This window comes from Leuciscus leuciscus (assembly GCF_965113295.1).
Source record: "Leuciscus leuciscus genome assembly, chromosome: 17".
In the NCBI taxonomy this organism is placed as follows: Eukaryota; Metazoa; Chordata; class Actinopteri; order Cypriniformes; family Leuciscidae; genus Leuciscus; species Leuciscus leuciscus.
The window spans coordinates 31454206-31594071 of NC_138741.1; the positions used below are offsets into that span (position 1 = coordinate 31454206).

General features: G+C 38.0%; 2 protein-coding genes and 1 long non-coding RNA gene across 5 annotated transcripts in view; all 3 read right to left on the bottom strand.

The window, feature by feature from the left end:
• Nucleotides 1-88, bottom strand: part of LOC309479326 — an 829-nt gene extending 741 nt beyond the window's left edge. The window contains exon 1 of the long non-coding RNA XR_014199198.1: nucleotides 1-88. This exon is cut by the window's left edge and continues 51 nt beyond it. This is a non-coding gene — a long non-coding RNA (uncharacterized lncRNA).
• A 7336-nt stretch (nucleotides 89-7424) lies between these two features.
• Nucleotides 7425-83674, bottom strand: LOC309479354 (connector enhancer of kinase suppressor of ras 3-like). Of its 3 annotated transcripts, none has more exons than XM_082143437.1 (25): nucleotides 83367-83670; nucleotides 63372-63535; nucleotides 56824-57026; nucleotides 54651-54738; nucleotides 50335-50376; nucleotides 47795-47914; nucleotides 45991-46050; nucleotides 43663-43731; nucleotides 43243-43389; nucleotides 42140-42264; nucleotides 34942-35123; nucleotides 34595-34681; nucleotides 32378-32631; nucleotides 29340-29377; nucleotides 26338-26380; nucleotides 17754-17807; nucleotides 17584-17623; nucleotides 17294-17463; nucleotides 16942-17015; nucleotides 16680-16751; nucleotides 11231-11292; nucleotides 11039-11157; nucleotides 9852-10203; nucleotides 9431-9627; nucleotides 7425-7984 (listed from the first exon to the last, which is right to left on the bottom strand). In XM_082143437.1, the coding sequence occupies exons 1-25, from the start codon at nucleotides 83416-83418 to the stop codon at nucleotides 7802-7804; spliced, it is 2997 nt and encodes a 998-aa protein (XP_081999563.1). In that variant the 5' UTR covers nucleotides 83419-83670; the 3' UTR covers nucleotides 7425-7801. The 3 variants fall into 3 exon arrangements, with proteins under 3 accessions (XP_081999563.1, XP_081999562.1, XP_081999564.1); XM_082143436.1 differs by having other exon boundaries at nucleotides 26338-26383; nucleotides 83367-83669; XM_082143438.1 differs by lacking the exon at nucleotides 9431-9627 and having other exon boundaries at nucleotides 7846-7984; nucleotides 26338-26383; nucleotides 83367-83674.
• Nucleotides 83675-88408: 4734 nt separating this feature from the next.
• qpct (glutaminyl-peptide cyclotransferase) lies at nucleotides 88409-107600 on the bottom strand. Its single transcript, XM_082143584.1, has 7 exons — nucleotides 107429-107600; nucleotides 99045-99191; nucleotides 98666-98947; nucleotides 93667-93834; nucleotides 93210-93309; nucleotides 91809-91925; nucleotides 88409-91444 (listed from the first exon to the last, which is right to left on the bottom strand). Exons 1-7 carry the CDS (start codon nucleotides 107522-107524, stop codon nucleotides 91269-91271), a joined length of 1086 nt encoding a protein of 361 aa, XP_081999710.1. The 5' UTR covers nucleotides 107525-107600; the 3' UTR covers nucleotides 88409-91268.
• Nucleotides 107601-139866: the final 32266 nt, after the last annotated feature.

The window sequence follows — 139866 nt, forward strand, 5'->3', positions numbered from 1 at the left end:
ATTTTTTGAAAAGAGTAATGGGCTGAAACCGAAATCGTGCCCTAAACCCTCATTCACTATTCCCTACGTTAGTCCACTAATAGCCTATATAGGCTATAGGCTACTGATCACTTGAAGGAGTGAATGAATGAATTCGGACCGCTGAATTCGGACCGCTGTTGAGCGTACATCGGTTGTACACTCGTTATTGCAGTGCAATGTGGGATTGAATAAGTGCACTCAATAACGTCCTGACTCCTCTATGGTTTGGCACACCACCACAAATGGCTGTCCCTTCAGATAACGCCCTATTTTATATTTGAGCATTTAGAGGGCGATTTCGGATTCAGCCATGAAAACACGTGATGGGGAAAGGGGGCTGTTTCTGCAGCTCGGGACGTGTGTCAAATGCAGTCTGTCATGTGTAGAGGTGCTGCTGCTGCTGCTGATGTTCGTCTTTAAATATCTCTCTATCGGCTGAGACTCTCGCTTACGGCCATACCACCCTGAACACGCCCGATCTCGTCCGATCTCGGAAGCTAAGCAGGGTCGGGCTTGGTTAGTACTTGGATGGGAGACCGCCTGGGAATACCAGGTGCTGTAAGCTTTTGCTTCATCTTCACTACTCAGATAATTCACTTCAACGACGCTTTTTCCTTTATCCTTTCGAATTAGATTTATTTTCTTACATTGTGCTTTCTCTCTGGCTTTTGTCTGCTATTAGTGCGGCAAAGGAAAAGCACAGCTCAGCCTCGTCATTCTTCCTTTCTCCTCCAGGAGGCGCTCGAGTTTCTTTCTTTCTCTCTCTCAGCAACACTAAGCGCCACACTTTCTTTTGGAACCGCTCCTCTCCTCAACTTCAACTAGACCAGAGCTTAATAAACTCTTTTTTTTGTCATGATTTACACAAAGTAGGCCTACTTGCGCTTTAAGTTAATATTTATATAGGGCTGCACAAATAGGGCCTATTAGTAGTAGTAGTAGTACAACACCGTTCACTCGGAAGCAATAAATAATTCTGTATTATACATTTTTAAGGCCAGACAAGTAATTTGTTTAAATTTGTAAAAAAAAGACTATAGACTGAACACGTAATACGTGCACGCCGTCAACGTTTTCACAGGTTTGCGCTTTTAAAGCTTTCGCAGAGATAACAAAACAAAAGTATATATTTATATATATATATATATTTCTCTTCAAGGCTTGTTAACTTAGGGGCCCGCTAACACAACACCATTCTAACAGGAAAACCCTGACGAGACCAAAAAAAAAAAAAAAAAAGGCCAGACAAGTAGTTTATTGAGGGTTGATTTGTAAAGAAGGACACGTCTGCGCACATATATATTTTCAAACACGCATACCTTTAGACTGACGTTTGCATTTTTGAGGTTTGCACAGAGATACCAGATAATCGTTTGCACCATCGAACTTATTTCTGGGAGTGCATTCTCAAGACACCAGGCACTGGTTTGTGCGGATGGGCGGCCGGTGTTGAGCCGAATTTCGACCCCCTGCCAAATTATTACCCCCCTCGTTGAAGTCAGTACCTGATTGCCTAATCCTAACCCCACCCCTAATCCTACCCCCTCCCCTAATCCTACCCCCTCCCCCACAACTAATCCTAAACCTACCAATACTAGGGGGGTAATAATTTGTCGGGGGTCAAAATTCGGCACAACACCGGAGAGCGTTAAGGGTTTTCCTGTTAGAATGGTGTTGTGTTAGCTTGGCTACGGTTTCCAATGAACTGCAGTAGCCAAGGCAACATCTAGTTTATATATCTATACCCGCTCTCAGATCACTTGGACGTGGCTGTGTTCAAGAGGTTCGTTTTCTCACACAAACCGCTCGTTTTGTGTCTTAGGCCATCAATGTGTACTTACGATGGGGAATTGTTTAATTTGGACGATGGGGAATTGTTTTAATTTGGATTCTGTGCATGCTCTTTCAGGTGGTGACCACAGACCTGCATTATATGACTGACAGACAAGAACGGTTTGACCTAAAAATATCAAAATTGAAACTACTGCGGAAAAAAAGACACCTACATCTTGGATGCCCTTGAGGTAAGCTAAAACATACCAAAATTTAATTTCAAAGTGAACTATCCCTTTAAGCACGAAGGAGCAACTGTGTCTAAAGTGCTGGAAAAGAGAGAGTCAAAAGTTTCTGTCGCAATATCGAGTTCTTCTAAGCTATCTGGGATGCTGAGGAGATGAAACTGATCAGGAAAGTTATTAATAAAGCAATCTTTAGTAGCAGAAGTGATAGGTCTAACATATTTGTAACACGGAGTCAGCTTTGAAGCCTTGCCTAAAGGAAGTATACACGAGACTAGATAATGATCTGAGATGTCATCACTCTGCTGCAGAATTTTAACGGCATCAGCATTGATTTCATGTGATAATATTAGATCTAAAGTATGATTATGACAATGAGTGGGTCCTGACACGTGTTATCTAACGCCAATAGAGTTCAGAATGTCTTTAAATGCCCAATGCATCTTTTTCGTTATCCACATGTATATTAAAATTGCGGTTCAGCGCAAAGAGGAGGTGTGTTCCGGTGCAATGTGAGATGTCGCTCTGATTGCTTTATTTCATGTTACGCCCAAACCACACCTATGAATAATGAAGTTACTTCAGACCATTTTAGATTTGCGTCGGGCGCAAGAGTCATTTATCCCGCCGGTATAATAGCAACAGCGCCCAAGACCCGCCCAAAAAGTTACTTGCGTTTCGCTCTTGATACTTGCATTTCAGATCGTTAAAATAGGGCCCAAAGTCTCTATATGATGATATCTAGGTGAAAGAGTCTCTATGTGATGGGATTTATCTGACCTCAGTGAACGACAGCTAGCAGATGGTCGGTTTAGCCAGTCTGTCTGCTTCCTGACCTGAGCCCCAATTCATGTTTGAACTCTAAGACTATGTGCCATATTACTAGAAAGAAGAGCAGCACCATCCCAGGAGGGATGAATTTCGTCTCTTTTCAACAGGTCAGGTCTGACCCAAAAACTTTTCCAATTGTCTATGAATTCTATATTATTTTGCGGACACAACTTAGACAGGAACCCATTGAGTGAGGACAGTCTACTAAGTATCTCTTAAATTAAATTGCTTCGTGTTCACTCGTCACCTGCACAGAGAAATCCACTTCAGTCATCGCCAGCTAAGTCACAATCATCATTCTACAAGTCACCATCCTCTCACCATCATCTGGTTCCCGTTGTTCTACCACCACTCTGCTTTTAATAAACACTGTGTGCACCTAAACCTGTCTGTCTCCTCCTGTGTTTGTGACAGAAGACCAGACCATCATGCAGAGTCCTGTCGGAACCAGCGGGGAGCCTCCACCGGATCAGTTTGCCGAACCTGTGCAGGTGGTTCAGCAAACTCTCCCCTCTGCACCAGCCGCTCCTTCACCAACTGCCTCTGCCAGTCCCATGGCCCGACCAGCGACATAAATCGATGAGGTGGAGATTGCAGTGGGTTCATTCTACAATGTTCACTATATTTTCAAACGCAACCACAGCTTTTCTCCGCTGAACGGGCGTACATCGCCTACATGATTTCCCTGCTATCTGGACGCACACTCCATTGGGCCCAATCCATATGGCACGCCAACAGCCCGGTCACGACTTCATTGGCATCTTTCATGAGTCACTTCATGGAAGTCTTCGGTCAAACCGCATCAGAATTATCCGTCCATGATCAGCTGTTCAACCTCCGCCAAGGTAATACTTCTATAAATGCTTATGCTCTTGCAGTTCCACACATTGGCGGCATCTAGCAGTATGAGATGGCCCTGTTGACAGCCTTTCGCCAGGGTCTGAACCTGGAAGTGCACCACCAGATGGTAATTTATGATGACACCGTCGGTTTGGAGAGTTTCATTCAGAAAGCTGTGCGTATCTCTCAGCGTCTTTCAGCCCACTCATTGGATCAACCTGTTTGCATCCTCCGCCCATCTCTCTATCTGTAGCCCTTCCAGTACCAGAACTCATGCAGGTAGACACTTGCCATCTGTCCAACGCTGAGCGTCAAAGAAGACTAACACAGCACTTGTGTCTGTATTGTGGGGGAGAAAGTCATATCATCACCAACTGCCCAATACGACCACCACGCCCAGTGGTAAGTACCATCCAGTTTCTACCCAAAGTTGCACCTCTCACTCGCATGCCTGTCCAAATTCTAACCCCAAAACTTCTCGTTTCAGTGCAAGCGCTCATCTACTCTGCAGGGAACTTCATCTCTCATCAACTTCTCCAAAGACTCAACCTCCAGAGGAAACGCTGCTCACAAGAATGAGCCATCCACAACTGGCCCCAACCTGTCACCGTCAAGGAACTCCAACGCTTCCTAGGCTTTGCCAACTTCTATTGCAGATTCATCCAGAATTACAGTCTCCTCAGCTCACCTCTCACTTCATTCCTTAGGAACCGGCCCAAGTCTCTGTCCTGGCCACCGAAGCCTTACAACACCTGAAGGATGCCTTCACGACCGCTCCGGTCCTGGTGCACCCCCATCCAGAACTCCCATTCATGGTTGAAGTCGATGTGTCTACCACCGGGGTTGGAGCAGTGCTATCCCAGCAGTAGGGTGAGCCTCCTTGATTCCATCCATGCGCCTTCTATTCCAAGAAGCTGTACCCAGCGAGTCAGAACTACGACATAAGAAATCGTGAGCTGCTCGCCATCAAGCTCGCCTTGGAGGAATGGAGACACTGGCTGGAGGGAGCTGATCGAGGTCATCACCGATCACCGGAACCTAGAGTATCTCCAAGAGGCCAAACGGCTCAACCCACAACTAGCCTGTTGGACGCTTTTCTTCACACGGTTCGATTTCACCTGTGACCTACTGACCCGGTACCAGAACCAGTACTCCCTCCAGCCATGGTAGTTAGCCCAATCCAGTGGTCTCTCGACGACCAGATCCTCCAAGCCACCCGCACCGAATCTGCTCCGCCGGGAGGTCCTGAGGGACTGATGTATGCACCATCCGCCTGCTGTCTGTACCTCATGGACTCAGCACCTCTCGCTCCTACAGGATCTCTACTGGTGGCCCAACATGGCCCAGGATATCTCCTGATACATCAGAGGGTGCTCAGTCTGTGCCATCACCAACACGCCAAGGAAGCTACCCAAGGGAAAGTTGGTACCTCTGCCGATACCCAGACGTCCCTGGACCCACCTTGGCATTGACTTCATGACAGACCTTCCTCCGTCCAACCATCACACCTGTGTATTTGTCGTCTGCCCACCGAATTCGAAGCCGCAGAACTATTCCGTCATTATGGTCTACCAGAAGACATCGTATCGGATAGAGGTCCCCAGTTCATCTCCCGGGTGTGGAAGGCCTTCAGACTCTGCGTCTCAGTGAATCTATCATCAGATTACCATCCGCAAACCAACGACCAGAATGAGCGCAAGATCCAGGAGATCGGGAGATACCTGCGGTCATACTGCCAACAACACCAAGACAGCTGGAAACGCTACCTCCCCTGGGCAGAGTATGCCCAGAATTCCCTGCGCCAATCCACCACTGGGATCCCTGCCGCATCCATACATCCACCACTCCGTTCCAATGTATCCTCGGCTACCAACCTCCTCTCTTCCCCTGGTCCGGAGAACCCTCTGAGGTTCCAGCTGTCAATCACTGGTTACCCACTGGACTACTGAAAGAGTTGTTACCTGTTGCAGAAGAGCCTCTTCTCAATATTATTAACTCGTCTTTATCTCTAGGTCATGTCCCAAGACCATTAAAGCTGGCAGTTATTAAGCCTCTCATAAATAAATCACAATTAAATCCAAATGAATAAGCAAATTACAGACCCATTTCAAATCTTCTATTTATGTTGGAAGAGTGTGTTAAAGATATAAAATACTGGATGACCTGTAATTTTCTTCTATTTAGATAAGACTGAGTTGTTACTTATTGGACCAAAAAACTGTACACAGAATCTCAGAATACAATTTGCATTTAGAAGGATGTACTGTTACTTCATCCTCTACAGTTAAAGTGTGTTTTATTATAAAGCAACTTGTCTTTTGAAAATCATATTTCATGTTACAAAAACAGCCTTCCACCTCAGAAACATTGCTAAGCTACGGAACATGTTATCTGTTTCTGATGCAAAAAAGTTAGTTCATGCATTCATCACCTCTAGACTAGATTACAGTAATGCAATACTAGCTAGCTGTCCTGCATCCTCAGTAAACAAGCTACAATTAGTCCAAAATGCAGCTGCTAGAGTTATTACCAGGTCAATAAAATATGATCACATAACACCAATTTTATCATCTCTACACTCGTTACCTATATTAAGTTCCGTATCAATTACAAAGTATTGCTACTGACCTATAAGGCCCTAAATGGGTTAGCTCTTGTGTATTTAACCAAACTTCTATCGCCCTACATGCATGCATCATGCTCTTTAAGATGACAAAACTCAGGGCTTCTGGTAGTACCTAGGATATCTAAGTCCACTAAAGGAGGGAGAGCGTTTTCGCATTTGGCTCATTAACTCTGGAATAGCCTTCCTGATAATGTTCGGGGCTCAGACTCACTCTCCCAGTCTAAATCGAGATTAAAGACTCTTAGCCAAGCATTGACATAATGCACCTGTACTCCAGTCATGTCAGATTAAATGCACATGATTATCTTTGCTTAATGTTATGAAAAGCAGCTTATTTTGCCCATTATGCCCATCCTGAGGTAACTAGAGTACATTAGCTCCAGTTTGAATCCAGCCTCTCATGAAGACTTCAGATGTCCCAACACCTGTGAAAAGAAGACTCCAACTCCTGCGAAGACTTCAGATGACGCAAACTCTGAATCATCATGCACCAATGCTACATTTGTCTATATATCCTAACCATTTCCTAACAAACATGTATTACTTAAATTAGCTCATTATTGTTTCTGCCTTAAATTAATACATTGTTTAAATTAATACATTGTTTGCTAACTGCGTGATTTGTATATATGCATTTCTGAAATACATAACTTGGACACAGTCACCTCTGATAACAGATCACTCTAAATTGTAATGTAGACACATGCATTTTCTGTAAAGCTGCTTTGGAATGATATTGTGAAAAGCGCTATACAAATAAATTTGAATTGAATTAATAACAGATTACTCTAAATTGTAATGTACAAACATGCATTTATCTGTAAAGCTACTTTGAAACGGTATGCATTGTGAAAAGCACAAAAAAACAAACAAAAAAAAAGAAATGTGAAAATGTATACACCCTGTTCTGAATAAGCTGTGAATTATCAAACAACTTTTAATTTACAGAAATAGATATTTTAAATTACTTTTTTAAAAACACGAGATTTGGTTATATAACAGTCGTGACAATAACACAATAATGTGGATGTACGATAAGATTATTTATACTATGAACAGCACCCAGATATTTGTAATTCGGAAACTGCTTACTAAACCTTTGGCATCATATTTTTAATCAATAAATATATCTAAACAGATTTATTTACAATAAGAAAAAAAAAAGACAAACTATACAGACTGCATGATAAGCACTTTAAATTACTACCAGGTTAACTCCTTGTTTGCAATGAATGCAGACTACAAATATCAGCAATAAAAATAACTTTTTGACTGAACATGTTTGGTTTTCCATGACAACTAAAATTATTTAAAATAATGTATCTTAACATCAGTGAGACATTACAGGTTTGGAAAAGGTTTAGAAACAACAAGGATTTTACAACTTTACATTTGTAACAGGCTGATTTGACATCAGTAAAAAATAAATAGAAAAATGATGGCAAGTGAAAGAAATGGGAGACGGTTATGTTGAGGGAGGCACAGCTGAGGCACTAGGGGTGTTCAGGGGTTCAGTCTGTAGGGGGTGGTTTAAAATAATGTCCTGCAGCAGAAGAGTGTTGGTCTCTTTCCACTCCCTGAATTTACTTGCAGTGAGACTGGAGTCAGCCAGTACCTGCTCCAAAGTCAGTAGATCTGCTTCTTTAGCCTAAATCAAAGACACATTTTTTTTGTTAAAAATAACTTATGATATAACACAGTCTATTGATAGCAAATTGGATGAATACAAAATTGGTGAAATTAAATTAATATTAATTTCATTTTATAAAATATATACTAAAAAAGACTAAAATGTGCTTTATCCATCCAACTCTGCTGGTAGATTTAGGAATTGACATAGTTCTGCCAAGTGTCAGTAACCTCAAATTTCAAATGATATCTGATTCATTTTCTACCATCACTAAAAACTGTAGAAGCTAACGCATAAGACAGCTCCGTAAACAGCAAAGATATGGTGTCAGCAACTGAACTTTTTTCACTCTAAAGGCCTGTTCACACCAAGCATACATTTTTAAATAAAACCTATTCAGATCAAGTTTAATTGGAAAAGAAATGAAAGAACCAGCAAAAATCTCTACTGGTCCTGAAGATGGAGCTGCTGTTGTCTTTGCATACCACCTTCTTTTTCTTTTTTTAGCACAAGCCTGAAAACGATGTATACAAATAGTTGCAGTTCATTATCCCTTTCTACTACAGGCATACCTTTTTAGAGACCTCAATAATATATGTTCATATATAATAAACATGCACGAATATAATCGCTATATGTCAAAATAATCACTCCTTAACATAAAGGCAGACAGAGGTTTATTCCTGCAACAGTGCTCTTATATTTGTCCCATGCTCAAAAATATTTCTCGTATTGCATCATGGTGCATAAGAAATGCAAAGCTGAATTCTGAACACTACATTCTGAAGGAAATCTGCATTAATTAGTCTAAAGAACAACTTTCCCTACACTTTACAGACTTAATTACAAATTCCAATGCTTTCTTTTTATAACATTTTTGTAATTAGCTGACACATCATATGTTGTATTTTGTATTATAATATGCATATGCATTTTCCAGTTATATTTACTCCCGGTTAAAAGTCTGGAATAATTAAGATTTTTATCTCTTGTCTCTTATGCTGACCAAAGTTGCATTTTATTTGATAAAAATACAGCAATATTGTGGAATATTATTACAATTTAAAAGTTTTCTATTTTAAAGTCCCCTGTAGTCAATACTTTTATCCCTTAAAACTCATCTTTGATAATAAAAATGACACATTTAAATGTTTTTTTTCCTGAGAAAATAATTTCTTCATGCCTTAAAATAGCGTACTTCGTACTTGGTTAACCCATTCACCCAACAACTGTGTTTGTTGGAGTTTTTTGTCTTAGTGTGGAATGTGTAATGTTAGATGGATGATAATACTGCTGTAAAGATCAGATCAAATTAATCAAATCACAAAATACGCTTGGTACTATTTTTTTCTCCAAACTTATTTCAGTTGATGTAAATAGGCTTTAATACTTACAGACAAAATTGTAAGATTTTGAGGAAGAAACTTTTTCATATGTTAGAAAAGGTTTATCTGAACGTCTAACCTTTAGAGTGCTGTTGAGGGTTCTGATGAGATGTATCTTCTCATTGAGCATCTGGTTTTTGCAACGCTTTATAAAGGAGGTTCGTAATTCCCATTTTGATGATGGTTTCCGCTCGCCCGTTGGAGACAGACTTGCTCTTTTCAAATGCAAGTACAATCTTTTCATCTCATCATCAGTTCCTTCCTGTCCATCTAGAGCTATTAAAACATATATAACTTTTATAGCGAGTTATATAAAACATAACTCATAAGAGTTATGTTTAAACCTAAGCAATCAAACTTCTATGAAAGTTTTATTTTTGATAATAACAAGCATTTGTAATATCCTCCAAATTGATCAGTAGTCATGTCACTGGCTGAACAATGTCATTTCCTATCATAAATCTGTTTATGGTGTTTAATTGGTTCTCCAACTTGCTTACTTTCAGGTCTGGTGTCATTTGAGGTCAGCAGCGGTTCTGATTCCCCTGGCTCTGTGGATACTGCCATAGGTGTTGTTCTTGATGAGCATTCAAAGGGGCCTTGAGACGTAGCAGTGATTTCACTGCATTGTGAGGTTTCCTTTATTTTGGGGTTCATTGTATGGACCACAGCAGAGCAGACCACTGTTTCCCCAGAAGTAGGTGTTGCCTGGGAGACAAGGTCTAGCCAAGACCGTCTATGCTTAGCCAGAGAGGAGGCAGAACTGTGGGAGGTCATCGTACTGACGGGGGAGGATAGGGTTCCAGTGGTTTCACTAGGAACAGGGGAGGAATATGGAGGAGGAAGGCTTTCCTAAATGGGACAGATACATCAGAGTGAGGGACAATGGCATTCTCTATTATAATAAATGTCTGGTGCAATTGTCTTCAAATGTAGTTCTTCTATATCAAGGGTGTCCAGTCCTGCTACTGGAGGGCCACTTTACTGCAGAGTTTAGCTCCAACACACCTGCCTGGAAGATTTTGGTAAAGATCCTAAAGATTTCAGGTGTGTATAATTAGGGCTATAGCTAAGCTCTGTGGTTGCTTCTCAATACTCAAATTAAAGCACAATTTATATTTCTGCATCAAACTTACCCGGCGTACCCTGACGTGCACCTGTCCAAAAATGTAACAACGCGTCAATTCTATGCGGACTGCAAGCGCTGTGATTGGTCTGCTAGGACCCTTCACTATGGTTTCACATGCTCCCTCTGCATGTGTAATTGTACGTCAATGTGTACAACAACGCAGAGATATAAATTAAAACTGACGCGTAGCCTACAGTGCAGAGGCTACGGCATAGGTCCGACGCAGAAGTATAAATCAACCTTAATGCTTCCTTGTTTCCTCACTCCTACGTCCTCCAGACTGTGACCCAGAAACCGATTAAACTCAGCCATCTTGACATCTCTATTCTCTAATTCGACCATGAGGAAGTGAGGAATGAGGAGCAAGGAAGCTTCTTGAGCAGTCAGGAATACAGGTGTTAAATTCAGTGTTAATTTAACACCTTTAAACTGTCAACCATATTATTCTGCTCTGTGAATGCAGACAATGTGAAAACAGTGAAACTTGAAGTTTGTAGATAATGTATTAATCCTTGGCAGGAGGTCAAGGACACATATATTGTGCAACTGTGAACTTGCCTGGTGTGCAGCAGCTGATGGACTATTCACAGTTTCTACAGCTTGGGAGTGGTGCTCAGAATAGGGTGGAGGAGGTGTGTCAGTGGATTCCTCGTGATCACTGGCCTCACTGTAGCATTCTGTGCAGTAGAAAAACAAAGATGCCAAAAAATTCTAAGGAATGCTTGTAACACTAGTAGACTTACAACTTACCAGCTGTATGACCCTCTGTGGGTTCATACTGAATAGATGCCAGACCAAGTTTATTTAACCATCTGAAATAACAAAACATAACAAGTTACCAACAATGACACAGGACTGTCAAAATGAATGTTTATAATTAAAGTGATTAATTAAAACTGTTTTTAAAACACAATTTTTTTAAATATAAATTAATTCAAGTTTCCTTCAGTTTTAACCTCATTCATCTTCCTTTACCTTTAACCATGTCACACATGCAAACAAAAACCAAAGACAGGTCAGCCAACTCAATGTCAGCAAATCAAAACACGCAAAATTAATGAGAGTAGCTTCAGTTCCTGGTAGGGTCTCCCTTGGCAAATTGGTCCCAGGTGAGAGGCCAGACAAAGAGTGATTCAATACGTCCCCTATAGAAACATTAATATGTGATTTGAAAGTGATTTGATAAAAGAGTGAAAGACCATGACCGGTAGAAGGACACCAGGGCCCTCGCCTGGAGCCAGGTCTGGGAGAGGAGCTCACAGGTGAGCACCTGATGGCCAGGCTCTGGCCCAGTCGGGCTCAGCCCGAAAGAATAAGGTGGGGCCTTTTCCTTGTGGGCTCACCACCTGCAAGGAGATGCTGAGGGGGGCCCACACATACAGGATACTGTGGCACCAGCTAGATATAGTTGGCCTCACCTCCACACAGCTCGGGCGCTGGAGCCAAACTCCTGGATAGAGTTTGGACTATAGAGTCACCCAGGGTGAGAAACAAATTCCCTGACTCTGCGCCATGGTTTCACGTGCGGGAAAGACTCTGACTGTGTTCTGTTTACACATGAATTGGGGCTCAGGTCAGGAAGCAGACAGACTGGCTAAACCGACCTTCTGCTAGCTGTCGCACGTCACTGAGGTCAGATAAATCCCATCACATAGAGCCTCTTTCACCTAGATATCATCATATAGAGACTGTGTCTGTTCCCCGAATTAGGAAATACAAAAAACTCCCAAACTCATTTAAGTGTAAAAATTGTATTGATGTTCAACAAATAAAAAACAGATATAATACAGATGAACAAATGATAAAGCTCGGGTTGCTGAATATTCGATCCCTTACTTCAAAAGCACTTATTGTTAATGATATGTTCACAGATTATAACCTAGATGTGCTGTGTTTGACAGAAACCAGACGATTACATTACTTTAAATAAGAGTCCACCCCCCAAGATTATTGTTATAAACATGAGCCTCGTCAGAAAGGCAAAGGGGGAGATGTTGCAGTAATTTATAGTAATATCTTCAGAATTACTGAGAAGTCTTGTTTCAAATATAATTATTAAGTGTTGATGCTTAATGTAACACTATCTAGTGTAAATGATAAATCATGTTTGAGATTTGTGCTGGCGACTGTATACAGGCCACCAGGGCACCATACAGACTTTATCAAAGAATTTGCTCATTTTCTATCAGAGTTAGTACTGGCTGCAGATAAAGTCCTAATTGTTGGTGATTTTAATATACATATAGATAACGAAAAAGATGCATTGGGATTGGCATTTAAAGACATTCTGAACTATATTGGAGTTAGACAACACGTGTCAGGACCTACTCATTGTCGTAATCATAATCTAGATCTAATATTATCACATGGAATCAATGTTGATGCCATTGAAATTATGCAGCAGAGCGATGACATCTCAGATCATTAGCTAGTCTCGTGTATACTTCATTTAGCCAAGGCTTCAAAGCCGACTCCGTGTTACAAATATGTTAGACCTATCACTTCTGCTACTAAAGATTGCTTTATTAATAACATTCCTGATCAGTTTCATCTCCTCAGCATCCCAGATAGCTTAGAAGAACTCGATAGTGTGACAGAAACTTTTGACTCTCTATTTTCCAGCACTTTAGACACAGTTGCTCCTTTGTACTTAAAGAAGATTAAAGAAAATAGTCCAACGCCGTGGTACAACGAGCAGATTCAGGCCCTTAAGAGAGCAGCCAGAAAAATGGAGCGCAACAGGAAGAAAACAAACCTAGAGCTTTTTCACATTTCATGGAAAGAGAGCACGATTGCGTATAGAGAGGCCTTAAAAACAGCTAGATCTGCTTATTTTTCAACCCTATTAGAATAAAACAAACAAAACCCTAGGTATTTATTTGAAACAGTGGCTAAATTAACGAAATATAAAGCTTCAACCCCAGACGTTTCCAAGCAGCACAGCAGTAATGACTTTATGCACTTCTTTACTTACACGATTGATAATATCAGGGAGAAAATTATAACTATGCAACCATCTATTACAGTATCGCATCAGACAGTGCATTGTAGTCTCCTTGAGGAAAAATTTGATTCATTCATTGCTATAGGAGAGGAAGAATTGTCTAAACTCGTTAAATCATCTAAATCGATAACATGTATTTTAGACCCTATACCGACTAAGCTAATAAAAGAGAAAGAGATGCTTCCAGAGGTCATAGATTCTCTTCTTAATATCATTAATTCATCTTTGTCATTAGGATACGGACCAAAAATTAGTCAATTACAGGCCGATCTCGAATCTACCTTTTCTGTCAAAGATACTAGAAAAGCCAGTATCCTCACAACTATGTTCCTTTTTAGAAAGAAATGATATCTGCAAGGATTTACAGTCAGGTTTTAGACCGTACCATAGTACTGAGACAGCTCTCATTAGAGTCACAAATGATTTGCAATTATCATCTGATCGTGATTGTATCTCTCTATTAGTGTTCCTCGATCTTAGTGCTGCATTTTATACTATTGACCACAACATTCTTTTAAATAGATTCGAAAATGATGTTGGTATTAGTGGAATTGCATTAGCATGGTTTAAATCATACTTATCTGACCGTTATCCATTTGTAGCAGTAAATTAAGAGATGTCTTATCAATCACAAGTTCAGTATGGAGTATCACAAGGCTCAGTGCTAGGACCATTGCGGTTCACTCTGTACATGCTACCCTTGGGAGATATCATTAGGATGCACGGCATTAGTTTTCACTGTTATGCTGATGATACTCAGCTCTATATTTCTTCACTCCCCGACAAAACTTGCCAATTCACAAAATTAACGGAATGCATAGGTGATATAAAAAACTGGATGACTAGTAATTTCCTACTACTTAACTCTGAAAAAACAGAGATTCTAATTATTGGAAAAAAAAACTCCTCACATAATAACCTAGAATACTGCCTAACACTTGATGGCTGCTCTGTCAAACCTTCGTCGTCGGTTAGGAACCTGGATGTGCTCTTTGATACCAATGTTTCATTTGAAAGTCACGTTTCTAGTATCTGTAAAACCGCATTCTTCCATCTTAAAAATATATCTAAATGATGTCATATGCTCTCAATGACAAATGCGGAACAATTAGTTAATGCGTTCATGACATCAAGGCCAGATTATTGTAATGCTCTTATGGGTGGTTGCCCTGCACGCTTAATAAATAAACTACAGCTGGTCCAAAACGCAGCAGCTAGAGTTCTTACTAGAACCAGGAAGTATGACCATATTAGCCCAGTTCTGTCAACACTGCATTGGCTCCCTATTAAACATCGTATAAATTAAAAAATATTGCTGATTACTTACAAAGCACTAAATGGTTTCGCTCCCCAGTACTTGAGCGAGCTCTTAACGCATTATAGTCCTTCATGTCTATTGCAATCTCAAGATTCCGGCAAATACCTAGAATATCAAAATCGACTGCTGGCGGTAGATCCTTTTCGAATTTAGCACCAAAACTCTGGAACAGTCTTCCTAACATTTTCCGGGAAGCAGACACACTCTGTCAGTTCAAATATAGACTAAAAACACATCTCTTTGACCTATAGCATATACATAACACATTATAAACTTATATAATTCAATGTTAGGCTGCATAGATTAGGTCAGCCGGAACCAGGAACACTCCCCATAAATCTTGATGTACTCATTACATCATAAGAAGAATGGCGTCTACGCTAATAGTCTCTCTGATTATCCTGAGGTTTTCCGCAGTCCGCCAGATCCAGGCCGTATCCAGATCTGATGAAGGACCTGCGCCTGGACACGATAACAACGCAGTCCTGAAGTTTCAACTAGTCTCTCCCCTGTGAAGGCCCCCTTCTGCTTCCCTTTACCTCTGTACAGATAAAATTTTGTCAAAATAGTTCAGGTTCACTTGGCTACTCGGAAGTGATAAATAATTCTGCGAATGAGCGGGCTGGAGCGCATTAGGGGTTTTATTTTAGAACATTGTCGTGTAAGCGGCATCTAAGTTAATAACTAATGATCTTTGCAACGGAATTGAATCGATCAAAACTAACTTTAGCTGGACAATAACTTTATTCTAGAGCTGCTGCAAAGCCAAAACAATCTCTGTTACTTTAATTTCCTATTATCACTGTAAAGCTGCTTTGAAACAGTCCATATTGTTAAAAGCGTTATATAAATGAAGTTGACTTGACTTGACTTGACTTTACGTTATGTTATTCCTTCATCCCAAGGAAGGCTGCAGACACAGAGTCTGAGTGGGTTCTGTTTAAAACTTCCATTGCGGGATAGGCTGCTCGGAGCTGTGGCTGAAAGGTTGTTAATCTGACAGCAACCCAATGAGAATCCATGGAGAAGGACTTTTGTTTTCGGCCTCAAAGAGTTTGTATCAAATGGCTTAGTTGAGGGAAGCATTGCCTGATGCAGGCAGTTGTAAGTCGGGTAGGGAATTTGCTAACCTCACCTGGTGATATAATCAGGAGGGTGGAGGAAAACCTTTGAGGATCTTCTGAACCCTGAGGACAATACCTCAAAAGAAGAGGCAGGGTTGAAGGACTTGGGAGAGTCATCACACATTTTCTGTTGGAAGTCACTGAGGTATAGTTAAAAGGTTCAGAAGTGGCAAGGGGCCGGGGTTGGCCGAGATTCAATATACTGAAGAAATTGAAGGCCTTGGATGTGGTCAGGATAGCACCTGGAGATAGGAAGACAGGTGTGGTGGTTCCCATATTAAAAAAAGGAGAACGGAGGGTGTGTTCTAATTAAGAGGGATCCCACTTCTCAGCCAACCTGGGAAAGCCTGGTTGCAAGCAGAATGCTAGAAAGGAGAATCCGTCCAATCTACAAACCTCATCTGGAGGAGGAACAATGCGGATTCCATCCTGGACATGGAACCATGGATCAACATTTTACCCCAGCAAGGATCCTGGAGGAGGCATGGAAGTTTGCTTATTGAAACTAAATGTGTTTTTTGGACTTGGAGAAGGCTTACGACCATGTTCCCCAGGGTGTTTTGTGGGGGGCAATATATGGGGTACCAGGACCGCTTATGGGTGCCATCCGAGCCTCATGACTTGACATGACTTAACTATCTTATATATATCAGTAGTTAATACAAAACATTACTGTAACTACTGTAAATACAACCATGGATGTTACTAAAAAGAATATGTTTTTTGTTCAAACTGATGTGTCAATGGGCTTACAAGTTCATGTCCTCGTTGCTGTCAGCTGCAAAGTAAAACATCATGACTTTGGGATGGCAAGCTTTGATCGCACTGTGAGAAACACAAAAAAAAAGTGTGAAGGGTTGTTCAGTTGAAAGATATTTTATAATCATCATGATAATGAAAAAAAAAAAAAACAGTAGAGGAAATAACCATGTTATATTCTAATTAAAGGCCCTTTCATTTTGATTTTTTTTTTGCAATTAAAGAGAAAATTAACATAAATGACAATGCCACTTACTATTTTTTCTTACATTCCATTGCTCTGTCAATTACAAAATCAGTCAAATTTATGAAGCCTTCTGCTTTTTCAGCCTGGGAAAAAACACAAAACAAAGTTTTTTTTGTAATATATCCCTTTTTTCATTATTATCAAGGCAGAGAAAAAACGATTAAATTGGAATCCTATTTTCATCATCTAACATGAAACTGTAGGCCTATATATATATATATATATTTTTTTTTTTTACCAAGATCAATGCTAAAATATCTAAGAAAATATGTTGTGCTGACCTTTATAAATAATATTCAATTAATAGAAAAAACAATATCATGATAAGATGTAGGCACATAAATGACATTCAGATACTCACCACTTGATTTGTGTACCAGTATAGAGAGGTTTTCTTTAGCACAAACCAATACTTTTTCCACTTAATACCCAGAAATCCCTTCCCCTCTTTTTTTCTATAGAGCCAGCCCTGATAGTCCACTGGCTCCAGAACTTTTACTGAAACTCTCCTTCTGCTCATTCTTAGACTGCCTATTAGAAAATTTTTTTAAATGCCACAATAAAACAGAAATGGTGACACAGGTAAAACAAAACAAATAAACCATCATAGTTGATCACAACTTTGAGTTGTTTGTGCAGTGCAACACATACCTCCACAATTCTTCTTTTTTGACTTCTGTCTGAGAGACACCTGAAGACAAATGCATATGAAATATGTTGATATTATAATGACCACAATCATGTAATCATAATTTCTGGCACTTTCACACTATCACAATGCAGACAAAAATATGAATGTACAATAGGTTCACAAGAATTACCGGATTGTACTCATCAGCAGCAATATGGGGAGCCAGAGAAATGGGGAAAGAGGCCTGAGAAGAGACCAAAGCAGACACATTCGGTGATCATTAGGGTCAGTTTCAGTCAGGGCCCTCGATAGCATTTTATTTTACAGTCCTGTTCGACATATTGTAAAGTCATTACAATAACTGCTAATAACTAAGTATTAACCCTGAACCTGATCCCTAAACCTAACCTTAACCCATTTTAAGTCCAAGTACTGTATGTACCTTATATTACTCAGCACTTTTTGGGGTAAGTACACTGTACACTGCACATACTTTAAAATTAAGTGAAACAGTGCATTCAGAAAGTATTCAGACTATATCTATAGCATCCAATTCATTTTTTGCTATTTTGTTATGTGGCAGCCTTATACTAAAATGCTTTTAAAAAATCCACAGCAGATTTGTGATGCTTTGCACATCTGGATTTGGGTATTTTCAGACAATTTTCTCTGCAGATCTTCTCAAGCTCTGTCAGATGCGATGGGGACTCATTGTTCATTGAGTTTAAATGGGGCACTCAAGTTTGTCTCTAAATCACTCTCGCATTGTCTTGGCTGTTGGAATGTAAACCTTCAGCCCAGTCTGAATTCCTGAGCCCTCTGAACTTTTGCTGCATTCACCTTTCCTTCATGATCAGTCCAGATATTTCGCAGGTGACAAGCAGTGCCTAGTTACCTAGACATGACAGAGAACCTTGTTTGTCACAGTCTGAGGCTTCGTCTACATCATTCCGGATTCCGTACACATTTGAAAACAGCATTTTCATTTCAAAACACTCTCCTAAACGCTTACTTGGATTATACAGACGGAACAGACATAATAAAGTTCTCATGCTATTCTTCTGGCAGGATCATTTTATTTGCAAAATATATCACCATTCACTGATGTGTCAAGGTCGCACTCAGTCACCATTATTTTGTTGCCACAGGACAGCAAATGCAAGTGAATTTTCTGTCATCTTTGCAGGACTGCGATATTAAGAATGCACAAGATTCCGGCAAATACCTAGAATATCAAAATCGACTGCTGGCGGTAGATCCTTTTCCTATTTAGCACCAAAACTTTGGAACAGTCTTCCTAACATTGTCCGGGAAGCAGACACACTCTGTCAGTTTAAATCTAGACTAAAAACACATCTCTTTAACCTGGCATACACAGAAAATTATACATTCCTATTATTCAAATCAGTTGATGATTGTCAATGATTGTTAGGCTGCATAAATTAGGTCAGCCAGAACTGGGAACACTTCCTATAACACCCGATGTACTCGTCACATCATAAGAAGAATGGCATCTACGCTAATGTTAGGCCCTGTCCCAAATGGCACACTTCATGTGCACTTCCGGTCTTGTGGACTTACAATGGCTGCCGCGTGCGCGTGTCCGTTAAGTCCGTGAGACCGCAGTGTGTCCCATTTGTCATTTTTAGATCTCAGAAGGGTGCTCGCGAGGGCCCCCATGTGGTCGATTTGCGCCCTTGATGCGCACTTTTGCCGAGCCCGCGCTGATGCGGGCTCCGCAGCAGACTTCTTCCCGACAGTCAAAGCGGCATTACGTCATGAAAGTGCGGACTCAGAGGAAGACCGCGAGTGCTTAGGTTTCCATTTGGGACAGGGCCTTAGTCTTTTTGCTTATTCCGGGGTTTACTGTAATCAGTTGGATCCGGGCCGTATCCAGACCAGATGGCGGACCTGCGCCTAGACACGACCACAACGCATTCCTGAAGTGTCAGCAGAGGTTGTTTCAACTAGACTCTCCCCTATGAAGGCCTCGACACGGCAGCCATCGGCACTGATCCTCAACAAACCCGTCTCCATACCAGCGTGATGACTCCGATCTTCAACCAGATGGAACTGGAAATATTCTGATTGTTCCAATCCAATCTGACTACTAACCTGTAATTCTGCCTGAATCATAATCATACACTGTTTGTTCGTCTGACTGATCCTGGTTTCTCCCAAGGTTTTTTTCTCCATTCTGCCGCTGATGGAGTTTTGGTTCCTTGCCACTGTCGCCTTTTTCGCCTTGTCGCCTTTTTCACCTTTGCCATTGGCTTGGCTTGCTTAGTTGGGGACATTAAATTTAACATTAAATTCGATATTCAACAATAATATTGATCTGCCTGCATTGACACTATTATACAAGAACTGAACTGAGCTGGACGATGACATCACAGTTTACTCCAGAGCGGCTATATATATAAATTAATTACTTTTTTACAACAAAAATGAAACATCACTGAACTTACTTAAGCTGGACTGTTATGCTATTTTCTTCTGGAAACAAACTTGTTTTGTATTATTTACCTGTTATCTCTGTAAAGCTGCTTTGAAACAATCTGCATTGTAAAAAGCGCTATATAAATAAATGTGATTTGACTTGACTTGACTTGTTTTCAAATGAAAACATTATTGTGGACATGGCCTGAGAGTCCTTTAGGTGCTTTTTCGCAAATTCCAAGTGGGCTATCATGCCTCTTCATCGAGGAGAGGCTTCCATCTGGCCACTCTGCCATAAAACCAAGATCCGTGGACTGTTGCAGTGATGATTGTCTTTCTGCAAGCTTCTCTTACCAAGGCCCATCTTCCCGGTTTGCTCAGTTTGGCCAGACAGACAGCTTTAGGAAGAATCTTTGTTTTGTCAAATTTCTTCCATTTAAGAATTGTGGAGGCCACTGTGCTCTTGGGAAGCTTTAATGCAGCAGAATTCTTTGTATCTTTCCCCAGATCTATGTCTCGACACAATCCTGTCTCTGAGCTCTGCAGGCAGTTTCGTTGACCACATGGTTTAGTTTATACTTTGATTTATTTTCAGCTGTTAGGTCAGCCTTATTTCTGTCAGGTCACTATCATCAAATACGATTGACAATTAGCATACAGTTTGGATTGGCGGTATGGTTCCGTTCTGGGCGAGAACTCCCTGCGCATCCATCCAGCCTAGCAAGGATTAGAGAAGGAGAGCAGCAATAATCCCCCCTTAGGGTAAACAGAACAGAACCAACATGAATGTATGCAGATCATTAATTCAAGATTTTAAAGTACAACATAATTCAAGAATTTATTCTGATTCAAGGGGAATCAGAATGCCAAATCCTGACTGACGAGAGGAGGAGCTGGGGATGGAGGAGGGTAATTAGCTCCTGAGAAACATGATAGCTGCTGGTAAAGGAGCTTATATATGTATACAGTGATAGGCGTCGTATTCCTATAGGTAGACGTGGATCAGCTGAAGGCCCGTACACACCGGGACGAATTTCGCGCGCGATATTCGCCGATGTTTAACGCCTCGTGACTAAACAAAGGGCGCCAATGTGAGTGTGCACACCGACGCGGAAAACGCCACGCGGAAAAGCGTTTTTTTTTTTTTAACGCCTCGGGTTCGTTTTTTTGGTTTGACGCGCCGCGTCAAAAACTATCCGACCAATGAGATTGGCGCTTTTGCTCACGTGTCTGGAGCTTCTGAAGTTACAGTAAAACACAACTTGGGGGCGCTCAAACACAAAACGGTCTTGCCGAGCACACATACGTAACAGCGAAGAAGATATACGCCAAGTAGCGTCTACACTGCCCATAGACAGACACTGCCGGGAAGAAATGACGAGGAAGATGCAAGGCAAGATGAATGTAGAGCTGCTGGTCTCGTTGGTGTCGGAATAAAGAACTATATGACAAACGCGACAGCGACTACAAAAATCTTGTTAAAAGAGAACTGTTATGGAGTGGTATTGCAGAGTATAGACTGTTATGGAGTGGTATTGTATTTCTGTTTTACATTAAGCGCCATCTAATGTCAGGGAATGAATTTGCATGTTCACTCGGCTCATCGTCAGCGAAAAACGCTTGGGTGTGAACACAAAAAACGCGTTGAAAAACGCTGGCGAATAACGCGCGCCGATATTCGTCCCGGTGTGTACGGGCCTTGAGAGTCAGCTGATACGAGCTGGACTAACGTGACCTGCCAGAACTGACGCTACACTTGATATTTCCAGGTGTGTGTCTATCCAGATATTGTCCAATCAATTGGTTTGTCACAGATGAACTCCCATCAAAGTGTAAAAACAACTAGAAGATGATCTAGAGAAATGTAATGCACCTGAGATGAATTCTAGGTGTCATAGCAAAGTGTCCGAATACTTGATATTTTCAGTTCTCATATTTTTAGTGATATGTTTAATGTGATGTCTTTCTTTATAATAAAAAATGCAACTTTACAAAAATGGATTTTGCTTTGTCATTATGGTGTATGGAGAGTAGATTGATGTGGGATCTGCATCGTGTAGCATTGTCACAGGACTTAATTGTGATTAAAATGTTCTGAGCTGATATAGAAAAGCACATTGGCACAATGAAAATGACAATACTTAACTAATATGTAATACAAATTGCGCACATCCGTTAGGAAAGCTACATCAATATATGGCCACTAAAAAAAGACCTAACATCATTTAAAAAACTGACATGAAAAACTGTCACAGAATGTCACAACCTTTATAAATATTATTTAATTAATAAGCAAATGATCTCTCCTTTATCAACCTGAAAAAAAAATGTGTCACAATAAAGAATGAACATGAAAAAGATGCAAGCAAAATGAAACCTATTGCTCAATTTCCTCAAACTTCACAAGTTCCTCTTTAAGGTATAACAGAATAGCAGACAACTTGAAAGAGCATTTTCTTTACATTCAAATATATCATTAGGTTTTAGACATGTTTCACACCTGATAATTATCCAAAAATGAAGGTTTGCTGCCATAAAACACGCATACAATTTACCTATTCAATTTGCCTGTATTGTAACCTAAACAAGAATATAGGCTACAATAGTGGGTCTTATAAGTGACACTATATGATTCAAGTGTCAAAATCTGCTGTCTATTTGTCTATATCTAAAAAATCTAAGTAATTATTCATATCATTTAGAAGAGACATTTTAAGCTCTCTAGCCTGCAGTTGACAATAATACTGTTACAGTATATAATATATTAATACATTATCTGTTTTACCCGTTCACCAGACTCGACCAGGTGGAGTGTCTGACCGTCCTGTTTTTACACTCTGAAATGACATGTAACTGTCCTCCCACCACGATTAATATAAAGAGGTCGAGCACACAGCCGGATCACTTCAGAGAAAAAAGAACATCTGCTTGCGCAAGAAACATTTCAAAACATTCTCCACTTGTTATTCTATACACAAATAAGGGCAGTAAACACAATCACATGAAAGCTGATTATGTAATTATATTAAACCGTTACTGGTGAATGGTTTTCACATGAAGGTGAACTTCTGCAACAGTCTCTGCCACCACTGATTATAATATTCATGAATGAACCAAAACATCTGCAGAAAAATTACCATCACCAACAACCAAGAACACATTGCAAAAATGCAAGAACACAGACTTTGTTTACTGTGTTGATATAAGTGTATTGTTCATTGAAAAAAGCAATGCCTATCATGATCTTCATCTAAGTGTTCTCAACCTAAGCCCAAGCTACACATGGTAACCCTAAAACTTCAACAACAGAAACTCTTTTAAATCCCACTTAACAGATCATTAATCATTAATAAGTTAATTCCTCATTAACCTCATTAATTCATCTTGCCTAAAAACACAAAAATAGACAATTTCAACATTTACTCTCTCAAGTGCAAAACCATTACCAAGCCAAAACCATTTTACCATTTCAAACTGAATGTTCAACAACTGTTTTGCCTTGGCAAAACTTAAGCAAACTGAACAAACAGCAAAAACATAAACAGTGACTGTTTATTTCCAAGGTCTTCAGAAGTAAAGTCTTTGCATTCCTACTGGCTCCAACAACAAAAACCCACATCTTTCCAACAGAGGAAATAAATAATAAGTAGATACAAATAATAAATAATAAGAGGTAAATCAACCAGTCAGAGAAGAGAAATTGGCCTAACTATAACAAATAATTATAACAATGTCATAAATATATACTAATTTATTAATATATATATATATATATATATATATATATATATATATATATATATATATATATATATATGAGAAAGGTTGATTATGTTGCAAAAAAAAAGGTAGAAACAGTGTTGAAAGAGTTCAGTGAATCAGATATATATCCAGCAATAAAATATTTAAATAAATGTAACTTGAATATTATTTGAAACACGCATGGCTAGAAATCCTTGTTGTGTATGATTATGTATGCATGTTATGAAACAGTATAAAATTAAACCATATAAAAATTTTTTGACAACTTGCCTTGAGAACACAGTTCAACCTTTTTGTTAAAATCTACCTTCATTATATAGTTAACCATTGCCAAGGGTTAGTTCACCCAAAAAATGTATTACTCACCCTTATTTTATTCCAAACCAGTAAAACTTTTGTTCATCTTCAGAACACAAATGAAGATCTTTTAGATGAAATATGAGATTATTCTCTCCCTCCATTGACAGCTATGCAACTACCACTTTGCTGCTTCAAAAATGCACCTGTCTCTAGTTCTGTTGATTAGCCTTCTTGTATATTTAAGCCCCGAGTTTTCCTTAGTCCCTTGTCTAGTGTTTTACGTTATGTTATAGTGTGTAGTGATTAGGTATTGATAACAAAAAAAATGTGTATGCTTATATAGCACAGAGTAAATGGCTATAGATTTTAATAATCATACAATATACAATTTAATGAAGCAAATAAAATATTTTCACATCCAACATCAATTTTGCGGTATTGAAGAGTTCAGTTACCAGAACTAACCACTAGAGGTTCACCAAGTCCGCAAACTGCAGAGGTTCAGATTCTTTTAATGTACCAGGGACGCAATATTACCAATAATATTGTGATATTGTTTGTGCTTTGAAAGATATTGGTGAAATGTGGAATGTTTACAACCAAATTTCTTTCTCCCATTTTTCAGTGTTTTTGTAATTATTAACATTTATGTCTCAGCTGAAATGGTGTCCATGTGATTGAGAAACCCCTATCTCTTCTGTCTCTGACTTCATGGGATTAACTCTGTCTCACAATGTTCTGTTCAGATGATTGTCACACCACTTAAATAAATATCCCCCTGAGGGAAAGCCATGTCGCTGCCCCCGACACAGAGGGTCCATTCTTCTCTCTCTCTCTCTCTCTCTCTCTCTCTCTCTCTCTCTCTCTCTCTCTCTCTCTCTCTCTTCTCTCTCTCTCTCTCTCTCTCTCTCTCTCTCTCTCTCTCTCTCTCTCTCTCTCTCTCTCTCTCTCACTCTCTCTCTCTCTCTCTCTCTCAAAGCAAGAGCTGCTTCTACAACAGTGTTTCTCACTGAGTATTCAATAGGTGGCTGGCACCAGCATGACCATAAGTCATTGTAGAAAAAGCCTTGTTTACTTTATATGCCCATTTTAAGAACTTGGAGGAATATACACACATTCACACTCAAAATACATTTCATATTTTGACAACTAGAAAAATCTAGCCCTTAACTCTAGTAATCTAAGGGTGCTTTCACACTTGGTTCACACTTGATTGCTCAGTTTGAACCAGAGTATGACTGCTCCCTTTCCCCCCCTGGTCTCTGTTCACATTATATTCTTTGGGTTAATTCACACTGCCAGTGATTTTCTGGAATGTCTCTGCTGCATCTTAAGTTTGCGTATGATCTGTGATTTGTGATTTCTCTCTCTCTGTGATTTTTTTTTCTGATTCGATCATAAACTAGTGCATCGCGTACCGTTCCACTAAGCTGCCGAACAATCTCAGCTTCAGCGCCATCACTACAACACACCCTTTACGCCATTGGTCCTGCCTTTTGTTCACACAGGGACTGATCTCAGCAATGTTACTAGGTCCCCATCCCGGGTTTGATAACAGGATCGATCCCGGGATGGGGACCTTGTAACTTTGCTGAGATCAGTCCCGGAGCACGCCCTGTGTTTGCATTCACACAAAAGGTACTATAGCAATACTATGGCAATTTTCTGAGATCAACGCTCTGTGTGAAAGGGGCTTAGGTAACGGCTATGAAGGAGAAGGTGCCAAAATGGATATAATAAAGAGATTATTTAGATTATTAAAATATTCTTCACACCAAGTAAAAAACTGAACTGTTCACTGAAAGGTTCTTTGAGGAACCAAAATGTTCTTCTATGACATCACTGCAAAATCCCCCTTTATTCTGAAGTGTGAATGTACAACAAATTAATATCTGTCAGAGTTCAGAAGAATGAAAGTTCACTTTGTAGGTTTAAGATAAAATATGGGTTGGAGAATGAAAATGAAATAATAATGGCTGTCCTACACTGTGTTTTGTGTGCACAGTTTGGATAAACATGCATTGTGAATGGATACTTGGAATACCATGACTGCATGAGTTTATATTAGCCTGAGTGAGTTTGGACATGTTTAATATAAACCCAGATACAAATATTTTGAAAACTGTAGTGTTCAGATATTCCCACATAAGAGGAAGTCAAAATAATTCACTTGTCTGCACAGATTTTCAGCTTTCTATCTGCAAACTAAACAGATTCTGGCGAACTGGTATTGTTGCACTAAAGAGAGAAGCATGTACAGATGTTGTTCTTACCGCTTGAGAGAACGACCAGGATCGCATGGCACTGTTGCTGTACCTGCTGGGGAGACGATGAGGGATTTAATACAGGAACAGGCATGGCAAAATAAACTCTATGTCTGAAGAGAGCCGTCAAGTAAAAATCACTTGGTGTATGAAATCCATTTGCTCATAGAGTTTCCTTAACCTCATATATTTTCGTATGTTTCTACACACACGTTGGTTTATGAGATTATCTTTTGTGTCTGTGTTAACAGATTTATTCAATGAAGTCCAAGACCAACTCAGAGCACATTCTCATTATAAACATAAAATACATTCAATTTCAGTCTTGCAGAGACAAGAGATAGAGAAGAGTCAATCATATATCTATGAACTTCATCTATATATATGGTTGTCTCTTCTCTGTTTTCTAGAGATTCATGCATTATGCAAGCCTTTTCAAACTATCTATTGCTTTACATAGGCTACATAGGTTACATAAGCGCAACAATTGATAACATAAAAAAGCCCACACATTTATATAATTCAAAGGCATTATCTTATGTGGCAGAATAAATAATTGACTAAATATTACAAGTTGTTTTTTTTTTTATGTTTTCTTTTATTACCATATTGAGATATTTTACCTTGGGGTCCATCACACATTCTTGTACTGTGTCTGCGTTATTTCTAATATGTGGTCTATGAAGACATGCATCTCACTGATGATTGCATTGTGTCTCGCTGTTTTTTCAGTATCTCACACCACGAATGCAGCGTTTTTAAGAGTTTGACCAAATGCACCACCACTGCATTTCCTTTTACTTAGGTGCTACTTCAAATTCTCATAGCTTCAATGATATTGAAATCCGCTGTATTTATGTATGGGTCAGGGGTGTGATTAATAGCGATAAATGACTGAAAGTATTAAAAAGTCTATAATGGTTTTATGGTTTCACAAAAATATAATAATTATGAGACAAAAGCTTATTAAACAGCAGAAACAATGAAATGATTAACCATCTCTAATTAGGAAAATCCCACCATTAGGAAAATCTGACCAACAATGTTTACCTCACCCCTTTATTTTAATTTCCAAATTGAACTATATCCAAATATCATTCCTTTTCAAAATATGTGTTTTTTTTTTAAACCAAGCACTAGATAACTGTGCTTGCTTTGCATCCAAGAACAGTTTATGACAGAGAAATATCTGTAACACTTTACAATATTGTCCCATTCATTAACATTAGTTAATGTATCATCTATCATGAACTAACAATGAGCAGTGTAGTTGGTTGGTTCTCTAAAAGCTGACAACTTTGGCCAATCGATCTGTTTGTTTTATCTATGTAACATATTTATTTCTATCCCGAACTAGCACAATTCAGTGCAGCATGCCATGGGAATTTTCCTAGCTCTCCACCTACCCCAGCACCACCTGCCATATATATATATATATTTATATATATATATATATATATATATATATATATATATATATATATGTTTACAGCAGTTTTGTTAATGTTAATAAACACAATTATTTGTTTGCTCATATTGGTTTAATAACGTATGATAATATACGTTCAATAACGTGACGTCAAAAATGTATTAATAAATGTTAAATTGAACATAACTAAGATTAATAAATGCTGTGGAAGTATTGTTTATGTTAACAAATACAGTTGACTAATGTCAATAAACCTTATTATAAAGTATTACCAAAATACCTGTGGTTTCAAACTGCAGTTGTAGACCTACTCTAAAAACAAATGTTTTGGCTCAAACAACAACAACAAAACCCTAAATTGAGTTGAGGATTACAAACTAATTTCAACAATTAAGTGGCCAATTGTTCTTATCTATTTCAACCTAAAATACTTATAGCATATGCTTGATAAATTAACTTACTTGGCATATACATTTAATGAAGAAGAAAAATATTACTATAAGTGGCATTACTACAGTCAGTATGGTCTATCTAGTGAATACCTGGATTACCATGTAATCACCCACAACCTAACCTTGAGCACTACTCTTCAGCACAATAACCGCAAAAACAAACCAACCTAACTGTCAAACAAAACCGTATTAAACACTAACAGGCCTTTCCCTGTACTAAAAACCAACATTTACTCCCCTTATCCAATGCGGAGCATGCTGGGAACTAAAAATGCACTGCCCAATTTTCAAAGTTATCAAGACAATTTCTAAATAAGTTACTACAACAAAAAATAAATCACTAGTTAACTCAGAAACTTCAGTTTCAAATACACACAATATTAAGTTGCTGTCACGATCAACATTATTATGTCAACAGAACTCATCAAAATATAGGGGTGGTAGTGGCGCAGTGGATAAGACACATGCCTTTGGTGTGAGAGACCCGGGTTCGAATCCACTGTGAGACACCAATGTGTCCCTGAGCAAGACACTTAACCCCTAGTTGCTCCAGAGGCGTGCGACCTCTGACATATATAGCAATTGTAAGTCGCCTTGGATAAAAGCGTCAGCTAAATGAATAAATGTAAATGTAAATGTAAATATAGTTTGCTGCTTAAAATGTTTAATTAAATGAATAAAATAGAATTTTTACTTGCATCCATTTATCTAAGGTAAGTTCAATGATTTGATTGTATAGTGTTTAACATTGTACTACTGGGTTTTATCCTGGGTTGGTACATTTGGCCTAGATATTTTTGGCCAAGAGACAATTTTATATTATGAAAGATATCATATACTGTCTGAGATAATGTATAATAATCAACCTTCACATATAATGGTTACTGTTCCATATCTTGGGGTTGTCTCTTTCTTGCGGTCCATGGGGAATTGAAACCATGTCACCACACTATTGCATGCTAAAAATATACATGACGGAGCAGCAAGGCCAAAGAGCATCTCGCATCCTGACAGGAAGAGCTGATAACTGAGCATACACTATCTGAGCTAAGATTCTTCCTGCGCTTTTGTTCTGGCTCACAGTGACTGTGAAGCTGGGATAGACAATGCTCATTTAGTTCTGCACCCACCTGTTGATGAATGCGTTGTTGGAGACCCACTCAGGATCCTGTGGCAGGACATAAAGAACAGTTAATATATGCTTCAACATGGACAAGGCCACTGATCATTACTGACTTTTCTGTGCATTTAGAACTTTTCAACATTTTAAACATTCAGTTTTTGCTGAACAATGAGTTCTTGTAGAAGCGGATGTTACAGTTTTTTGCTGACTAATTATGTATATATTTATACATATACATTATGTATATATATATATATACATATATACATATATCAATCAGATAAAAAAAAATTTAAGACAAGGTTCTAGGCAAAAAGTGTTATATTCACATGCATCACTCATAAAACATGCCTCATATTTATTTGTGCATAATATAATATAATAAATAACATAACATAATATAATAATTCAAAGAGTGAATTCACATTCCATGCAAAGCTAGACCAAATTGATTGTGCATCAATGCATTTCTTCAATAAAAGTACATTTCATTTAGTGTTTTGCCAACAAGCGGTTTTAGTTTTGTGAAAAAGGGTAATGCAGCAAATATGGGAAAATTGAAAAGGTCAGTATGAATGAATTATTAGGTGAAAATATTAGGGTAATTTGGATTGATAGATAAAGGCAGAGAACAAAACAAGTTAGACAGACTGTGAAACCTTAATGTAAAAGGAAAGGAGCAGAGAAAGTGTGCATGAAGTTGTACATTTTGGACAAATGTCACAAAAAATGCGTTATGTGTTTTGTCAGGAACATAATTTTGGCTGATTTCATAAATCTTTACAATACTCCATTACATCATACGTCACTAATGAAAAACCTTCTACTTGTTACGGGTAATCTGTGTTTGTTTTGGGTGGGTTTGTCACGTGTTTTAGTTCCCTTTCCTAGTTTTTTGTTTGTTTCTATGGTTTCTTGTTGATTTAATTATCATGTACACCTGTCATTCATTTCGTTGATTGGTTTGTTTGTATTTAAAGTTTCTTTCAGTTCATTGTCCTGTTCTCGTCAGGTTTATATGGTTATTCTGTTCGAGGTGTCAGTCAAGTGTGTTTTGTTTTGAGTTTTGTTATTAATAAATCTTTAAACTGCTGTGATTAGATCCAATTCTCATATTTATTTGCAACCGAAGTTGAGACTGCTTAGATCTTCTTTTATTATGGAGTTAAATCTATAGTAAATGCCAAAGTATTACCTGTTACTGACGTAACAGACAAATGATGCAATTAAAAAAGAAATGAAGACAACTAAATAATTCAATGAAGACAATACAAAAATATCTGGAATAGCAGCTTTAATGGGTAGATGCAACTAATGTGGTACAAAATGTAAATGTGGTTCAAAACTTGTGAATAACAATAGATTGGATAGTTAATAGTGCATGATCCAGATATGGCAAAATACTGATATAAAATGCAGCATTCAAAAAAAACAATTACCGCTGATAAAAAAAAAAAAAAAAGATATTGTGTTTATAAAAGTTTTGTTTTATTTGGTTCATTCTTTCTCTATTTTTTTAAGCTGTGCTATTTTTCCTCAGCAAATACAATTTAATATCTGCATTGCTAAAAAGCATAGATTTTACAGCGACAAGCTAGGACAGCTGTCATAACTGATTCACCCTGATTCAACTGATTCACTATTGATTTCCATAGTTTGGAAAAAACTGTTTTGATCACTCATATTCTTCAAAATATCTTCTTTTGTGTTCAGCAGAAGAAAGAAATTCGTACATGTTTGGAACAACTTGAGGGCGAGTAAATGATGACAGAATTTTCATTTTTGGTTGAACTATACTTTTAATTCAAAACGTTATTATTAACCTTATTATTTTCTTTATTCTGTGGAACACAAAAGGAGATTTTTTTTTTACAATAATGTCTGAGCTTCTCTTTTCAATACTAAAAAATAAAAATATTGTCATATTCCATGTCTTCTAAAGCCAAAGATTTTTGGAGCTTGACAGGTACGCAGCATCCACTTTTGTGGTACAGAAAAGTTTAAACAACCTGCAAAACATTCATTTTTGTTTACCATGGAAGAAAGAAAATAATACAGATTTCTAATGACACAGGGTGAGTAAATTACATCATAATTTTAATGAAAAATAAGAAAAATGTTTTTACAAAAAACTTTTTCAACATGCAATAAGCATTTGAAAAAATAAAATAAAAAATACTGTCAATATAGCATACCCATGTTATGTTCCACAAAAGCAAGGCACAACACCACAAATTCAAAAAAGATAAAAAAAACGTTTTACTTTGGTGTAATGTAATAATAATAATAATAATAATAAAAAAATCTAAAAATAATTTACTCACAACTCATACTCCTAACACATAAAGGAGAAAACACAATTTAACCATGATGAAACTCATAGAAACTTTGGGGAAAAAAAAGGTTGCTCAACCCTCCAATTACATCTATTGAAGGTTACACATCCAAAGCAAAAAGACAAGAGAAACAACATGATGCATTTGTTTCTCTGATTAGATATTAGTTGACTAAAGTGTTTGGAAAAACATGTGGGTTTAGCAGAACTGGAAAAAATGACTGGAAAGCAGTCTTCTTTTCTTTTCTTTTCTTTTCTTTTCCAGATTAATTTTTACCAACCATAAACTATGTAAAAGTACCACTGTTACATAAACACTTTGAATTTCATAGATACCACGGTGGAAATAGCTGAGGTAGATATACATTTTCAAATGGCATCATATACAAATTAATACTGTGGCATACAAGTAAATTTTTCTGAAAAGACAACTGAGCAGACCAGAGATAATGTATCTCATTTCCCCCCACACGTGTTTCCAAACATACATTTCTGAGGTTAAATTCTAGTCGTTTTTAGACACATTAAGGCAATCTAGTCAAGTAGCAATATAGGCAAATAAGAGGCACAAAGAAACATCCCGAGAAAAGGAGAGAGAAAGCATGAAAAAGGAGGACATGAGAAAAGAGTCACCGCACACAGCTGGACAAAGGGAGAAGGGCAAGCTGGCGTTAGTGAGTCAATAGCTTAAGCCGTGTGATCCAACTGACCAGTAGCGAGGGCTCCGCGGGAGGCCGTTTGGGGGAGGACGTCATGGGGGTGTTTTTGACTAAGTCCTCCTGATAAGGAATGGTGGCGCTGTTGTGTAGATCTGCACTGCCAAGGAATCGGCTGTTCCGCGAGTAGTCCATCCCGTAAGCGGGTCTTTCGGCTGTGAACTTGTACGACGAGCCCGGGCCCGAGGCCTCCTCAGCGATAGTTGGTATTCGCTCGTTGCTAAGGTATCTGTACGGAAGATCTTCACCTGCAACAGAAGATTAAAAAAATCCATGTCATTTACAGATGTTTTAAAACAAATTCATGTTTCAACAATCATGGTATGTAAAAATTGTCACTATTTTATCTGCAAATGTGTAATCCACTATTTGCAGTTGGGATATTTTTCTTGCAATCTTGGTTACAGATTCCTGTGAGTAGACTTTTGCTTTTATGAAAAGTGGTTTTCATATATACTATGAAAATCAAAATGTGGGGTTAGTATGATTTTTTAAAGTTTTTGAAAGAAGTTTCTTACGCTCACAAAGGCTGCATTTATTTTATAAATATACAGTAAAAATGACTAAGAAACAACTATGGAAAGTTCCAAAGAACAACATTTTTTAAGATTTTTTTTGTAACAATATAAAAGCCTTTACTGTCACTTTTGAACAATTTAATGCATCTTGCTGATTAAAAGTGTCAAATTACAAATTTTTTCGTAGATGTTTTTCTAAAGCAGCTAACAGATGTTACAGTCTATGTGTTGTAGGAAAACACATGTGTAGTTATGTATTAGTTACTATGGTGTTTGATTAGCCTTCATATGTTTTACCTGTGTCTTGTTAATTATCTTTTTACCTTTTGTGTATTCAAGCCTTCTTCTGTTTTCACTCCTGATTGGTTATAGTCTTATTGAGCATCGCCGAGAGGTTAAAAGGAATTGGACAGAGCTGTAACGGCTCTGGAATCGGATTGGATTAAACCCGCCAATAGCGCGCCAGGTGGATAAGCCAGTTTGTGATTGGTTCCCGCAAATTTGTAAAGGAAGCAGCAGAGATAAATGTACAGGGATTCAGCCTGAGCTGCAGGGTGATATCAAATCGCCGGCAGATCAGGCTGGGTTTACCCAGTCTAGTGTTTTCTAGGTACATTCATGCCATGTAGTAATTACCGTAACGTAAACTGTAAAAAGCCTTCACGTACTTGTAGAACTTGTAATTACAACGTGTAAACTCGTAATTTTCTGAGAGCTACGACTTGGCCGCTGTGCCACCTGACCACTGCAGATTTAAGTTGTGTCGGACTTGAAGCGGCGCTGTACAGACCGATTGGTGTATCGGCACATCAAATTACCGCAAGCACGATTCGAAAGCATACAGAGCTTTATTTACAGTAATTATAACATGGCGTGAATGTAGTAATGGCATGTGCTACAAGTTGAGCTACAGGAACATTATGCTATGTTACTTTGCACAGTTTCATCATGTGCCTTCTTGGTATCCTTGCATACTGTATATCATGTGAAGGTTACTGGCTTTATATAGTCACTGTACAAAGTTAAAAGTCTGGATTATCATTTTGGATTTTGGGTTAGAACACGTTAAATGTATAAGTGTTATATACACTAGGATATAAGAACATTATTGTGCAAATTTTTTCTTGTTTTTTACAAACTGATGGGACAAGTCTAAATTAGTTTTTGGAGCAACAATAATATTGATTCTTATGGTGTGTTCACACTTGTAGTTTGCTTCTCATGGTTCTTTTTTTCCCTCTTTTTTTCTTGGTTCTCTTTGTCCCATTTGTCATCTTTTTACCAGCTAAGAACTTATAAAATGTGTAAAGGAATCAAACCAGCACCATGAATTCCTTCATTACACACACAAATGAAGATCTGCTGCAAGAAGACGCGATTCTGATGCCTGTACCGAACAGTAATGGGCAACATCGCTCCTATGATGAGAAGAACCAGGCATACTTGAGCATTCGGTCCTTTTTAGGTTCTTATCTTGTGACATCGCATCCTGTTTTTAGGTTCGGATGGCAGCGTTCAGACTTATTTCTATTTCCGCACCAGAGTTCGTTTTAATTCAACCAAACCTGCCAAGTGTGAACACACACATGTTCTCCAGTAAAAAAACATCAAATTATCTGTGTCTGTCACAGAGGCCTGTGAAGTGGCTTAACTGGATTAGTTAATGTGGCACGCTTGTGAAGGTGTTCTGTACCTTTCCGTCCTTGAGTCCAGGGCTTCGCACACAGGTCTGCCACGCTCAAACTTGTATCCACTGGCATAGACAGAGGTCGCTGTTTACCTGTGTGTATATTCATGAAAAACAGACAATTACAGTCACACTCAATGAAAACATAGAAGAGGACCTGGCATGCCAATGGAATTCTTTAATTTAAGATATTATATAATATATTATAATTCAGTGTGATGAAGTAGTCCTGTGTCTTAGTCCAATAAAGCACCTTGGTCAGCACCTTATATGGTGCTATATAAATAAAAGTTGACATTTGACAATGATGAAAATCATAAAACAATGGTTTACTGTAAATCTGAAATACTGACCATGTGATGAGGATCTTCCTCTTGGACGCATCTGCACGTTGACCTCAACCGGGTGAACAGATATTTTGTCATAGTCTGCAATTGTGAAGCGCCGGTGGCTCTCCAGGTCCAGGAAGGAGTTTGGGGACTCGGAGCCTTTAGGTCTGGCACTGACGCTGCTGTATGAGCCATTCCGTACTTCCCTATAACAGCGGACACACGTTTATTTAATCAGCAGGAACACTTAAATAATGTAGTTACTCTAATTTCAGAAATACAGAGCCTGGAAAAGTCAGAAATCTACAGAAAAGTAATGCATTGGTACCAAGTGATGGAATCCGATGTTACTTTAGGGCTGTCACGATTCCTCGGTTAAATTCGAGTATACTCAAATTTATCGTGAGTTCATCAAGTATACATGAATCGAGAATCGTCAAGTATACTTGATTTATAAAAATAATCCTCGCATTATTAGACCGTTTTCTAAGGCTGCATAATATATTTAAAACCATTTAAGAATTCTAATACAGCATTGTGCTATTGTGAAATCACAAAGGCTGTGATTCAATTAAATAAATATATGCACTGCGGTTTTCAGAGTGAAGCGCAACGCTTTCATTATTCTCAGAGCGGTTCTATTCACAGTAAATGCTGCTCCACAGTCATGAACTGCATTTGGGAACGCATATAAAGTCTGACGTGCTTTGTGTTTCATAGTGAAGTGTTGCACTGTTATAATTTATGTGTGTGGAGAACGTCTCAGCAACTCGGTTTAACTACATCTCTGCATATGCTGTGAGTTTGGGTTGTTTGTAATATTCATCTAGGAAAGCATTTATAAACCTCTGCCAACACAGGAGAATACATTAATGTTTCTAAATATGTGAACTGTTGTTCATTGCAATTTCAAAATAAAAGTTAAACCCTCTCTCTGAGTTTACATGTTTTGGTGTCCACATGTTCTTGTTCAAGAAATTACAGTGGCCGTAGCATTTCTATCGTAAAGAATATTCAAGATTAATTGGACATTTGAATTAAATGTTGTTTGGCTAATTTTAAACAAGGATTTGATCATGCTGTAATGCAGGGATTGGCAACTTCGGTCCTGGAGGGCCACTGTCCTGAAGAGTTTATGCTGCGTTCACGCCATGTCGTAATTACAGTAAATAAGAGATGACAACACATGACGCTGTACTTGGAGCTGTTCACATCCTTGGATTCAGATTTAAATGTTTCTCTTGCATTATTAACTCCCAAATAAATCTGCAGTGGCCCCGTGGTACAAGGCTTAGCTCTCTGAAAATGACTTTTCTACGCAAATTAAGTTCTACGATCACATGAATACTTTTTACAAGTCAGAATAGTTACGGTAATTACGACATGGCGTATACACACCTTTAGCTCAACCCTCATCAAACACACCTGAACAAGTTAATGGAGGTGTTCAGGATTACTAGAAAGCCTGAGTTTTTAATAGGGTTAGAGCTAAACTCTGCAGGACAGCGGCACTCAGGGACCGACGTTGCTCATTCCTGCTGTAAAGTGTAACTTTTGTTTATTACCAGTTTAAATAATCTTTATTACCAGTTTAACCATTATGCAGCATGACGAAAAATGTGACTAAATTTTCATTGACTAAAACTAGACTAAAATGCTCAGACATTTTGCTTTATATGCACCATATGATTATTTGCTTTTGATATTTTATTTGAACCAATTATTTGTCAAGTCAAGTCAGCTTTATATAACGCTTTTTGCAATACATATTGTTTCAAAGCAGCTTTACAGTGATAACAGGAAAATAATGAAACAAAGTTTGTTTCTAGAAGAAAATTGCGTCACAGTCTAGTTTAAGTTCAGTGATGGTTCATTTTTGTTGTAAAAAAGTTATTAATTTAGTTTATATATACAGTATATAGCCGCTCTGGAGAAAACCGTGATGTCATCGTCCAGCTCAGTTCAGTTCTCATATAATGGTGTCAATGCAGACAGATCAATAATATTGCTGAATATTTGTTTTAAAACAAAAAAAGGCCTTGTGTCATTTTATATATTATGTCATTTTATATATGTATATGTATTTTAAGCAGAGCCGATCAGCCCTATACGCACACTACGCAAGGTGCGTAGGGCCCCGCAAATTACTCAAGGCCTCGCCTCCCCCTCGTGTCAAAGCGCGTCAATCAATGTTTACAATATCGATGACAAAATGAAGCGGAACTATCCTTCTGGTCACGAAAAGAGAGAGAAAAAAACACCATGAGAGTTAATTGCGGCAACAGTTCAGGTAGACTTGTGTTCTCTCCTCTCAAAGTTTGATGTCAGCAAAGACCAGGAGGCTAAAGTTAAGTTGATGTGAGTTGATTTATTATGCTTAATAAACGACAAAGGACAACGGTGTTTGTTTATAAACTGCAGCTCGGAAAAGATAACCGCGTCACGCGTTCATATGCACGTGCATGAAATGAAACGTGCACTTTCCAGCAGAAACATCTGTCGGGATTATAGTTCTCTTACGAGAGGTCTCTCGTACTTGCGTAAGAATATCTTACGCTAGGGGAAAACCTCTTTTCCTCGAGATATTGAAGCCAAAAATTATCCTTAATTTTGTAATAATGTAAAACGCATTGCAGCAGCATGCAGACATGGGCGAGACAGCTCGCGCGCCCATTGGCTGCTCTGCGGCAACTGCACCAGCCTATCGATGGAGGCTCCTCATGACGTCATAACCAATGAGGGCGCTTCGCGCCCAATACGTCATGTCCCGCCGAAATCGGGTGGGGCCAGGGCTATAAATACGGCCCAGAGAGGCTGGTTTGGTCAGTTTTTCATCTCTTCAGCGAGTTCACACATCGCTGGATCCTGAGAGGAAGCCGCGCCGTCTGACTACAAGCACCCAGCGGGATTATTCTGCATCTGAAGCTGCCGGTCGACAACTCGCCGCCTTCAGTCGCCATTCCTGCTAACGCTTTCCGGCGTACATATCCTTTTATTGCTGTGTGTGTGTTCGCCGCTGCGACACTCACACTTATCTCCTCTAAAAGAGCACGAGCGTCTTTTTCAAGATGCCTCGTTCATCCTGCGGCTCATGCCGAGCTCCACTCAGCGACGGGGACCACCATGTCATCTGTGTTTCCTGCCTGGGTGAGGATCACGCAGCTATCGCGCTCGCCGAGGGCGGCTGCCCTCATTGCGATCTTATGCCTATGGTGACTCTGCGGACTCGCCGGGCATTTTTTCGTGAAGCTGCGCCCGCGCCTTCACCCGCCGAGCTGCCGCGCCGTAAAAAGCGCCGCGCTCAACGGGTCCCTGAACCTCCTCCATCCCGCGAAAGCTCGCCGGTGCGCCCGCTAGCTTCGCCGCCTGCATCACCTCAGTCTCTCACCGCCGGTCAGCGGCCGCCGTCTGCCGCCGCTTCCGCCATGGGGGACTATGAAGAAGCTGTGCGATTGGAGGACGACAGTTGCTCTCTCCTTTCGGGCAGTGAGGATTGGTCAGCTGTCGCCGCAGCGCAGACTAAGCATTCAGCGCATGACAGAGATTTTTCGCCACGGCGCTTTGGTCCCGTTCAAAAAATTTCAAAGGATGCTGGGTCTCATGGCTTCAGCATCCTCAGTGCTTCAGCTGGGTCTGCTTCGCATGCGCCCGCTGCAGTACTGGCTGAAAGCGCGCGCGCCGCGCAGAGCTTGGACCTCCGGCCTCGCGCGCATCAAGGTCGATCAGAAATGCGTCGCAGCTCTGAAACCTTGGACAGTGACCGACTGGTACCGGTCAGGTGTAAGCCTGGGGACTTCCTCGAGTGTGAAGGTGGTGTCCACGGACGCCTCAACCTCGGGATGGGGAGCGTTGCTCGAGGGCAGACCGTTATTCGGCCAGTGGTCAGAACGGGAAAAGCTTCTGCATATAAACTGCCTGGAAATGATGGCAGTCGACAACGCGCTGAGGCGTTTTTGTCCCCATATAAAAAGACACCACGTCTTAGTCCGTTCGGACAACATGTCAGTGGTGGCTTATATAAATCACCAAGGAGGTATCAGATCCAGAATCCTTCACAGGCTGACGGATCGCCTCCTGGTCTGGGCTCAGCACAATCTGCGCTCGCTCAGGGCAGCGCATGTGCCCGGCCATCTGAATGTGGGACCAGACAGACTGTCCAGAAACAATCTGCCGACAGGGGAATGGTCTTTACATCCACAGACAGTCAAAATGCTATGGAGGACATTTGGCAGAGCGGAAATAGACCTATTTGCGTCTCAAGAGAACGCTCATTGTCAGGAATTCTTCTCCAAGAGCAGGGATGCGCTGGCTCACGTCTGGCCCCGCTGCCCGCTCTATGCGTTTCCCCCTGTCACGCTCCTACCCCAGGTGTTAGAGCGAATCAGGGAGAGCGGATGCCCAGTGCTACTCGTCGCCCCTTTTTGGACAAACCAAGTCTGGTTTTCAGTCCTGATGCAGCTGACGAGTACCGCCCCGTGGCCGATACCGGTGAGGAGGGATCTCCTCTCGCAGGCGAACGGCTCGATCTGGCATCCTCGCCCGGAGCTTTGGTCCCTACATGTGTGGGCCATCAACGGGTACCCGTTAACCTCCCAGCGGGAGTGTTAAACACGATCACGCAGGCTAGAGCTCCATCTACAAGGCGGCTCTATTCCTCAAAATGGTCTGTGTTCACTAGCTGGTGTACAGCGAGTGGCACTTCACCCTCACGCTGTGGGGTGCCGGAGGTTCTCTCCTTTTTACAAGAGCTTCTGGATAAGGGCAGAACCCCATCCACGCTCAAAGTTTATGTGGCGGCCATAGCAGCGTTCGCTGAACCACCGCTTGGCCAGTCATTAGGAAGGAACGATCTGGTCATTCGCTTCCTTAGAGGAGCTAAGAGGCTGAACCCTCCCAGACCACCCTCAGTTCCCGTTTGGGACCTTTCTACGGTTCTGGAAGCCATGAAAGGTGCCCCATTCGAGCCAATACAGTCAATAGATCTGAAACTCTTGTCTTTCAAAACAGTGTTTCTTCTGGCTCTCGCTTCAGTGAAGCGCATAGGGGATTTGCAAGCGCTCTCAGTAAGCGCGACGTGTATGGAGTTTGGGCCGAATGACTCGAGAGTCATACTCAAACCAAAGCACGGATATGTTCCTAAATCCCTCAACACACCGTTTAGGGCACAGGTTATCTCACTGTCGGCCCTGCCGGTATCCGAAGAGGAAGGGGACGCAGGCTTCCTTTGCCCGGTCAGGGCGTTAAGAGCCTATGTGTCTCGCTCATCTGTTTTCAGACAGACGGAGCAGCTCTTTGTTTTGTTCAGCGGACGTTCTAAGGGACTAGCTGCGTCAAAACAGAGTCTATCCAGATGGATAGTTGATGCTATAGCGTTAGCTTACACATCCAAGGGCCTGCAATGCCCGATAGGTGTCAAAGCGCACTCCACAAGAGGCATGGCCTCGTCGTGGGCTTGGTCCAGTGGGATTGCCTTGCAAGATATCTGTATGGCGGCAGGCTGGGCCTCCCCGTCTACATTTATAAGGTTTTATAACCTCGAGGTTCCCGCTTTGCAAGCTAGGTTGCTCTCGGTTTAATTTTTCAGTATTGCCCGCCCGATGCTATCGGCTCGGGATGCTGAAACTGCTAGAGCGGCGATCACTGATCGCCTATATACTTCTGTGGGCAATACGTTAGTCCCCCATATTTACCAGTCCAGGCTGAGTTCGCCCTGGCTGTGTGGAACACTTGATATAATATGCTCTTATCAGAGCTCAATATTACAGGAATGATGCTATCCTAGCCCCTCTTCCCGGATTCTCTGTGAGTCCCTTGTGATTAAGCACTGTATGAGCCCCGGGCACCTGCCCTTGGGACGTTAGTGTTATGTCTCAAGCACGCACGGCGTTTTACATTGTGTTCCCCTAGCGTAAGATATTCTTACGCAAGTACGAGAGACCTCTCGTAAGAGAACGTACTCGGTTACTAACGTAACCTCGGTTCTCTCTAGAAGAGGGAACGAGTACTTGCGTATCTTGCCGTGCATGCGTCATGTTCTGATTCGCTTCTGCGATGAAAAAACTGACCAAACCAGCCTCTCTGGGCCGTATTTATAGCCCTGGCCCCACCCGATTTCGGCGGGACATGACGTATTGGGCGCGAAGCGCCCTCATTGGTTATGACGTCATGAGGAGCCTCCATCGATAGGCTGGTGCAGTTGCCGCAGAGCAGCCAATGGGCGCGCGAGCTGTCTCGCCCATGTCTGCATGCTGCTGCAATGCGTTTTACATTATTACAAAATTAAGGATAATTTTTGGCTTCAATATCTCGAGGAAAAGAGGTTTTCCCCTAGCGTAAGATATTCTTACGCAAGTACTCGTTCCCTCTTCTAGAGAGAACCGAGGTTACGTTAGTAACCGAGTACGTTTTAAAACAAGACGATGATTATCTAGTCGCTCAGTCAAGGTTTAGTTACAACTCTGCACTAATGCAATAATGAAAGCCATGTATTGACATTGACTATTGATAGGCTCCATTGAATTTAAAATGTTGATTGGCTGGAGATTCTGGTCAATATGGATGCACATCCCTCAGTAAATAATAACCATCAAGTATCAAGAATTACTTTTATCATTTAAAACACAGTGACATGCTATGGCGCCATTTTAGCTTTTATTCATTCACAGGATATGCATTTTTGATATCAATAATTAAATTTGTACTATTTAAAATGTGAATTCTTGATATTAAGAATGAACTTTTTACTAGTAACAATGTCTTCTGATATCAGGAATTACATTTTCACTAGAACTAGTTAAAGGAGGGATTGTAGTGGGAACACTGGGGTGTCAGGTGTGACTGTGTGGCAATGGCAAATGGTTCATGGCTCATGGGTCAGGTATGAGGGCCCCTAAACAGAATTTTGCTTAGGGCCCCAGGGAGGTAAGGATCGGCTCTGATTTTAAGTCATTTTAAAGGCTATTGTTCACTGGATATTTATTTTTATTTTTTGGGTTGTAATAAAAACCTATACCTATAAAAAAACAACAACCTATTACTCGATTAATCTTCAAAATAATCAACCGATTACTTGATTACAAAAATAATCGTTAGTGACAGCCCTAAATACCATTATACTCTGGAATGAATGTTTACTATAATCAAAACACTATGATATTCACAAGGTATTTGAATGCCACATGTTACAAGAGAACATTGACGGAGGTTTTCGCTTCAGGCTCACCGTGGAGTGTAAGGCACTGAGGGAGGTGGAGGGATGTACAGGTCCAGTATGGCAGGCTTGTCCTTTCTACTGCACAGTTTGGCAGATTCGTCTGGTGACTGACTCTTACTGGGAGAGGTGGAGCTCTGTAGAACATGAGGAAAACCTTTTGTAAAACATCTCTTCACAAATTAAAAGGCACATATCATCAAGACATCACTAAATGGAGTAACAAATAATAAACTGATATATCAATGTAGCAACATTTGATCAAACAAAATACTTAATATGATGTGTTAGGAAATAAATGGATTATATGTATACAGTATAATATAATGATTAATTATATTTTTTCAAATGATACAACAATAGATCAACTGTTCAAACAATATTAGACATTTAAGTGTGACTCCAAAATCTTTTTGGGATCACTGTATAAACCGAAACAAGCCCCGCACATGACATGCAAACAAAAAATATATATAGCGTGGCCACAATTTACTAATTCATTCACTTGTTTTAGTTAAATCATGGCCATGAATTAAGAATTCATTGACAAAATGTATTAATTTGTTTCCTCAGTTTAGTAAATCATGGCCACGTTGAACTACTTCGTTCCCTTGTTTGATTTAACTAATTTAAGTGAACGATTTAGTAAAACGAGGCCATGATCCTGCATGATTTCCTGCATGTCATGTGCGGGCCTCCATAATAAACCACAGCACTTTGTTCAAATAATATTGCTGACATTCCCTTGGTGTAACTAGAGCCCTTTAATGATTAGAATGATTTCTGAAGGATCATGTGACACTGAAGATCGGTGTTGTTCACAATACATTACGTTTTAAAATATATTCAAATAGAAAGCAGTTCCTTTTAATTGTAATAATATTTCACAATATTACTGTTTTTACTGTATTTTTGATCAAATAAATACAGTCTTTGTGAGCATAAGAGACAAAAAAAAAAAAAAACATTGAACTTTTTGACCAGAAGTGTATACTTGGTCATATAGTATAAAATTAATATTTCATGCATGTATTCTTCCATCAGAAAACACAATTCAGTTCACTTCTATGTTCATGTGAGAGTTGATGACTGTTAATGCGTTATGAATGACTCACCTGAGGCACGGGCGGTTTCCAGCGCATGTTTTTGAGAGGTGCTGGGGTAAATCCTGAGGTTCCTGTGGGTCTTTTCTTTAAAATAAGAACTACACGTTTAGGGTCCTCTCTGAGCTTGGCCACCAGGTTCTTCAGCTGCCAGCCCACCTGGAGCAAACAAGCACAAGCCCTTAAGAACTACTGAAAAGAATTCTGCTCAGGCTTTTCAGATTATCATAGGCACAATCATGGCACAGTCCCGCAGAGAACGCACTTCTGAACATGAGTCTGCACAAATACGACTAATCGTGAAGAAATTGATCCAATATTGCAGACGGGGTGGAGAGAAATGACGTAATTACGAAAAACAAAAAGGGTTTATTTTAATAGAAAATACCATTGTACAATACAAAAAACTTGTGGGAATAAAGAAATGCTTACCACTGTTTGCTGGTTGACCTGGATGACCTCATCTCCAGCGTGGATCTTGTGTGTCAAATCTGCTGGAGACTAGAGGGGACATTCTATAAGTATTTGTTTTACTTTAAATATTCACATTCTGTCAAAACCATTTGTAATTGTTGTAAACAAGATGCAATCCCTAGCCCCCTCACTAAATATATAAATAATTTTAAATAAGAAAAAAAATTGGCCCTTTTTTATCACTAATGAATTAAATCAAATTTTTTTGAGCTGGCCAGATTTGTTGAGTTTGAAGTTGTGGGTTCATAAATAGGCATCACCACAAACAGAAATAAAGGCACAACATATATGCATGCACATGAATCAAAACATGAAATACAAAGTAAGAGCATGTCTTCTAAAGAACAGTGTACATTATATGAACACATGCTTTACAGATTTTCTCAAATTCAATTATCAAATTGCTGGGCATAACTTGTTTTTACATATTTCTAAAATGATCAACCTAGTGTTCATTTTCATTAATAAAAACTATGATGATTTTTTTTCTTTTGCTGAATATGGAGTTATTGGAATTACTATTAGGTTTAAATTTTTGAGAGAAGTTTCTTGATTTACCAGTTTTTATAAGGTAGACAGAGATTGTTAATTGATATGATAAATAGTCAATGATGAGGTACAATAAATCATGCATATGGGTTGACATTCTCTTATAGGTGAAACGTGAAAGTGCAAAAATTCTGATGAAAAAAAGTATTATTTTGAGCAAAATAATCTTTATTACCAGTTTAACCATTATGCAGCATGACGGAAAATGTGATTAAGTTTTCATTGACTAAAACTAAACTAAAATGCTCAGACATTTAGTCGACTAAAACTTGACTAAACAAAAACCGGACAAGGTTGACTAAATGATCATGATAAAAAACGAAGTACATTTAATAATAAAAAAATAGCTGACAAAATGAATACTAGATGCATCACACATTACAGCTGTGTTTTCAGTGGCGTCGCTGTTAAAGGGCCGCACGCAAAAACAAACAACACACCTGTGTAGTATAATTCACTAACAAATGACTTGTATGAGCTGTTGTTTTTAACGAATTGTCCAAAAGGTTTTGAGAACAGGTTTGACTCAGTCAAGCTTTTGTTGTTTTGTAATAAAAATAAACGATACCATGACAATAAAGCAAATGTCAGTGTGATTAACAATCTGAAATTAATCATCAATTGTGGTGCATGAATCATCACTTGAGCAGTGGGAATTTAGCTTCGGAGCAGAAGCGTTGTGCAATTTTGACATTGTCTAGAATGTCCGTTATTAAACAGGTCACAAAAAGTCAGGGGATTTGCATGTTTAAGGCAATGAAATTATAATTTTTTTAAACATTAAAAAAATTAAAGCGACAGTTCACCCAAAAATGAAAATTCATGAAAATGTGGACTAAACTCCTCAATTCGTATGCATCAGTTTTACATTCTCTTTATGAACTTTCTTAAGTGTCAAAGCGGTAGTTGCTCAATATCATCAATATCAATATCAATATCACAGTTGCTCAGTGTCAAAGTGGTAGTTGCTCAAGTGGTAGCGATGTCAATGGAGGGACAGAATAATCTCATATTCTATGATCTAAAAGATCTTCATTTGAGTTCCGAAGATGAACAAAATTCTTACGGGTTTGGAACGAAACGAGTGTGAGTAATTAATGACAGAATTTTCATTTTTGGGTGAGCTAACCCTTAAACATCATCATGTTCAAGATTTACTACTTGTGATCTTCAATGATGGCTAGCATGTAAATCCATACAACCATCTTTTCTTTGCAGAGACGATACAGAATCTGAATCGATGAATATATTGATAACACTATCAAAATTTCAAATAACAGAATAACTCCCATCTTTTCTTCTATGCTATTTAAAAAAATTAACAGCTTTATATTTTGTGAATTTAATCTAAATACTTTAAGAATCCATGGACATGTTGAAAATTATTCACAAACCTCTGAAATGACATTTATGCATGCAGAAGACTAAGATTAAAGTGGCTTGTATTGCATTCAAGATATAGATTTTACAGAATCAGTTCATGCATTCTCAGGAATGCAATCTAATTAAACTTGACATGTATGGCAACATTCTTACTGAGAAAGTACAATGTGCGCCATCTGGAGCCCTAACAAACACTGTTCAGTCTGCAATCTAAAAGAAGCCCCATCTATTTCTGAGTTTGTTCATTTAGACTGAACATTACGTGCACACAGAGGCTAAATTTATCTCAGCCATTGGCATCAAAAAGCGAATAGAGATGAATCAAATGCTTATGTCATCAGAGCCCTTACTCACATGTTCAGTGGTGCCAGTGATGACGTGAAGCCCATCGTAGGTGGATTTGATGTACATGCCCTGAGCAACAGGAAGACAGGGAGAGAAAACATGAAAAACAACAGAAATAGAGAGAGAGCAGCACTATATACAGTTCTCAGACCGGATCCTGCAAACATGCAGAGAAAATAGAAGTCTGATTCATATTCTATACGCTAGTTTCATTTTCTGACGACAACTGGTTTTACTTAGCTGGTCCAAGCTGGTCATTTGTAATCAAAGCCGACAAGGAACACCATCTCGGTTATGCTGGTGGTAGACCATCTTAGACCAGCAATAAAGAAGTACCAAAAAGTTTAACATTTTCAGTGGTGACTAATCTGAATCCTTCTGATTGGCCATTGCGTTCATGAGCTCAATAGAAACGTGTGTGATTGGTTAGAATGCTCCACAGTGCAAAAACGTTAAAAATAAATCTGATACAACATGAGCAGCTCGAATGTAATGCAGCAATCAACACTTTTCATTTCTTTTTCACATTTCACTTTAATTGGAACAGCCGTAATTGTGCAGGTGCATTTTTTCCTCTACATTTTGGTATCTTTTTTTCCCCAAGCCCTCGTTAAATTCAGACCCTGTTTGACACCCTTTTGTTTTCATTACATGGAACACAAAAGGGAAACATACTGAAGGATTTGATTGCACTGATGCAAAAGCACCATTAAAAAGAGTCATAAAAGCAGTCCACATAACTATAATCAAAGACTTCTGAATTCATAATTTTATTTATTGATAGTGTTGGGACGACATGCTGTCCAGACCAGACAAATAAAGTGAAACTATGGCTTCGAAAGTTCAGTGATCCCTGGAATCACTTTGATAATGAAAATATGGTAAAGTGCAAGATGTACAGAGCAAATCTGTCATATACATGACATTATAATGAGAACAATATAGTAATACAATTTTATTTGTGATTTAGTTGCCCTTGTTTTAGCGTGCTGTTGCTAGAAGAGTGCATTCACAACTATCAACGTCAAGTCCATGACACTAGTGTGCTTTTGTGCAGATTAAAGTCCTAATATTGAGCTTAATTGGATAGTTCACCCAAAAATGACAATTATGTCATAATTTACTGACCCTCAATTTGTTCCAAACATGTATGAAGTTCTTTCTTCTGCTGAATAAGAAGATATTTTGAAGAATTTCAGTAACCAAACAGTTGATCGGTCTTCCATAGTTTTCCAGAATTTTTTTTTTTTGGTAAACTATCACTTTAAGTTGTTTAAGTTATATGTATGTATTTGACAAGAAATCAACAGTTCAAGTTCACTTATGCATTTGTGTCATTTTGTGTGGATATATAGAATTTGTAATATTATGTTTTGAATATATATCTGAATAATCTTATTAGATAATCTAGAATTATGAGTTTGATTGAATTTAATTAAATTTACCAGTATATATTATTGACCTATTTAAAAATGTACTGTATTTAAAATGATCATATTCCTTTTCGATGTTTCTCATAAAAATAAAATAAAAACAACTGATGATATATAATATATTATACATAAATATGTTTTAGTTAAAATTGAGTACTCATTTTATTGATCTATTGAGTACTTGAAAGGAAAACTGGCTAAAATGCACAAACCTAAAACTTTCTTTAAATGTTTTCCTTTTGTGTTTGAATGGCATGGGTGTGAGTAAATGTTGAGAGAATTTTAATTTCTGTCGTTATGACCCGGTTTGAGATGTCCTTTTTAGGAATAACATAAAAACATTATGAATATAAATAATGATTATAAGTAATAATTCTCACCAATCCCTCTCCTGGTTTGATGTTGGTCAGCTGAACTTCCTCCAGACATGCTGACTGGCTCATGAGAGGATCAGACGTGGTTCTCACAGTCTGGTCACAAATACCGTTCAACACCTTTGACTGTAATTCAGGAGAACAGAGTGTTTAGAAAAACAGTCCTGCATGAATTACATCTTCAAATTCTGTCACTCAGGATGTTTTCTGTGCATTTTTGGTTTCCAGAGTCTAAATGGACTAACATGTTGATTGTAACAATAATATAAACACTTATTTTAATTTAATCTAATGCAATCTTTAATCTGTGCCTAGAAAAACAGATACACTTTCAAATTCCACATGAATCCACCCAAGCCAAGCACATAAATAAACCACAGGGCCTGCATAAACAAAGTGAATGCTATCCGAGCTTTGATTTAATTTTCCGCTCAGTGCACAAGGACAGGAGTGTCAACAAACTGAACTGTAACATTCTGGATGAAACACTGGAGAGAACAGCATTAAACAACATGGTTTCATTTGATTTATTAATAAGTCGCTGTTGGAATTGTACTTACCCCCAAACTTTTGAATGGTAAACTGTGCAAAGTATAACCTTAATATAGTAAAGAGCTAACCTATAAAAAATTATTTAGCTGGTATAAACTGATATGTTCAAGTTTATGTATAGGTTGGTTCAGTGATGTTAAATAATATTTTTGACTAAAAGCATATATTTTATGTTACCATTTTTAAGTTACCACTTTTTGTGAACTTAAGACTGTGACAGCTTTGCCATCACAATTATTTACAATTGTAACAATATTCAACAATATTAGTGTTTCAATGTAAAAAAAAAAAAAACTGTAAAAAACTTTTGACCTGTAGTTTATATTTGTCTTGTATTGCAGACAGCCCAATTATACTATCAACTTCTCATGAATGGGCTGCCTTTCTTTCTTCCGCAGATGCTTGACAGGGAAGGAATACAGGACTCAACCCATTCAAGCTTTGTGTGTGTGATTTTGTCAACCTATTATGCCTAGACTTAATGCAAGAGCGTGTGCTTGCATGTCAATTCTAAACTTCCTTCACCCTTCCCAATATGCACGTATGACATGTGTGAACACATGTATTCACATTTCACTGCACTTGAGCAAGTCCCTCTGCTTTTAGACAAAACAATATATTCTATGCAATATTCTATGCTTAATGCATTTTTTTTATCAACACTTGAATGTGTGTAAGTTTAATAAAAAAGCAAAATTTTTAGCTAAAAGCTGAGAAAATCATGTTTTTGTCAAAGACTACGTCTGGATCAGATTCAGAACGATGATCAAAACCTAGATGGAGTAGATCGAGTCCATCAACACCCCCAAAGCTTCACAGTCCTAGAGTTCGTCCTGGGGCGACATTTTATTCAGTAACATTAGGCAGATTTGCTTTATATGCTTTATAAAGTTGATGATCGCGTTATTTTACATCAAAAGTCTCGATGATGTAAAATGCTGGATGGCTGAGAATTTTCTCCACTTAAATGAGAGCAAAACTGATGTTGTTTTGGCCCTCTTAGCTCTTCGCCACTCATCTCTAGCTACTTGGGGCTACTCTCCAGAAATGTTCACCCATGCGCAAAAAATCTGGGTATATTTTTTGACTCCGAGTTGAATTTTGCAAAACAAGTTAGTGCTGTGGTGAAAACTAGTTTCTACTACTTAGCTAAAATTAAACCTATGTTCTCATCTAGAGATTTGGAGACGATCATCCATGCTTTTATATCATCCAGACTGGACTACTGTAATGTGGTGTATTTAGGACTCTCTCAGTCATTGGTGAATCGATTGCAGCTGGTTCAAAATGCCACTGCTAGACTATTGACCGGTATGAGAAAGAGGGACAGAATCACCCCGATTCTAACATCTCTTCAGTGGCTACCTATCAGATTTCGGATCGACCTCAAGGCCCTATTAATAATTTGTAAAATTTTAAATGGTCTCGCGCCCTCCTATCTTTCAGATCTTATTATTCCGCACCAGCCAGTAAAGAATCTGAGATCGGCAGATAAATTATTGCTCCAGGTACCGACTCAAGCGAAAAAGGTGATCGCGCCTTTCCGATAGCCGGTCCTAGGTTATGGAATAACTTGCCACTTGCCATCCGCTCTGTCCCCACTTTGCCCTCTTTTAAAACGGCTTTGAAGAAGCACTTTTATAGCTTGGCGTTTGACTCTGACCCAGGAGAGAACTAAATATTAATTTTATGTTGTTGCGTTTTGTATTTTCTGTGTTTGGTTTTATCGATGGCTTTGTACAGCACTTTGGGCTGCACTTGAGGCAGTAGAAATGTGCTGTATAAAAAAATAAAAATAATAATAATAATAATAAAAAAAAAAATATATATATATATATAATGAGACTTTCGCATTTTACCCCATGCCTGAGAATCTGAGAAATATAAAACTCTAAAACTAAAACGAGACACCTTATCTCCATTTACACAAGTGAAAGAAATAACAAATAACTTTATATATGAAAATGAATAATGGAAATGCAAAAGATACTTACAACATCCAAAACCTTCTCTTCCATGTCATACACAGTGCAGTCCTGTGCAGGAAAGAAAGAAAAATTGCAGAGCATGTTTAAAACCACTGTGAATAATAAAAACAAAAAGTTCAGATTCAGGAATGTTGTATAATTACAGAGCAACAGTGAATGACCTCCAGCCTCAAAAAAACAGCTTTCAGCCTTGAATCACATCTCCATGTCCACTCCGAGACAAGATAATTACACAACACATTGTGGGAATAAACCAATGTGAAGAAGAGAGAGACAAGACAAGACAAGACAAGGAAAACCAGCATCTGGTGCATTAAGGGTAGAAGGGGAAGAAACCTTCAATAAAGGCTTTTTTTTTTGTGATCAACTTTTTTGTACATTTGGTTTTATATAAAGGTCATTTACATATTGCCCAGATTCTTCACATGAGACATAAAAACCTTTATTCCACATCATTAAACTCCTGACTGGGCTCAACTCAACATCACAGTTTTTCTCAATCGATTTGACACATTTCTCCAAATGAATGTAGTTGCTCTCAAAATAATTAACACAGAAAACTAAACACACTCTTATGTTGGCGAAACAGTTCAGTATTCACTGCATAATGAAGCACTGCATTTCATTCAAGTGATGCATTAATCACAAATAAATATTAACATCAAAACTACAAAAGTGTGATCTCTGTTGATTTGATGATAAATTTAGCTGTAGATACACAAATACAGGAATGAAAATACGTGTTTTCCGTGTTCTTTAATCGTGTTCTTCAAAGATTGACGAGTTTAGTTGTATAATGATGAGTTTTCACCCCAAAAAATAAAATTAACTAAAATTAACTAAATAAATAAATAAATGTACTGCAATCATAGAATCAATCAACTTTATAGATCTTGCCTCTCATTTACATCTGGTCAAAGAGTTTCATCAACATCACAGCATATATTTTCACGAGTCATGGATCATATGGAAAAAAAAAGTTACTACATATTTTATGTATACCGGTATAATTATTTGGAATAATAATTATCTTCCTCATCTTCCTTTTCCCATTCTTCTTCTTTTTTCTTTATTTCCCCCTTTTATACTTTTTGTAATTAAGATAGCTGTGTAAACAATTAGGAAATTTGCATTTCCTGTGTTGTGTGAATAATATAACAAATAACAAGAGTTTTGTTTGTTGTGTTTCGAAAAATGGTGCACAAATGATTGTGATTTTTGTAAAACCAATAAAAAGAGCTGCAATTGTTTTTTCCTGAAATATTAAAGTTTTGGTTGGCTGTATGAACTACTGTGAAAACATTTGAGAATTTTGTTCACAGTGTTTTGAGAAAATGATGCATGTGATTTGTAATTAGCATGAAGTGAAGTTATTAACGTTATTTCGGGAGGAGTACGCCCATCTAATCTTCTTATTAATACCAAGGTATAAAAACTAGCCTCTTACCACTTCCTGTTGTTAGTTCTTTCTGCATCCCTCCACCTCCCCTTCTCCTCCTTTTGCACCATATTTTGCCTGTATAATAGGGGGGCAATCGGAGCTCGAGTAGAATATCCTCTCTGAACCCCTCTATAGCAGACGGCAAGCCAAATCTGTTTACCACTTACGATTACAAACTTGTGAAATGAAGGAAAATGTACAACCTGTTTGGGACAATAACAAATTGTTCAGACCACTGTGTTAATTGTTTTGAGAACAGTGACCTGAGTCTGGAGAAATGTGTCAAATCGATTAAGAAAAGCTGTGATAGAGAGTACCAGACACCCTTGAGCCCCTGTTGAAAACACCCATGCTGTTTCTGACCATTTTGGTCTAGGTGAGATCGCTACTGGCTCCACTTTACTCTCTATAGAAACTCTTGGTTGATTATGTCTCTCTCTCAACCACTCTCTTTCCTTAACTCTGTGTTCATTCCTTATCAATCATATGCGCTCAGTTACTGATCCACGGTAAAAATAATTTTAGTGTGTTTTTATAGGCACAAATGTGAAGTAAGGAATAATTAACAACCGGCCATTGAATTAATCAAAAAATATACTACAGCCACCAACTGAAGTGGAGTTACACCTTGAGTGTGCATTATTTTTCTAATAATTTAACAGCCCGGAGTCAATTATTCCATTTATACTATGGTTACCATGTAACCGAGAGAGATTAAGTATGTGTGAATTACTTGAGTCTGTGCATCTCTCAACAGTATTCGACAACAGCGCTTCACTAATAGTGAAGCTGTACGTTTAACTGCTTGAAGAACACCGACGTTCCTATCTCTCACAACTGAGAAATGTTCTGTAGTTTTCAGTTGTAATAAAGTCATAAAGTTTCAGGGGAAGTGCAAGTGTCTGTGCATGTGTATGTGTCCATGTATGTGTGTAAGTGTGAGTTTGTTTTGTATGTTTTGTATGAAATTAAATGTAATGTTTTTTACATTTGTAATTTAATAAAATGTAATTTTTTGCTATATATTTATTTGCTTGTTCAAAGTGATCATGGGTTTTGGTTCTTTTGCTGTTGAAGGCTGTTAGAACCTTTAAAAAAAAAAAAAAAAAATTGTTGAAGTGATAAGGAACTGTAATGCGGTCAAGAAGACCTGCCTGGAACTACTTTAGCTGCGTTCTTCAAACAACCAGAATCAAGAAAACAAACTACTGCCCCGCAGTATAGATGAAAAAATAAATATAAGTATCTTCACTTTCACAGAAAGTGAAAGTGCAATATGAAATCCGTTTTTTCTAAATTTTAATTCTTCTGTACGGCATTTAATTGTTAAATAAAATTTTAGCATGTCTAATTAATTGAAATTATGAAACTTATGCAAATAATGCAATATAACAATAATTTAAAGTTTAGCAAAAATTATATTCTTAGGACCCTAAGAAATGGGTTTAATTTTTTCTCAAATTCCATTTCATTTTTTTCTGAATTCTGTTTTTCCATTGTATTTTTTTCTGGATTCCATTTTAATGGTTTAATTCAACTTTAATAATCAAAAACATGTCTAATCAACTGAATTCACAAAACTACAACAACTTATTATTTGTTACCTTTTATTTACTATGAAAAAAATAAAATTATTATTATATATAATGTTTTTGTTGTTGTTGTTGAAAAGCTGTGTTGTGAAGTTACATTTTTTCTGGATTTAAGATTTGAAACAAATATATTATCAAAAACAGTGGTTTAAAACAAAACCCAAATGAAACCACAAGTGCGCTCAGTTACTGATCCACGGTAAAAATAATTATTTTATTTTATTAGGAATAGCTCCATTAAAAATGGTTTTATTGGCAAACAATATGGCAAACAAAGTGGTAAAAAAAAAAATTAAACATGGAAGACAAATTGTGTGATTATTCCTTTAAAAAATAATGTTTTAATAATTGTATTATCATTATTATTTTGAGAGGTACTGTACAATAGTAATATATTTCTGTCACAATTTCTTCGAGTTGTCGTGAAGACCTTTAAGTTTGTGCATGTATATGATGATAGTTTTATCAAATTAAATGGTAAGATGCTGGTGAAGTGACTCTGCAAGCAGCTCTGGACATGAAGTTCGTGTGTTCATGTCCTCATATAGTGGTAGAATGGTAGACAAAACCATTAATTCACACAGAGACAAGATTCCACAATTCTGACCACGTTTTCCACATCGCTGAAATGATAGGGTTCTACATAGTCAGCCAAGATCCAACCCAAACCATGTAGTCACTCCACAGCTTCCACAGAATAGTTCATTTCCCAAAAAGAAAATCTATGCAGGGCTGTCATAATGTTAAAAGTCTCTCAAATTCTTAAAAGACTTCCTACTGTGTGAAAACACCAAAACAAATTCATGAAAGAAATGAGGAATTTCTTCATTGAAAACCGGTACTGATCAATCTGCTAATGTCAAAAACTCATTTAATATTGAAACATTCTATTAAACAATCTAAACATGAATACTAGCCAAGGAACGAGACAGGAGAGTATGTACTTATCAAACCAATATCCATCTTGAAGTATCTCTGATTATGGCAGCTATGAAAGCGCTCTTGCAGAAGGCAACCACAAGCAAGGAAGATAACATGGAGGAATGTTGGCAGCCATGTTGAAGAGCATCCTGGCTTGTGTTAAAGAAACTGTAAACTCAGAAGCTGTGACTGATGTGTTGGGGGGTCTGAAGTAAATCCCCCAAAGCAAACACAGCAAGACAGCACATGGTCAGATAACTAGCTTCAGACTTTCAGACTTCAGCTTTTCAGCTCTAAATCCCCCACTGTGAAATGCATGAGAGCTTAAAAAATGAACATGTGTGTCTGTCCTAAAAAGCCACACTGACCTGTTGAACTGTAGTGGTCAGTTCCAGACACAACTGAATGATCTTGTTCTTGGTGCTGGTGAAATCACTGATTCCCGTCAAGGGAGTTCTGCAGACAGAGGAAATTAAGGTTAAAGACTTTACAACAAATGTCACGCTGTGTAAAAGCACAGGACAACAAACTTCTTGCATAGGATTTTCTGATGTGGCCGAACTTTATTTCCATCTGGATTTTCTGAATCGGTGGTCATAAAAACTGGAGCTGGGATTAAACACATTACCATGTCAGCTCCATTAAGTGCAGTCAAACAGTTTCCATTTCTTTTATCCAGACAGATCAGAAGAATGACACCATATAACTTGAGAAAATATCACTGAATTTCTGTGGTTAAAACATCATAATAATAGTACCAGTGGCTTTGACTTTAAAGGAATGTTCTTTTGTGTCATAATATCCACACAAAATTGTGGTTAGAGTAAGGCACTTGAAAATCTAAGTAAACGGCCTTGCCCTTCAAGAGTTTAAAAGCAGAAACATAAAGCTTGTATTTTTGTTAATAAAACACTTGCATGAATTCTTTCAGAAATATTGTTCAGAAAGAAACAAATATTCAATTCCTTTTTGCTGTTGGACTTTTTTTTTTTGGTGGTGGTGGTGGTGGATGAACTTCTAGAATGAAACTAGACTAAACAAATTCTAACTCATATCAAGCATAATTTCTGTGTAGGGAATTTTTCTCTTTTTGTCAGAATATGTAGCGACAATAAATAAATAAAGACAGCGGATAAGTAATTACATTAAATTCAAATGTTCAATGTATTTTATGTTTAGTATCTTAGTTAGTTTAACGACATGCAATGTCAAAAAATAAAATAAAAAATAAAAATTCCTTTAAGACAAGTCAGCTCACTCTGTCACACAGCTCACTCTGTGGCCATATTTATATCGCCCTTGGGCCACACTTTCTAGTCATGCAAGTACTACAACTATTTACTTGAATGGAGACCCTGACTCTGTTAACTGTCTGTCGAAATGGAAAAAAGCAATGCTACATTTTGTCTTATGATTGAATTCCATTTCTGCGGCATTTTGCATCTCCACACCAAATGAACTCTTAATGCACTGCACTACAGCCGTGTTGAGCCATGCTTCTAGGAAAAACACAATTGACTCTTTTAACTTTAAGGTGGGAAAACAGCCGCAATTTTGGTTCCTTGCCGCCTTTGGCTTTTGGCTTGCTTAGATGGGGGACACGTAATATTGAACAATATTTTTGATCTGCCTGCATTGACACCATTATATGAGAACTGAACTGAGCTGGACGATGACATCACTGTTTTCTCCAGAACTGCTATATATATATAAATGAACTAAATTAATAACTTTTTTTTCAACAGAAATGAACCATCACTGAACTCACTTAAGCTGGACTATGATGCTATTTTCTTCTAGATCTGCTGTACAGCCGAAACAAACTTTGTTGCATTATTTTCCTGTTATCACTGTAAATCTGCTTTAAAATCAGTATTGTAAAAAGCCTATATGCATTTATGAGTGGATCATGTCTATTGGAACCATGAAAGGAACATTTTTGTGGTTTCTGGAGTAGCTGCACTGTAAAACTATTACTTTTTTTCTTAAGGAATAATAAAACAAAGATTATACTATTTCAGCATTCCTACTTCAAAATTCCATAATTATTTGTGAAATTTACAAGCAATTTCTGAGTGAAACACATTTTTTTCAGTGTATGTAGAGTGTTGTAAACCAGTCACTTATCAGGGTCCACTTCAGTAAGGATGCTGCCTATGTAGAGAGGATATAGCAAGGCAGCTAACTGGCATTTTGAACAAAGCTTCACAAAAATCTCACCCTTCATGGGAAAGATGTGGTTAGCTGTGCACAGACTGGTAAGGAAAGAAAGGAGGATTGTATCTGGTTACAACTGTCTGCCCTGTCTGGAAAAATCTGTAAGTGCTGCTCATGCAAGTCTAAGTTCAGACTCTGCAGTGAATTATATGAGCTTCTTCAGAGTTTCTTCAGAGTAAAAGCTCCTTATAAATCATCAGTGCACAACCTTTTACATGCTTAAATTCCCAATGAATGTCTCCATACATACATAAAGGAGCAATAGAAATAGAAATAAGCAACATAAATAATATGTAAAGAAATGATGACTAGGGATGTTTATACCTGTCCAGCCATGCCAGGAGGCTTTTGGCAGCTCCAATAAGTTCAACCACAGAGGAGAGGAATTCATTTGGGAGCTTGCTAGATGTGTTGCTTTCATACGTAGGACTCTTCCTGCGTTCTGATGTTGCATTGTGAAGGCTGTTGGTCACAGCTCTCATCTTCAGCACCAGATTCTTCAAGTTATCCGTTTCCACACCATAGTTCTGAGGAAGAGGCACAAAATGATATATTACCGTAAAGCCCAAAGTATACTTGTTTTTTATGTGTATGCTAGGACATGCGTACAGTGTGCATGATGTAAATATCGTCATCAGTATAGTACATGCTTACCGTACACACACAGCATGATTTTTCTAACTGCATGTTAATCAAGGCTGCGATTTAATTAAATGTATGTGCTGCGTGTTTCAGAGTGAAGCCGCTCACTGTTTTCAGCGTCTCAGAGAGGCTTGGTTCACAGCAAATGCTGCTCCACATGAACTCCATCTCTGCCTCTGTGAATCACCTTCCCATATTTGTAATGAGAAGCGCTTATCAACAAAAGAGTTGATACTATTTTTAAAGTGTGATGCTTTAATGTATGAACATGATGAAGATAAGACAGTCATGCATATTAGATTTTCTCCTAAATTGTGCAGCCCTACTGAATGTACACTCTGCTCGCACATACATCAAATTGTTGTTGTTGTAGTAATTCGTTTATCCACAAGGCGGCAACACTGGCCTTTGTGTTACATTTGAAAAGAAACTGAGACAGAACAACAAAAAAAGATGTCCACATTATGAGAACTTGTGTGAGGGGAGTTAAGAGATACATGCAACTCCAGTTTAAACGAGTACAAAGTCATTTTTATTGTTTATGGAGCGAAATAGCGAAGACACTGGACAAAGGTAAAGCTTTCTAGTGCGCATGTGTCGAGCGCTTGTGTTCGCGCATGCTATCAAACGGAGTATACTTTGAAAGGGTTTACATTCGGCTGAACGCATATGCTTTCAGCTATACAGGTATGGACATGTGACCAAACCTTTTCATTTTCATTACTGTGATTGGTTACAGTGGCATATTGGGTGATGCCATATAGTTCGCCGGGATAAGAGTCGAGGACTGTATGTGGAAGTGCAACACTGTTGAGGATTAGGTACACAGATTGTGATCATGCATTCAAAACCAGTTGACACAACACAACTGACAGAATGAAACAGAGGTCTTGAGATGTTTTTGAAAGCTTTTTCACTTGACACTCTGTTTTAAATGCAGTGCTCATGGTGTGAGATGCTGAAAAAACAGCAAGGCACAAAGAAGCGGTCTAAGTCTGACACATTGACCAGCTTCATCACCATCTTCCCAACACAAGCATTTAGCTGATTTATCTGTTGAGTACTCGAGCAGTTAAAATGACTTCAAATCCAAATGCATTCATTAAGCAGCTATACTAGAAACACATTTGCCTTCTTTATCCAGATTTAATTTTTTATTCACTATTTATTTCATTTTAGTTTAAAGAGTTGGTGATTCTTGCATGGCATTGACTGAGAGAGCTATTAATCCAATTGCTTCATCAGCAGTGAAAGATTCATCGGGTTGCAATCCACACCAATTAGATTTGCACATTACACTACCTAACAAGTTTACATTTCACTTCTGTTTTTTATGGTGTCCTTTTACGCCATGGATTTAAAACACTTGCTTGAGTTGTAAATAAAAACTTGATGCTTGATATGCCCAATACTATGTATTTAGTAGACAATTTCTATCCACTTCTGGAATGCAATGAATGTAGGCTTGTTCAGCAGATGCAGCAAAAAGTAAAGAGACTGTATTACATACATTGAAATTTAATCCACACTTAGAAGGCATCATTCTTGGTGTATTAAATTCAACACCCCATGCTCAACTGTTACATGATGTAAAGCAATTGCACTGCTTAAAATGTCACAGCCCTATTTAGACTCTAAAAATTGTTTGGCAAAATGTGTGCTGCTTGATTTAGCTGCTAAACCTGGCATCCCCCGTGCTCTACTTTTAAAATCTTGGAAAGGACAAGAGCATTCCTCCTGGTCTGGCAAATCTCAGTTAGCAAAAGTAGGCCTACTGCATCTAAGCCAAAACTGCTCATCTCTGAAAAAAAAAAAAAAAGTACTTCAGCTTGATCTGCTATGGTCTAGAAAGGATATTTCACCCATAAATAAAAATTATATCATCGTTTCCTCACCCTCATCAAATTGCAAACCAGTTTGTGATCAATTTTGCTTGCACATTCATATGTAGCAGCGCCAGGTTTGATGTCAATAACATCAAATGTAATTGGTTCACATGTCTTGCATCCCATCATTATGGATGTAAAAACTAAAGCAAGGCTTTTTGAGGTATAATAACAAAGATGTAAAAGAATAAATAACCAATTTGGCTCATATGGCTTCTCATATAAAGGGATATTTCACCGCTGGAAAGATGAATGTGTATTTAAATTGGGTCATTTATGTAGTAGAAATGTAGCCTAAAAATCTAGACGCACCCTAGCGGCAGCAAATTTTATTTTGCAGCCAGGGTCGTCTAGCAACTCTCCGTTGACTTTCGAGCTGGAAAAACCAAACTCTAGTCAGGCCAATCACATCGTGTATAGAGTCGGTGGGCACGCTTAACAATGACGGCAGAGTTGTGACGGTTCCGTGTGAATTCCCTGTTACTTGAAAACAAAGAATGGCGGATGCTGCTGGCGAACAGCGGTCTTTCAAATCGGCTTTGGCCGCGACTCTGGAGGACTTGGAGTTAAGCTTTTCTTTGAGAAAAGAACAAAGAACGGCACTGAAGTCATTCTTAAAAAAGGAAAATGTGTTTAGAGTTTTGCCGACCGGATACGGCAAATGTTTAATCTATCAACTAGGAGCTAGCTGGTGGGAAAAAGCTCTGGTTGGTTGTAGCGCTATCCTATTGCGTGCAGAGGGAATTTGAAAGACATCCGTTTATCTCGGACTGAGCCCTGCCAATGGTGTGTTCCCAGACCCAACATCTCGATGTGGGTCTGGCTTGTAAAGCTAGTAGAAATGTGAAATTAATTTAGAAGTTGGTGCCTTCTAGACAGAGAAAAGCCAGAAAATGTATTTTTGGCTAATGTGGATGAAAGAAAACAACTCCCAGAATGCACTTGCTTCGCTGCCATACGAGGCCACTCTCAATTGCACAGTCATTCGAAAATACTACAGGCTTTCTACTGATACAAAGCTTAATGCTAATCGGTGAAGTAACCCTTTAACGACATGTAGGGCTAGTTTCACACACAGGGCTTAGATTAAGCCTGGATTAGGCCTTAGTTAAATTAGGACATTTAAGTAGCTTTTATAAATGTTCCTTAGAAGAAAAAAAACACATTTCTGATGTGCATCTTGAGACAAAACAATGGCACTGACATAATTAAACATTTCAGTGCAAGTTGCTTTCAGTTAAGACTCAAACATGCATTTTAGTCTGGGACTAGATTTAAGCCTTGTGTGAAACCGGGCATTATAGTGCTATAGCTCTGGACAGCCACTGATCTCTGCCTGCTTTCACTAATAAATGTTGATAGTAAATGCTGATCTATATTAGGTGAACTATTCCTTTAAGCAGCAAACTATTACACTACCAGTCAAAAGTTTAGAATAATCAATTTATAATCATTATTTTTAATGTTTCTGATAAATGTAAAGTTTTTGTGGAAACCGTGATAAACATTTTTTTAGGATACTTTGATGAATAGAATTTCCAAAACAATATAAATCTTTTGGAAGATTCTAAATGTATTTACTGTCACTTTTGATCAATTTAATGCATAAAAAAAATTTAAAAAATGTATCATAGTGTATCATACAAAAATTCCACAAAATATTAAGCACCAAAAACAGTTTTGAAGTAATGGTAATACTGGAGTAATGATGCTGAATATTCAGCTTTGATCACAGGAATAAATTACATTTTTAAATATATTTAAATAGAAAAAAGTTTTTTAATTGTAATAATATTGCACAATATTACTGTTTTTACTGTATTTTTGATCAGATAAATGCAGCCATGAAAAAAATCTTAATTATTCCAAACTTTTAATTAGCAGTGTAAATGTGCATTTAATAATAACTGCTAAATAGTTGCCCTGATTGTAAAGATTTGAATGTGACATATCCAGAAAGTCTAATACTCCTAAAGGATAACAGTATGGCCTTCTGACCGTTGGTGATGGCAGCACTACAGTCTTTGCATTTTAAACTGCTCACATTGCCAATTCATGAGTATGTTCATTTGAGAACATATGCAGTTTTTACTGTTTCATGGATCCTCTGAAATTCACAGACCCATAATGCTGCAGAAAGACAAAGCTAGACAGCGTATTTAGCTTTCTGTTCAATTCTTGTCTGCTGACTAGAGGTACTTGATTCAACATTAATATCAGCACGACAATATTACACTGGTACACACATTAACATTCATTCCAGACAACTGAATGATCAGAAATTATATAAGTCCTGAAATGAGACCGTGCTATAACTCCCCAATGCGCTTTGAGGGTTTATATTTATCAAATGATGGGGTTAACTACACCTGATATGGTTTGAAGAAATGAGAGATTGGTTTCCTCCATCAGGGCAAAGTTTATAGACGCTCTCACAGATGGAGGTGGGAATGTGTTTCCTGTTCAGCATGAAATAGACTTAAGGACACTCCATCAGGGAAAGATCTGGAGCAATGCTAACACTAACACACAGCACTTTCTGCATCTAATACTTGGCCTGAGTGCGTTTAATATCATTTCCAGTGCTATGAGACAATAGGAGACTCTTTCCATCGAGGACGCTGCTGTGATTTAGGGACAAAACAGATGTATAAGGTTTGGGGAGATGATCTGGAAAAATCATTATGAGTCTCATTCTAAATCATTAATCCTTCTTGATGCATTTCACAAATTGTGTTAATTGACATTTTAGGAAATACCTGAGATTCTGTCTGTATATTTGTACACTATTTTATCTGAGGATTTATTACATGGCTCTCTGGGATGCTTGATTATAATTGGTCAATCAGGCATTCTGTGGTCAAGTATTTGGAATAATGGGTGTGAAATTACATACACATATGCAAAAATAAAGGTTCTTTATTGGCATCTGTGTTTCTAGAAGAACCTTAAACATCAATGGAATCTTCTCATTGCAACAAAAGGTTATTAAAAGTGGAAAAAGATTCTTTAGATTATTAAAAAGTTTTTCACACTAAGAAAAAATGGGGAACCCAAACTAGATTTGTGGCCATTGTCTGCGTTTGATGCTAGGGATCTGGGCACAATTTTAGCTTTCAGTGCTGGACACTGCGATGTACGGTATCTTTTACAAGCACTGGCATGACCATCAGTCAAAGCCACCAAGACATTCTACCTAAGTATTTCCATGTGTTCATATCAGGTCCTTGAATTTTCTTCCCCACAGAACACGCATCCACAGAAACCACAGTCTTTCTGAGCCGTAGTCATTCCTCATGTAATGATTTCCTGGTTTCCTTTTTTCAAAATCATACTGTTCTGTGTGGTAAACAGCATTATTATTCCAAAGCCAGTGCACATTACATATCTTTCTTGAATCCTTAAATCTTGAATTCCTGTCATCACTTACTCAACCTCAAGTTGTTCTAAACAGAGTTTATTTCTTCTGTTGAACACAAACAAAGGTATTTTAAAGAATGTTGGTATCAAACAGTTGACGGTAGCCATTGGATTCCATTGTAGGAAGAAAAAAAAACCATGGAAGTCAATGGCTACCATAAACTGTCTGGTTACCAGCATTCTTCAAAATATCTTCTTTTGTGTTCAACAGAAGGAAGAAACTCATACAGGTTTGGAACAACTTGAGGGTGAGTAAATGATGACAACATTTTCATTTTTGGTTGAACTATCCCTTTAAGCTGTTTTCTGCATGAATGCTGAAATGACTAATTACCAATTTCTTTTAAATTAGTAGAAGAATGGGAGACAATAATACTACTGACTAATCAATATTTGTAGGCCGGGAAAGGCCTTTAGTGAATATAGTAATGAAAGGATTGCATTCAATCATTCACATTAGCAATAGCCAATATAAATACTGAATATTTCAGAGCTGTCGATTTAAGTCAAACATTTAATTAATTACTTATGGAAAAATAATGCAAATAAAAAGATTTAACACAGTTAACGCACCCGCCCCGCCCCAGACCTACGTAGGTCATCTTACATTTCATACAGTTGATTGGTGATGAACATGAAACAGGGCAACAGCTCACTGTGTGATGAATCCTATAGAATGCAGTTAAAATACCTCAAAAATTCATGATTTTTGTCTATTATTTATATAATGTGGTATAGATAAGCGATATCACGAGTGCAAATGTATATACAGTGTGTGTGTGTGTGTGTATATATATACTGTATATATACAGTATATATATATATATTATATATATATATATATATATATATATATACACACACACACAGTATGTAAAAAATAGGTCACAATTTAGAAGCACAACAAACGTGAATAAGACTAACCAGAGCACAGAGGAGATCTACGGCCTCTAAAACCAGTTCCTGATGGCCAATGCGGGAAACAGCCAGTTCCTCAAGGTCCTGATGGGAGATCTTCAGTAGCTGCTCTCCATTAATCTTCTCTCTCTCAAAGTTGTGCACATACTGTTGTAGGCTGTCATCCAGACCTTCACAAGAAGAAGAGGAAAGAGAAATATTTTTTTTTTTAGAAACATTTCTGCATCACAAACAAACAGATACATTTTCTGATAGTTCCACACTTTTACACACTTTTTAGAGAACCAGCCTACAAATGGTTTTCTGAAAGCAGCAGGGTATCTTCATTCTTCAGAATTGTCAAATTTAGCCAGAGACTTTTTAAGACCTTTAAAACTTGCACAAATTAAATGAATACTGTGTATCCATACAGAACAAACCCATACAAAATAAGTCACGTATTGCAGTTTCTTTTACTTGAAACTCTGCTCTAAAAAAACACAAGCCTGTAGAACGAGCAACAGCGCCGCAATTTCATTTTGAAAGCAGTGCTTGCGTTAATTTAATTCCATAATTTCCCTTTTAAGCATAATAACCATAGACCGTACCTCGATTCCTGTTTCTGCGCTCCCCAAATTTAAGAAATCCTAAAATTATAACTTCTGTTATAATTTCAGACTTTTTTTGGCCTCAACTTTGATCAAACTAAGGATACGTTTACATGTCAACAATGTACAAAAAAGTTGCGAACAGGCAACAACGCTGTCAAAGCGATCCCCGTTCACACGAAAAAAAAAAAACGCTGTATTCTGCTGTAGTTGGCGAGGTCACTTTGTTAAGAAACATTACTCAACTGAACACATAATACATATGTGCATGACGTCACCGCTTTCACAAATTTGCATTTTTGTTGTTTACAAGGAGACAATAACAGTATTGTTTTCAAGAACTTGCACTTTGAAACCCGTTTTCAAAAGCATACGTTTTCAGGCCCCAAAAACACTGTTGTCGTGTAAATGAACAGACAAAACGAATAAAAAGTTTTCGGTTTTTAGTTCAAATTGGTGTTGTGTAAACACTGCGTGGGGTAACGCAGCGCTGTTTTATCATATTATATCGATTTGAGTGTGTTAAAAGATACTAAATACTTGATATAATGATACTATATGCTGCTCGGCGGCTACTATATTAGACACTGCAGTGAGCTAGATCGATATTAGGCATGGTAAATATATGATACTCGCGGTAAATCAAGAAAACGAGATTTAAACAAAAAGACTAATTGTGTTGAGCTATTTAACAATGATTAGTTTTCTGTCGATGAATGTGATGAACAGTTGCTCATCTGTCTAATAAAGCACATAATATATTAAAGCGTCTTTGGTGTTTCCATGGTTTCTACAGAATACAGTATAACCGGAAATCAAGGGTAACGCGGGGATGATGTCATTGATAGGCGACGCAGGGAGTCCGTGTCCTGGTTAAAACTGCTTATTTCTCTGGATTTAAACATTCTTAGAAACATTTGGGATAATGTAAGTACACAAATCAACAAAATATATAACATTGTTCTAGTGGTTTTTGAATATTTTGATCCAAAAATCTTACATATTGTGCCTTTAAGTACTGTTATGGGCTGTAAGGAGGGCTAAAAAAAGTTATGGGGGAACAGTGATAAAACCTGTAAAACTTTAACTTAAATTTGTTAAACCTTTTCAGAGTTGAAAAAAACAAATTTGGGGGCAAGAAAAAGTTTTTTGAAAGAAATATTTACATTTTTCAGAAAGGAGGCATTAAATCGATCAAAAGCGACAGTAGAAACAATGTTAAAAATATTTAATGTTTAAATGCTTTTTGTACATAAATAAAAATAAAAAAAATCATTAGAGGTCAACCAATTGACCGGTTTTGCCGATTAATAGGCACTGATAACCGATTGCTGGAACAATTGGTTATCGGCAAAAATCCATCCAGATAGTTTTTCCGGGTTGCGTCTGTTGCTGGAGCGGCTGAGAAGGGTGCGCTGTCATCACACAGTACGAGAACGGCTTCTTAAGGCCAAATAAAAACGATCACTGACGCCTCGTGGAGTTTGTTTTGAGCTGCTCAGAGCGGGACAATTCACATACAGATTTAAAACAGACAATGAAATGGTATACAGTACACCACCGTACGTGTTTTCATATAATTATGAAGTCATTTGTTTGTTTGAAATTTTTACTGTATTGTTGATCATATAAATGCAGCCTTGGTGAGTACAAGAGACTTCTAAAGTGAGATAGATAGCTACATAAGGTATCTAGAGACATAAGGTTTTCTCTAGAAACATGCTTCCTTCATTGACACTGCAACAGGTGTGTATAGAGCTTTCAGACTATAAACATCACGTTGTTCCCACCTGCTAGAGTTTATACATGTGTGTATGTGTGTCAAGCTGGTTAAACAATTGACAGTTTGTTGTTTTTGCAAATGGTCACCTAATTACAGCAAGCCTACTAACAGCTCAAAGGAAACTAATGTCAGCAGACTGGTTTAGCTGGATTCTTCAGGGCTTCGTAATGCCTTGTTCAGTTTCTGTACGCGTAGATCTGTTTGGAAATGTTGGTGTATTTCCTGCTTCCGTTTCCTTTTGATGTAAATCACATGAAATTCAGTTACAAGTAGGATTTGCTGACTTAGCAAAGGAGCTTATGTCTGATTCTTGACATGTTGACAAGAGCATCCAACACCCCCCACGGACACACAAAGCCCTCAGTCACCCGGGCTGCAGCACCAGTGAAGGACGGTGAAGGATGTTCCTGTGGGACGAGAGGGGGAAGGGTGTTCACTGTTCACCCAGTCAAAGGCACTACAGAGAGAGCAGCTGCAAAGGTCTGGCCCGATGCCCTCGGACTCAACGGCTTGACAGCCCAGACAAAATCACTGACCTTAATATTCAATACACAGTCCACCTTCATTTATCTCTGGAAATCTCAAACAAAGTTGAGGCTCTGCTATATCAGTGAATGTTCCCTTGTAAAAAAAGAAGAAAAAAAGTATACTTCTAAAATGAGAACTCATTGCGGAAATAATATACTTTGAATGTTTTCAGACACTTTGGTTTGTTAGGGTAGGACAATATTTGGCCGAGATACAACTGACAAGAATCTGAGGGTGCAAAAAAATCTAAACATTGAGAAAATCGCCTTTAAAGTTTACCATCCACTCACAAAAATAAATGTTTTATATATTTACGGTAGGAAATGTACAAAATATCTTTATTGAACATGATCTTTACTTCATATCCTAATGATTTTTGGCATAAAAGAAAAATCTATAATTTTAACCCATACAATGTATTGTTGGCTATTGCCACAAATATACCCGTGCGACTTATGACTGGTTTTGTGATCCAAGGTCACATATAATACATATGTAAATAGTTGGACTTTAGAGCATTTTTTGACACAATTAAGTAGGACTTCAGTACATTTACATGTCATTTCATAATTACTTACTGTCTTTGAAATATGGTTAAAACATGCTGCTGAATGAGAAGATCAATTAAAATATACTTTTGTAATAATAAAGTTGCACTTCATATAAAATTTACTTTAAACTGTATTTGGTATCACTTTACAAGTGTTACAACAATTCAGAAGTTAACATGATCTAACAATGAACAATACTTCTACAGTATTTATTAATCTTAGTTAATGTTAATCTTAACATGTGCTAATACCTTTGTAAGATCAAAAGTTAATGCACTGTGAACAAACATAAAAATGTAAGTAGCATTAACAAATGTTAATGCTGTAATATATATATATATAAACAGTTGACATGTATTAAATGTTTCTCTATTTCTTCCCTCACTCTTTCAACATTAAACTGAGGCTTCACGCTGGAATTCACGCTCTGCTTCTGTGAACAGTAAACCTTGCCTACTTTGACAACATTTGATTGGCCATCTCAATCATTTTTGACATTGACGAGCGCTGTTAACTTTCAAACCTTTTTGTCATCCTAACAACATACAGAGTGCTGCGTAATGGAAGATGCACAGTTAGGGACTGTGCTAATGGAAGAAACACAGTCATGAAATTGTGCTCTTAAGTATTTCAGTAATATTATCTGTAAGGGCAGTTTTTTAAAATAAATATACTTTTAAGACTGGAAGCACAATACAAGTGGATATTCAATATAATTAAGCACACTTCTTTGTCATAAAAGTTAACTATGACAACAGACATGAACTGTCAGCGTTCCAGGGTTGATGACGCCAATACCAATGAAATTTCACAGCCAACACTTTTATTTTAAAATTAAAAAGGTAAATATTAACAAATGAAATAAATCAAAAATGGTACAGTCAATTAAGCAAACACATCTAGACATGTTTTTCAACATTAATAAAGAACAAAGAAGCTAAATTAAAAATTAAAAATGGTTCTTGAAATTGTCTAACTACATTACATACAATAGCAGGTCTAGTAGGCTGCATTTCACTGTAAGGAATGTGATATGTACAGATTTCTACACATTCAGTTTCTACCTGATTACATTCACTTAAGAGTGGTAAAAATATGGTATGATCTCTACAATGCAGACCTGTAATAGAGTGTACATTGTACATTTATACACACCCATAGACCTCAAAAGAATTTCATTAAGAGAAAATAAAATACAAAATAGAGCGTTAGGTGAACAAAGAGAGTGTGGAATTTCCTCAAAGAATGAAGTCACGTCATTATAAAAGCTGTTACTAACATAACTGATGATCCATCCTAAAATGCATGTAACTCAACACTGCTATTTCAACAGTTAAACCTGAGCGCAGCAATGACAAATCCTAGAGCTGGGAGGTTGTTCTTCTTGTTCTATAATCAATATATTTTAAAGGGGTTAGTTTTGCTTAATTTTGCCTCTATGTAAAAGTGCATTATTGATTCAGAATCGTAGAATCACAAAAGTGGAGTTTACTTTTTAATTTTGGATGAATAAATCAAAAGTAGCATAAGCAATATGGAATAGTGTCTGTGAATCCTAAAGTTAATTATGAAGTCTGCATGTTCTCCGTGTCTTTTTGATTTCTGTCTTTATTACTTTTTGTCAAATGATTTTAAAAGAACCATAACTTCAAAAAGTTATATATTTTATAAAAGTTTTAACATTTTTGCAAATTGAATAAATTAATTTTGAAGAAAAATCAACACCTATCCTATCTAAACCATGTATGAATTCCTACCTGGTGTTGATTCTGTGGTTTATGATTTAATAAAAATGTATAATGAGAATGTTTATGTGTCTGTGTCGTGACCTCATGTAGTTAGACGGAAGAAGCTGAAAAACGCAGTGAGCGTGTGAGGCAGACAAACCTAAGCTGCTCATTCACAGACACACAAAACATGCAGACTACATGTTTTTGCAGTTTAATACTCACAGACAGTGTCTAGGGGTCGCAACCTTTTTGTCATGAAGTGACACTTTAGGGTTTCAGAGCTAACCACTGTGCCAATTTGTTTTAAATTGGTCAAAATCATTTTGTTGGTCTGTTTTCAGGTTTATATTAGACTTTGAATAACACTTTTCCAATGGGAAATTATTTATTAATGTGTTTTTACTGATCTGATAGCTATCTGTTAAAACGGTTCCATTTACACTTGGCCACGTAAATGTGTCAACGCAAAACGAATATCTGTTCTTCAATCCCTGCGCTATATGCAAATTAAATGTCTCACGTCTGAATGAAGACGACTGTGTGTTGAGCTTCAGGATGTAACACAAAACTTCAGTTTTATTTGCGGCAAATAACGTGTTGCTCTGTGGTGATGAGTGTTGCAGTTTTTTTTTACCATTTTGAGAGGAGTAAAAGTTACATAGCCTATGTGCCTTCAACAACCCGGTGCATTTACATTTTTTCCAGTTTTGTCTGGAATGTGAAAGCACCTGATGTTTTTACGATCTGAGCGCTATCTGATCAGAAAACGCACAAAGTGACGCATGAAAGGAGTTTGCACATCACCGTCATTGTAATGTGTGTGGAATGTTTGATAGGACGTTAGGGCCTGGTTTCACAGACAGGGCCTATAGATTAAGCCAGGATTAGGCCTTAGTTAAATTAGGACATTGATAGCTTTTAGAAACATGCCTAAGAAAAAAAAAACTAAAAAAAACAATGGCAGTGACATATTTTAAGATATGTCTGTGCAAGCTGCTTCAAGTTAAGACAGTTCAAACATGCATTTTAGTCTCGGACTAGGTTTAAGTCTTGTCTGTGAAACCAGGCATATATACTAAGTTGAATATCTTTGAAGAATGAAGGTCACACATAATTAACTATTAACTACAACTTTTGCCTTAATAAACTCCTAATTACAGTTTATTAATAGTTAGTAAGGTAGTTAAGTAAGTATTGGGTAGGGTTAACTGATGTTAAATATGGTCATGCAGAATAAGGCATTAATATGTGCTTTATACGTACTATTAAACAGCCAATATCCATATTAATGCTAAAAAGCCAGTTGATAGTGAGAATTGGACCCTAAACTAAAGTGTTACCAGAATTTAAAACATTAACTTTTTTTTCCAAAGCAAAGTTAATGCAGTCATTGACTTGTGCAGTTTATTCTCATGTTAAGAATATGTATAGGTCCTAGCAAGTAAATAAAACAAGCTGTGTTACCATAGGGGCTTTCACATTGGGTATAGTTCTAGGAGCTTGGTTCTAGGAACTAGCCACCAGGCTGGTTCCCCAAGAACTAATGGTTCCCATAGGAAAACATTTGTGCACCGCCAGTAGGAACTCTGGAGTGACGTAAGACACGCTTGTTGTTGTGACTTTTATGACGGCGTGGCAGACCTTTATTTTGACGGCACTGAGAACACCAGAGCCTGAGCACACCATGCTCGCATTCTCCGTGTTCATTAGTTTACGATATGTCTAACATGTTATTAGATAGAACTGTTATATGGAAAGTAGACAGTAAATGAAAAGGTATTAGCGTATGCTGTGTGGTTGATGTCCAGTGTTACTAGCTGAGCAGAAATGCATCATTATGTTTGACTTGGTCCCCTCAAAGTTGCGTTGGATTTTCTACTCAGCGTAAAGGTTAAGAGGCCCATCTATCACTGTTTTCCATGTTCGTTTGTGGAGTAAATATATAGGCTAAAATCTGTGTATTTACACAGCTTTTTTAAAAATGGCGGTTGCTGGTGTTTCGCGTGCGGTCGGCCAATCAGCGTATATAACGTCATGGATAGTTCCTTCCTATACTGCTGGTGTAGACCCTACTCTGAAGTAAGAGCTAAATTAGTTCCTCCAAAAGGAGTTCCTGGAACTAAAATCCTAAAATTCCTAGTTCCTGCGGTGCGAACACGCCAAAATCCGAGTATTTCCGCCAATAGTTCTAGAAACTATGAAAAGGTTCCTCCAGTGCGAAAGCCCCTTTTGAGGAATGATTATCTTTAAATGTAGAACTGAGGGCAGGTGCGAGGTTCTTTACCTAAATGAAATACATACACCTCTCTCGCTTTTGTTCATGTGTCAGCGATAACCCCTCCACGCCAGCCATAGGATGCCGATGCCTGTCCAGATCGTGAATTGATTAATTGATGATATTAATTGTACAGCGCTACAATATTCCGCATTATACAGTCAATTCCATTTTTTTATGACTGGATTCTGTGTTTCCATCCATGTTTTCTGTGTCACAGAAATCACAGAGCTCTACTATTAAAGGATTATGCTCCCATTGCTTGGCCCGCATGGTGCACCAGAACCAGAAAAGTTATGAAAATGTAATTTTTTTAACAGAAACATTTCTGTTATCATAATCGTGGTGAGAATCACACTGCAGAGCAATGAGGGCATGGGTGTTTTTTTTGCCTTAGCCCTTTACTAAAAACCACGTACCTCAACTACACCATGTTTTCCCCCATACACATGAGTCTTGTATCATGTTTCTGATCAAAATAGGATAATTACACAGTTGGATGGGTCTAAAGTCATGTTTTTGCCAATCTCGTTCTTGCTAAGAGACTTTGATGTGATCACTGATAAACCCAACACCTTGCGCTCTGAAACTTAAACCTGCACATCTGTTCTGACGGGATGTGCCCCCAGAGCCAACCCTTCTCTGAGAGTCTCATGGTGTAAGACTCACTCACACAGGCTGGGGTTCTCAGGGGTTTGATTACATGAGAGAGAAAGCCCTTCCACCATCCAGAATGAAGGGCCTCCCAGTGGGAGTGTGACCTCCCTCTCCACACAAACTCTGTGCTTTCATACGCAGCATGTACAATAGCCACTGCCACTGGAACTCTCTCTCTCGTTCTATTGAGATTTCCAGTTAACCTGAGGGGAATGAAGAAATGCCCATTGTTTTGGGGCGCTGACCCTTTGTGGGAATTCCACAATGATGCTATCTCGATAGACATTTGTTATTGTGAAGGCAATAATTAGAAAAAAATCCTTTGTGTGCAAAACCTCTCATTAGACGCAACAACCAAATGAGTAAACCGAGCACAGCAGAGATATGCTTAGTGTAAAAACATTATAAATCAAATAAAACAGGCAAGTGCTGTGTGGTTTTACTTGTCAAGATTTGTTACCTCCTGAAAAATGGAAGGACATAGAAATTCTCAGTACAGGATTATTCAATAAACCCTGCTAATTTTTTATAATCATCATTATAAAATACCTCCTGCTTTCTGCTCTTCCTATGGCTTCCTCTGTCAACCTTTCAGGATGATGGAAGACTTTTACACTGAAAAAAGATTTGGTGTCCTATTTACTATTTGCTAATATTAGAAAAATGGATATCTTCTGACGGGATTTGGTAAAGAGACTGGATCCAATATTCCTGGCATGGAGATTTGATCTAACAAATAGTCACTTGTATTGATTGGAATACAGCAGCTCATATAACAATCAATACTGTTAATCTGATTTGCAAATTCCCAAAAATACAAATCCCAACAGAAAAGAAAGGCAATTGGATAGGGTTTTTAAACCCCTCATTCTTGAAATGAGAGATAAAAGAGATAAAGAGACAGAAAGCTTTTAGAATGACAGGCATAAAGAAGATGCTCTGGGGCTTTTGCGCTCATGTTTGTCATTTTAGATGAAAAGACAGGGTGGACAAAAAAGACCTTAAGGACAAACGGACAGGTTTTCAGAGGGTTACAAACATCACCTCTCTCAGGATTAACTGACAAGGAGGAGGGCTAGTTGTGGGTCAGTGAGTTTAAGAATCCACAGATGTATTATGAAAATATGTATTAATAAATACATATTTTCATGCAGTTCCTTGCTTAATATTATGTTATGACCTCAAAACACTTCGACCATTCTATAGTGCATGACTTGAAAACTAATTCATTTTGACATTTGCATCACATAATCAGCACCATATTTATGTAGTGAACTTGCTCCATAACTCACCTGATGCAGCATTGCACTTGTGATGCGCGCTTGGATATGAGTTTCGTGACACATGAGTCATAATAAAAGAGATCAAAGCCTTAAAGAAGCGACCTAAAATGGCATGGTTGCTTCAGCAAATGCTTTTTATCTTATGTTTGCTTTTGTTAACACTAGGTTTAGGGGAGGGTTTAGTGTAGGTGGTACATTATTTTCAAATGCGATAGAGCATGAACCTTTCAGCGCCACTCACCGGACATTTTATTTCCGAACTGGTATGATACTGACAACAAGCAATGTAAAAAAAATTGCCAGATTCATGTTCATCAGATTAATTTCACTATGAATGTGTTGCAGAATGTGCAAGCGGAGAATATTATATGTATAATTGTTGCAACAGGATTTTTTTTTTCAATGAGCCTGGCTTGGAAATAGATCCTCACTGGAAAGTGATTTATCTGAAACACTCTTTGTATAGTGCATGTTATAAATTTTCTCAATGGCATAGTATGCACATCCAATACACTCAATTCGTCCACGTGCCTTGAATTTTTCTGCACTGATCCCACAAGGTCCACAAGGGTGTAAGCCTGTCAATCCTGTTGTTTCAAAGTAAAAAAAAAAACTGATGAAAAGGAACAACAACAATCTACTCTGGAAGCAACAACTAGAGATACCCAGGTGCCAAAAATGTGTGTTATGGGTAAAGAAATTCTCGCAACTTTAATGGCTTGTTTCCACCGAGTGTTACAGTAAAGTACTGTACAGTATGGTACGCAATTATTTCCGTTTCGATTGCCAGAAGTTATGAATGTTACCAAAATCCAAACCACACCTTACCACTTTTTTGGGACCCTTCCGTTGGGGTACCTAGCACAGTAGTCTGGTACCTAAAGGCTGGAGCTAGACTCACTGCAGAACGCTGATTGGTTGACAGAGAATCGCACTTGCACGTTTTTTTCCTTGCAGCCTATATAGCCTTTGCTCAAACAAAGCTTGTCGTCTTCTTGTGACAAACAGCCACATGCCGAGAAGCAAGAACAAGATCTGCTGCATGTCCTCCATTGTTGTTTACGGTGTCGCTTTCTTCGCACGAGAATAATGTCGATCACTACCAAGCGGCAAGCTTCAGGTCTCTCTCTTGAATCCAACACGGAAGTGACTTAAACTGCAATTCATCGACTGGCCGCTAGAGACAGGCTCCAAATGAGAGTCAATCCCATAAACTCCCCATGTTAAAATGCCCAACTTTACAGCAGAAATTAAATAATTACAGCCTGGTACAAAAAGTTGTTTTGATCTATATAGCTAATTTTGCCTGTGAGGGGGGTGAATTTTTTTTATAACTCATCCATCTAAATTATATTAAGCCTTAAAGTTCTGCATAATTAAGGGCGTGGCCACTTGAGTGACAGGTGGATTGCCGCTGCTGTCACTACTAGTCGTTTGTCTACTGTTTGTTAGCGTCACGTCACCTCCGCTAATCCCGCCTCTTTGCCCATTTTCAGTTATCCGGGAGTGGCACTCGGTGACGTGCTGCCAAGATGGCGACGCCCACTGTGGGCTTCAAAAATGCTCTTCAGAAACCTACGGGTGACGTCGCGGACACAACGTCCATTGTGCATGCGTTTAAATGGAGTATACTTTGAAAGGCTTTGCATTTGGCTGTATGTCTATATGCTGCTAACCACTTCCATTTTGAGAACAGTATTTCCTGATTTCAATTCATCACTTCTTTAAAAATTATTCTATGAATTAACATAAAAATACAATGCAGGTGGTTTCACACATTCCACTTGTCTGCACACAGAAACTAGGTTTCTGCCTGCCAGCCATTCATAGACAGGCCTGTAAGAGCCGCTCAGGGATCTCACACTTGCCAAAATCTCCTCATTAACTCCTTATACAGTAATTGTTGTGGCTGAACAGTGCAGACACTAGGGGATGAAAGTCAGTCTGAGAGACCTGTAATCAGAAGCAGCTTTGAAAACAAAAAGGCATCTGTGACTGGATCTACCCTTACCAAACTCTGCCACATCATCTTCTGCCAAACCATAATTACTGGGACAAACCTTCCCATATCTTAACAACTACTCTATCACACCCTTATTTTAGCATAAAACATGCACTGGACCAATGGAAAATATCGTAATTATGAAATTCCTGCATCATATTTCAACTTGCTTGTTGCAAACAGATCCAATATAGGCTGTAATCAGAGACATAAGACAAACTAAACCTTTCCTCTGAGGAGAGAGGAATGTGTTGTAGATCTTCCTGCTGAAAGGGGCCAAGACGCATTAATGAATCTTAAAGGAATACTTAAATTTCTTTGTGCTAATCCATGGGCGATGACATTATGGCGAGAGACTTCCTGTAAGATGCTCTGCACTTCTGTTTAGTTGTATTTAGCAAAACAAAATTAATTAGCGTGTCATAACAGTTACTGTACATAACTCAAAAATTTGTGTTACTACTACAAGCCCAAAACAACAGCTGTAGCCTAGCTGTAGTGACTCCACTCCACAGTATTTAAGTACTTTTAATAATAACATATTAAATGATATTCAGTGTAATATGGTTTTAAAAAAAGGGTTTCGTATTGTTGAGTACTGCAAAAATAAAAAATAAAAATAAATTAGGACAGGAAGACAGGAAGTATACCACATTAAAACGTTTGCATGAGACTGGTTATCATCCCTGTCAAAGCAAAGTTATATTTAATCTCTCAGCTCATGTCATAACCAGCTAAAAAGTAAAGCCTGTCACCTATGCTTGGAACTATCTGCCCAAGATACCAGGATGGGACACGTCATAACTGAATGTGCATGTGACCACACGTCCATTTGTTGACCTTCTGCAAACTAGCTAACAAAATAAAGGAGAATTCATCAAGTGCTTTAACAAAATATCGACTTCAAATTTTCATTATTAATCTTCCCAGATTGCCGATTTCCATTTTCAGCATATTTCAAGCACTTAAGATTTTCATATTGCCCTTGCAAATATTTTTGTAACAAATTTTTTTTATTAAAATGGTTTGAATGTAGATGGATCATCAGTTTTCTCACACTACAGCTCTACAGTTTTGCCAGCAGCATTTTCATTCTTCTTAGACACATCACACTGATTTATAAAAAGGTCACTAGGGTGGGCAATATGACCAAAATAAAATCTTTTTTTCAAGCAGCGAGTTATGTCGTTGAATTATTTAAATGAGGAATATTGTGACGTGTTCGTTTCCCCAAATACAGAGGAAAACCAAAAAAAAACAACTAAAAACTCAAGACTGCAAAGAAGGCGTTTCAGGGAGTTCAGAAAGAAAGCGCATTGATATAGAGAAAAACTCCATTTGGAGGGACTTTGTGTTTTGTAACTTTGCAGGCCTTTTTCATGCTCAGACGCAAACATTACACATGGAATATTGAAAATGTAAAAAAGCATATGGTCCTCTTTAAGTGCTTTGATCTGATATATGTCTGTTATTTTAGCTCTCTCCCAAGAAAAAAAATTACACAAAAATGTCTTTAGACACAACAATGTAACAATGGAAAGATGTCTTCATTTACTAATCAATTGTAGTGCATAAATAAAGCACTCTGGGGACATATTCAATTTCACTGAAGTTGTGAAAGTTAACTCCTTGTACTTAAGTATGAAAATACAGTAAATCAATACGGTATGGAAGTCTGAATAGATCCTGAATGAATACTGAGAGAAGGGACAAATGATATTATGGCTGATGTCTTTCAAAGCATGTGAACGTTACTGATGTAGATGAGTCACATGCACCAACCTGTTCTCAGTCAATGACTAAACCCTGTGATGCTGTTACTCTCAGATCTCACACAAACACAAATCCCTCTGACTGACGCACAGGAGACTGATGTCAAGCATCTACATGCATTTATTGTGAATATGACATGTTGGACAGGTCTTTCTGCAATATGCATGTTGATTGTTCCTTAATAAAAGCTGTTTAAATAAAAAGCAAATCAATTTGAACCATGATCCTGTCGTTAGAATGATTATAGGCAAGTGTGCAATGAACAAAGACCCTATAAATAAAGGTATGTTTTTTAGAGAAGGCGAGATCAGGATTTCCCATGATGCCCTGATATAGTTCAGGCTCTTTGTCTGTGCATGCAGTAACACCCTTCCTCTGTTTACCCAACTGTAGGTGCTGGATGAGGGGTATTATAATGTGACCTTTACACCGTGCAATAGGAGGCCCAATTCTTTTGTGTTATTGCGAGCAGTGGAAACACACCAGAGGAACATAAACAGTAAATCTGAACTGAACAAAAAAAAACTAAATAAACTGTTCTCAGATTAGTATAATTGTTATATTAGTATAATTATACTAATATAATTGTTACAATCTGCTAATTAAATATTTATGAACATACACTTTTGCATTCAATTTCTATTGCTCGTGCCATTTGTGCTACAGACATGAATGATACCACAAATTGTGTGACTTGCTGAAGAAAAGTAAAAATCGAGGAATGAACTAGTGACATGTCCTTTCGAAAAAAAATCAGGATGAAACGAAGTTCGTTTTGAGTTTGTTCTGGGAGTTTGAAACAGCAAAGAAAACTTTCCGGAAAAGTTTACTCAAGCTGGTAATTTTGAACTACCATTGGTCCGAAGTGATTATGTAATATGTAGGTGTGGCTCTGAGGCTCCGCCTTCTTTGACGTGGAAATCTTTCCAGGTTCTTTTATTCTGTTCAGTCTGTCGAGGTCAGACGTTAGTATATAGCAGCAGTAGCAATAATAGTGTAATTAAAGTAATTCTAAATGAATGAGACACTGTAATGCTAAAGATGATGGTTTAAAGCAATCTATTGTATAAAGTGCTATATAAATTAACGTGACTGACTGGAGTGTCGAATTGCAGAGCTTGTACAAACATATCCACATCGCTATGATCAGATGCTTTCTTAACTGCTGTTTTCACTGCTATTGTTCTATAGCTGTGCACATGCAAACTCCTCTTCAAGGAGAACTGACACTGTGCAACCCTTTAGAGACAACCATTCTAACTATAGAAATGCAAGAGCAAGCCACATTGGTTCTTGTGGAAGCTCAAACGTGCTTGCTTAACGTCCAAGAACCAATTAGGTTTGTTCTCACAAGCCACGCTTCTCTTAGCATATTAATAGTGTGTATTTATCAATGTTTATATGAAATCCTAAATGAAAGGTTTTCAGATAAAATGACAGTGTCTTGGATAAAACTGCTAGATTCATATGGTAATTCAAAGTTTGGTAACACTTTATTTTGATGGTCCCTTTTGAACATTCTGTCGACTATAAGTAACTTTGCAACAAGATGTGAACTAACTCTCATTACAGTATTAGACATTGTGCTTAATATCTGCTAACTCTTTATTGTGATGCGCCTCCAACAGATTTTCTACTGACAATAACTAACTTTGCAAGTACATGTCAACTTATTCTAACCCTAACCCTACCAGTCTACTAATACTCTACTAACACTCTAATGAGAGTTAGTAGACATGCAGGTGCAACGTTACTTATAGTCAATAGAATGTGTTAAAGGGACAATCGAAATAAAGTGAAACCCAAAGCTTTGGTAGAATGGACTTCCAATGGAAGGACTGAAATCTCTCGGGTTTCCTTAAAATATCTTAATTTGTGTTTCAAAGATGAATAAAAGTCTTATAGGATTTGGAATGACATGAGGGTGAATAATTGATGACACATGTTCATGAACACCTGGTTTCCACAAAATAAAGAGATTCTCTAAACAAGAACATAAGATGATCATCAAAATCTAACTTTGCCTAGAGCTTATTTCTATGCCTTTCATTGACGAACTTGTGTGTGTTTTTAATAAGCATTCCCTTTGTTCCTGAGGATTAGGCCTTTTGCAGCAACGAGCCCACAGTGTCCCGTCCAACTTTCTGCCTGGCTAGGCACTCATGGAGGGGCAGTGAACTGTGTGTGATGTGCTACCTGAGGTTGCATTTCCCACGTTGAGTTAAGCTATGTGTTTGTAGAGATCACTGCTCTTATTCTGGCTCTACTAAGCTACTGTGATCTGGGAGATTTACATTGGGTTGCTCAGTTCTGAATGCAAAAGCCAGCAGGATCACGCCTTGTCACCTCAGTGCTGTTACAAACGGAGCATGGATTCATGCAAATATCAACGGATTGTCAAAGTGGGATCAAAGGTCTCTTGTGGAAATGTAGAGTGTACTAAAATGTCTCAGAAAAGATCAATGCCATCAAATTTTGTATTGTATTATTTGTGTCTGCAACTCTGCGTTGTCTTTAAGAAAAACAAAACACTTCTACAATGCACGCTACAAAAATGCAGTCCCATAAAATTAAAGAAGAGAACAGGAAACACCAGGCACCTCTTCCATTTAAACTTCAACAGAGAGTCTCCATTAAATATTTATGAGAATCTCATGAAGATGCCATATGGCGATAACAAGATCTAAGGGTTGACATATGGTGTTGTGGTTACATGGATGGAAACCATTGGATTAAAACATCAATATAATTAACAGAACCTATGGAAAAGGTACACTTGTTGGTTCAGTGGCTCCTCATCACAAGTAGCCCTGGAACAACATTGTCTTCAGCTAATATAGGCCTATTGTTGTCGTTCAAGCTTACAGACCTGCTGGCAATATTTGAAATAGTCACTGTATGTGCTGTTGCATGGTTAGCATGATAACTGTGTAGTCTGTGAAAAAGTAATCATACTTACAGCAAAGAAAATATTAAAAAAATTCATCCATGACCGGGTTGAAGTATCTTAACTGTTAAAAGAATATGACTGACACATCTATTAGATGTCATGCCTTGGTGGAAATCCACAAAAATTACCACAATCTTTTTTGACAATGAGATCATTGTCAGAAGTTCCCCTTTAGTAATGATATCCATAAAAACAACAACACACAAACATATGGTTCAGAAACTTTTAGAAGTTTAAGCAGTCACATGATTGCATTTCTGCTACAACAGAAAAACAAATCAAAAACATAAAAACATTTTCTACGTTTAGCATTTAGCATCATTGCAGTGTATAATTTCAGCACCAAAATGAATTTGTCCCCCTTTATTGGCTGTCCTTAACTACTGTGTACTTACGTCAAAAAAGGTACAACGTACTTATAGTGCTTATGTTGTACTGTAAAACATTTGCTGCTATTGAGGTGGGAAAAGGGTAAGGTTAGGCATAGGGCTGTGTTTGATACATCGATACAACAATGTATCGTAACATACAACTTGTCGATAGTTTTTAAAACTGAGAGGAGCTGAAATTAATGAATATAATATAATATAAAGGCTAGAACTGGGGTTGCCAGATATTAAGAGACGTAATCAGAGATTCAAACTTGCACAATACCGAAATATCTGCTAAGTGTTTTACTTGTTTTTCTCAACCTGGAAACCAAGCACTGACTTTCTGAAAAGTGTGATACATAAAGTCTGTGTTCATTTATGGGCCTGAGAAAGAGAGAGAGGTTGTGCATGAATGAATTCCCTCATTCTGTAGCAGCGTTTCTCTATTAACAGTAAAGCAGTGACTTTAACTGCTTCAAAAACAGTGATGTTGCCAACTACTTGTTGAGTTCAGTTGTGAAGCTATTTTAGTGATAAAAATTGCATGGCCGAATTGAGAAGTTTCTGTGTTGCTGAATGTTTCTGTGTGTGCAGCACGATCTGTGTGAGTGACTGTCTGAATGTGTGCGCGAGAGCTACAGTGTAGAAAGCTTATTTATCTCAATTTAATTATTATTATTAATTATCTGGTGGGGATTGCCCAATGTTAATATGAAACCTACGCCATTAACTATATTGTTACAGTGCTCTTCATAATGAGGAGGGGAACTGACTGCTCTTCCTATAGTTTGCAATGGCCCTGTGCAGTGTTTAATAACAGCTGTTATAACAAATTCTGCTGAGGTGAAATTTCTTGATATCCATCATATCGTGGCCTCTGTATTGGGTTGCATATCGTATCGTTACTTTGTTGCCAATACACAGCCCTAGTTAGGGACAATACAATACAATAATCAGCATCTTGGATAACTGGTCAAAATCAGTGTAGACCTTGAACGACTAGTTAGTACTAGTTCCTAAAAAAAATGTAAGTCTGTTCTCATTTACACCCACGTCATGTCAAAACCGAAAATTTCAAAACCTTTTGTTTTTGGACCTTTCAATCTTCAAAAATGATGCAAGAACACCAATAAGTCAATATGACTCAACGCTTTAAATATTATAAGTATTATACATTATACTTTATAGCTCGCCTTGTGCATTTATAAAAAAAATTGCAAGAAAAGCGGTGAAACCCAATTTGTAGATGAATTGCTTTGAGTAGAATCATTGCACTGAATTAGCTAAACTGGATTACAAAAAATATTATTGAAAAAAAAAATATTCACAAATAAAGAAAATGGATCAGGTTTTCGAATTCAGCTCATCGAGTACTTTTACTTTATTTAGGTTTTGTAACTCATTCATCTACAATAGTTTGAGAACTTTTGAAGTTTTGAAAAAGAATGTAAGGCACCCAGCTGTCGCTCAACAAGTGTGGGAGTAGAAGGGGAGGAATGAAACTCAATTGTGAAATTATTCACTGCAGTTTTTGCATAGCATTTCAATGAATATACTCCAAACAAGCAAAAGTTTTAAAGACTTGCCATTAAACTTAGGTAGGCTACTTTTCCCAGAATTTTTTATTTATTTAATGCAACTGACTCTCGTGAGCACAAAGAAATCGAATAATTTATAAATGAAGCAGTGCTGAGAAACAAGAGCCCCCACGTGAACCACTACAAACCTTTAAAGCCTTAGGCATTTCATTCAACAGAGAACTGATGCTCTTGTTCTTTTTTGTCTGTATGTTTGCAATGTAGTAGTACCGTTTACACTATATCATTGTATGTGCTCAAAGTCTATTTACATTTATTTCAGAGTCATGTGGGATAGCAGTTAAACACACCTGGTAACTAATTGTTGTTGGTTCAAACCCTGCAACGGTTGATCCTTTAACTGTCACCATTGTGCCTTTAGCAAGTTCTAACTCCAGGATGCTGAGTCAGTACTGTCAGATAAAGGACAAATGAACTTGTGTCCCTCAAATTAAGTCATCAATATAAGTAGAACAGTAACATTAATGATAAAGTAATGCTCCAGTATGTTTTTAAGTAGTTTGAGAGGCAAAAACATATATATACATATATATATATATATATAAAAAATCTTTTTTTTTACTGAGCCGTATAAGTGCCAAGTAAAATTCTAAAAGATGTGCCAGAAAAAAAAAGCCTGTCTAAAAATCTAAACATGTTTTATTTAAGGACCCCCCTCCCCCTCTTAAATCATATCTAGAGCATGTGTCAAACTTTTAAGTAAAAACCACTGATACCAGACACTTTTAATTGGAGATCAACAAAATAATAATTATATTATTATTACTATTATTCACTGAAAGAGATTTTTTTAACTATTCAAAACTTGGGACGGCTATATTTCCATATTTCCAACCCGATCTCATGAGAACATACTCAAGAATTTGTGCAATTTGATTACAAACAGCAAAACATTTCTAGAAAAAAAAAGAGGGAGTCCACACCTCAACCCAACATGACCTTCAGTTTAATGTAAGCATACTATACTTATACTAAGTACTGTACAACTATGCACAATGTAAGTGTGATCTACTGTGATGTAGCATACAAATAAGTTTGCAACCAATTCACCAAAACATAAGTAACAGTATTAGTAGTTATGAGAGTGTTGCATATTCTCTTAAAATTGCATGATGAATTGAGACATTAAGAAAGCTGGGAATTTATAATACAAATATACATTATAATTTACCATCTCATTATAGATAGCCTATACTTAAATGTCACATCAACTGTCCACACAGATTCCAAATTGACCCTAACAGACAATAAACGTTATAAGTGGATTTTTACTCCAATTCATGCAAGGACAGGTGGTCCAATTAACATTTGAATCTTACATTATTATGACTTCACACAATTATTATTATTACATTAATCTTTCATGATTACACATGGACAAATAACACGACTGGTACTCGACTCGAATTCACAAATGACTGATCAGATTTGAATTTGACTGGCATTCATTTCAATTCCAATTCCTCTGTAATTCACAGCTACACATGAACAAGTTCTCAACACTGAAGAATAGGCTTTTATGTGTCAATCATTTACACAAATGGCAGGGTATAATTATCTTGTGGAAAAAAGATGAACGGTTTGATAAATCTGTCTAAAACAATAAGAACTGTGGGAGTAAAATACTCCTGCATAACATGCGTGCATAACAATCAAAAACGCGCAGTACAGCGGGATGTTATTTCAATTAATGTATTTGTTTTGTTTTTTCTGCCACGCGATAGAACCATGAGTTTCTTTAAACATATGAGTTTGTTTTGTTGGTGCTCGAACATTGCTGACACACTGATCTTGGTTTCGTCGAAAGTACTACAGGTAAACAAAGCACACGTCCTAGATTCTAACACTGGCTATCTAGAGAGAGAGACCATTTCAAATTAAACGACCACCAGCATACATATTATTAAACTCACCTCTCATCCAGTCAACAACCTGTTTTGGTGTCCACCTCGTTACTGGATCCATTGCTTTAAATTTTGGGTCCACCCGGTAGAGTCCTTCTCAAGAGCTGGAGATTAATAATAAAGTACGTGAAGCACCAGTGTGTGATCGGCACTGTGAAATGAGATCATTCTTTCAGTCTGTCCTCTAGAAATCCAGTAGTAAGCACGGCTCGCAAGATATCTCCATTTGAACCAGCCGATTCTCTCACATGGACTGAGCGATCTGGAATCGGGATAAACTCACGAGGAAGCACATGTATCAGATTTCAGTGAGTGATCCTCCCCTCATCCGAACGGAGGAGGAGCAGCAGGGAGATCTGCTAGTGCCGAGGAGGCCCACTGTTATTCCTATGTCTCCAGAGTTTGCTTTTATAAATAGGCTATATAACCTTTCAGTTAATCGTTAGCTTTTAAATTAGGAATGCATGAGTCACAGGTATGACATAATTATAGTGATCAGACCAAAGGAATTTATTTTGGAGATTCCTTTGTAAAGTACCAAGCTTACCGTATTTAATTGTTGAAATCATGAGATAAAATTTGCATACATACTTTAAAACAGTAAAAAATATTCAGAAAAAAAACCCCCAAAAAACCTTCCATCAAATGTTTGTGGAGGCAGTAACTCACTTTTTACTTGAACTTTTTCTTTAAAAGTATTAGAATACTTATTGTATTAAGACACAATTTAATTTAAATTAATTATCCAACTTAGGTGTCTTTAAAGTCACCATGAAATCAAAATAGCCAATTCTTATTTTTTATGAAATATTACACTATTTATTAACGCTTTATATCTCTGCACATAATTATGTTTTAAAAATTCATGTGCCTCGTAATCTTAGTCAAAATAACTTTCCCTCCCTCTTGCAGCGATATCTCTTCTCATGATGCCGTGTTTACTAACGCACTCACATCAGACTGACCAGTAGCAAACCACAACCATCCAATCAATTCCCCATGGAAAAAATTAAGTCCCATTCTATTTTCTTTCCTAGTTTGAGAAGTGGTTATACATGACAAAACATTACTCAAACGCAGACTTACACGTGTACACAGGGTGTTTATGTAGACAGATCACTTACATGGAAAACACACACTGAATGGGTTTGCACTCGTCTACAACAGAGACTGTACCTCTAACGCAGATTGCATCTTTATGCAGTTAAACCCAGCACAAAGGTGATCCTGAAGGAACTTCAGCACTGAACCAACTAGGAAGTTGACTGTGGTGCGCTTTCTGCACCAAAAAATTAAGAGTTTCTGCTTTAATGCATTCACTTAAGGATGGCCTCAACAACCTCATTTGAGAGACCAGAGTTCATGAGTTGATCCCCCACAGGGGCCAAACCGTCTCTAGAACTCCCAGGAGCAGAGCGATCAGGGGAAAAGAGTACAGGTGTAGCCTCGGTCACGGCCGAACCATGGCATCCAGCCCCAATGGAACTGGATTCATGTGGGAGAACCAGATACGTCTCCTCTGATGCGAACACTTCCCTAGGCCATAGCCCCTGCCTCGAAAGGATATCTGCTCCCTGAGTCTGGTGCCCAGGGATGTAAACTGCCCTCACTGAGAGTAGTTTGCCCTGGGCCCAGAGGAGTATCTGGTGTGCCAATCTGCAGAGAGTGCAAGACCGCAGACCCCCCCCTGTGATTTATGAATGAAACTACCAATGTGTTGTCTGAGTGGACAGGGACATGGAAGGCTTTGAGATCTGGGAGCATGTCTCTCAGTACTAGAAATATAGCCATCATCTCCAGGGAATTTAAATGCAATAAAGGATGGTGACATCTCCACAGACAGGGGGCCTCCAGCACAGAAACCTGGGCCAAGACCCAAGGTTTCTTCTACATCTCTAGGGTGTGAAGGCATCTGCACGTCACCCAGATGATGCGAAATGGGTTGCCCCTTAGGGAAAACCCCATGGTCTTAAGTCACCACTGAAATGGTCTCATGTCCCACTCCCAACAGTCTCTGAAACTGCTTTACTGTGATGGCTTAGCTTAGTCTGATATTGCCAACAGCTGAGAGAATTGAATTGATATGAGCATAAGAGACATCTGTGCCTACATCATAGTCAAGTCCCATATCACTCCTAAAAGTGTAATGGAGAAAGTTTTTCTTGGAGTTTAGTTTAACTCACGGTGACAGTTTGATGCTGAACCGCCAACTTTCCAGACTGACCTAATAAATCAGTCATAAATGTAAATGATTGCATTCATGCATTTTGCGAAGGTGCAAGGTGGCCAGGCTAGACCGAATGGAAACACCAGAGGTGGCGGGGTTAGTAAACCGGCCTCACGAAGGCACCGAAAAGAAGTTGCAACACTAAAATCTTGGTGTGGGCTACTTCTTCTTGGAGGGGTCTGTCCTCAAAGTCCTGAGCCCTGAGGCATCAGGATTTTTTTGCAAGAAGCCTTCCTTGAGAGGGTGACAGTCCTCAAATCCATCTGACCCTGATAAGGCTTCAGCTGCGAGTGCCGCCTCAACCCCTAGTCTCTCTGAGGGTGGGCTCAAGTAGGAGACACTCTGCTTCTATCATTTGCAAAACCCATGGAGACACATTTGGCATGCTATCAAATAGTCTGAAAGAGGAATATGCCAGGTACCCTGGAAAGACTTGCCAGCAGGGGACAACTGAACATACTTCTCCAACCCCCTCCTTGGAGGGAGTGAGCTTCCCAGTTCTGCAACATTCTCGGGTGGAGACTGGGCCAAAAACTCATTGGAAACCGCTGCGCCCTGAAACACCATAGGTGGTGAGGTTGGCGGACCGGCCTCCCGAGGGCAGTGAGGAGAACTGGGCACACTAAACCTAGATGTGGGCCACTTCTCTTCAGAGGTGCCTGCCCACGAAGTCCTGAGCTCAGCGACAACAGGACTGAACTTCATCGAGAGGATCCATTCGCCCCTGGGAGAACTTTGGCTGGGAATGCTGCCTCGACTCCCAGTCTCTCTGAAGGGGGGGTTCGAGTAGCGACACTCTGCTTATGTTGTTCTCTTCAGGATAATATAACCGACAAACAACACCAAATTAGACAAACGATTCACACAGAGCACTTACTGAAGACACAGTAGCTGACGATGTTTGGTCCGGGTGTCCTTTATAGCTTCCTGGTGCGCCGTCATCTGGCAATGGACTACATTTCGCAAATGAGATTTCTTTTTCTTAGAAATACATCTGAAAAAACTGGTTTGTCTTTTATTCTGGGTCTGAACGTTTACATGCCAATAATACCCCCGCAACAACTGGTGGCGCCAAACACGTGTAAAACGAGTGTGCCCAGAAAATCAGTAATGTTAGAATATCGCGAGCTCAAAAAGACAGTCCTAAAAATGCAAACAGTCACAGAAAAGCTTGCCGTCTAAGAGCCACGTGACTGTCATGTTTGCATGCCTTGCTGACGGAACCAAACTTCCCCCATACACGATTTTAAAATGTAAGACAGTACCCAGAAATGGTTTTCACTATGAGATGGAGAGCCTAATTGTTATATAATTCACATGGGCTACAGGTTATTTTTGTGGTATGCAAAAAGTGTATTTTTAAATGTGATTGTTGGTAGCCTACATTTTACCAGTATTTACTATACTTTCAATAAAAAAATTAAAAATATGCAGTATGAAAATTATTTTCAAATAAAAGCATTTTCTTTATCAAAAAGACTTTTTCCAAAAGGTACATACAAAAAGTTTAAATACTAATAAATACTATAGCAGTAAATGATTAATACTAAAATAACACTGGACTGAACATTGTAAACTTGTGGTAGTATGGTACTTCTAAAGTAAATTTTTAGTTGTACCTCACTGCGGTGACTAAATTTTTTAAATGAATATACCAGAAATAACCCAGTGCACGAAAACCCATATTTCTGTGTGAGAATGCAATAAATCAGGGGACTTTTGACACTGGAATTCATGGCAGCATCATGATCATGTGGTCTGTAAGTTCTTATTGCATGGGAACACCCAGTTCTAGGGGGGATGAAACCAGCCAATGCTACAGTTTATAGACAAACATAGACACTAAGAGCTTCCTGCTTACAGACGTTTTCAGATGGAGACACACACTTCCTTCTAAATGAACCACTAAAACATTCAAAATAATTACAATCAGTCCTGCCCTAAGAACAGATCAGAACTGGAAGTGAACATGAATCAACTTGCTCAAGATCAGTGTTATTTGAATTAGTTATATTCTACTATTATAGTGTTTATTAATATTTAGAATTTGTTTTTATTTTCATTGTAGTTAAATTTTTAGTAATTTCATGTGCTATTGTGTTATTTATTTTTAAAACAGTGATATTCCAGTTTATTTGATTTTTCTAGTTAAAATCGTATTTTTCATCAAATTAAACTTATTTCAAGGCAACATTTCTAATTTAGTTAAATGTAAAAAAAAACAATTTTTTTCTCTATGAAGACGTAATAATGTTGAGTAATATCTTGTATGCTTTAACAAAACAATTTTAGGACAAAAATCTATTAAAGGGTTAGTTCACCCTAAAATGAAATTTCGGTCATTATTTACTCCCCCTCATGTCGTTCCAAACCCGTAAGACCTTCGTTCATCTTTAGAACACACATTTTTGATGAAATCCGAGAGGTTTCTGACCCCACATAGACTGCAACGTCACTGCGACTTTCAAGGACCAGAAAGGTAGTAAAGACATCGGTAAAATAGTCCATGTGACTACAGTGGTTCAACCTTAATGTTATGAAGCGACACGAATAGTTTTTGTGCGCAACCCCCCCAAAATTTGACTTTATTCCAAAATCTTTATACACTTAATATAATCTTAATTTGTGTTCCGAAGATGAACGAAGATCTTACGCGTTTGGAACGACATGAGGGTGAGTATTGATGACAGAAATTTCATTTTATGGTGAACTAACCCTTTAAAAGCTTTAAGATTTACATAAATGCAAGAATGTAACCCTCCACAAATCCTCAACTAATCTGTACTGAAACTAAAGCTATGAATGGACACTCAGAAGCCAAGAATGGTTTTACCACTGCTTTGTAAACTGTTTATTAGCTGTTTTGCTTTACAATCAGCTATTTAAAATGGATACATGTCTAAAGTAACATTTCAGATCTCACTGGACAGTGAGGAACACATTGACACCTGGACACATGACAATAGCAGCAGCTCGCAGAATCACACAGGCATCATGAAACACTGTGATTCTTCACACAGTACACTTTACACTTTATGTTTGTTGATTCATAAAACAATTTACACTTAAGTCAAAAAGGCTACACAGTATAAGGCTACAATAAATTCTATTATTTATGCATGTAACCAACAAAAATAAGATATATTGAGTACCAACATTTGTAAGTATTTCGTTTTGTCGTCATGTCCTGGTCTTCTGTTGCACAGGGACATGAACAGGTGACAAAAAAACAAAAAACAAAAAAAAACACAGTGAACCCTGTATACCGAGTCAGATCCTGAATCAAGAGGCAGATTTACTAACAAACACTCTTTTGGCATTAAAAAACTACTGTCAGGATCTACTAAGGACACGTAGTGAAAAATTTGTCCTGAAAAGGTGTGGACAGGGTTATGTTTGTGGCTGACCTAATTGCATATGCATTTGTAGGAGTTTCCCTTTCAGACGCAGTATTTATGGGAGGAGAGTATTTAAATGAATCATGCAAGGTGATTTACTAATGTTTGCGCTAGTCAATTTACTTGTATTTGCTCCATTATTTACAGTACTGCCCAAAATAAGCATGTCTTAAACCAGACGCTGATTTGCGCTGCTCTTAGTTGGTCATTATGGAAATGATCTGACTGTGTCTGTGTTCTTTAATTTGCAGTAGATCATGCGCAGAACTTTCCACTCCCATCAGTGATGCGCGGGTTGATCCGAAATGAGCGGGTGCCTGCGGTCACCCGCGGTCACCCGCGGTCACCCGCGGTTACGAGTCATCCAAAAATATTTTTAATGATATTCGGGTCGCGGTCGGTCGGGTCGTTTGAAATAAAGATGCCAATTAAACCTTTGTAATTTATATAGTACTAGAGAGCATATGAGCGGAGTGGAGCGGTGAGAATCTCCGCTCATCGCTCACGGAACTGTTCACCCCTCCGCTCCCCCGCTCAAAGCTACATCAGGCCGCTCCGCTCATTATCGCTCAGCGCTCAACGCAGTTTGCTCCGCGCTCCACTCAAATCGCCCCCCGCTCGCTCCAAAAAAGGAAAAAAAATCTACATGTATATCACTGTTAGCTTAGACCACAGCCTTACCTCCTAAACAACTAATGAGCAACAACAACATTTTTCAAATAGAAATGTTTTATTTCAAATTAGGCCTATAGGCTATAAGGAATATAGCCTACACAAAGTCCTGTAAAATTTAACGAATAAATGGGCCTAATAATATAAATAACAATTATATAAACAAAAATATAGCCTACATACATTTCTTTTAAATAAATGTACTATTAGGCCAGAATTTTGATAAGTTAACTTTTGCGCAACGCGCACGATTAAAATTTAAATGGGCTTATATCCATTGATTGTACACATAAACTGCTGTAAAATAAAACGAATAAATGGGCCTAATAATATAAATAAAATTTATATAAACAAAAATATAAAAAAATATACATAAACGTTTTAAAAGTTGGCTAAATTCTATTAGGCCAACATTCTTATAACTGAACTTTTGCGCAGCGCGCAGGATTAAAATTGAAATGGGCTTGTATCAATTGTTTGAATATTACACTATATTTAATTTACACTTTGTTACAAGTTACCGTAGGCCATTCAATTTGCTAACCTTTTGCTTTCTTCCCAGCGTGTTCAGATAGCACACTGCATGTTTTCGAGAGATGTGTCTTTTTAGATTCCAAAATGAATCTTTACTGACTGAAACGATGTCTCCACATTCGTTTTCTTCTACCACATTATAGTTAGTTTTATATTATAGTGTAGCCTACCTGTATGACTTCTTATTTTCCTTTTTGAAGTAGCCTACTTTTTGAACTCCATTATTGAGCCGAGTTTTGACTGAAAATAGAATCCATCTTGCAGTCATCAACTGAGTCAGGCTGAGCATGCTTCAGAATCGTGGTGTGCGCGGAGCGAAATTGGAGCGGGAAATAGGGCGACGCTCCATCCTTTTAAAAATGCCGCTCTGCGCTCTGTCCAAGATCCGCCCGCTCGCTCCCGCTCCACACTCCGCTCACATGCAATTTTCTATGAAATACATAGGCCTGCTACACTTTATTGGCTGAATAACTGGCGCGAAGGCACGAGCTCAGTCTGCAGGTAGAGATGGAGGCGGCAAGAGAAAAGGTGAAGACTGGGGAGTGGAAGCTCCGCAAATACAAAAAACAGAAAGAGCAAAATGTGGGAGACATTTGCCGAAATAATGAAAGATGATGACCAAAGTGCTGGCTTTGTCATGTGTACTTCTTGCTATGCATTTACTACTTTAAAAAAATGCGGGTCAGGAAGCGGGTCGGGTACAATATTTTCTTCTTTTTTTTTTTGCGGTCCGAGTTGCGGGCGGGTTAGTTGAAAACGTCGGTCGGGTGCGGGTTGTTTATACATTGACCCGCGCATCACTGACTCCCATCAGCGCTTTTTTGTAATTGCGCTCTCACGCTAATTGGCCCTGTTTAGTAAATCTGGCCCTAAATGTCTTCTGAATGTTAACAGTCCAAAGACATTTGCAACCCCAGTTGTAGTAATGTGCATCTGGTCGGAACTCACATACTACAGAAGAACTTACTGATTGTGTGACAAATAAATTGTCAAAAAACAACCTGGAATAGGTGAAACTGGATAACTTGCAAAGCTTGTCAGAGAAATGTCATTGGGGACTGATGGTCTAGTTTGGAAAGATTAAGTGCTTTCAGCAATTGGGTTCTGACTTTTCTTGTTGAGGTACTCAAGAACAAACACCTGCAGGATCTTGTTGAGATTGCCGATGGAGGTACGATCCAAGTTATCCTCATTGTCATCAAAAGTGTGCCACACCGCAGGGAAAGGAGTCGTAATGAGATGAAGAATCCGGACCCCTGCGAGGGCAGAGAAATGGTGAACGTGATTCCATCAAGTACAACATCAACATCTTTATTGATCCTGGAACAACATTTCCATCAACCACTCAGATTTGAGGGACAAGTTCACAGTTTATGTCAAGTTTAGGCTTACAACCAGGGTTATGTGCTTCTACATCAGTGTTATTCACCTCTCATTTCCCTCTGATTTTAGGGTAAGTTATGGGTAGGGTTCGGTTTAGGGGTAGGGATAAGATTAGGACAACATTTTGAGACAGAAATGTTGTTCAAGGATCAACAAAATATTTTGTCTTGCATGCAAAATCGCAGCGACTGCAGAATGTTATATAAACATTCATATTAATCTCAGGAAGTCTTTTACCTTGGTTGAGAAATGGTATGTGGTCATCCAGAATCAGACCCACATGTAGGCCAGGCCAGAAGTACTGGACCTCATTAGGGTGATTCTGTAGGTGACCGAGCGCATGCAGCCGACGCTCTAGACAACAGTAAAGAGTTTTCCTGTCAATATCAGCTCATTTGGAGTATAACATTTATTATTTTATAAAGGTTAAAAGGTGCACTCAGTAGTGTTTTTGTTTATGTTGTGCTTGTCAATATGGCAGCCACCTTTGATTATACTGACACCTAGCGGTGTATACTGAGTAACTAAGAAATTATGTATAATATTACTAGTTACAGTATATTTTGCTCCCCTTGTGAGTGTGCTTCATTGTATGGAATGTGCACTTATAATGTATTTGAAGTATATATATATATATATATATATATATATATATATATATGTATATATTTTAAACTCTACTATAAAATATTACTGGAATAAAAAAGCCACTTAAGTGCACTTAAAGAGAATGTACTTTTGTGACTAAGAAAAAACATAATAATGTCAATTTGTTTTTTTACCATTAAGTATATTTTAAATCATTCTGTTTAATCGTGCTTCAAAGAAATGCACTTATTTGATGTGTTGATTATAGTAGTAGTTAATTATGTAATTTTTAAATACTACATTTAAAGTTAATATATTTTTAAATGTACTAAATTTAAAATATAATATAAATAAAATATAATATTACAATTTCATCATTACAAATGTGTAATTACAAGTATATTTAAATACAAATTTGAATAAAAATGACATAAACGTAGATTTCAGTTAGCATAACTAATGGTCAGAACATCGACAGAACCCTCCAACTAAACAATAGAAGTCAATATGAAATTACATATAATAAGCCCCATTTAGGTGGGTCTGCATTTAATATAACTGCATTTAATTTTAATTTAACCCATTATACGTGTAAATTCAAATAAGTGTCAGATAGTGGCTATAAGTTTGCACATAAATATATTTTATATTTCTTTTTAAAAGTATGCTAAAATGTACTTTTTCCACAAGGGTATGCTGATGAAAATAGCTCTGAATGAAAGCAAATGAAAATCAACTGCACAAAAGCAACACATTGCAGCAGTGTTTAGTTTTTAAACGAATCAGTGTTTTTGGTAAAAACAAAACAACAACAACAACTGAATGAATGATTCACTGACTCACATATATAAGGAACATTTGAACTGAACCATTTAAGTATTTGCATCAATTATTTTCATATGGACATTTGTTTAGACTTATTGTCATCCATAACCAAACCTAACTAAATTTCTCAGAGGAAAATAAAGAGAAAACAAAAAGAAAAGAACAGAGGAAAAGAAAGGGAGAAAATATGTGACTCAAGAAAAACGAAGCAGAAAAGTTACTAACCAATTTTTTGAAGTTTGGAAAGCCATCGGGTCGTACTAGAGAACTGATTACCGAAGCGAGGATTAGGACCTCCAATCAAGTCCAGTAGAACAAACAGATCCTGGGGAGAAATTGAATGAATGAAGGACTTTAACCAGTTTTGTTGTTTGCTTGCATTCATTTTCTTTAGCCGTACATTCACAATATGTGATATATATATATATACACTGATACAGTGAGGAAGTATGAATGTATGATTTATCAGTGAATAACAACTTAAAATATTGTTCTGTTCCTCACACCAAGTTTAGGAAATCTTATAACATCACTTAAGTCATATGGACCACTTTAATGGTACTTTTTGTATTTGTACAAGCTAAATATAAAAATATCTCATTTTGTAATCCATGGAGGAATGTAAGTTTGGCTGTGTGTCAACTTTTCTTTGTATGAATCATTGTTTATGAGAGAACTGTACAATGCTGTCGAGCTGGCTGGTGTTGGTGGCTTCTGGTGGATGTGGTGTCGTCGCCATTTTGTGGGCTAGGTGACGAGATCCGTACAGAGAGTCTTCAGAGGTCCACTGATACAGAGCCTCCTCTCCATCAAAGAAGAACAGCTGCAGAGACAGATCTGACCCAGAGTCCTGTGAGGGGAAAAACACATACATACTGCCATCTACTTGTGACACTACAGAATACACACAAATGAAAAACCATTTAATATGTAAATTCATAATCAATCCCATGAATTCCAATCGAATTAATAAGGAAGTTGGCACAAAATAAAGCTATACCCTACCCACTGTCAAAGAGAGTTCTTTACTGAAGGTTAATGCTCTATAGCGTTATATAGCAAAATAACGTTCCACCTATCGAAACCGATAGAGTTAAAAAACTCAAATGTGAGATAAAAAGCATATGCTGAAGCAACAATGCAAGGAACTGAAGTGAATTGTATGTATAGGAACATTTCTGAAGTTTTGCAAAAATGTAGGTAGAGACGTATTTCCATCCAATGAGCTTGCGTTGCTCCTTCATTTATTCATCACAATCTCTTTCATTTCAATGCTCATGGTTATGTTTGTAGTGGCAGTGCTTTAAAGGGGGATGGATGTATGCAACTTTTCCAAGAAAACTTTACTATAGACACTTTTTGCGCCGACTTCACAATTATGTCACAGCGTTAGCTGGAGGCAAAAAAAGGGGAAAACTGGAGGCAGCCAATACAAACAAGCACAAATTCGGCTATATAAGGAGCTTAAAATGTCATCTTGTTGTGTTGTTGGGTGCCAGAATCGAGTACAGGCTCCAATTTGAAAAATTTTCACATAATGTTTTCTAAACTATTGTGATTATTTGTGAATCATCTGTGATTGTATATACATTGTTGTGATTGATTGTCACTAAACTTTTTGTAGAACCTGTTAAGAAAGTGTGATGGATTTTTTAATTAATCATCACTAACATTTATTTTTCTTGCAGGATTAACAATTATATGCGTTTGAAACCTGAAATGTTTCCAAACACTTTGGTCAAAGTCAGTCAGTGTGTCTGAATCATGTCCGAATATAACAAAAGGGGAAGTGAAACTAGGCAAATGTTTAAATATATAAACTCATGACTTTGAATAACTCATGACCTAGTAACAGAAGGGTTTGCTGAATAACTCATGACCTAGTAACAGAAGGGTTTGCTGAATAAGAACCAATCATATTGTAGGAAAATGATGTGATGAATCATGTCACCTTTGCCATGCTCCTATTCTATAAAAACTGTTGTATTCTTTTTGCTGGTGGGATTCTCTCTGAAATTGGTCTGAGATTCTCCGGCCGTGATTAAAGCATATTTGAAGGCATTGTCTGGAGTCTGTTTAGTTATTGCTGCGCAGAAGGTTATAGGACACTAGAGATCTTATTCTCGAGTACTAGTGTAAAAAGGGACGAGACGATGTCCGACCTGAAGACTGTAGACGCAGTGCTAGAGTATAAATATTATTAAGTGTCGACTGGAGATGCCAGGTAAACTTAAGTCAGGTGCGTAGGGGAAAATCTACCACAAAAGCATAATCAAATACATAAAGGTCAAAAATTAATTAGCTGTATCTGGAATTTTTTTTTCTAGAAAATATTCACATCTTTAAAATTGGACTGTAATGTCACTCTTTGCATGGTCGTATTCCGACCTTGGCGCTGACTTGGCAGAACTTTGGATCGTACCACACAAGTCGTGTACGTGACCATTCAGCAAATAGTTATAGGCATCTAAAGATTTAGGGTGTTTTCACACCTGAAAGTCCGTACCAAAGTCCGAACCAAAGGTCATGTTTTGATACATTGTATACATTTGGTTAGTTTTGGTTTGGTTTCACATTGCAATTATGGGAGCGCACTAAAGAACTTTAAATGACGTACTTGCGTCCTGTCGTCATCATCTATATGGGCTGCATCTTGACATTGGTTTGTAAATGGACGTGCGTCTGACGTTAGCGTGTTGTCAAGTCGGCGGGTAACTTTGACAAGAATGAATGAACAGACGCATATCGTTGGCACTATACTTTTATTATTATGGCATTACTCCCTGCAGCACCAACTATACTCGAGGCTAGTTCAAATTCGCCAAATAAACGTCCTCGTTGTGCAAACATTTTATCGTCGCCGGCAGGACACAGGACAAATGTGTGTGTGTGTGTGTGTTTGTGTACGCGAGTGCTTGAATCAGCTGGAAGAAACGCAGTGGGCAGAACTGACAGATCTGCACATAAATATTCTTCTTCAGTTGGTTAGGCTACGCGGGAACCACTGGAACTTCCTGTAAGGGCCCTTTCACACCTACCTTGTTTGGTCCGGATTTTCGGACTTTTCAGTTTGGTCCGAATCAAAATTACAGGTGTGAAACCTCCCCCGGACCGGACCAAACAGACGAAATTTGGTCCGACGAAAAGAGGTCTCGGTCCGGATCAAACTGAGCAAAGGTTTGGTTCGTTTCTAGTGTGAAAGCATTTTCTGTATGGTTCGGACTTTCAGACCATTTAGGGTGCTTTCACACCAGCCTCATTTAGTTCGGTTGAATCGCACTAGAGTTCGTTTTCCCCGTTGGTGCGGTTCGTTTGGGCAGGTGTGAATGCGGCAATCGCACTCGGGTATGCTTTGAAACGAACTCTGGAGCGGTTCATTTGTGGTGAGAACGTGATCCGACCTCGAACAGAACAAACTGCCAAAGAACTGCGCATTTTTGGACTAAGCAGTTGCCGTAGTCAGCTGCGCTGTGCATTATAGGATGAGGAAAAATGTTTGTTGACAGTTTGCAGCTCGCGGACAAACTTGGAGTTGTTCATTCTCAAATATTATTGTTTGTCTAAAGTGGTGTAGACAAACTATATGATAAAATTTGACCAAGGATACAATCAGCCCACGCAGTCGTCTCTCCATAAACAGCGGCGTGTTGTCTGCCGGATTTTCCACCTCTTTGTTTACTTCCGGGAGTTCTGTTGGAATCTTCCCGCACGTTAATTCTGACCAAACGAAGTGCAGTTACGGAATGCGTTCCGAGTGATGTGGATGTTGTCAACTCATAAACTGATTCGGAGCAGAGCGATCAGTGTGGTGTGAAAAGGAACCAAAACGCCTTAAAAATGCTACAAAGTATAATTTTTCGCCCTTGGTCCGGACCAAATTAACCGAACTACAGTTTTATCTTCACGCTCGTTTTCTCTATCAGGTAGGTGTAGATGTCAGGCCACTCAACCGGAGCTAATCCCGTCAGATCGTCCATCCATTGAGTGAGTGTGTACGGGTCGGCCAATCTGGTTCTGTCTAAGTTAAACTTTTTTAAATTACAATTGCGGTCCCGCACAGTGAGTGACTTTACATATTAAGGGGCAGGGGCCACTTGTGCTTTTAGGGGGCACACCTTTAACATTCATCTTAACCTATTTTCAGTATTATTTCAAGTCATTTTTCACCATGTCATGCATGACTGCAATCTCTAGAAAAAGCTAATAAATTATATTAGCTAAGCTAATAAAACAATTTCAATTCAAATGAATGTTTCATTATGTTTAATTGTAGTGTGATATAATGATCAATAATAACACATTTTTAGCATCTGAGCACATCTAGGCACTTTTTTACACCTGGGGTGGGCGATATGGCAATAATATCATATCACAATTTTTTTTTTTTTTTTCAGGAAAATCACGATTTTATCACGATTCTTATTTCATGTTGGTTTTACTATTTTGCATGTGATTGAGCATTACAGCCAAACTAATGTCCCTATTTTAAAAGCAAAGCCTTATAGGTAACAAAATATAGGTAACAAAATATAAAATAAAAAAGAATGGCAGACATTTAGGCCAAAGTGGCAAAAATAAAAATCTTTGTCACTATTTTCTTTGTTATAAAAATTAAGAACAGAGATACATATTACACATACACAACTTAATATACAAATGAAATAAACAGTGCTTTATTTTTTCAGCTATAGGTGTATTTAACAGTAGAATTGAAGAAAGTAATTAAATGAACACATATGAAAATAAAACACAACAGACTTAAAGTTCTCAGTCAAGAGCAGTGAATGATTTCCTCTGTGTGTTTTGTTGTTTTATTAACATTAAAGGGATAGTTCTCCCCCCAAAAAGTCATAATTTACTCTCTTAAGTTGTTTTAAACCTGAATAAGTTTCTTTCTTCTGTTGAAAATAAACGTTATTTGAAAGAATGTGAGTAACCAAACAGTTGATGTACCCCTGTGACTTCCATAGTATATTTTTTTCCTACTATGTATGGAAGTCAATGGGGACCAGCAACTGTTTGGTTTTGGGTGAACTATCTCTTTAAGGACAAGCGGCAGCATGTTTATTATTAGGGCTACTGTCTCTTTAAGAACTGCACGCGACGCGTCTAATATACACGCATATGACAAGCAGATTTTAATTAATTTTCTCTGTTTGCTTTCACTTTAGACATAACCAACTTTGTTTGTGTAAACATTGTCTGTATTTGACAGTATTAGCGCAATATAAGACTCAAAAGATAACTTAGTCCAGTAACAGGCTTTTAGTGCATGTGCCCGTCGAGTGTACGCGCTCAGTAAAGCCATATTTGAACAGCGCATCAGCAGCGAATGACATGTTTAACCGGCAAGGCTTTAAAGCACATGCAAATAATGAACTTTTGTGAACTGCAGTGTCCCGTTCCTCTGCGTTAACATTTGATGTGAATATACGTCGTGCTGCAGTGTAGCCTATAGATGAAGGCGCCGCAACTGATAAAATGCGCAGTTGTTTGGTGTGATTTTACGATTCCAAATTTAGGGGGGCCAGAGGGGGGGCCAAGCTTGGTGACACGGGGGCACTGGCCCCCCCGGCCCCCCCTCTAGAACCGCCACTGCATTAGATGATGACCTTACTAATCGACTTGTCAGTTGTTCAACCATGGTAACCCATCCGTATTTTCTGTGTACATTGCCATACCTTCAGGGTCTTTAGTTCGTCATCTTGGGCTCTTGCCAATTCCAAAATCATTGAGCAAGGGACAGCAGAATCCGTTGCTCCGAGAAACTCACGGCCGTCCCATTGTGGTGGGTAGTATTTGGAGTCAAAGTGGCAGGCCAGCACCAACTGACGTTTTGCAGCAGGGTTGAGAGTAGCAATTATGTTGGTAAAGGGAAGTTGGCCGTAAGGAGTATGAGAATAGAAGGCGTCCTCTGTCACTTCCCACCCTGCGTTCATCGAGCCGAGGGTTGATTTAATATGCTGAAGAGAGAGAAACTCGCACACTGATTACACTGTCACATTTAAACATGAGCTTTCATACACACACTCACACACACTCACACACACACATACTGACCTCCCGAACATGTTGGCTTCCAGTTGAACCAGGGTACCGCACAACAAGCATAGTCTTCAGGTCTTTCTGCCACATTCGGTCCAGATCGGTATGAGATATGACACTGCTCAGTTCACTGGAGTTCAGTGTGGCTGCTACATGTTTTAGCTGAAGAGAAAAAGGAATTACAAATTGTATTCATTTATTTATTACACAGTGGGTTTTTGCAGATGCTGCTTATTAATCTTCAAATGAGCTTGTGATGTGTATTCACTTTCACTGTTGTGGTTGAGACCAGGATATTCGAGTCTGAGTGAAGTTTCAGACTAGAAGAGTATTTTGTCAGACTGGTTTTTAAGATACACACTGCATCCAAAATCAATTACTACTACAGTATAGTTTGTGTGAAAAACAGTGCGCCAAAAGAGTGGAATGTCTGAATAGTATTAGAAAATCCAGTCTATGTACAGTCCTTCTACTTCTGCCGAGATTCTGAAGTGTGCATTCAATGGACACTTTACTATCTCATGAGGACAAGGGAGAGGATTTATGAATGGCAGTGAAGCGACGCAACTGACGCTGGTAGGTCACATGACAGTAACAACATGGCAAATGTAATACGTCTGAATTTCATTCATACTACCCATATTCATATTATATAGTAGGGGTTGAACCGACTAGTCGATTAGTCGACTAGTCGACCTTAATGCAATGCCGTGACGCTTTAAGCTTGACGTCGACTAGTCGCGTTGATCATGTGACACTATGATTGTCACCATCAAGTGTGTGGAAATACTTCACTAAAGATGAAGCTTGTAAAAATGTCACTTGGAAAGTAAGTCTGTCCTGAAGTACAACAAAAGTACAAGTGCAATGCACACTCATCTGAAAAGGCATCCGCTAATGTTAAGTGAGGAATGCAAATCATCTCGACAGCAGTAAATTTACCATTCGCAGGGAGTTTGATTGACAGGCGATCTGACCAATCATAATCCGCCGAATCCGCCATTTCTGTCCGACAAAGCAGTCAGGAGGAGAGTTAGTAGATTAACGTTGGAGGATTTGAACTTGAATAACGGGCGGTAATGCACCGAAAGTTGGTTTGCCAACCGCCATAAAACACCAAACGAAGAAGAAGAACTTGAATAACGCCGTGTACTGACGTCTTTCCGCGGTTAAAACAACGTTACTTCTTCTGTTCATTCATGTTTATTTGATGCTATAAATGAACTAGAAGGAAGAGAAGATCGGTTCACGAGCAGCTTTAACCCTCTGGAGTCTGAGCGTTTTTTTGGGCCCTGGGGGTGTTCTGACATGCTCTGACATTTGTGCTTTTTTCAGTTGCTTATAAACATATTAATGGCAAAGGTGTAAATTCACTCTATATAGCACAAACAGGACTACAATAATATGTGAGCCACATGTATGTACATGTTTTCATTTTTGAGAGAATAATGTTTATGCGTGGTTATCGAAAAAACTAAAAATTAAAAATTTTGAAATAAGACCACAAAACACATACTAAATATGTGGCAATAAGACTTTTGACTTATGGATGTCGTCGCCTATAGTTTTTTCTTCAAAAATATAGAGCATACTTTTTTAGCGGTCGCAAAGTAAATTCAAATGTAGAACCTACACAGACCGTATTGATTTTGGATGCAGCGACAGTCTTAACATATTGACTTCGTTTATGTAATTGACACCAGAAGACGGTCGAGTTTGAGTTACAAGTCTGAATCCACATGCTCCCGAGTCCATGACAAGACCAAGATCATTGAAATAGTGTCTGAGTCCATATTTTCATGGTCTCTGTATTGCCATGGACTTGGGAGCATGTGGTCTCGGTCTTGACCTGGACTCAAATTAGCTGGTCTTGACTACAACACTGCATTCACTGTATTCTTCAAGATTATCTGTACAGATGCAATCTTCCCTCTCTTTTACAGCTGACATGCCTCTCTCAACAGCACATTGTAATACAGGGAAAAATGGGGAGTGTCAGGTTGAGACAGAATTACAAAAGAAACCCGATAACAGGGTCAGTGGCGTAGCAGAGTGTAAGACTGGGGGCGTTAGCTTTTGACGAGACCGACTCAAGTTTGAATCTGCCCATTTCTGAACTCATTCTTCTCCCTTTTCCCTTTGCATGTCAGCTCAGAAAGTGTAAATAAACAAATAAAAAAGTGCCAAATGAATAGTGGGAATAGAGTGTTAAGCGGGTAGGGTTAGATTAGGGGTAGGTGTAGGAGAGGGCTTTAGGGACAGGGAAAAGTAATGTCCCAATAAGACAGCATTCATTTATGATTTCAATCAATGTAATCATTTACACCGAATATGTTATTATTGCATACTATTTTATAACGTACTACAATACACAGATCAATGGTGGGAAACACAGACAAGGAAACAAATGTGAGGAATAAAAACAAACTAAAAGTCCATGAACTAAATTTAACCGAACATAACGGTGACAACACTGAGATGCAAAGTATCTGTATCTAACAACTATTTACACTTAGTGCAAAGAAAAAATGGCTATTTTCACTTGGGAGTAAATCGTATGTAATGCAAACATCCTCTGCCTTAAAAAAATCAGATAAAATCTAATATAATTAAGCAATATCACACTAGCTACGTTTACAGACACCTAAATAATTTGTTAGTAATTGGATTGATGGCTCAACCGGATTGAAAAGCCTTCATGTAAACCCCTCAATCAAGCTCTTCCGATATATTTGTCAGCTTTCCTTTTAGGTATGTCATCAAGACAAAATGACAATCATACTCACAGTAGCTCCAGTGATATTATAGCGGTGGCTTTCTTTAGTTCTTAATGCTGTGACTGGGGAACAACACATGCGCTGAAGTTTTTTTCAGAATACACAAATGCACATGTAAATGAAAATGTCAATCAGATTGCAACATTTAGGGTTCATTGAAATCAACAGAACTATCTGAATCTGAAGTCAAATTGGATTCCTTCGGATTAATGAAAATTAGTCCATGTAAAGTTAACATACCTACTGTTTTTCCGAATATCAGCACAGCTGTGATTCGGCTGCAGGTAATCATAGTCGTGCTGATATTCGGAGCAAAAGCATAATTTTGAGTCTGATATTGCTTTTATAACACTTCAGTAAGCGTAAAGTAACTTCTTTCATTGATATACTTTTGCATTGCCAAAATAGTTCCAAAGCAGAACGAACTGCTGCATCCCTGAGCACAGTATTTTGAAGAAATCGGCTGAGTGAATCATTCAATGACTCATTCATAAAGTCACTTGCTGCCACCTACTGCCGTAAAATCCCTACTACTACTTCACCGGATTAAACGGTAAAGACTTTGCTCTGCCAATCACATTTAAAGACCGGAGCTAACTAGCTAACACATTTATGTAATTTGACATAATTGTGATTAAGGAGCTCTGCTGCAATAAATCCCATACATGCAAACGGATGAACCTAAAAACTACACAAGACCAATTATGTAGTTTTAATTATTTAGTGTTAATGCATTAACTATTACAAAAATGTGTCATTAAATCCTCTCATTAAGAAACCACAATTAGATCATAATAATCTAGCAAATTATAGACCCATTTCAAATCTTCCATTTATGTCTAAAATATTAGAAAAAGTGGTGTCCGCTCAACTGGGCTCTTTCTTGCAACAAAATGATATCTATGAAAAGTTTCAGTCTGGATTCAGACCGCATCATAGCACTGAAACTGCGCTCGTTAAAATCACAAATGATTTACTTTTAGCTTCTGACCAAGGCTGTATCTCAATACTAGTTTTACTTGATCTTAGTGCTGCGTTCGATACTATAGATCAGATCGACTACAAAATTATACTGGTGTTCAAGGACAAGCACTAAGCTGGTTCAAATCATACCTATCTGACCGCTACCATTTTGTCTATAAAATGGAGAAAAATCGATCATAACTCCAGTAAACTATGTAGTGCCGCAGGGATGTATTAGGCCCTCTGTTATTTTCAATATATATGATGCCACTTGGAAATATTATAAGGAAACATGGAATTAGTTTCCATTGTTATGCTGATGACACTCAAATATATATTTCATCACGGCCGGATGAAAACGCTAAATTTTCCAAGTTGACAGAGTGTGTTAAAGATATAAAAGATTGGATGACGCATAATTTTCTTTTATTAAATCCAGACAAGACAGAGGTAATACTTATCGGTTCAAAAAACCGCCCACAAATCCTCACACAATACAACTTTAACATCATAGGATGTCCTGTTACTTTATCCTCTACAGTAAAAGACCTGGGTGTTATACTCGATTGCAACCTGTCTTTTGAAAATCATATTTCATATGTTACAAAAACAGCCTTTTTCCACCTTAGAAACATTGCTAAGCTACGTAATATGCTATCAGTTTCTGATGCAGAAAAGTTAGTTCATGCATTCATGACCTCGAGACTGGATTACTGTAATGCTTTATTAGCTGGTTGTCCTGCATCCTCAATAAACAAGCTACAGTTAGTCCAAAATGCCGCCACTAGAGTTCTTACGAGATCAAGAAAATATGATCATATAACACCGATTTTATCATCACTGCATTGGTTACCTATAAAGTTCCGTATTAATTACAAGGTATTGCTACTGACTTATAAAGCCCTAAACGGCTTAGCTCCAGTCTATTTAACGGATCTTCTATCGCCCCATAATCCATCGCGCTCTTTAAGATCACTAAATTCAAGGCTTTTGGTCATACCTAGGATATCCAGAACCACCAAAGGAGGGAGAGCATTTTCACATTTGGCTCCAAAACTCTGGAATAGTCTTCCTGATACTGTTCGTTGCTCAGACTCGCTCTCCCAGTTTAAAACTAGATTAAAGTCGCATCTCTTCAGCCAGGCATTCTTATAATCCTACAGTTCAAACTACAATCCGGCCTCTAGCTCATAAATGCCAGAGGAGAACTGGCCCCCGACTGAGCCTGGGTTCTCCCAAAGTTTTTTTTCTCCATTAGGTCACCTGATGGAGTTTTAGGACACCATTAGGTCACTTGATGGAGTTTTTCGGTTCCTTGCCACTGTTGCCTTTGGCTTGCTCAGTTGGGGATATTTAATTTAATTTTATCAATCAATAAATTTCTCTTGAAACAAACTTTGTTGTATTATTTTAACTTAATACTGTGAAGCTGTTTTGATACAATCTGTATTGTGAAAAGCGCTATACAAATAAACTTGACTTGACTTGACTTAAATGTTCTCTTATACAAGTTAAATGTGCAGACAACTATATATGTACAGTTTGTTTGAACAATGGAAGACAATGGGCAGAGTGGAATAAGTAGTGTGGGGAAACCAATTTTTGCATGCAACTTCAAATGCCAAAATGAATACCTCCACTTATTCTAATTCTAATTCTTAAATGTATGCATGACAAACTATACAATCTCATTGGCTTACAATGAATGAAACATTTTTTTCTTCATTTTCTTCAAAAACAAAAGTAAAGTAGATCTTTTTAACATTTTAAAGCTTGTGCAACTAGTGACGTGCAACTTCTGTGTCACTTCAATTGTGGTAGCTTCACAACATGCTAACATTTATGTCATGCATAAACTCGAAATTTCTTGTGAATGTGTACAGTTGGCCAGAAGCGATGGTTTACAGTTAAATTTCATACATACAACTATCATTTTGTTTCAAAAGACACAGGTTCATCCATTGGGATCGTATGGATTACCATCATGATGGCTGTATGTGTTTTTTGAAGCATCAACATTCCCTTGCATTATAAGGATTGTTTTTCTAAAAATCTTTATTTGTGTTCACCTTAAGAAAGAAAGTCATATACATCTGGGATGACATGAGGGTGAGTAAAAGATGATTTTTTGAACTGTACCGTTTAAGGTGGCTGAGACATCTTCCATGAAATGAATCTAGAATGTTCTTTATTAAAGGAACCGTATGTAAGATTGTGGCCAAAACTGGTACTGCAATCACTTTCAAATTACTGTAGAGTGGTGTATCCCCTCCCCCTCCCCCTCCCCCCTGACTCGAGGTTGCCAGTTAGGCTGCAGGATCCAGCAGGAACGTAGGCTGCTACAAGGATATCTCCTATACAAATCCTTGTTTTATTTCAGACTTTGTCACGACGCATTTCGGATTCATAACGAGGTCTTTTAGGTTTCGTAACGTTAGACATTTTTTATCCGACACGTTTGTAGCTTCAGCTGTGGTAACTAGAGCAGAGCTGGCAACCCGGATGCCGAAACACTACTGACTTCGTGATTGGTAGATAGGTGGAGGGTGGAGCATCAGGCCAAAACACAACATGACAACATCAACATCAGGGGCACGTTCAAGTTCAAAACGGTGCGCAACGTTTTGCTACGGTTTCCGGGCTGAACGTCATGTTTCCTGGAAACGGCGTGCACCGGTGTGCAACGGGGTTTGAGATACGTTTTCTCTTGTTTGGTGGGTGTGTCAGAACTGCAGTCCAATCAGCAGCAACATGTATATAAAGCACGCGGTATTAAAGTGAACTCGCACAATGGGTTCAAGGAAAGTAATTTACAAATGTGTTCTATGCAGCTCAGTATACGCAACAACTGAGGATATTAGAAGACATGTTTGTCGTAAGTTTTATTGTAAAAATATAGGATATCAACATAATGATGTAGTTGTTTATATTTTTAGCTTCATTGCAAGTGTATGACATTTGGTATAGAAATAAACAATGGTAATTAAGTGCTTTTCCTAAAAATTAGAAAGAAAATACAGGGTATTAAAACAGTATGAACTACAAAATAAAGTCAGTATGTGAGGCTAAATAGATGTGTTTTAGTCTGAATTAGGTAAGATGTGTGCTTCAGTTTCAGTTTCAGCAATCCCTTCACTCGATTGGGATGTTCTCTTTTGTTCTGGGCGGCAAGTGTAGTAACTGTAACATCGGGCATATTTTGTAGTATTAAACACATATTTATACCGACTTCATCAGGCTCCGAAAATTCTTTACAAAGAACACAAAGAATGGCCTTCTCAGCTGCCATAGTTGCAACTCTTGCGTCATCAGAACAGTGTGTTCAATGCATCACCGTTTCTGTTTAAAAAACGTTGTGCAACGTTTTGTCGGGGCTGAACGCAGGCCAGTTGAGGGCTGCAACTTCACTTTTAAATGACAATCTCCTGGCCGGACTACTGTTGTCAGTGATATAAGTATTTGAAATGAACATGATTTCTTAATGTCTAGTGACATATCAGGGCCATTTTATGATTAACTGAAATACATTTCTTACATATGGTTCCTTTAATAAAAAACTCCACTCTTTCTCAATCTACAAAGCTGAAAAAAAAAAAAAATGAAAAAAAACATGACAATACTCTTGCTTAATGGTAATGTTGCAACCAAACTAGTACAGTCTTGTTTGCAGGATAAATTATACACTGCATATGTCTAGAGGATAATTATGTGTTCAAACTACACTATACATGGCAACAGAAGGGTTCTGAAATGAGTTGACACAGCTGGAGGACATTCACAGAGTCTGAAAGGCTTCTGATTATATGATCTTTCTTGAATAATAATGTTAAGATGGATAGAAACACCTAATTAAACTACTTCTGCTTTAAACACGATATTGATCTTCTGATGACATTTCGTTTTGTTTGGTCTCAAAGTCCAATTATTCTTGTGCTGCGATTATTGATTCTGCATGTTTTATTTGAGCCGTAGCTTGTTATGAACAACACAGAAGTAAAAGACATCTGGCAGATCAGATATGTTTTATACAAAAAAGTATGTATCAAGGTGAGGAAAGTAAGATTATAAAATATTATATTCCACTGTAAAATTTGCCCTTTTCAATGATCTGATCACATGCTCAAAAGCAATAGAGCAACAGAAGCATCATTCAAAGAAATGTTCCCCAAATACTGATCAGAAGAATTAATTCAAAAGAGTTTGAAAGTCTATATTTAGATATCCTGCTGATGGATCAATGATGGGGATCTTGCTCCCATAGCAACTAGACAATGGGAGACAGACTGAGCAACATGAACTGAAGTCTAAAGATGAAAGTGACCAGATCTTGTAAAGCCATGAAGCAAATGAATGAACCTTACTTTCCTCAGTCAGTTTAAGTGATCACTGTCACGATTCTATTGGATATTTGAAATTAAAAAGAACAGATGCAACAAGAAAAAACGAATGCATGAATAAAACAGTTTTTCTTTTTGGTATGCATTAAAATCAGACAGATATTCCCTAAGGAAAACACCCTCCCTTCATGAGAAAAATACATAGAATAAGAAACTACAAAATACATATACATGAATAATTCTAACTCAACATTGTTTAGGTATCTATTCTATGCCAATTCTCTAAAAAGGAACCAAGCATCCGTGGTGTAATGATTGCTACCTTCTCCTCCTGCCAGGGAACAGTGTCGCAGCTCGTCAGAGTCGCTATGATGCCGATGAAAGCCAACAGTCTCGGGGTCCAGCGTCTTTCGGCCATCTCATCTCCTCAGTTCTGTCCTCACGACGCTCTCTCACACACACACATACACACTCCACACAACTCCGATCATGTGAGAGAACACTTTATAAACCCTACTATGGCGAACGCCTTGCTTATGAATATTAATAACGTTCCGTGACGCTCGGCAAACTGATTGGCTGGAACACAGACATTGCTGGCGTGTTGAAGGCTTAGCTCATGAATATTAACAAAAGGAAACCAACCAACAGTCAGCGAGGCTTTATTAATATTCATGAGTTACCACTTCGATTCGGCACAAAGAGCCAGTTGTTGTCGAGCGCTGGAGTTTTGTTTTGTTACTTCGCCTTCTTTCCCTGTTCTTAAATAAAGAAACAATTCATATAATATTGATTTGTTTTCTTTGTACTAATGGGTTCTGTATATTACAGGTTCCATTTAATGGATAGTTGAACTACTATCTCAATCTGACTACACCTCACACCTGGGAGACTGGTGTGGAGAACTATATAACTTTATAAAACATGGCCCGCATTTAAACTCTGGTTAGTTCAGAATTTTTTTTTTCCAAATTAAAGAAAATGATAAAGGGATAGGCCTAGTTCACCCAAAAATGAAAACTGTCATCATTTACTCACCCTCATGTTCCAAACCTGTATGAGTTTCTTTCTTGTGTTGAACACAGAAGATGATATTTTGAAGAATGTTGGTAACACATTTGCTTCGTTTTAAAAGTCAAGACAGTCATCTTTATTTATATAGCGCCTTATTTATGACCAATCTGTATATACTGTATAAATAACAATATGGGTCAAAGACGATATTGTCACAGTGTCTGGTTTGTGTTTCCCCGGGTGTCCACTAGAGGTCTCTCTCCCTTACTGTCACCATTCATTCTGGAACTGCATTTCCCACGATCCTTTGTCTGTTCTCATCACTCATCATTGCACGCAGCTGTTTCTCATTAGTTTCTGTGTATAAATAGCCTGTCTGTTTTAGTTCTTGTCATGGAGTCGTCATATATTGTCAATACACTTCTGGGGCCTGTACCATGAAGGTAGCTGAACAAACTCGGGGTTACAGGATTAGTTTTGAGTTGACAAAACCAAACCGATGCAATCAGGCTTTATTGGTACCATGATGCAGCTCATCAACTTTCTCTGTCAACTCAGGCTTTGATCCTCAAGCTATGATTACTTCACGCGCGCATGCACATAAAAGAGTGACGTCGACACTGAACAACCAATCGCGGGTAGAGCGTGAGCGATATATTTTCCCGCGGAGGAGCAAGAGATAATCATTCAGAATTACGATGAATTTAAATATGTATTTCAAGCTCGAAACAATACGGTCTCTGCTGCCAAAGCAAGAGAAGACTGTTGGAGAAAGATTGCTGATTGTTAATGTGTAAGTTAAACAAATACGTTCTATATTTATGTAAAATTATGTATGTATGTGTAGCCTATATGTGTAATATAGCCTATAGCCTATTTTTATAATATATAAAAAATGATACATGCACATTTTTTATATATTATAAAAATAGGCTATAGGCTATATTACACATAGGCTACATACATATATAATTTTACATAAATATAGAACGTATTTGTACTACTAAGAAAGCTAGGGAATCCTATCATAAGATTAACAGAATAATAATAAAGATTTTAAATAATTCTTAACATGTATTATATTGTATAGTACATTTGTGCAATTTGCTTTTTGAAAAAATAAAATGTGTTCATGTGATGCCACCCTATCAATATATCTTACCGGCAATTTTATAAAAGCCCTCTTTTATGGACATGGCCGATAAATGTCCGGGGAACACTATTAATGAAACTATTCATGTACTCCTGCAGAGCGAGGACCACCTTACGAATGGTTCGACAAACCGTGTTTTCCCCTAGCTTCTGTGCGTCACCCACCGTGCAGGAATGTACCACTTGCAACAAAAAAAACGTAACGCAATATTTGCGGTACAGTAAGTGCATGAATTCGACGTGTTAAATTCTTTATGTGCGGCTCAAGAAGTTCGCAAAGATAAGACATTCCTTCCGCGGAAAATCTGTATCTTTCATACAAATAACTATCAGGAAAGGCAAGGGGATTTTGTCTGGCTAAAAACTCTCTCTACGAAGTGCTCGTCAAACAATTTGCGCTGAGATGTCACAGGATTTGGAAGAAAAGGTGAAGTCATTGCAACAGACACTGGGAATAAGTTACGTCACCTATGTTTCTTTGCTCTCAGCTGATTGGTCAAACTTCAGTCTGAGATCTTGAATCCAGAACATAACCTGCCCCGGAGCAGGCAAGCCGTGCAGCGTAAGATACCATGGCAACGAACACCGATTAAAGCCAAGCTACTTTCATAGTACCTAAAACCCAGGGTTGGCGGAAACTTAACTGAAACATAGCTGGCTAGCCACCTAAACCGGCTTCATGGTACAGGCCCCTGGTCTGCGTACGACCTGTTTCTTGTTTTGTTTATTGTGTATTTTGGATTGCTATCATGGATTTTGAACCTTGCCTGGATGACTACGAGATGGATTACACTTCAATAAACAACTATTTTCATACTGCATTTGGATCTACCTACTTTCCTGTGTGTCCCCGTGACAGATATGTCACCATTTTGTGTCTGAATCTGAAGACTAAAATTTCATTATTTAATATTATGTATCTGTATTATTATTTATTAATATTCATAATCAGTTGTATTATCTTATGAAGTGTAAAATGCACGAGTTAGACTATAGATTGCATGGACACAAGTGTTTAAGGAACATATTTTAGACACAAGGAGGGTAGCTGGGAGGATTATGTATTCTGCTTAAAGGTACGAGTAAAATGCAAAGTTCACTTAGCAGAGAGTTCCAGTGATGATGATACTTCAGATGTGTACACTTGGTTTGCTCTTTGCAAGAAAATGAATGTTTCGACTGATGCAAATGTAGCATTTGTATACCACTAATATACACTGAGAAATAGTTTCTTAATGTGGAAAGGGGATTGTATCATGTGTAAGCATTAGCATATACGTTCTATCTTTAAACAATGTTTTTTCCACCTTACAAGGAAGTCGAAAGTCGTTCAGTTGTGTATTTAAGCCATTGACTAAAAAAATATGGACGTAGTGTCCGTGACGTCACCCGTAGGTTTCTGAAGAGCATTTTTGAAGTCTAAAGTGGGCGGATTCGGCCGTCGCCATCTTGGCCTCGCGTCACCTTGCGTCACTCCTGGATAACAGAAAATGGGCAAAGAGGCGGGGCGTGAGTAGCCTGGCTACCAGAGTTAGCTCAGGGAGGTAATGCTATATGCTACTGACAGTACCAAGTCTGCGACTGCACAGAGCCTCGAGCTAAAGTGACAGTTGATGATGTAAAGCCAATAGCGTGCCGCACGAGTGCTATTTTTAGACCGCAAGGCCGCGTGACGTCAGCAACGTAAACCGGAAGGGGGTCAACATAGAAGCGCGCTCGCTTATGATTCATGCTAGTACTGCTTGTTTTCTGCCGGTTATCCCTCAAATAAGAACATGCCGAGTAAACACTGCTGCTATGGAACTTGCAGAAACGACTCCAGACACTATGACCGTCCACATATGAAGGATGTATTCTTTATTCGTTTCCCGAATTACCCCCAACAACTGTCAGACGTAAGACAACCAGAGGACATAGTATATATGACAGACAGGACATAGGGTGGTAAAAGATAGCTTGTTGAAACTGCAAAATGTCACTGTCAGTGGCGTAAGGCGATGTTTTTTGGGGGAGAAATTCTGTCGATAACAATCTAACGTTACCTCTGGATCAGGTCGGCTCTTTTTCCCGTCTTTTTCAGCCCTCTACACTCAAGCCATCTCTTCAATTGAATATTTGTATGTTCTTCTACTTCTATACCAGTGAATTTGGCACCGGGGACATCATTCTCGGACAGAGTTAGCAGGTTTAGCTCAGTAGACATCTCGTCCGTAAACTGTTTACATGCGTCTAGCATGAGTGACACGCGCGAGTTTGACCCCCCTAGCAACCGTCGCTAGCTTAATGAATATTAATGAGAAAAGGTGACGTATATCGTGCGGTACGCTATTAAAAGTTCCTGTTTTTGCCCTTCGAAATATTATAATAGTTAAAAGACATGGCGACAAGTGAGACTGTGTATCGTGATTCTGTACTATTCTGCTAGTTGAAAATGTATTATGCAGTAACTTAATATGAGAGAGTGTGTGTGACAGTGATTTATGTGCATAACAGTTACATGTCAGTACACTTTTTTATAGTCTATGGTCCGTCAGCGTGGCATCGCTCGTCAAGTTCGTAGATAGCTTATTCAGTCCATTTTAAATTCTGATTTGGCCGCCTCTCAAATGGGTTAAACCATAGATATATTACCTATGAAGTTCAAGTACGTTAAATGCGCTAGAAATCTGCGCTCATTCAAGGATGTGCATTTATTACATGGACGGAGAAAGCAACGACACCTGCAGGATTTCATCTGACGGTACATAAGCATATTATAATCTATCTGTTCCGTGAGAGCAGAACAAACGAGCTTTTATATCTATAGACGTTTTTAAATCTGAAAACTCAAAAAAATCAACGAAATTGTCAGACATCCATTAGTGCATGTTCACAGAGGAAAACAACTGAAATACAGCGCTGGTTGTTCTCTCGAACGATACTCGACGACAACGACGGAATCCTAAGCCGTGGGCGAAGTAATGGGTGTATTAAATTGTATGAAATAATCCCTAGAAAAGCACAAACACTGCAGAGATGGCAAGTTCAGCAGCTAAAATTTGCTGAGGTGAAGTGAGTAGTGACGCGGCTAACAGCAGACAAACGGCTAGCATTGACATCAGCGGGAATCCACCTGTCACTCAAAAGTGGACACACCCTTAATTATGCAGAACTTTAAATATTAATCAACTAAACGGATAAGTTATAAAAAAAATTCACCCCCCTCACAGTTGTCATGAAGGGCAAAATTAGCTGTATAGACCAAAGCCACATAGAGATCCAGGCTGTAAACATGTTTTTTTCTGCTGTAAAGTTGGTAATTTTAACATGGGGGAGATACAGATTTGACTCACTTCTGCAGCCAGCCTCAAGCGGCCAGTCAATGAATTGCAGTTTAACTCACTTCCGTGTTGGTTTCAAGAGAGAGACGGGGAGGTTGCCGCTTGATTTAAGCTCAATCTTACTGTACTACGGCAGAGAAACACGGAAACGCATAGACCTGGCATGAATATAACATTTTCTCAGAGTTGCTCTCCTGACATATAGACCTTGAGGCTGGGTAATAAGCTGAAGATGGCACATATTCTGTGGAGACATCAGAAGATGAAGGTAAATCTTGCTGCTCAAGTTTTCAGCAGCAGCGTTGCAGATGCCCTTGAATTCTGCAACAAGGAACTTCGCTTGCCTCAGTTTCATGGTTCAGAGGAAACCGTCGAATTTCTGAGAACAATCGACTTAGCTTTTGATGTTCTCAACAGCAGGAACCCTCTGGCAAAGGGTTACAAAGCTCCTTCCAAAGTTGTAATAAACTTCACATGCTGAGTCTGTTGGAGAGAGCTGAAAATGTCCTTCTGCAGCTCAGAGATAGCTCTGGGAGACATCTTCATGCAGGTCCTAGGAAAACGGGTCCCATTGGATTTGTTGCCAGCTCCAGAAGCATTTCCAACATTTTTAAAGAGCTGGTTGAAGCACAGGATGCACCTTGTAAGTATCTCCTCACTTACAAACTCAGTCAGGATCATCTTGAGCTGTTCTTTTCTGCAGTTAGGGCACGCGGAGGCTACAACAACAACAACCCTACTGCCCGACAGTTCAAAGCTGCGTACAAACGCCTCCTAGTGAGACATCAAGTGAAAAATGAAACCGGGAACCGTCTCATTAGAGATGGAACCAACATGTTGGCAGTGACAGTTGGTCCAGCTTCTCGTCAATTTGATGTCACACCAGCACTCCCTCTGGATTCTGACCACGACTACAGCATCTCACCTTATGTCGATTCAATATCCGAGTTCAAGGACACCGCTATCCATTACATTGCTGGATATGTGGTGAAAAAGATGAAGGAGAAATTCTTGTGCATGCCCTGTTCTGTTGCACTGAGTTCTGATCCAGTATGCATGCTTTCATTGCCCTGAAGAACAGGGGAGGCTTACAGAATCCACCAACAAGCATTGTGGAGGTGTGTAAAGCCTCTGAAAGGTGCTTTCAAAGACTACTGAATACTAGTGGAGGAAAGCTTCCTCAAGGAAAAGGAGTGACAGCTGCCATTATAATTCAGGTTCTGAGTGATTGTGCTGACAAGAATATTTTTTCAGAGTTGCACGACCACATGTTTGAGACCAGTGTTGAGGACAATCGTGTTCACACCTTGGTTAAGATGGCAGCCTCCATGTACTGCAAGATACGCCTTCATCATTTGGCAAGGCGAGAAACTGAAAAAGTATCAGGGGCTCTTGTGAGAAGGAGGATGAACAAATTAATACTTTTCCATCCCTAATAGTATGGTGTTTTTAGTGCACATCTTCCTGTTCAAATAATGTTTACAGCACTTTCTGTGTGTATCGCTCACACTCAGAGCCGGCTCTCCCTATAAGCGAACTAAGCGGCTGCTTAGGGCCCCGCCGCCACTAGAGGGCCCCCTAACTACAGATGGTACTCGCCGGTGCCGCGGTTTAACAGTCAACCGACCGTGTAAAATCGTTGTCTTGGAAATTTGACCGCAAAAATGAAACGAGTCTATCCATCGGGTGCAGAAAAAAGAAAAAAGAAAAAAAAAGGAATCCCATTATAGTAGAGCTGCTACTCTAACGAAATCCAAATTTTAAGCAGTTTTTACTGTAGAATTATTTTGAATGAATTTTTGAACTTGACATTACACAATGCACAAAGAGCCGCCTATTGCATTTTCTGCACAATTCGCGGTGCTATTTCACGGCAGTCTCGGAGGATGCGTTAAAGTGGACATTATCCCATCATAGTAGAGGCACAACTCCAACGAAATCCACATTTTAAGCAGTTTTTACTGTAGAATTCTTTTTGTATGAACTACATGTAACGTGTAACAATGGTCACAACATTTTATTTTTTTTTATTTTTTTTACTGTAAGTCGTTCCCGCCGCAGTGAATCAGCAGGACATCCGGGGCTGCTCTTCCTCTAAGGGACCGGTAGAAGAAAGGAAGGAGTCCGTGCCATCGAAGTCCACCCCAGCCAAACCAGTGAACCTTGGCCCCTATGGTCTCTCTGGCCCTCTCTTCCCCACGACGAATGTAACTGCTCCCCATGATCCAAATCACTGGACCTGTTAATAGCATACAGCAATCACAATCAAAACATTGTTTTGTCAGTACACATATTTTAACACACACAAGTAACTTGTGTCGGCCATTGATTTCTTTCTATCCAAACAAAACAGAAAAAAATGATATGCAGATCAGGGGTGACCCCGAATAGTCGAAGATTCGATGCTTCGATTGGAGGAGCCTGATTCGACTACCGATCTCACGCTCGAATCTTCGCAGAGGTGTTATGAAACGAGGATCATGCCACTTTGGCTATATGAGGGGCGCTCAATGTCTGATTTCACATAGAACTACCGGTTTTCTGTCAATACGTTAATATTCAGCCTATTATGATAATGCTGTATATAAAAATGTGCAAAGAAAGAAGCTTTCTAAATATTTTTTAACGTGCGTGAATAAATCCAAACACCCCGTGACAGATTTAAGTTTCACTTTCAATCCGTGACCGACAGAGGAGCGTCTTGGCGGCAAGGATTTAAATCTTTAACAATGTCTGGGATAAGAAAATCTAAAGTGTGGATCATGTACACCATCGGAAAGGATATTCTCCAAGGCTGGATTTAGCATCAGGAAAACCAGTCTTTCACTCTGTCTGTGTCCGTTGGAGTCTTTTGTGCGCGCGGATAAAATACATTCTAAAACACTTAACGTGAAAAACGTTTAACGACTTCATCTCCTAAAATAGTTAAATAAAAAATATAGGAGGAACGCATTGCGTTCATATTCTGGGTTCATCTGCTTCTCTGCACATAAAGTGTGTAGGCTACTGTGTACATTAAGCCACGTTAAAGTGCCTTTAAGCGTTTTAAAAGCTTTTTTCACGTTAAGCATTTTAGAATGTCCCGTGGAAAACCAACTTGTTAACGTTGGCCGGCAGAAGTGCGATCATGGTTTTCCTTAATTTAACTATTTTAGGAGATTGAGTCGTTAAACGTTTTTCACGTTAAGTGTTTTAGACTGTATTTTATCCGCGCGCACAAAAGACTCCAACAGACACAGAGAGAGTGAAAGACTGGATTTGTTCTCTCGATCAGGTATCGGGTACAAGTGATTTCAAAACTTTCCAGCCGGTTCTAATTCGATTTTTGGATGCTGTGAACATTTTTAGCTAAAAACACTGCCTCTCCAGTTTAGCATTTATTGTTGTTTCTGCAGTTAAAAAGACAAAGTTGAAAATTCTGGCTACTATCGTTATTTTAATAATTTCTTTATTTTAATTGTATTTATTGATCTGTTATCTAATCTAACTATTTGTGGCTTGTGTTTTGAATATTATGTTCCCCTGCACTTTAGGCATTTTGCACACATTTGCTCCTCATCTTGTGACTTGATTCTGATTTATTTCGTTTTGTATTTTTATTTATTAGAAAGGTATATTCTGTTCATATTTAATTAATTGTTTATTTTTTCGGTGCATCGATGTTGTGCTGTACTTAGAGCCTGCTCGCACAGGTAATTTAGCCGATTAAATATTTTTTTTTGCATGTGAAATGCAAATCCTGTCTGCAGTGTGGACTTTCTGGAGTTATTAATGTTATTTCTTAGTTTTATTGATCCAAAATGTTTTTATACATTTTCTTCTATATCTTTGTGTGATTTTCTGTACATCGCGGCTTTGAAATGTTAAAGCCCCGCCCCCATACACATGATTCGACTATTAGTCGACTATAGGGAAGACTTGACGATTCTGATTCGACTATGAAAATCCATAGTCGGGGACACTCCTAATGCAGATATACAATAAAACACAAATGAATTGCTCTTATCTGTTCATTGAAATAATAATATGACAGTATAGGTATTACACAAGGGTAATTTATTATTTTATTCTCTCTTACGGTCAATGTGTTGCTTTCAATATTTGACTTTAATCTAAATTACACTATAGCTACATGGCTTACCTTTGTTGTTAGGCATGGTGTAGTGCCACTTCAGTTCAGCTATTAGTATTTGAACCTATGAGGAAAGAAAAATGAAAAGGGCAACCATTAGTTATAGATGTTATGGGTGACATTTGTTATTGTCCATCTATTATCTATATGTTATTTAACAGGCCAAAGCAGACGCTTTTGTCCAAAGCGATTTACTGAATAACTTTTTTATATGACTGATTCGTCCATTTCTCTTGTGATGTAGATAACAGTTAACGCCATTTTGTGGTTATATTCGGCGACCATTAACGTTATACAACATCATGTGCATCAATTAACCAGAGGTGGGTAGAGTATCCAAAAACTGTACTCAAGTAAAAATACAAGTACTTATTGAAATATTTACTCAAAGTAAAAGTAATCATCTATATATATATATATATATATATGAAGACTTCAGATGCAAAAGCCTCTGAGTGCCATCTGAAACTTTCTTCTAAAACAAGCATTTTTATCGAGCTCGTACTTTAATCACAATTAATAGGTACTTTTCATTGCCATTTAAGTGAAATAACTGAACATAAACATACAAGCTTGATAAAAATGCTCTTTTAGTAGAAAATTTCAGATGCACTTAGAGGCTTTTGCATCTCATCGTCATATATATAAAATTATATTTTTTTATTTAAATGACTATTATTATCATAAGTAGATAGGTTACCTTTGCATTAGACAAGCATTATTTCTGCCATCTGTAGCCCGAAAATCATTGCCTGTCCTTTGGTTTGTATAATAGTAACTTATACAACTACATTTGGATTATTAGACATGTAGAAATAAAGTGAATGCAATAAAGTGTTGCATTCAAAGGCATGTAATTGACACAGAGAAGAAAGAGTTAAAACTCTTCACATGTGCTCGCGCTCATGACTGCTACTGAACATCTGAACACAAAAAAAAAAAAAAAAAGTACATCGACGGATCTTCTTCTGTCTGTTCTCCAAAATATAATCAAATGTATATTTCTGCAAGCATGTTTAAACTGGTTAACTGTGTCTACGGCAGGCAAAGGCATTCGTTTTCAAGTCGAGTTCGTACGCCACTGCGCAACAATACACACAAACTACCGCGGGATGGCGGGTGTTCATAAACTGTGAACAATGGTAGCTTATTTAATGTATAAATTAATGTATATGTCCAAAAAACGGGTAATATCATACTTCCTAGTAGTGCTATCGTGGCGTAATAATCTGTTTGGTTGTAAAATGTATTACCTGAGTGAAATGAAATCGAATATAACGTCCTGTGGAATCATTCATTCACAGACAGCATACGAAGATGTTCAACTAATAAAGATCTTCATCACTGGCAAAAATATGATGCATTTGAAGATATTTAGAAATAATTATTAGAATAATTATTAATATTGACAGTTGCTATTAAATGGTTTACCTCATCCTTTAGAAAAGGTGCAGTCGGCAGGCCATCTCTCTCTGAACTCCTCAACTACTGTAAATACATAATGAGCAAACATCTCATTTGATTTGACAAAACATACAGTAGATTATAAAAATGATAAATACCAGACATGTTCACAAGTCCCTAAAGGCCAAGTCCAAGTCTTTGTACCTAAGCAATATTTAAACAATATTTATTTCAGCTAACCTAGTTATTGTAATTATCAGTGTTTTGAACTTTCAAAACGGATTTCTACTTCAAAAATGTCTAATGTAGCACATCAATTATTACTTAAATCATTCATTAATGAATACATTTAAAATAAATGTATTCACAATAAAAAGTTGTTATTTTTAAAATACATAACATTATGCCATTTGGAATGCAGGGAGAGTCACCACGAAAAAAAAAAACGAAAAAAAACTAAACGTGCTGTGTATTTTGAGCTATTTGATTTGCCGTAGTTTGCTGTAGTTCTAGGCAGTGATGGGTAATGTAGTCTTCCAGAGAGCGCCGGCGGTAACAAACCCTTTGTATAAACAAGCGATACAGTGAACAACACAAAGAACAATATTCCCGTCAGTGTGTCGTTAATAGACACCAGTGAGTGACTCTTTAGAAACGCTGGATTGAATAGGCAGGACACCGCTAGTTAACAACAGCATTGGCAAAAGCATCCAAAAGTGTGCGAAATCGTCAGCACTGGTGAATTAGATCAGGCCATCAGTTTGGGAAGAGCACAATATACATCATATATGACAAATGACATACAGTCGATTATAAAAATGATTAATACATACCAGTGATTCTGCAGAAACGCTGAATTGAAGGCAGGACTCCGCTACCGACTTCTCACCATAAAGCTTCTCACCAGCAGCAGACAGACACGTGACCGCCGAGGAGCTGAAGTCTCAAACTGCGCATGCGTTCAAGTCAAGTCAAGTCAAGTCAAGTTTATTTGTATAGCGCTTTTCACAATACAGATTGTATCAAAGCAGCTTCACAGTATTAAATTAAAATAATACAACAAAGTTTGTTTCAAGAAGAATTTATTGATTGATAAAATTAAATTAAATATCCCCAAAATATCCCCAACTGAGCAAGCCAAAGGCAACAGTGGCAAGGAACCGAAAAACTTCATCAAGTGACCTAATGGTGTCCTAAAACTCCATCAGGTGACCTAATGGAGAAAAAAAAAACCTTGGGAGAACCCAGGCTCAGTCGGGGGCCAGTTCTCCTCTGGCATTTATGAGCTAGAGGCCGGATTGTAGTTTGAACTGTAGGATTATATGAATGCCTGGCTGAAGAGATGCGACTTTAATCTAGTTTTAAACTGGGAGAGCGAGTCTGAGCAACGAACAGTATCAGGAAGACTATTCCAGAGTTTTGGAGCCAAATGTGAGAATGCTCTCCCTCCTTTGGTGGTTCTGGATATCCTAGGTATGACCAAAAGCCTTGAATTTAGTGATCTTAAAGAGCGCGATGGATTATAGGGTGATAAAAGATCCGTTAAATAGACTGGAGCTAAGCCGTTTAGGGCTTTATAAGTCAGTAGCAATACCTTATAATTAATACGGAACTTTATAGGTAACCAATGCAGTGATGATAAAATCGGTGTTATATGATCATATTTTCTTGATCTAGTAAGAACTCTAGCGGCGGCATTTTGGACTAACTGTAGCTTGTTTATTGAGGATGCAGGACAACCAGCTAGTAAAGCATTACAGTAATCCAGTCTCGAGGTCATGAATGCATGAACTAACTTTTCTGCATCAGAAACTGATAGCATATTACGTAGCTTAGCAATGTTTCTAAGGTGGAAAAATGCTGTTTTTGTAACATATGAAATATGATTTTCAAAAGACAGGTTGCAATCGAGTATAACACCCAGGTCTTTTACTGTAGAGGATAAAGTAACAGGACATCCTATGATGTTAAAGTTGTATTGTGCGAGGTTTTGTGGGCGGTTTTTTGAACCGATAAGTATTACCTCTGTCTTGTCTGGATTTAATAAAAGAAAATTACGGGTCATCCAATCTTTTATATCTTTAACACACTCTGTCAATTTGGAAAATTTTGCGTTTTCATCCGGCCGTGATGAAATATATATTTGAGTGTCATCAGCATAACAATGGAAACTAATTCCATGTTTCCTTATAATATTTCCAAGTGGCATCATATATATGGAAAATAACAGAGGGCCTAATACAGATCCTTGCGGCACTCCATAGTTTACTGGAGTTATGATCGATTTTTCTCCATTTAAATAGACAAAATGGTTCAGGGTTCAAACTGCGCACGCGCTTACAAAAAACGAAGAACTTCAATGAAACCTAAAACGATTTAGTTTGAACAACAAAACATTGTACGTTTTCATCATTTAAGTAATGAATTTGTTGAATCAACTTAGTATGATGTATGAACACTTCCAATAAAAATATCTTCTACTGTTTTATGTTTATTTTGGAGAACTGTCAGTAAGTTGGCTTTTTTATTGTGAAATATTCTTACACTTAAAAATATCTGTTTTCTGTTTTAATATTATTTAAAATGTCATTTATTCCTGTTATCAAAGCTGAATTTTCAGCATCATTACTCCAGTCTTCAGTGTCACATGATCCTTCAGAAATCATACAACATGCTGATTTTGTGCTCTATTATCAATCATTATTGGTGCTCAATTATGGTTCTTATTTTTATCAATGTTGAAAACCATTTTTGCATGCATGCTTTTTTTTTTTTTATGAAACCGTGAAACATTTTTGCCAGGATTCTTTGATGAATAGAAAGATCAGAAGAACAGCATTTATTTGAAATTGAATCTTTTGATCAATGTAATGCGTCCTTGCTAAATAAAAGTTATTTTTCTTCAATATCTTTGATATGAATGTTATCCTCAACGTTCATCATAAACAATACCTGATGTTAAAAATGTTATTAATGTTTTATTATGCTATGGAATTCTTTAGAGCATTATATGTGAAACATTTGTATCTCTTGAAATGTTGCATTTTTAATAAACGTTTAAAAAATTGTAAATGGGCTTTTTCGTTTGGTCTTGTTTTAGGATCCTTTATTAATTTGGATTTATTTTTGTATTATTAATATGGAATTATTATTATGCAACATTACAGTAACAGTAACAAACGATAATAGACAATAATGAGGGTTACAAGACAAAACCACAAAGAATATTAAATCAGCTTAATTTTTTTACACCATGACAGTCTTACATACAGTAGAGTTTTTAGATGTCCTCAAATTCTTTCTTAAACATAAAAAAGAAGGATTTTTCTCAGAAAATGTACATTTGTGAATATAAAATTTGGCAAAAAAGTTGTCTAAATTAATTAAAAAATTAAAATGAGAAGGGTCTAATATCAGAGAGTCACCAAAAACCTGTTTTGTTTGTGTGTGTGTGTGTGCGTGCGTGCGTGCGTGCGTGCGTGTGTGTGTGTGTGTGGCTGGCTTATACAGGAGTTTGAAGACCTGTTAACAAAGTTTGAAAAGTCAACCCAAAATACTTTGCCATTCACACAGTCCCAAAACACATGATTTTCTCTTCAAACATTGTCTCTTACATTTATTCATTTAGCAGAAGCTTTTATCCAAAGCGACTTACAAATGAGAACAATAGAAGCAGTTAAACTAACAATAGGACAACAAAGTGCTGTGACCATTGCTGGTTTAATCTAACGCAGTACATGTACTTTTTTATTTGATTTGTTATAAATAGATCTAGAATAGAAGAGAAAGTGTTAGTATTAATGGATCAAGTGTTGCTGAAAAAGATGCGTCTTCAGCCGTTTCTTGAAAATGTCCACGGCCTCAGCAGCTCTGACTGAGTTAGGCAGATCATTCCTCCAGCAAGATCAGTCCAGGTGAAGGTCCGTGGAAGTGATTTTGTGCCTCTTTGAGATCATGGACCCACAAGACGACGTTCACTTGCAGAGCAAATTTAGCAAGTTTATAGTTAACTGGGTACTAGCAATTGTGAACAATTTTAATAGAGAATTCAACAAAAATTTGGATTTCTTATTTTTTTATATATATATTTTTACATTTCTTTAGAAGAAACAGCACTGCATTGAATACATTAACCAAAAAAATAAAATAGACAACAACTAAAAAACAAAACAATAACTGACTCCTCAACAAGTAAGAAAAAAACGTAGGCCTACATAGTTCTTAAGAAACGTGTTGTTCTTTCTTACTGTTATCAATGAGTTCAAGAGATTTTACAATAAGGGAAATCTCAGCAATAAAGACATCAAATCTAGGCAAAGTCTTGAGAAATTTGTTTTTGTGAATAAAAAAACAATGAAACACAAAGAAATTAACAACATTATCAATAGCATAGTCACTCCCAGAAAAATAGAGGAATATATTCTTCAATGAAAAGTTTAAATCACATTTGATAAAGTGAGAAAGATAACAACCCAAGCTCTCCCAAAGAGGCTTAACCTGATTACAGTGGTGGAATAAATGAAGCAAAGTTTCTTCCTCAACTTTACAAAATACACACAGGTCAGAGAGATCAACAAATGAGGCAATTTGTGAGTTGGTTGGGTAACGTTGAACATTATGAAGAATCTTAAAGTGTACCTCTCTACTTTTATTGGACATGCAGTATTTCTCTGAGAGTAACCACGCCCTCTTCCAGTGAATAGGCTACTGTCAAAAAAATTATTCCAGAAAAAATTACTTCGAGGGGATGTGTAAACTGTGTAATGTAACAATAGCTTTATAAGTTTACTATTACATTTTTTATCAATAAGGCTAACGCCATCCAATAAAAGTTTGGCCATAATTGTTTTTCTCTCAAATTTGGATTTCTTCACCACTACTACTAACTGTTTTGATGACGCATTAGTGATACTGAAAGCTGATTGGCCTTGATGGTTATATATGCGGAAATGGGCAAATTTTATTAATCTAGAGTTTAAGATGATGTCCGATTTATTCTCCCTTGTGCCTTTTTATGCGCATTTTCCACGGATTTTAATAATAAAACTGGTTTGAAACAAAGATTCTTATATTAAAGAAAACATTAAATGTGTAACTATTTAATAAATCAGATTCGATGTGCGCGTGCATGCGTATACTGCCGATATTTACACTTGAACCAATCGCTATCTGTGCGCGCATATGAGTGATTTGAATTTTAGTTGCTATGGCGACGCATTTTATGAATCAATCTGCAATCTGCATGTATATTTACACTTGAACATATCGCAGTCTGTCGATTGAGAGACGAGGCGAATTGACAGACTTTTTGCAGATAAATTTCTATGCAAATCTTGTGACTTTGAAGCTGTTTTCTGGATTTCTGAGAGGAGACTTTTATTCTAGAAGGACATCGGGAGGATATATCCTTTTTATAGAGTTATATTTTTGAAAGCAGCATATAATTTCCGAGAATACTATTATTTGATTGTTCTTTTCTAATTTTAGAAGGAGTTTATTTAATTGTTTGTTTTATTATTTATTTTTAGGGGAGTATTTCTGAGGAGATTTGTATTGTATTGTATTGTATTTTGTGTTGTATTTTGTATAGTTTTTATTTCAGTTTGCAGGAGAACGTCGACGGCTCACATGATGGGCGAAAGAGGAGGTGAACGTGCTTTAATTTTTCATTTATGGTTTATGGTATGATGTTGTACAATGACTGACTACATTAATGTGAAGAACCCATTTGATCACATTTATTTGATTCCTTGAATGTGAAATAATCTTTTGAATTTGAGTAACTGAAGTAAAAATTTGTAATTGACCACAGACATTGATTACTGATTATTATTATTAAAACATTACTAATTATGTGATGTGTGAAATATTCCATCGTCAGACCACTCCAGATCCAGGAGAGCTGCTTTCTCTCAGACGGCTGGTCAGGAGGTTTGGACGAGGGCGATGCAGAACCCAGATTGTGGACGTCCGTCCACTTCATCTGAACACTCTCGCAGAGGTCAGAATAGGCTTTTAATAAAGAAGTAATGGCTTAGTTTCTATTTCTATTTTCAATGGCTGATTTGTCATTGAAAATAGAAAGTTGAACCAACTAAAGTAACGGTAACACTTTATTTTGATGGTCCCTTTTGAATATTCTGTCGACTATAAGTAACTTTACAACTACCGGTACATGTCAACTTATTCTAACCCTACCAGTCTGATAAATAATCTACTAACGTTAATACTCTACTAATACTCTACGAATACTCTAATGAGAGTTAGTAGACATGTACAGTAAGTGCAGTGTTACTTATAGACAACCGAATATCTTAAAGGGACCAAAATAAAGTGAAACCAAAGTAACAATTTGATGTGACCACTGACATTGATTATTAATATTATAAAAAATATATAAAACAAAAACAGTTTTTGATGTCTGAAATGTTCCATCCTCTGCTTCACAGATTCTTCTCCGGGCATCACGTCATCCTCAGGTTCGTTCCTGTCTGAGGTCCCTGTCGAGAGGAGGTGTAGAGAGTCTTCCTCAGGTTCGTTCCTCTCTGAGGTCCATGTCTGGGGGGAATATGTGTTTTTTGCCAGAGTGTTTCTGGGTTTTGGCCGAGCTAGATGTACGTTCTATGTTGCCTTGTTCAGTAAAGGTTCACCAGATTACAAACGTCTCCTCATGTTATTCAAATATATTGCAATCCTCAGGTTCGTTCCTCTCTGAGGTCCATGTTGAGAGGAGGTGTAGAGAGCCGTTGAGTCTGAGCAGCCGAGGCTCGTACAGCGTCGAGTGGAGGTGGAGTGGCGATGGATTGGAGAGCCCAAACCAACAGGGTTTGTCCAGGTCCGACAGCCTCGAAGGGTTTCTGTGTCCTCCACTGCCGGGTCAAGTTCCTGTCGAGCCAACAGAGACTTCAGATGGCCGAACTGCTAAGGGTGCCGTGGAGGCTTCTCCAGTGAACAAGAGCTCAACAGGTGAGATATTGTAAAATATTTGAATTGGACATTCATCTAACATTTTCAGAACATTCCGAGAACCTTCAAAAGTAACGTTCCCATAATGCAAAATTATAAAATAGAATGTTCCTTTAACCAAGATAGAAAATTTTTGAAACGTTGAAAAAACTGGACGTTTTGAACGTTCAGGGAACATTTAGAAATAATGTTTCCTTAATTTAATGGGAATGTTAGCAAAACGCTCTCAATAAGGCATGAACTTGATGGCACTTGCGCTGTCTGACACACACCAGAAACACACACACAGAAAGCCGCTTCTCCACAGCATACGATCCAGAAAATAATTATATTTCGCCACTTATTGCTCTTGAATTGTCAAAATGGCTGTCGTGCCGAGCATTACAGAGTCGGTTATGTCATAAATAAGACATTGCTATGCATTTAATAAAAGTCAATGTTTAATATAATATAAATATATTTTAAGATATGGCCCATATGATCTTTGCCATTACCAGAACTGAGCCACACATGTGCCAGAGTTGGCCAAATGAAGCCTGGAAATGTATGTTTTCTTTTTAATAAAAGATCAGATCAAATAAGAAAATGAACTTTATCGTTGACACGGAATCACCAGGCTCCGCCCTCGTAATCGTGATAATTGTGAAATAAAATGACTATTAATATTGTGAAATAAGATGTTGGGACATTTATGCAGGCATTAAGCAGAAGTCAGGGGGATAGCGTGAACAATTCCCATTACTTTAGATTTGTAACATTACAGATAATAATTTAACAGTAAAATGTAAGTTGTGTCATTATATCATTGCTTAATTTGACGTCAGAGATGTGTCTAATAGTTGTTTTCAATTGTTTTTTCTTCATTTCAGAAAAAGCTCCAGAACGCAGGAAGAGGGAAATAGCTGGTTGTTTCCTCCGGCTCTGGAAGGCTTTGAAGTGTGTGTTCTGCTGCTGTTCCTGTAGTGTTGTGGATGTTGTGGAGGCTTTTGTTCCTGATCCTGAACCATCATCACCCGCTCCAGATCACTCCGGCGTCAAGCCAAATCATGGTAAATCATTATTTCTCCAACATTATTTTCAACAGTATTATCTTGTTTTCCACTCAAAATAAGGCTTGTTTTTAGAGAATATTAATATTATTTCCCCCATTATAATATTATTTTCTCGACCAGCACTGGATCTAGCAAGCTAATAATTGTCTCATATTTTTCTGTTTGTTTTTCAGAGTCCTTTGAGTCTCTCTATAACGTGGGAAAGATGATTGGATCCGGAGGATTTGGCAAGGTGTACCTGGGAACACGCAGATTTGATGGCAAAAAGGTAAATCTTACTGAGTTGTACAAACATTTTGTTCTTGCAAAACACATTTAAAACAATTTACAGATGGTTTATTACTCAGTGCAAGTTCAGGCGCTAGAATACTGTTACTGTTATTGAAACTGGGATGTTTCTTTTTTTTTTGCAGGTTGCCATCAAGCGGATGCGCAAGATTCACAACGATCGTTATCTTAATATTGTAAGTTGTCCAAAAGCTGAATGTGTATTGAGTTGTTTAAGTGCAGATTACTGTAGTTAATACACCCGTAGGAAGCATTAGGTGTAAATGTGATCAACAAATAAGCCAAGAGACACCAAATAACTTTGAGCTGAAAAGGCTCTTTTGAACGGATCTAAAAAGATCAAAGAAAAGTACATTTCAAAATGATGTTTTCTTCAGATTTTTACCCAGCTAACTTTCGGTCTGCTACTTCTCTCTAGCCTGGGAATCCCAGACCTCTCGTTACAGAAGTGGCGCTGCTGATGATGATGAGGCGAGAACCCATAAGCCTCTTCGTCATACGACTATACGAGTGGTTTGAAGATCCTAGAGATTTCACTCTGGTTATGGAGTATCCCGAACCCTGCGAGAGCTTGCTGGACTTCATCACTCGTAATCATCAAGTGTTTGAAACAACAGCACGGGTCATCATGAGACAGGCTGTGCTGGCAGTGCAACACTGCATCCATCGTGGCGTTTTCCATAATGACATTCATGCGCAGAATTTCCTGTTGAAGAAACCCCCGCTACAGGTCAAGCTGATAGACTTTGGCTGCGGTCAGCTGTTTAGTAGCGATGGCTACGACAGCAAAATATACATTGGTGAGCATTCTGGGAGTGTGGAAACCTGAATGTAGTGACTTACTAATTATTTGATGCTTTAAAAAAAAAAAGCTCAACAATGTGCAAATGTCTTTCTTCCAGGAGTTCCGAATTACCGCCCACCTGAAGTCTTGACAGAGCCTCGATTCCACGCCGTCCCAGCAAATGTCTGGTCTCTAGGAGTGTTGCTGTACCAGATGGTGAACGGATGTTCTCCTTTTCACAATAGAACGGAAATCACACAAGCCAAAGTTACATTTCTGAAACCCAACTTATCCAAAAGTGAGTGAATAATATTGATAACATTGATAAACACACACATAAAGCAAAGGCTTTGTACAGAAACAGTTAAAGGTGAAGTATGTGAGATGTTTTATATATAGCTGTTTTATTTGGTCATTTATTCCACTCGCTGCCACTAGTCTCGCAGAAACGACATACTTCACTTTTAAACTAAAGATAAGGAACATTTTACAGTATATTAATCATGTTTTAGATGCTGTTTTCAAAAATGCCAGGTCACATGGTCATGACTAACCAGCTCTCTCCTTATTGTACAGAATGCAGGGATCTGATTAGCCAGTGTCTAGCGCGGGATCCGACTAAACGCCCAACGTTAGAGCAGATGTTACAACATAAATGGATTAGTAATGGTCTACAGTAGATTGGAGAAGTTCAGGAGATTCACACCATCAGTTTCAGGTGTGAGGAAGTGTAACAGGCAGAGAAGGATTATTATCTTTTGTCTTAAATTCTGGATTATTTGTAGTGAGATTTTCAAATGTGTGTTCATTGTAATGTTCTTGTTATAGTCAAGTCACCTTCATTTATATAGCGCTTGATACTATACAGATTGTTTTAAAGCGGCTTCACTGTAGTAAACAGGAGAATAACAGAATCAGTGAACCAAGCAGAATTCAATTCTGTTCTAGCTCTAAAAAATCATTCATGAGTTGACTTGTTCATATCATCTTTGTATTGGATAGGAAATCACAGCTCACAGGCGGCTGCTCTGCGCGGGTGTGTCCGACTACCACGTACCCGGCCGTCAGCGGAGTTTTCTGCACCACGGACTAGTTCACCGGTTAGCAACCTACAATGCTCTGACAAGAGGTTTGTGTTTAAAAACTCTGGCCAACCAGCTTCTCATCAGCCATTGTCTTTCTCCATCCGAACTATTATTTTTCACCGGTGGGTAACTGATGTTAAAGCAAATGACTCTGATGAAAATGAAAATAAGTCTAAATACGTTTTAAGTGCATCAAGACTTTTAATAACTATTCTCCTGTTTATTGGAAATGTTGAGCTAAATCCCAGGCCTGACTCAAATACTTTTTTGACAACTTTAGGCATATTGCATTTGTGGGGACTATATGCATTTGCAAACTATAGCAGATTTCTTACCGCTGTACCGCAACCACAGCGCATGTTTTTACCGATAACTCGCAAATATTTTCCCCATTCTAGATTTCCAACCCCGATTATCTTTACTCCCCCATTTTTTCCGATCTTACCCTCTGAAGTATCTTCTTCTAGTCCTTTAGTCAAAACAGTTAAAGTACAAAGAAGAAGACCTCATCCAAGAAATAGTCCAACTAATTTAAGTCAACTCGGTAGCACCAGAGGCTTTAAGATTTGCCATTTAAACACCCGAAGCCTTGTTCCCAAACTAGACGAATTTAAAATCTTGCTTGCGCAGTCGAAAGCACATGTAATGGCAATCTCTGAATCATGGTTAACTCCTAATATTCCGGATTCTTTTATGAATTGTATGGTAAAGACCGCATTAGCAAGACCGGCGGCGGAGTGGCCCTTCTATGTGAGTCGGAAATATGCACACTTAATATCAAAGTTTGAAACCGAAACATTAAAACTGATCGTACATTTTACACCTCAACATGCAATTACCATTATTGTCACCTACAAACCCCCTAATGTCAGTGAAAGTTCTTATCTATCTCAGCTTTCTGACATAATTAAATCTGTTACATCAAAGGAGCTTGTAATTCTGGGCGATATCAACCTTGACTGGAATGATAGCTCATCAAAATCTTTAAAAGCTATTGTAATGAAACTCGGACTGTATCAAGTAATTAAGGATCCAACAAGAATTGGCAAAACACGCAGCTCCATTTTCACATTTAGCTCCTAAACTCTGGAATGGCCTTCCTGATATTGTTCGAGGCTCAGACTCGCTGTCCCAGTTTAAAACTAGATTAGCATTCACATAATACTTACCTTTTATTCTACAGCTGAAGAGACGACGCAACGCCTGGGAAGAGACAACACCTGGGAAGAGACGACGCAACGCCTGGGAAGAGACGACGCGACGCCTGGGAAGAGACGACACCTGGGAAGAGACGACGCAACGCCTGGGAAGAGACGACGCGACGCCTGGGAAGAGACGACACCTGGGAAGAGACGACGCAACGCCTGGGAAGAGACGACGCGACGCAAGGGAAGAGACGACCCGACGCCTGGGAAGAGACGACGCCACGCCTGGGAAGAGACGACGCGATGCCGGCGATATGTTGTGCCCTAAATTAATACATGATTAACTAACTGTAAACTGTAAATTACTCCAACTTTAAATCTGATAATCACACCCTTGTTTCTGTCATGAATTTGAGGATGAACCCAAGCGCAGACATGATGCTTGACACACAGTTTATTTATGGTAGTGATGTTACATATGACACTGAAGCTTCGATGCGCATATCACACAAGCGAAACAATTTCTAGTGAAGCCCCGTATCGGGGCGTGTATCGGTTTACTAGAGTCACGTGATCGATGACAAACGAAGCCTCACTTTCTCTCCAGTCACGTGCGCGTTTCGCTTTGGGTGTCAGAAGGCTCGAACTCCAGATCTTATTTAACGAGTCATTGTTGCCTCAGTCTGGTTTATGTGTTTGTGAGGAGAGTGCTGTACTTTGAAAGTTAAACAATATATTACATTTAAATAAGCAAAATTTATTTTTCGCTACTTAGGCTATTCTTTTTTGTTGTTGTGTCTTTTTGTTTTTGTAAAATCTTTGCACTTTTTGGTGATTTTAGGTAATTTGGTGTTGGTATTGGGGTTTAGGGTGGGATTAGGGGGGAAGGGGTGTTGGTGTTTGGTGAAGGGTTTGTATTTAGAGCAATGGCAACATCCAAAAATATAAAAATAATAAAAAACTTTATCAACTTTCTGTCATTCCTACAGTTGATTAAGCACTATCAGTAACAAGTGTCATAAGCACATTTAATAACATGATCCTATCAGACAATGTCCTTATTCATTGTGTGTGTATAGAGAGAGAGAGAGAGAGAAATATATAGAGAGCCTACATTAGATCTGATTGAATCATATAAGCTCATTTTATATTTTAATTGTCACACTTTAATGGGTAAAATAATTTATTTAATGAACAAATCAAACACAAACATGTAAGGTTTTTATTTGTACACATAACATTGAAACTATGGAGTGTGTTGTGGTTGCTTCATCTGCCAGAGCTTCTAACACAGGCTTCTGGCTGCTTTATTTTAAATAACCACCAGATGGCGCTGTTCTCGACCAGTTCTCGACACTCGAAGCTTTGAATCTTTTCCCGGAACAGTCAGGAGAAAGCCTCAGTGATTCATGAGGCTTCATTTCCCCATCCCTAATTTATGGACAAAAAACAGGGAAAACAAAACCCACGAGGGGGCAAAACATGGACAGGACGAGGAGTGACTAAACTAAGACTAGGGATGGCTGACGCGAAACAGTCGTTCCGAAGCTTTGCGAGATCCCGAAGCGCAGATGTTTCGAAACACTGATCCGAAGTGATTCAAAACACCCATGTCACGTGACTATGGCCAAAGGAAGCCTCGAAGTGTTTCACGAAGTGTTTCATCAGGTGTGGTCCGCCGAATCAGCGTTTGATTGACACGGTCGGGAACAGACCACACAATCGCACATCTTAAAAGTGAAATCATCGCATATTGACCTCGTGGGTTTTTGTGAGAGGAGTTTGATTTTGAGATAGCGGATTTTTGGTGATATAGTGACATAGTGCGATTTGATTAGTTATAGGCTATTTAGGCTTACATTTAAATTTACACAACACATTGACTGATAGGCTAGAGAGACAGACAGAGTCAGAGTGTATATAGTGACACATTAATAGATACATATATAAATATATATAGACAGCTAGATTAATAGATAGATACATATATAGATTATATATAGCCTACATATATAAATACATAGATAGATTATAGATTGATACATACTGTATATAGATAGATTATAGATACATATCTAGATACATAGATAGATTCATATAGATACATAGATAGATTTGGATAGAAAAAATGGAGGCTCCCCAGAAGAGATGCCGTACATCTGTGGTGTGGGAGCATTTCCGTTTAGAAACCCCAAATAAAGTGAGATGTGTGTATTGTGATCGGCTACTAGCCTACTGCAACAATACATCATCCATGATGCGCCATTTGAGGAGAATTTGAAATTTGCGTATTTGCCCAGAACTCATGATCCACTAACTTACTGGAAAGAGAGAGCAGTAATCTTTCCTCATTTGTATGTCCTAGCTGAAAAATATATTTGCATGCCAGCAACAAGTGTCCCTTGTGAGAGGATTTTTTTCAAAGGCTGGATAAATTATCTGTAAAAAAAGAAGTAGGCTAAGTCCTTCCACAGCAGAGAAATTTATATTTTTTAATAAAAATCTCTACAATAGTGAGACATTGTGGCTTGATTTATTTTATTAATATTCATTTTGCAGGACCAAAATAACATTATGCACAGTGAGGAGCCTATAGGTTACAAGCTTCACATATTAGAAAAATACAATAATAAAAACACTTTTTTTTTAATGGCTCGTCAAGGTTGTTTCAGATCAACACCTGCAAGTGACCACTAGGTGTCACCGTTGAGACGGGTGTCGGATTGATTCGAAGCCTCGAAACAATATGGCCCATTTGGTTCAACTGTTTCATTGCTTCACGAAGCCTCGATCTACCCACCACTAACTAAGACTTGACAGATAACTAGACAATAAACCAACAGCAAATACAGAATCAGCACTTTCTCTAGTTTAGACAATACTCTTGAAAGGATACTAGGGGTGGCACGGTTCACAAAACCCACGGTTCGGTTCGTATCACGGTTTTAGGGTCACGGTTTTCGGTTCTGTACGGTTCTTGTTGTTGTTTTTTCTTTTAATCTTTAACACTCCAAAAATTTACTTCAGCATATGATATATAGCTGAATTATCTAATTATTAATTAATTAATTTCATAAATGGGGTGTGTTTGCAAAACGCAGCTTCTCATTTCCCGTGGGCTGTGTCGGACAGTTATTTGTCACCACTTTTTGCCAGGGTTGATATTATGTCCCAGCACGGATGTACCAATACAAATAAATAAAACATTTCCAGTTAACTAGCAAAGTATTCGTTTCGTTCGTTTGTTAAATAAGAAGCAATCTAGCGCTGAAATGTGTTTTTTTTAATCAAGTGATCAAAGTGCTCGTTGCCGTTGCGATCAGTGGCGCTGATACAGTGTTCTCGTGGCTTGCGCACACACCGCAGCGGCCGCACATTCTTCACTCAGACGCGCGCTTCAGTCCGTTGAGGAGACTCTAGGCTACTCTATTCGTTCCGATGAAATCACAAAACAAAATTCATACAAATCTGTCCCTGCTTGATATACAACCGCTGATAAACATAATCGGTTTTGATGAAAAAGAAAAATATATACGAGTGCAGATTAGAACTCAGAACCTTTGACACGCTTGGCAAGTTCTGCCACTGGACCATTAAAGTACATACCGGTACGTGGAACAGTCGATCTATGTAGCCTATTTATTCACGTGAAAAAAACAACATATAGCCTAGTGGAGTTGATCTCATTAAATGTCTAAGTAAACCCAGTGTACTATTTAAATCGATTGCTGGACATTGTAATGTTATTCTACATTTGTCTGATTTATGATTTAGCATTGTATTAGCAGTAGCACGGGCACAAGGCTACATTGCGCATGCGTCGAACCGTGCGAACCGCGCGACGCACACACGCACCGAACCGAACGGTTCGGATGTTTTTTCATGTAGCCTACCGTGCCACCCCTAAAGGATACTCACAAGGTAAGATAATGAACCGGCACAGGACAGCAAACACAAGGGGATTAAATAGGGAGACTATAATGATAACATAACAGATGACAAAACGAGGATAACAAGGGGGCGGGGTTAAGTAACGAGACAACACAAGCACATGGCCCAAACAAAAGACCATGTGCTTGCACACAAAACACGGGTCTGTCATGATCCTGCCTCAAGACTAGAGAAAATCAAGGACACGAGGGCAGAATCATGACAGTTTCAAATTACAGACCTATTGCAATACTTCCAGCAATATCTAAGTTGCTGGAAAAAGTCTTGCATAACCAGCTAAGGTTTTACCTTGAAACTAATAACTGGCTCAGTGACTGTCAACACGGTTTTCGTGCTAAGAGATCAACCATGTCGGCGTTATTACTTTTCACTGAACAATTACGTGACGCTCTTAACAAAGGTCACATTAATGGAGCTATTTTTATTGATTTCCGTAATGCCTTCGACACAGTGAACCACCAGATCTTGCTAAACAAACTTCACTCATTTGAACTGTCTCCATCTGTGATAGAAATGCTCTCTTCTTATTTGACGAACAGGTTGCAGACAGTCAAAATGAATCATGCCATATCCCAACCTTTAGATTGTGACATGGGTGTTCCACAAGGCAGCATTCTTGGACCCTTATACTTTTTCTTTTATACATCAATGATTTCCCTCGAGTGTGTAAACACTCAAAATGATGATACTGTGATTTTTCTCTCTGATGCAAATCCTAATGTCATAAATTCCAAACTATCATCTGATCTTCACCTCTTACATGATTGGTTGAAAGAGAACCATCTGACCATCAATGTAAAGAAAACTGAATGTATGTATTTTCATTCACCCAGAAAAAGTCTTTCTTTTACTGATTTTATTACTTTTGCAAATCAAGATGTTTTCGTCACAAAGACCTACAACTACCTTGGTGTGCAACTTGATTCACACCTTACATATCGGGAACACATTTTTAAATGAACAAAAAAGTTAAAACTCTATGGGGCGGTTTCCCGGACAGGGTTTAAATTAAGCCAGGAGTAGGCCTTAATCAAGAATAGTTAATCGTGTCTTAAAAAATGGCTTTCTGTAACACAGATTAAGTAAGGATTAGTTACACCTGGACTATGGAGTCCTGAACTAAAATTAGGGTGACCATATTTTAGTTTTCAGAAAACAGGACGGGGGTGTATAATAATGATTTTATAATGTCTAAACACAAATCTAAATGAAATCTTGTGAAAAGATGAATACCTACAATATGATGGAAACAATGGAAATGGCAAACGAGCCAGTGAGTGATGCGCTGCTGCCATCTAGTGGCTGTCCTTGAAATGTCATGTTATTTGAATTTTAAATGTGTTTGCTTTCCAGTAGATGGCAGCAATCTTCCACTAAAACATGGCACATTGTCCATGCTATCTCCATGAACGAAAAAAAGAAATTAAATTAGATATAAATTATAACAAATGCAAATACATTTTGCATACGAGAGTTACATTAGGTATGTTTTTTTTTAAATACACTTGTTATTAATCAGTCCTATGAGTTATGAGCTCAGTTTGTAGAAATTATACTTGGAATAATACTTAATTAGGAAGAGCACACAGCAGCTTCTGGTGTCACACACACACACACACACACACACACACACACACACACACACACACACACACACACACACACACACACACACACACACACACACACACACACACACACTACTTATCTACTGATTTCATTAAAAGGCGAGTGGGAAATGTTATGGATATGTTATCAAGGTCATGTTTATCATTGTTTTTAAGTCCAATCCTTGTTGCCCATACAATAATAGGCTAGAGTAAAACATTTTATTTTTATCCATATTATATAAGATATTTTCATTGCATTTTTCAATGGGACAATGAAACACAGGTAGGACCTACTTCCAAAATCAGTGCTCTTAAATAGGCTATAAAACACCAAACTCCATGTCAGCATATTGTAGCCTATGGCTTGCGATCTCTCAAGTGTCGTACATTAGAAGCGAAGCATCGCAGCAGCACTAATTGTGTTCCCAGCAACATATTTCTGCATCAAATGTCAGCGAGTGCTGCAGAAGCTTATTAAAGTGGGATTTGAGTGTGCCGTACGGACTCTTATTCTGGCTGTACTGAAGACGAAGCGGTTTGACCAATCAGATGAAAGGGCCGTTTCAGCTCCGCCCACATGTGCGAACGAAATATCAAAGCCATAAACCGATTTGTAAACCACAAACGAAAATCAAGAAATCGAGCCGATAATCTAATTTTCCGTTTATTAAACTAAACGAAAAAAACATATAAACGATCCGTCTTTTCATTTCTCTTTATTCCATTCCAAACAGGAAATGAAATGATCAGATGATACACGGACCCATAATATAAAGACTGTTAATGATCTAATTTTATGTTGTTTTGTATTTTATTTGTTCATTATTAATTTTGTTGGATTTTAGTTGGACTTGGTCAGAACTGTTTCAATAATAGTGATCTGCATGATGCCTGCTACCTTTGGGCTCAGTGATGTTGAATTTAAATGACATGTAAAATAAAGACATGTTATGTTACATTGTTGTGTAATGGTGTTTTCTAGAAGGGACTAAAGAACAAAGAATTTTTATCAGCTGAAAGGCAGAATACAAATGTTTTAATTTAGATAAACATTAGGCTATATAACAGTTTCAGGTTATGTTTTAGTGTCGGTAACATGTCCCACATTGTCCCACACAAACTTATAATCGTCCCACATTTGGTTTGTTTGATGGTGGTCACCCTAGTTTCTGTTCATGCGTTCCTTCTGTAACATTAACGTTCCGAAAACTGTTTGATTAGAAAAAAATACCGGTTAATAATGTCCTTGGACAAAAATGGACCTATACTTTAATAATAAAAAGTACGAAGCTGGAAGGGCCAGTCACACTACACTTTTCGTTCCATTGACTTCCATTAATATGTATACGAATACTGGAGACCGGAAACACATACTCGTGTGAAAAAGTTTAGCATTTTATCACTGCATTATCACTGCATTTTCACTGCATTATCACTGCTTGGCTGTAAGTTCTGCACTCCTTCACAAACTTTAATCATTCCGGCCATTATTTCCTTTATTTCTCATTTTAACTGCAAGAAGACGTCCTGTTTGCTCTCCTCAACCAATGTTGTTGTATCTGGGGCTGGTTTTAACTGTACGGTTGCCTCCCCAACAGAACAATCTGGTGCCGCTCTAACCATACCCCAAAGTTCCCTACGCAATCCTGCACCACAGAGCCCTAAAATAAGTTAGTCCCGTAAGATATTCCCCCTAGTGGTGCCTATTCTCCAACCGACTGCTCAATTCATGAAGTGCCAAGGCAAACTGCCTAGCATTCTCATCTGTCCTTTGTTTACGAGTAAAAAATTATGCAATATAATTTTGTTTCCATCAGGCAATGATCAAGACTGTCAGCCCTTGGAATTTTTAAAGGAAAAAAAGGCCAGATTTTATTTTATTTTTTTGCCTACAACCAATCAGCCTTAAACCAGAACCGGTTTTACACATGAAGAAAACTCATTGCTTGGTCAGCGGATTCATGGAGGCCTAGGCATTAAAGCCCTTCATTCGGCTTTATATTTGTTGATGTGTGGACAGGAAAGGCAGTTGAATAGTCTTGCCAGATAATGAGGTGAAGTTAAAGTTGCAACAGGTAGCCTATTATCACCTATATATTTAACCTGATGAAAAATTAAATGGTGATCTAATATTGAAGGCCTCTTTTGGTGAATGGATTGGAGAATGTGGGGTACCCTGGATCTATAATGCTGGCCTTCCTAACATGCCCGGAGTTTACAGCCTGGTCTTTAAAAACTTAATTTATCCTCCATGGTAAAAGAAGCCTACATATCTTAAGTCAATTATGAAACTGTAATGTACGGTGGCCCAGTAGTGTACAACGCAACGAAATTTAAAAAGCAAACATACGTTCACAACACAACGAAATAGCCGCAACACAACGGAAATGCTCCCGACCACTAGGGGTCAGTGTCGGCACTGAAAAGCCGATATTTCCTCGGTAGTCGAGACACGATAAGAGATTCTCTGTGTAAGTGATGTGATCTTAATGTGTAATTGATTTTTTAATTAACAAAATATTTTTACTGAATGTTTTGATATCCTGATAATCTTAATGTATTGATTCATGAAACGAGCAGAAGATAGATAAATTAATTTCGATTTAGACAATTTTTCTCTGCTCTTGTTTCATGAACACCCACTGATAGTTAACGTTAGCTGAAATGTTATCATTTCAACCGTTGTCTTCTTATGCTGGCATGTTTTGTCTACTATTTGAGAACTATTACAGCCTTTTGCAGCTCGTGTGGCTCTAATGTCCAGTTTTTGGCTGAAGAAGTTGAACTTGGTAAGTAACGTTACGCGTTAAGTCTGCCTTGGCACCTAAAGTGTAAGTCTAAACCTTGAGATAGTGTTATTGGAGCACACTGTTTATTAACTGAATTCTGAGGCAGGTGTTTCATCCAATCAAAGTTGTTACTCAATAATACCCTTTCTATTATGTATTGAAAGCTTTAGTGTGTCAAATTAAATGTAGTATTATTTATGTCAAGTCAAGTTTATTTGTATAGCGCTTTTCACAATACAGATTGTATCAAAGCAGCTTCACAGTATTAAATTAAAATAATACAACAAAGTTTGTTTCAAGAGGAATTTATTGATTGATAAAATTAGATTAAATATCCCCAAAATATCCCCAACTGAGCAAGCCAAAGGCAACAGTGGCAAGGAACCGAAAAACTCCATCAAGTGACCTAATGGTGTCCTAAAACTCCATCAGGTGACCTAATGGAGAAAAAAAAAACCTTGGGAGAACCCAGGCTCAGTCCTTCTTTTTTTGTGAGGACGATCTTCTTCGGAAGAGATGGACACAGTTACAGTGTCATTGTGGATTTCTCGGCATCGAAGCTCAACATTAAAATGAGCCTTCGTACCCTAAAAAAAAAAAAAAAAGTGAACAGACTGTCCTTGTACAAACGAAAAAACTACTCGCCTTTGGACATTGTCCGGACAGCTATTATTGACTGAGTTGAATGGACCCTGCGTCAAAAAAACAATCTTACAGTGAGAAGGCAAGATGTAATGCTTATGATGGCAGACCTTGATCCATAAGGCATTGAACAACACTCAAGAAGAAGATTTGTGAGAAGGGTTTACCATTATTTGGGGCCAAATCATGGCTGGCACATTGATGGCTATGACAAATTAAAGTGAAAAAAAATGTAATGTCCGCAACACTGCTTTAAACTCCCATATTTAATATAAAGGCAATGTTTCGACCCTGCTGGGTCTTCTTCAGGGTTTTTAGATACCCCAGGTAAGAAAGTGAATGCCACCCTCTGTATGTTTTGTATTAGTTAGAGTAATTACAGTAAGTTAGGGTGTTTGACGCTGAAGATTTGATGTATTCTCCTTTATTTATTTATTAGTTAGATTAGAGGTTTAATTACAAGTTAGAATGAGTTTTGTTTTGTTCTTTTCATTTCTTTGGCTTCACTAATTGCATCCCCTTTTTCTCTTGGGTTATTTATTTATCTGATGTCTTTTTGATCTGTAAATATTTTGCTTATTTTTCCTTGCTTATATTCACCATTATTATTATTACTATTATCCATCTTTTTGTATAATTATTTCACTTAGCCTATGTATAATAAATCATCTTTCTTTCACATCACTTCATTACGTGTTGTCTCTTGCCACCAGTGGTGTAGTCTAGTTTTTTGTAGTGAGTATACTCTAATATAACACCCCCAGCCCCCCCCCCCCACCGGCCGGCATACTCACCCAGCCCAGAGCGTCACCCCATAAGCACCACCACACTCACGCATACAGTATGCATCGACATGTAATTGAGAGCATTATGAAATACTAAGTGTTATCAACTTATTTATTTGTTATATGAATATGGTCCCTGAAGCACAGGTTTTATCAGTTGACAATTATCAACAATTAAAAAAAAAAAAACATTATAGGCACAAATACAAATTTACTTTTAGAAATGGTGTTTTTGAAAAAAAAAAAATTTAAAATACATTTTACTGTGCAATTCCTTTCTAATTAATTTGAGTTAGACCGAACTTTTATTTTGGTGGGTTGTAGACATTTGAGTTTCTGTGTGTTTTAATAAACTATTATTATTATTATTATTATTATTATTATTAGGCCTGAAGTATACTCTGTGCAATAGTACTATATTTCTGTTATAATTTCTTCAAGTTATACAGAACTTTTATTTTGACAGGTTGTCGTAAAGACATAACAGTTTCTGTGTGTATATGAAACGAATGAATGACGATAGTTTTATCAAATGAAATGGTGAAATTCTCATCAAGTGACTCTCATAGCAGCTCTGCGATGAAATGCACATGTGTAGCCTACATCATGTCTCAATACAGTGAAACGCTGAAAACACCACG

What these genes read in the sequence shown, in the direction of transcription:
- LOC309479354 (XM_082143436.1), bottom strand. Translation starts at nt 83,418, where the DNA reads ATGGATCCAGTAACGAGGTGGACACCAAAACAGGTTGTTGACTGGATG. An exon ending in TAGATCTCCTCTGTGCTCTG is followed by an intron (nt 57,027 to 63,371) that starts GTTAGTCTTATT and finishes CCTCTTCCTCAG; the next exon opens with AACTATGGTGTGGAAACGGA. An exon ending in AGCAACGAGGACATGAACTT is followed by an intron (nt 11,293 to 16,679) that starts GTAAGCCCATTG and finishes TTGTTATTTCAG; the next exon opens with ATGGTTAAATAAACTTGGTC.
- qpct (XM_082143584.1), bottom strand. Translation starts at nt 107,524, where the DNA reads ATGGCCGAAAGACGCTGGACCCCGAGACTGTTGGCTTTCATCGGCATC. An exon ending in TTCCCTGGCAGGAGGAGAAG is followed by an intron (nt 99,192 to 107,428) that starts GTAGCAATCATT and finishes TTTTCTCTTCAG; the next exon opens with CTAAAACATGTAGCAGCCAC. An exon ending in GAAGCCAACATGTTCGGGAG is followed by an intron (nt 98,948 to 99,044) that starts GTCAGTATGTGT and finishes CTCTCTCTTCAG; the next exon opens with CATATTAAATCAACCCTCGG.